This window comes from Rattus rattus, chromosome 13 (assembly GCF_011064425.1).
Source record: "Rattus rattus isolate New Zealand chromosome 13, Rrattus_CSIRO_v1, whole genome shotgun sequence".
Classification (NCBI taxonomy): Eukaryota; Metazoa; Chordata; class Mammalia; order Rodentia; family Muridae; genus Rattus; species Rattus rattus.
The window spans coordinates 13630931-13772178 of record NC_046166.1 but is presented as its reverse complement, the minus strand read 5'-3'; the positions used below and the strand labels follow the sequence as shown (position 1 = coordinate 13772178).

At 50.1% G+C, this 141248-nt stretch overlaps 4 protein-coding genes across 10 annotated transcripts; 2 read left to right on the top strand and 2 right to left on the bottom strand.

The window, feature by feature from the left end:
* Positions 1 to 9095: 9095 nt before the first annotated feature.
* Positions 9096 to 18979, bottom strand: LOC116914654 (zinc finger protein 14-like). 6 transcript variants are annotated; one of them, XM_032919052.1, is made up of 5 exons: positions 18531 to 18979; positions 13800 to 14295; positions 13107 to 13233; positions 12841 to 12901; positions 9096 to 11971 (listed from the first exon to the last, which is right to left on the bottom strand). In XM_032919052.1, the coding sequence occupies exons 3-5, from the start codon at positions 13138 to 13140 to the stop codon at positions 9973 to 9975; spliced, it is 2094 nt and encodes a 697-aa protein (XP_032774943.1). In that variant the 5' UTR covers positions 13141 to 13233; positions 13800 to 14295; positions 18531 to 18979; the 3' UTR covers positions 9096 to 9972. The 6 variants fall into 6 exon arrangements, with proteins under 6 accessions (XP_032774943.1, XP_032774942.1, XP_032774946.1 ...); XM_032919051.1 differs by lacking the exon at positions 13800 to 14295; XM_032919055.1 differs by lacking the exons at positions 13800 to 14295; positions 18531 to 18979 and adding an exon at positions 18423 to 18519.
* A 12479-nt stretch (positions 18980 to 31458) lies between these two features.
* On the bottom strand, positions 31459 to 45735 carry Haus8 (HAUS augmin like complex subunit 8). Its single transcript, XM_032919170.1, has 11 exons — positions 45500 to 45735; positions 43560 to 43618; positions 39839 to 39891; positions 37529 to 37598; positions 36643 to 36738; positions 36198 to 36304; positions 35838 to 35903; positions 35598 to 35756; positions 34759 to 34900; positions 33359 to 33542; positions 31459 to 31738 (listed from the first exon to the last, which is right to left on the bottom strand). The coding sequence occupies exons 1-11, from the start codon at positions 45526 to 45528 to the stop codon at positions 31555 to 31557; spliced, it is 1149 nt and encodes a 382-aa protein (XP_032775061.1). The 5' UTR covers positions 45529 to 45735; the 3' UTR covers positions 31459 to 31554.
* Positions 45736 to 45912: 177 nt separating this feature from the next.
* Positions 45913 to 129385, top strand: Myo9b (myosin IXB). The gene is given in 44 exon segments (XM_032919534.1): positions 45913 to 46039; positions 62682 to 62921; positions 62923 to 62977; positions 62979 to 62993; positions 62995 to 63207; positions 63209 to 63574; positions 83694 to 83788; positions 90247 to 90309; positions 91351 to 91450; positions 91747 to 91847; positions 92447 to 92576; positions 94810 to 94899; positions 96771 to 96887; positions 97464 to 97598; positions 99780 to 99901; positions 102033 to 102174; positions 102396 to 102600; positions 103100 to 103178; positions 106078 to 106191; positions 107923 to 107962; positions 109625 to 109747; positions 110402 to 110482; positions 110878 to 110988; positions 112062 to 112184; positions 113623 to 113939; positions 114334 to 115167; positions 115938 to 115992; positions 116714 to 116823; positions 120157 to 120284; positions 120445 to 120620; positions 122158 to 122256; positions 122376 to 122549; positions 122978 to 123016; positions 123225 to 123336; positions 123727 to 123800; positions 124204 to 124396; positions 124475 to 124603; positions 124785 to 124890; positions 125022 to 125153; positions 126698 to 126821; positions 127301 to 127348; positions 127613 to 127746; positions 127965 to 128092; positions 128198 to 129385. Coding segments are annotated over 43 exon segments (6336 nt in total). The 5' UTR covers positions 45913 to 46039; positions 62682 to 62736; the 3' UTR covers positions 128617 to 129385.
* An 8339-nt stretch (positions 129386 to 137724) lies between these two features.
* On the top strand, positions 137725 to 140371 carry Use1 (unconventional SNARE in the ER 1). 2 transcript variants are annotated; one of them, XM_032919529.1, is made up of 8 exons: positions 137725 to 137888; positions 138182 to 138231; positions 138307 to 138385; positions 138506 to 138658; positions 139139 to 139151; positions 139480 to 139507; positions 139778 to 139949; positions 140170 to 140371. In XM_032919529.1, the coding sequence occupies exons 1-8, from the start codon at positions 137754 to 137756 to the stop codon at positions 140350 to 140352; spliced, it is 813 nt and encodes a 270-aa protein (XP_032775420.1). In that variant the 5' UTR covers positions 137725 to 137753; the 3' UTR covers positions 140353 to 140371. The 2 variants fall into 2 exon arrangements, with proteins under 2 accessions (XP_032775420.1, XP_032775419.1); XM_032919528.1 differs by having other exon boundaries at positions 139775 to 139949.
* The last annotated feature ends 877 nt before the right edge of the window (positions 140372 to 141248 follow it).

The following is a 141248-nucleotide window of genomic DNA, read 5'->3' as shown; positions in this document are numbered from 1 at the left end:
ATTGGTGTGACAATCCTGTTCATACTAGTTTTTTTTGTTTTTTTTTTTTGTTTTTTTTTGTTTTTTTTTTTGTGGAATGGGGGGGACTTTGGGCTAAAAAGGTGTTTGATGCCGCAAGGAGAGAACAATGGGCCGTCCTAGTAGGAAAATAAAAAAAAAGGGTGACTAGAGAAAGAAGGACGATGGGGACAGAGCGAAAGAGGGGTCAGAAGGGAATAATAGTAGCAACTGGGGGGTTGGGGATTTAGCTCAGTGGTAGAGCGCTTGCCTAGGAAGCGCAAGGCCCTGGGTTCGGTCCCCAGCTCCGAAAAAAAGAACCAAAAAAAAAAAAAATAGTAGCAACTGGGCTAAAGGCACTTCTTGTGATATTTAGGCAAAGGATGTGGCTGCGTTCTGCTCTGTGTTTGGGAATGCATGTACAAAGCCAGAAGAGGACACCATATCACCCAGAGCCAGAGTTATTAGCATTTGTGAGACAGCTGTCTAAATGTTCTTTAATTTGTCCTATTGCTGTGATAAACACCATGACTAAAGCAAGTTATAAAAGAAGGCAATTAACTGGGCTTGTGGTTCCAGAGGGCTACAGTTCATGGTGGTGAAGACAGGGTTTCTCTGTGTAGCCCCGGGTGTTCTGGAACTCACTCTGTAGACTAAGCTGGCCTCAAACTCACAGATATCCACCCACAGGCCTCTGCCTCCTAAATGCTGGGATTAAAGGTGTGCACCGCCACTGCTGGCAGAAAGCCCACAACACTATCTGCAAGTAGGAGGTGGATCAAGCCACATCCTCCCAATCCTTCCCAGACTGTCCCGTGAACTGGAGACCGATTATTCAACGATATGGGCATGTGGGGGCTATTCTCGTTCAAACCACCACATCCCACTTCCTGGCCTCACCAGGCTTGTGGTCATCTCATAATGTAAAATACAAATTCGAAAGTTTCCATAGTCTTCTACATTCTCAAAAATGTTTTCCGAGACTCAAGGCTGTTACTAAGCTGTAGACCCTGTATAATAAAAGGCGAATGACATGCGTCTGACATACAATGGTGCAGGATATACATTACCAAAGGAAAGAACGAGGGTGTTGTGAGGAAATACTGGATTAAAGCAAGACGGAAACCCAGCAGGGGACTCTCCAAATCCTGTAGCCCCATGGCCTATGTCAGAGACTTAGATGACCAGCTCCTTCAGCTTCGCTCTCTGTATCACACTTCTCTCTCTTGGGCTGGTTCCGCTCTTCTTGGCAGATATCTCCGAGCTGTGGCACCTCTAACTCTATCTGTGTCTCAGCTCCACACCATTGCCTCCATGCAGGGACTCCCCTGCCACATACCTTGCCTTTGTGGTTCTCCTTAACCTCATAGGAAGGCCCAAAGCCCTTTACTCATTGCAAAAGCAGAACCGTATGAACCACACTGTCACACAAAGCAATAGAGAGCAAGAGTCCTCTCTATAAGAGTGCTCTCTATAAGGTAGGCAGTGAGGACCAACACCAGAGGTTGTCCTCTGATTGATATGAGCACGCCTACACTCAGACATACACAGAGATTTAAAAAAAAAGTTTAAAAAAATGGTCAAGGGCTGGAGAGATGGCTCAGTGGTTAAGAGCACCAACTGCTCTTCCAGAGGTCCTGAGTTCAAATCCCAGCAACCACATGGTGGCTCACAACCATCTGTAATGGAATCCGATGCCCTCTTCTGGAGTGTCTGAAGACAGCTACAGTGTACTTATATAAAATAAATAAATAAATCTTTAAAAAAAAATGGTCAAGTACAGGAAATACCAAGAGTGACCACAGCCTAAGTATGCACTGTGAGGAGGATTCCATGTAAACACACATGTTGTCATTTAAAGTATTATTGTATTAAAAATTAAGATGTTTTTTCAGCACCGGGGATTCAAACCCAGCTTCCTTTATGCTAAGCGAGTCTTTTTCTTTCATCAATATCTCAGGAATACTGCACCCCCCAGCTCCCCTCGAAACTCCTCCCCCATGTCACCAAGACAGCCTCCTTCTGTCCGCTCAGGATCCAACCCAGAACACCGCTGTTTTGCATGCAAATGATAACCTAAATTCTGAGATGGCTTTTATCAAACTGGTACACCATAGTCAACATTTCAAAAGGGAAACAAGAGCTACGCATGAGAGAAGCAGCTCGATTTACCCATAGTTCACAGGAATCCACATTTACCTTAGGTTAACTCTGCTCCTAAGCTTAAGAAAACATCTCACTGGGCGCCGGAAAGATGGCTCAGTGGTTAGGAACACTGGCTGCTCTTCCAGAAGAAGAGGTTCAATCTCCAGCACCCACGTGGCAACTCATAACTGTCTGTAACTCCTGTTCCAGGGGATTCGACACCCTCACACAGTCGTACGTGCAGTCAAAATACCAATGTTCATAATATAAAAATAAACAAATTATAAAAAAAAAATTCTCACTCTTCTGATTTGGCCCATGGTGGTCACTGGCAGGGAAGAAAAGGTAAGCAGATAGGAAATTGAATTATGAAACCTGCAAAACCCTTTACTGCTCCCCCAGCCCCAGTGGGAACAGGCTCAATCCTAACCATTCCCTGAAAGTAGGTTCTAACCTGTACTCTCTTCCTTACATCATTTCTTGGTAAAAAGTTACATGTCGGGGGCTGGAGAGATGGCTCAGTGGTTAAGAGCACTGACTGTTCTTTCCAGGGTCCTGAGTTCAAATCCCAGCAACCACATGGTGGCTCACAACCATCTGTAATGAGATCTGATCCCCTCTTCCAGTGTGTCTGAAGACAGCTACAGTGTACTTATATAACAAGTAAATAAATCTTTTTTTTTAAAAAAAAAAGTTACGTGTCTGTTTTTGTACTTATGAGAATACACGCCACACATATACTTGTGCCCATGGAGGGAGGGAGGTACCCTCTAGTGCTGGGATCACAAGTGGTTGTGAGTTGCCTGACAGGAGTGCTGGTAGCCAAACTCAGAGCCTCTGAAGAGTGGCGAGTACTTTTAACTCTCGAGCCATTTCTCTCCCATAGTTTCCAACACCAAATGCATGGTGTGTGTAGCCTCTCTCAGAGTCACTCCCTTCCTTGTTTTTAGCTTATTTGCATGGGTATGATGGCGTGTGAATCCGCATTCGTGTGATTGTGTGTCCACACACGGAGGTCAGAGGACGGCCTCAGATCCGTCCAATTTGTTTGAGACAGAGTTTCTTCCTTCCGTTGCTCACTGCTCTAGTACGCGCTGGCTGGCCTGTGAGGGTCGGGGCTGGATCTGTCTCTGACGCCCGCCTTGGGGCAGTACTGCAAAGGTTACAGAAGTGCGATTGATGCTGCGTGAAAAGCCCTCTGCTTCCATGGGTTGTGGCAACTCTTATTTCAGGGTTTCTACCTCACCTTAGATCATTTACTTCTCAAGTAAAGGACACAAAACTCGTATTTATAATAAGCCTTAAAGCACTAGAGCTTAGCAGGTAAGAGCCCTCTAAGCTATTTTGTTAACTTGCCTGTCAATAGCCTAAAGATACCACTTGCCTTTTTCTGCCTGGGCTTCTACTCCAACTGGCTGACCCTGGCGGCCATGTGCTCACAACCCACCTATCCCATGGTGCCCTATTCCTTTTCTCTCTCTCTCCCTTGTGGTCTCTTCTCAGACCCCCAAGCCCAGAAACTGAAGCCCTTTCTTCTGCCCAGCTTCAGACTTTAGACACCTTTATTAACCAATCATAGATTACTTGGGGGGGGTGTTATACAACAGAAGCTGGTAAATGTGAGGATCTGCTTGCCTTAGAGTAAACAGATCTTGGGGGCCAGTGTTTAGCATTTGAATACAACCAACAGCAGACCAATCTCCTACATTCATGTAGGTACTGGGGATTCAAACTCAGGTCCTCACACTTGCATGACAACTGCTTTACTCACCGAGGCATCTACTATGGCTGCTTTTTGGTTTCGTTTGTTTTGTTTGCTTATATTTTGAAATGGCATGTGGCTATGCAGCTCAGGCTGTCTCCAGAACTCAATGGTGGGTGACCTTAGCTGAAATGCTATGTGCAGTTGCTAATGCAACAGTGGGGAGATAGACCATGAAGAGACTACCTCCAGTAGATAGATAGGGCCCCCGGTGGACAGATGGGACACCAACCCACCTTCAGATTTTCCGCCAAAATTGTTCCTATCTAAAAGAAATCCAGAGACAAAAATGGAGCAGAGACTGAATGAATGGTCAAACAGTGAATGGTCAGCCCAGCTTGGGATTCATCACATGGGTGGGCACCAAACTCTGACATTATTACTGATGCCATGTTGTTCTTGCAGACAGGAGCCTAGCATGGCTGTCCACTGAGAGGCCTTACTGAGCGGCTGACTGAGACAGATGCAGATACTCACAGCCAGGCATTGGACTGAGGTCCAGAGTCCTATGGAAGAGTTAGGGGAAGGATTGAAGGAGCTTAAGGGAATGGCAACTCCAGGGGAAGACCAAGAATGTCAACTAAGCTAGACCCCTTCGAGCTCCTAGAGACTAAACTGCCAACCAAAGAGCATACACAGGCTGGTCCAAGACCTCTGGCAAATATGTAGCTGAGGATTGCCTTGTCTGGCCTCATGGGGAGAGGATGTGCCTAATCCTGTAGAGACATGCTGCCCTAGGGATGGGGGATGCCCAAGGTGGGCACCTTCTGACAAGCAAAGGGGAGGGAGATGGAGGGGGAAGAACTCTGTGAGGGGGGACTGGAAGGGGACAACTTTGAGATGTAAATAAATAAAATAATTAACAATGAAATTATTTTTATATGAATGGTTGTTCTGTGTGGTGCCAGCAGAATCCAGGAGAGAATGCTGGATCCCCTGGAACTGCAGATAACTGTGAGCCACCACATGGTGATGGGACTTAGACCCAGGTGCTCTGGAATAATGGCCCATGTTCTTAACCAATAAGCCAACAATCTGCCCGTTGACACTTAAAAATTATGAAACCCTGCTGTCTTCCTTTGAGCCCTTGGTTTGTGAGAAACTATTCAGACGCCTACTTGTCACCTTAAAAATGGTTGCCTCTGGGGTTGGGGATTTAGCTCAGTGGTAGAGCGCTTGCCTAGCAAGCACAAGGCCCTGGGTTCGCTCCTAATAAAAAGAAAAAAGAAAAAAAAATGGTTGCCTCAACTCATCAGGAAAGACAAAATATTAGGTCCAATTTCTTTCTCCTAGGCCTGCAGTTCTAATCAACCCTCAGTACAGAACTCCATCTCTGAGGTGAGGCTTACCGCAGGGCAAACTTTTACGATCTGTGCTGCTTAGTTTTTATGTCAACCTGACACAAGCCATGGTTACTTGTGACGAGGGATTCTCAACTGAGAAAAATGCGTCTATTGAGATTGGCCTGAGGCAAGTCTGGGGGCAGGGTGGATTTTCTTGATTTGTGATTCATGTATCTGCACCCACCTAGTCCACTGTGGGCAGTGCCACCCCTGGGCAGGTGGTCCTGAGGTATATAAGGAAGCAGGCTGAGCAAGCCATAAGGAACAAGCCCGTGAACAGTGTCCTGTCATGGTTTCTGTTTCAGTTCCTGTCTCCGGGTTCCTTCCCTGCTTGAGTTTCTCTGTGATAGACTGACTGTGATGTGGAAGTGTAAGCAGTAAACCCTTCCCTCCCCACGTTGGTTTTTGGTCATGGTGTTTTACCACAGTAATAGAAACCCTGACTAAGACAGGGTCTAAGAGTTCAACTTACTAAATCCCACTAACTCTTCCTCCATAAATATCTCTTTAAAACATTAGAAAATAAAAATTATGTGCATGCTGTCTTAGTTAGGGTTTTATTGCTGTGAACAGACAACATGGCCAAGGCAAGTGCTATAAAGGACAAAGTTTAATTGGAGCTGGCTTACAGGTTCAGAGGTTCAGTCCATTATCATCAAGGTGGGAGCATGGCAGCATCCAGGTGGGCATGGTGCAGGAGGAGCTGAGAGTTCTACATCTTCATCTGAAGGAAGCCAGGAACAGACTGAGCATCCTCAGGCAGCTAGGAGGAAGGTCTCCAAGCCCACCCCACAGTGACACACTTCCTCCAACCTTCTAATAGTGCCACTCCCTGGGCCAAGCAAATGCAAACCATCACACACGCACACTACAGCATGTGTGTGTGAAGGTCAGAGGACATTTGTATGGAGTTGGTTCTCTCCTCCCACTATGTTGGGTCCTAGGGATCAAACGCAGGTCATTCCACTCAGTTATCAAAGTCTTTATAGTGCTGGTTCTTCCCTACCAAGAAAACCCTTGTGTGTTTATGGCCTTCCCCTCTCTGGTGAACAAGAATGCCCCATAGGCTCATAGAGTTGAGGAAAAGACAGGGAAGCATAAGGAGGTGTGGTTAGTTTTTTTTTTTCAAAGGAGGTGTGTCACCGGGGGCTGGATTCGTGGTTTCAAAAGGTCCTTGCCATTCACAGTGTGCCTTCTCTCTCCACCTTCTACTTGGAATCAAAACATGAGTTCTCAACTGTCCTGCCACCATCGCTGTAGACTCCTATTCTCAGAAACAACCAAGTAAACTTCTTTCTCCTATAAGTTGCCTTTGCCATGGTGTTTTGTTACAGCAGTAGAACAGTAACTTAGACATATATGGTATATGCATCTTCATGTGCTTATATGCCCATGGATATACATCTGGAGGCCAGAGGAGGGAACTAGGGATCCTCCTCTATTCTTCACTTGATTCCTCCAAAGTGAGTTATCTCTGTGAACCTAGAGCTTGCATTTTTCTGCTAAGTGGGTAGCCAGCAGGCCCCTGCTAGCTTCCTGTCCACTTGCCTCAGAGTCGAGGTTATAGGAAAGCATGAGACTGCGTTCAACTTGCTATGTGGGCCTGGGATCCAAGGCCATGCGTTGCACGTGCCCTCGTGCTTATGCACAGGTGCTCTTTCCCACTAAGGCATCTTAACAGTTCCCGAGACAAACCCTCCTCTACAAACAGTGCCAGATGCTTACACTCACAACTGGGCCTCTCCCCTGGTACAACACTTTCAAATAAGGCCACATGATATCTTCAGCTGTAATTTAAAACTTTATTTTTGAGACTTTCAGATATACATTGAGTGAAATCTGAACATACCTATTCCCATTTCTTACCTTCAATTCCCATGTCCCTCCCACTCCTTCACCACAACTTGTCTTTTTCTTTCTTGATAACCCAGCATGTGCTATCCGTATGTGTGTGGGTGTAGGGCATCTACAGGAGCATGGGAAATCCACCCACCATTATCCCTACCCCAGCCCTCTCTCAGTCCCACCCTCAGCTCACCCCATCCCTACCCCTACCCACAGCCCATCCAACCCATGCCACCTCGAAGTCCAGGCACCCCGGGTGTAGCTGCACAAAGGCTCCAGTGGGATAGGACTCCTGGGTACCTCCGACTTGGGAGCAGAAAGACTGAGAGCCCCGTCCACATCCCCGCCCACCCACATCAGCACGCCCACCTCTCACTTGTCTGTGTCTGGGGCTCCTAGGGCCTCCTAAGAAACTCCTTCGCTCAGGGGTCACGGGGCCAACCAGGCTCAGTCACCTTGGACTCCCTCAGCTGACAGGACGAGATGTCAGGAAGAAAGGCCAATAACGCCCCGCCCGCTTCACCCCCTCGGCATCCTGATTGAACCATTCTGACTGTCCCCATGGTCCTGATCCGCTAGTTCTCAGAAACCCATGAGGAGCCTGGAGCGACCCAAATGACTCTTCACAGATTTTCTCAGCAAAGGCTATTGACTTTTTCCATGTTAAGATGCTGGGATAAAATGCACAACAGAAGATGAGCTCAGTTTGAAGCTGAGATATACAAGAACATTTTCTCACGATGTGGGTTGGGTAGCAAGTAGCATAGCAAGCCACCACCCATTCAGAAGCACATAAACTGATGCCATTGTTTTACACTTTTGTTCAAGTATAGATTAATAGAAATGATCTGAACAGATTGAAGCTGGACTGAACTTAGCTTTGAGGTTCCAACTTAAGTGTATCAACTGCATTTTCAACCTCCAATATCCTTCTTGGTGAAACCATCCTTTGGAACATGTAAAGAACTACCACTGCCCTTACTAATTGTACTGAGTTCGTCTCATGACTTGTGTTTCCCTTTATTGCATTAGTGCGGCCTTCCTGGGAAGAAGGACTAAGTCCTAAAGATCGAACTGTGTTCACACTTAAAGTGTAGCCAGGCGTGTGCCTCCTTCTGTTTAATAGTGTAGTGTGGGGGCATTTCATGTCTAGTGCCAAACGATCCCTCTGAAACAAACCCTTCGGAAATTTAAGCAAGAACGACTTCCAAGCATGATGTACTGGCTTGGGCCTGTTATCCTTGAAATAAGAGTGGATTAAAGGCTAACCTGGGTTCAGAGTAAGAGCTTGTCTCAAAAAAACCAACATAGGTAAAAAGGGGAAAAGTGATTTTAATAACAAAACACATGGTTACTTATGGTTACAGACAGATTTAGAGGCATAATTCGTTTGACATTAATCCACAAAAAGTAAGGCCCCTGCGGTCTCTGGTAAGAAGGCATTAAACTATGTGTATGAGTAAAGCACAAGTGACAAAAAAGTTACAAGTCTGAGGCGAAATTAACACATGAATAAAGGTATAGGCATTATTTGAAAGCACACGACAATGACTTGACAGTAAAGGTCCTAGGCTATCTACCTTGTGATTATGGGAGGATATTTGCACGTTATCTTTTCATTTGATAATCTGTAAATTGGCCAAAATAGTTCAGAACTTTTAGAACTCTAATGTGCAAAGTCTTCAAGAAAACATATCAAAGTATAAAACATCAAATATAAAATGGCATCTGATCAATCAACTGGACTTCACTGTGAGATGCTAGGGTCCAAGTAGCACAACGATGCCTTGTCGTTTCCAGAAATGATTAGCCCCACCAAAGGACTAACCGCTGCTTATGTTCATGAGGTACAGCTGGGAGAGGTGAAACGCAGGCGATAGAGCATAACTGGAGGAAGCAGGTCATTGGGAAAAACTGTTCTTGTGAAACGGTCTACTGGTTCCTCCTTATAACGCATACTCACTTCGTTTGAGTCCACAAAGTGACATGAACTCCTACACTTGATGACTTTCTTGCCACGATGAACTGAGAGTCAAAGGGAAGACATTCTCCCCCTATTAAGTTGTTTCAAGTGTTTGGCAACAATGAAAAGAATAGAAAAGATACAGTATAAACATCAAGGATAAAGCCCAGCATGGTGGCACACACCTTTATTCCAGCACTTGGGAAGCAGAGGCAGGTAGATCTCAAGGTTTGATGCCAGCCTGGTCTATGGAACCAGGATAGCCATGGCTACACAGAGAAACCCCGTCTCAAAAGAAAATCCAACAAGACAAAAATAAGGCAAAAACAAAAATATCAAAAAGAAGCTCCCACATGATATCAATAGAGAAGGCCTAAAAATAAAACTTCATTTTTCAACAGCTCATTAACATTACTCTAAAAACATATCAGGGATACATCTATGTATCCAACACAAGAAGAGAAGGAATAGACATGATGTGTAAAGACACAGCCCATTAAATCCACGCCTTACTGCTTAAAGACGCTCAGAGATTAGGAGCCAAAATTAGAAGTAAACATTCTAGAGATTTATCTTCTGAATTACTGACCACTTAATGTTTATTCACTGGGATCTTAAAAAGGACTAATGAATTCTGTTACTTCAGGGATTTTCATAAAGCTTTGTGAACTGTTTTGATAACTTTGTTAAACAACTTTTGATACTGGGTACCTTCTCAGAGGTTGGCCAACTGAAGACTTCTATATACATCCGTTTAAGGTATGTGTCTCTCTTGACATCATGTGGGAACTTGCCGCTATGGTATGAGCTATTATGTTTGTGACTACCACCAAGATGACTAGAGGCATTCCTGCAGACAACATGGCCCTGGTTCTCTGCCCTACGCACTGTCATGCTAAGAATGACGTGTTCTACACTTAGGAATTTCTTCTACTGTGAGTCTTCTCGTGTATTTTAAGGGAGCTGGACCGGGTAAAAGCTTTCCCACACTGCTTGCAAATGAAAGGTTTCTCACCAGTGTGAATTTGTTCATGTCTCTGACAATCACTTAAAGTATAAAAGGATTTCCCACACTGTTTACATACAAAAGGTTTCTCTCCGCTGTGAATCCTTTCATGACGTCGAAGGGAACTGTGACCAGTGAAGGCTTTTCCACATTGCTTACATTTGTACGGTTTTTCTCCAGTGTGAATCCGTTCATGTATTCTAAACTTACTAAAAGAAATGAAACCCTTCCCGCACTGCTCACATACACAGGGCTTTTCACCACTGTGAATCCTTTCGTGGTTTCGGAGGGCACTGGGATTAGTAAAGGCTTTCCCACAACTCTTACATACATGGGGTTTCTCACCAGTGTGAATTTGTTCATGTCTCTGACAGCCACTCAAAGAAGAGAAACCTTTCCCACAGTGCTTACACACATAGGGCTTTTCTCCACTGTGAATTCTTTCGTGGCGTCGAAGGGAACCATGACCCGTGAAGGCTTTACCACACAATTTACATACACAGTGTTTCTCTCCAGAATGAGTCCACTCATGTTTTCGAAAGTTACTGGAAGAAATGAAACCTTTTCCACACTGCTTACATTTATAGGGTTTCTCCCCACAGTGGATCCTTTCGTGGCACCGAAGGGAGGTATGACGAGTGAAGGCTTTTCCGCACTGCTTACATACATAGGGCTTCTCCCCACTGTGAATCCTTTCGTGGCATCGGAGGGAACTGTCAACACTGAAGACTTTCCCACACTGCTTACATTTATAGGGTTTCTCCCCAGTGTGAGTTCTCTCATGAATTCGGAGGGTGCTAGAAGAATTGAAACCTTTCCCGCATTGCAAACACACATGGGGCTTCTCGCCACTGTGAATCCTCTCATGATATCGAAGAGAACTGAGGGTAGTGAAGGCTTTCTCACACAGCTTACATACGTAGGGCTTCTCTCCGGTGTGACAGCGCTTATGTGTTTGAATGGAATTGTAATAACTGAAGGCTTTCCCACATTGCTTGCATACGTAAGGCTTTTCGCCGGTGTGACATCGTTTATGTGTCTGAAAGGAATAGTAGTAAGTGAAAGCTTTCCCACACTGCGTACACACGTAAGGCTTTTCTCCAGTGTGAGTTCTCTCGTGGTCTTGAAAGTTTGTCAAATAACTGAAAGCCTTACCACAGATATTACACCTGTACGGCTTCTCTCCAGTGTGGGTTCGTTCGTGTCTCCGGATGTTACTCAGAAAAGAAAAGGCTTTACCACATTGTGTACATAAATAGGGTTTCTCTCCAGTGTGAGTTCTTTCATGTTCTTGAAAGTTAGTCAAACAAGTGAAAGCCTTATCACATGTATTGCATCTGTACGGCTTCTCTCCAGTGTGAGTTCGTTCATGTCTTCTAATGTTGCTCAAAAAAGAAAAGGTTTTCCCACATTGTTTACACGCATAGGGTTTTTTCCCAGTGTAGATCTTTTCAACATACTGAAGAAAATCAGGATAAGGAAAGGCATCGCCATGCTGCTTACTTATGCACATTTCCTCCCTAGTTTCATCACTAGCACGCATTTGAATGTGATCACTACTTTTGAAGATTTTCCCACACTGGTTAAACTCACAGGATCTCTGTCTGCTGTCACTGTCTTCATGCTTCAGAAGGCATTCTGGATAAATGAAGGCTTTCTCACATTCTCCAAATGTGTACAGGTTCTCTCCACAGAGCTCATAGGCGGGAGGTTTGTGTGCAGTCTGAAGAGGTACAGATACATTAAGAGACGCGTGACTGATGAGCATGTTGTCCTTGTACACATGGTTTTCACAAAGCACTGTCCTGTGAGAAGTTTTCCTGTTTCCTGTGGTGTCTGGAATCTGTCCGAAGATTGCTTTACACTCACAGCCTTTGTGGCATTCCAACAGTCTTTCCACAACTCCATTTCTGTTTTAAAAAAAAAGGAAAGTATACCAATAAAGTTATAAATTCCCTACCAGCAGAATTCCCGAGAATTTTCGAATATGATTAAAGGTTCTCTAGGATGCAGAGATAGGTAATATTAAAATACTGTATTCGTATAGGATTTCTTTTTGTGTTAACATCTGTTATGTGCTATGTGTGTGTGGACGTGCTATGGTGGGCATGTGGAAGTAGGAGTCCAGCTTGTCGGAGCTGGTTCTCTTCTTCTGCAGTATGGGTCCCAAGGACTGAACTCAGGTCAAACTTGGCAGTGAACGCCTTTAGCTGATGAGTCATTTTGCTAGCCTAATCGTATGGGACTTCCTAATACTTCTGACAGGTTAACTATTTTGGAAACAATGACTATCTAAGTCTTATATATGTTTGAGGTCTTGCTACCTTCAAATTCAACTCCTAATAGCTGGACTCATATTTGCCTCTATATCCAGGCACTTGAGTATTCCTTATGCAAATACTGAAGCAAAAACTATTTTCTATTTAAAATTTTTTGTATACATCAGATTTCTTAAAGATTGTCCTCAGAGTAAACATAAAGTTCCTTTATATTTTCTTTATATTCCATACTCAAAGCTTGAAGGAAGGCACACACGTTATTTTTCATTAACTTTGTGCTTGGATACAAGTTTGTGTTGATGAAACCATTAGAAAGTATCACTTGCACCGCCAAGTCAATACTGTAAATATTTCCAATTCTGTATGCACCTTTTGGAAAGAGAAATGCTTTAAATTATACCACCTTGAAGTTGGGCTTACTTGGATAGTTGTCTTGACTTTAAAAACTACTGGCCATTTCCAGATTCTTGAGCTACGTTATCATGAGTTGGTAAAGTTACCTTTGATTTCTTCTAGAATATCTATGGTCATCATCTATGTTCTGGTCTTCTTGTGTTTTTCCTAGGATATAGACCCAGAGAAATCTGATTTAGTCATAATTGAAAAAAAAAAAAACCAAACAGATTCTACATAGACTCCTGGCATAACATGACCATGCCTGATAAAGCCACCAAAATTACCTTCCCGTATTACAAATCATGAAGCAACACTTTTGAGTAAGACAGATTTACAAGCTGACCGGGTTAAAGTATGATCTGGATCATACCTATGGCAGCCAGGTTCCTGAAGGTCTCCTCCATCACATCTCTGTGCAGCTTCTTTTGGGAGGGATCCAGTAAAGCCCATTCCTCCACAGTGAAGTTTACAGCCACATCTTCAAAGGTCACAGAGCCCTAAAACAGCCAAGGTATTTCCAGAAGATGAGACACACAAGACTGAAAATCTGTGCGTGTTCTTTTTTTTTTTTTTTTTTTTTTTGGTTCTTTTTTTCGGAGCTGGGGACCGAACCCAGGGCCTTGAGCTTCCTAGGTAAGCGCTCTACCACTGAGCTAAATCCCCAACCCCCTGTGCGTGTTCTTTAAATGTTCAATATATATCCCAGTCACCACACTCCTATTTTACATTCATAACTGTACTCTCTGACACAAAAATCCCCACGTTACCTTTGAAGCAACAAACACAACAACAACAAACACATACCAACTATGCTACTGGAATTTACGGTTTCCACTAGTGCACAAGTCTTCACCATTTTCCCCACAAACTACTACTACCAGAGCAGACAAGCGTTAACACCAGCTGCCTTAAGACTGCGTATACTTTAGAACAGATTCTGAGGGTGAGTGTCCTCATCCGATACTAGTTCACAAGGCCATAATGCTCTGCCTCGCTACAGCCCCGAAGCAATGGAGCCAAGGGACGGCAGAATGAATTATCTGAACCATGCCACAAAACAAACCTTTCAACTTTGTATAAATGACTTTCCTCAACACTGAGTAAAGAGCAAGTCTCGAGAAGTAAGGTTTACTTTGGATCAAGTCTTGAAAGGGTAGAGCCTATCACTGGGGTAAGGTCATGGCAGAAGTCATGGGGGTAGGATCGTGCAGTAGGGACTCCAAATCGGCAAAGATCAGAAAACAGAGCAGGGAATGCTGGTTTCCACTTGAACTCTTCCTTTTTCCTTTTTCATTCAGCCTGGGATCCCAGATCATGTTTATATGTAATGGTCGGTGTTGGGTGGATGGGCATCTTGGCACACCTGGAGGGATTTATTCTGATTATGTTCACTGATGTGAGATGATTCATTTTCATTGTCGGTGACCATCCTCTGGGCAGGGGACTCTGGGCTGTACTCTGGGCTGTATGAAATGGAGAAAATGGCAGAACATCGCCCGCATTCACTACATTCTTCTTCTGACTTCAGATGTGATTTGTTCAGCTGCCTCAAGTGACTTCTCCATGAGGAAGAATTCTATCTGAATTGTGAGTTAAGCCCTTCTGTTCTTCAGCAAGGAACTTCCTGATAATAACCTGAAAAGAAACTAAGAATGGTCCCACACAGATTCAGAGTGGGTATTTGTTCCTTAGTTACCTTTCTACAAACACTCTCAGAGACACTCCTCTGCGGTATGTTTCCGAGATGATTCCAAATTATGTCAACCTAACTAGGAGACTAACCATCACAAAAACCTTCAGTTGCTTTTCTCAGGTATATTGTAATAGGAACGCAAAGCTAATTAACATACTCCACTATCTAAAATAACGTTAGCAGATTGGTTAAGAACAGATCATGGTTGGTGCCTGGTTAAGTATAATCAAAGAGACTTCCTCTGGCAGCTGATGGGAACAGATACAGAGAATTGAAGCCAAACATCAGGCAGAGAGCCCAAACTGGAGATCTTCATTTTCTAGTTAAGGGGACCCCGTGGAAGAGGGGGAGGAAGAATTGCGGGAGCCAGAGGGGTTGAGGATACCAGGAGAACACAGCCCACAGACTCAACTAAGCAGGGCTCATAGGGGCTCACAGAGACTGAAGCAGTAATTTCAGAGCCTGCGTGGGCTTGCACTCGCTCCTCTGCACATATGTTACGCTTGGTGGTTTGTGAGACCCCAGACAGTGGGAGCGGGTGTGTCTCTGACGCTTTTGCCATCTCTTGGAACCCATGTCCTCCTACTGGGTGGCCTCACTGAGCCTTGACATGATGAGGAGTTGTGCCTAGTCTTACTGTATCTTGTTATGCTGTGTTTGGTCGATGTCCCTGGGAAGCCAGCTATTTTCTGGAGGAGGAATGGATGTGGGGGAGAGGGAAGGTGGGGAGGGAACAGGAAAGCGTGGAGGGATGTATATGGAGAGAAAAGTTCATGGATGGGTCTAGGAGATGGCTCAGTAAAGCATCCACTGTGCGAGCCTGAGTCTGAACTGCCAGAATCCAAGCAGAGCCAGAGATGGGAAGGCGTATTTATAATTTTTCCTGTGGAAACTTACAAAATCAAAATAAAGTTTAAATGCTTTCTTACTTTACAGGTAGAATCAAGGCATAATTACAGTAAAATCAAAGCAAGAAAACCAAAATCCAGCAATGGAAAACAAATCTTGTGGTTCAGTGTCCAAGGTCTAGGAACTCCTACAACAGGAGGGCGTGTAGAGCCAGGAGAATCCCTGGAAGCTGATTGGCCAGTTAGCCTGGACTATGCAGGAGTGAACAACAAAGATTGTCCTTTGACTTCTGTCTTAGTCAGGGTTTGTATTCCTGTACAAAACACCATGACCATGAAGCATGGGGAGGAAAGGGTTTATTCAGGTTAAACGTCCACATTGCTGTTCATCATCAAAGGAAGTCAGAACAGGAACTCATACAGGGCAGGAACCTGGAGACAGGAGCTGATGCAGAGGCCATGGAACGGTGCTGCTTACTGGCTTGCTTTCCCTGGCTTGCTTAACTTGCTTTCTTATAGAACCCAGGACAGGGTTGGGGATTTGGCTCAGTGGAAGAGCGCTTGCCTAGTAAGCGCAAGGCCCTGGGTTCGTTCTCCAGCTCCTAAAAAAAAAAAAGAACCAAAAAAAAAAAAAAAAAAAAAAAAAAAAACCCAGGACAGCACCACCCACAATGGGCTGGGTCCTCCACCCTTTATAACTAATTGAGAATATTCCACACAGCTGGATCTCATGGAGGCATTTCCTCAAGGGAGGCTCCTTTCTCTGTGATAACTGCACCTTGTGCCAAGTTGACACACAAACCAGCCAGTACAACTTCCAAATATAATTGTATGTGTAAGCATGCAGTGCGACATGCACACACACACACACACACAGAGAGAGAGAGAGAGAGAGAGAGAGAGAGAGAGAGAGAGAGAGAGAGAGAGAGAGAGAGATCCCAGGAAAGGTTAACTGTATTTAACCGACTCAAATGTAAAGAGTTGATTTATCACATAGATGGCATTCTACAATGGTGCCATAAACCATAATCTCTTTAATATAAAATTAAAAAACCCTGACATTTGGAAACATGCCTTGTATTTCCCCTTTCCACTAGCAAATATCAAGCTATCCATTAAAATAGAAAACAACAACAACTTTACTACTTTGAGACCATAGTTAAGTTTTGAATTTAAGACCATAAGAAATGGGTGTGGCCATTTAAATTATGGATATGACCCTATGCTTCACAGGAGGGCAGGGAGAGTCAGCCCTAGTTTGATTCTGTACAGGATGAAAACGAGGCAACTGACGAAAGGGAGTGGCTGTGGTTGGTAGCTCAGAAAAATCAAAGTTGACGGCCTTAAGAAACTAGGGAGAAAAACAACGCAGAGTTCCCCAATCTGCACCATGACTTGCGGAAGGAGAGTCTCCTCTCTGTATCAGTTAGATGAACGAGAAAACTACAACCCAGTGAGGAAAGGTGCAGGCTGCAGGTGAACAACGCAATAGGTGAGTCCCAGGGAACAATTAAGGAAAATGATATTACAACCCTAAAGATGTGCAACAGACTGGGGCTCCCAATTTTATAAAAAGCGCACCAGAGGCTGGTTCCCAGAACTTACATGGTGGCTCGCAACCACCCACAACTCCAGTTCCACAGTACCTACAGTGCCAGGGAATGCCCTCTTCTGACCTTCACAGGTATCAGCCATGCATACATATGCAGGCTATAAACTCGTGTGTGTGTGTGTGTGTGTGTGTGTTTATCTTTAAAAAGCATACTAGTGGAATTAAAGACACAGATTAACACTAATCCAGTTATTAGGTAATTTTAATAGCTGACTGTCTCGCATAGACAGGTTATCCGGATAAGAAATTAATTAATATTCCACCCAAGTATCACAGACTATACATTCTACTCAGCAGTCCATGGAAGCTTCTCAAAAACAGATCATATCTTGGGACATAAAACAAAGCTTTCCAAATTCTGAAAGGCTGAAATAACTCCATGGATTTTTACCTGTCCACTGTGCAATGAAACTTAAAGTCAACTGCAAAGAAATCTCTAGTAAGTACGCAAACTCACAGACATTAAACAACGCAGTATTGAATGACGAATGGGCTAAGGAGGAAATCAAAAAAGAAATCCAAAGACAACAAAACCTTTGAGACACAAAAACACAGTCCTATGAGGGGAGTCTATAGCTTTAAGTACATACATCAGAAAACCGGGAAGCCTGTTACTTCACAGTTCACAAAGGAACCCAAAGATAGTTAAACTGTCCCTAAGCTTAGAGACCATCTTACCTCATAAAATATATCACTCCAGAAACCGAGTAGAAGAACTCTTAGCAGACAAGAAATTTCATTTGGAAATTTTGTGTGGATCTCCACATTCCTCCTTTTCCTTCCTTCCACTTACCTGTTGATAAATAGCACTGACTATAGGACATCTCACAATGCTTTCTCTTCTTGAAGAACTTCTCCTTGTTCTTAAAATATCTATCCATGGGGTTGGGGATTTAGCTCAGTGGTAGAGCGCTTGCCTAGGAAGCTTAAGGGCCCTGGGTTCATCCCCAGCTCCGGAAAAAAAAAAAAAAAAAAGAAAAAAAAAAAAATATCTATCCATTTTTTAACTGATTACTCAGCAGGGTACAAACTAACAAAAGGCCCACTTTTGCCTCAAAACAATGACCTCATCAGTAAAAACAAAATCTGTACTAAGCAATGTTTCCGTAAGTTTCTCTACTTTTTCCAGCACCCCCGAGATGCTAGCACATCTTATACTGGGGCTTCCCCTCTATTACAATTCTCCTTTGAAATAAAAGTCATGTCCTATCTCACCCTTCATTCTACTTTAAATCAATGCCCACATCATTTCTAGGATAAAAACATTTGCTACTTCTCCTACCCCAACTACATGTGTATGGGGATACTCTCTTTTAATGAAGTTGTCAAACCATAAATATCTAAACATATAGGGATATTTAAGCCTAAGAAGTACTGGGATGGGAGTGGGGAAAGCAAATTAACGGATTTTTGATGTTGTTTCTAAAGACCATCAGAGGCTCTCAGGAATCTGAGTACTGGTGGATCCCTGGCCTCAGAGCCTGGGGCCTCTCCGCTCTCTGCACCGCGCACTCAGGAGTCCCGGGTGCAGACCTGCAGAGGCGATGGTGAGACGATGCCCGGGTCCCGCCACTCTGGGAGCAGAAGGGCCGAGGGCTCCTCCGCAGCCCTGCCCGCCCGCCTCGCTCACCCAGGGCTCACCATGTCTGCTCCCAGGGCCTCCATGAGCCCCGCGGCGGCTCACGGCCACGGAGGGTCAGTCGCCCCGGGCTTCCTCAGCTGATTTGACAGCAGCGTGCCGGAAGAGAGCGGGTGGCAGAGGCACTTCCGTTTTGCTCGCAGGAGCTCCTGATGGGACAGCGCACGCACGCGGCGCAGCGGACACTACGTCTGCGCCCGCGCTTCCTCAAAACTGTCCCTGCTAAAGTGTCACAAGGCTAGGGAGGTCCTCTTGTGCCAGTACAGATCTGCGGGTGTGTGGGTACCAGAAAGATGGCAGGGGAGGGACTTCCGCTCCGCCCGCCGGTACCCTGGTTCCAATAGCTCTCTGTCCACCCAAGGCCGTCAGCAATGCTCCTGGGGTTGGCGAGCCCACAGCTACAGAGGCTGAGCGACCTTTACTACCTGCCAAGACAATGTAATCCTGCGACAATCCTGGCTCAAGGAAAAAGGATGATGGATGAGGAACTTCCGCTCTGCTCTCCGACTGTCCTGATTGGACAGCTCATATCGCTTTCTGCCTTTCTGCCTCATCTAGTAACAGAATAAGCGATTGTCTCCCTATGCGACTGAGGAGAACCAAAATGACATATTCCAATCACAACCCTTTCTAGCTAGGTTTCTTTTCTTGTTGAAGACCAGTCCAGTTTGGCAGATAAGCACCGTAAAGCAGAAATCTCCAGGCTTTTCCAAGACAGAATCCGGTTCTGGACCTTTCTGGTTGCCGAATTCTAGAAATGACTTAGTGTCTTACAGAGAGAGACAGCCCTTTACCTCTGAGAACAGATGTATTTTCCGGAGAAGCAGTGTTCACCACCTGCTGGAGAGATTCTTTCAGAGACCTCCATTCAGGCAAAGCCAGGACACACACACACACACACACACACACACACACTGCTGCAGAAAAATTTTAGGCTGAATCAGTATGAAGCAAGACCAAAGTCTGAAAAGATAGTTTTAATTAGATCAAACAGTAGTATTACAAAAGGCATCATGAGTCTAGAGAGCAACTAAGAGCACTGGCTGATCTTACAGAAAAAGATTCCCAGTTCATTTCCCACATTTCACACAGAATGCATCAAGTCCAGTTCCAGGGGCTCTTAACATCTACCCTCTGGCCTCTGGGAGAGCATGTATGTGGTACATAGACATATACGCAGGCAAAACACTCAGAAGTGTAATATAAAGAATGTGGCTTCCTATCCATTCTTTGGGTGGGGAAAAGGAGTCATGGAGCTCATGGAAATTCCAGGCAGTAACTAGTAAGTGCCAGATATTAGAGTAGGGTTTCAAGTCAAGCTGAGATCAATCTGGGAACTTTTCTAGGATTCAGACAGGCTGCTTTGAGCAGTGATGAAGGTCAGGATAGAAAACCTGCCTTAAGTAGGGGGAGCCATGGACTATATCCGTAGCAGAGTAAACGAACATTTGAGTAGACCTAAATAAGTAAGGACATTGCAGTCACTTTCTTCCAACAGACAGAAATTACCTTCATACTATGTAGTACTTAAGGTGATGATAGTCTTACTGGGAATTCAGAGATGTCCCTAAATGTAATTTCAATGTGCAGGATATCACTGCATTACGCAAGTGCCCACAACCATCCAGATGTGGTAACACTTTTACTGGAACATAACTCCAACATTAACATCCAGGATGATGAAGGCTGCACACCGTTGATTAAGGTAGCTATTGGCCATCTGTTTTGGTATAAAATGGATTAGAGGTGTCCTTGTTTGGTTTCTGTTGCTGTGAGAAAACACTGAACAAAACCAACTGAGGAGAGGGAAAAGTTATTTAGCTTACATTTATTCATCCCAGTTGATCCTTGTGGGAAACCTGGTCAGGAGCTCAAATCAGGAACTCGAGGGAAGAACTAAACTAGAGACCAGGGGAGAATGCAGCCTTCCATGGCTTTTCCCAGGTTTGCTCATCATTTCTTCTACAACTGAGAACTTTCAACTCAGGCATGCCCCTGCCACAAGACCTTAGGCTTTCCTACTTCTATCTAAATAAAAAATAGTTCCACACAGTGCCCCAGAGGCCAGTCTGATAGAGACAATCCCTCAAGTGAGGATCTTTCCAGGTGTGTTAAGCCTGTGTCACATTGGCAAAAAGAACAAAATCTAACCAAACAAGCAATCTCTGCACTGTGACAGCCAACCAGCACAGACCTGAGTGCTTAGAACATCTGGGTGGGTTGGTAGAACCCCTTAACTCTACCACTTGGAAAAAGATGTGGTGGGGAGATCATTAAATGAGTCAAGCCTGAGTACTTAAGAAGACCTTGTGTCAAAATGGAGGGAAAATATGAATAACTAAAACTCTGTCTGATTTCAGGGTAACTATTCAGTGTAATGGTAGAAATGTCTCTCTTGGCTTCCTTGAAGTGAAGATGTATTTCTTTGTACAATTTCCACAGGCTGCGCAGCGGGACAACACACAGTGTGTTTGTGTATTGCTCAGGCACAATGCTAATCCAAATCTGATGGATTACAGTGGGAATACAGTCTTTCACCATGCCGTTTCCAGGGGCGGCATAGCAATTGTAAAGATGCTCCTGGAGTACAACGTAGATATTGAAGCCAAAACAAAGGTAAAGGTCATTCAACTTCATTCCCAATGCACTTCTAGCTATCACACTCAGACCTGTTTTCTACATGCAGAACCTCAAGCATTCTCTCCGAATGTGTTCAGAGGAGTGCTTTTTTTCTTTAAATATGTTTTTCATATTTTTTGGTAGTTAGTTCAAAAGAACACAGCATAGCACAGTTTGTCTCAGTATTGGCCTTGATTTTAAAATCAAAAATAAAAGATTTAGGACTACACACATATCACATATGTACAGACAATAAAAATAAATACATTTCAAGTTAAATGATTATAGAATAAATAGAAATGGACTGCTGAAAAGAAGGTACTAGTGTGGGTTTGGCTCAGGGATGAGGGTAGACAGGAAAAGGAGAGAGGTGACAGGCAAATTAGGAAATTTGATCATTGGAGAAAATATGCAAAAAAATATTTAAATTTTTAAAATGTTTTGGTATTCATAGAAGATGCTATAGCCCTTGGGAGATAATTCTTAGTTTAGAAAAGAAATGTATTTGAAGTGCAGATTGAGAAACTCTGCTCCAGATACCTCTTGAGCACACTCCTTCAACAGGGGCACACCAAACTTTATGTATCAGGGTTGTAGCCATGGAGGTCCTACTCTAAAGAGCCAAGACGATTGGAACCATTGAGTGTTTGGGGCGAGTTCTGTAGGGGAGTGGTGTTCATAGGCAGTATTGGACAGGGAAAAGATGTGTCAAACGGAAGAAGACAGCTGTGTGTGGGAAAGTGCAGCAGGTGTTGTTGTGGTAAAAAAAAAAAAAAATCAAAAAAGGCTCAACCAGTTCCTGTGCTTACTGCTCCACACTTTCTCTCCCAGGCTCCCTCTGACCCGGGCAGTCCTCCACCCAACCCTGCCCTCGTTCACAACTCCACCCCATCTCATACTGCCAAGGGCTACTCTCTGAGCCCTGCAGCAATCTCTCTACCCATCTAGTTCCCTAGGCGGGTCACTGCCTCACCAGTTTCATACAGAGACTGCCTATCTTACAGCTCTCTTACTTTGGACTCTGCTCACATTTCCAGCATCCACCCCTGGTCCCAGAGGCTACCCCCTTTTTTTTTTTTTTTTTTTTTTTTTTTTTTTTTTGTTCTTTTTTCGAGCTGGGGACCGAACCCAGGGCCTTGCCTTCCTAGGTAAGCGCCACCGCTGAGCTAAATCCCCAGCCCCGGCTACCCTCTCATAACTCCTGCCGCTGTTCTGTTTACATTCCCAACATCTGCCCTCTAATAGTTAAGTATAAACTCCCGACAACCCATTAAAGTCAAGACTCAACAAACTGCAACCCAACGATGTTAAATTCTCAATCCACAATTCATCCACACAATAAACTCACAACCAATTGATAAGGATACAAACTGCCCACCTAGATAAGATAAATTTGCCTATAGAACTCCATCCCAACTACCTTGGCACTTCAAGACCACCCAAATCTGGGTCATCCTCCATCTCCATCTTTGGTTCTTTTTTTTTTTTTTTTGGAGCTGGGGACCGAACTCAGGGCCTTGCGCTTCCTAGGCAAGCGCCTACCACTGAGCTAAATCCCCAACCGACTCCATCTCCATCTTGATTCTCCTTCCTTCTCCTTCTCTCCTGCCTTACAAAAGCTTTGTCCCCACCTTATTTTTTTTACTGTCCAATCATTGCCTTGACCTAACTTGTGCCAGCCCTCATGTTCATATAGACATCAAGCTACACTTCACCCTTTCTGTCTAATTAAAAAAACAATCTTGAAATCCTGTGGGGGAGAGAACTGGACACTCAGAAGTGTGGACAATCCTGAGAACTCTGAGAACTACTTCTGCCCACATTCCTGGCCCAAGAGGAACCCTTATAGTGCCCTCTGTACCTCTGGGCACAGGGACCTAGGAGCAGTCAGGGGCAGGACCCTTCAGGTTTCTGCCTGCGTTGAGAACTGAAAGCCAGTCACCAGGAGCACCAACACACCTGAGAGCAGAGGTAAGACCAACTCTTCTGCGCCAAGTGACCCTCCTGGAGGCTTCGGGTCACACAACCCTGGATCTGTTCCAAGATCCAGCTGAAAGAAAACAGGAGTCTACAGGAGTGCTGACACACAGGCCTACAGGAGGGTGAAGCCCTCAGAGACAGCAAAAGAAGCTAACACCAGAGACAAATTGATGAGGAAAGGCAAGCACAGGAAGCTAAGCAACAGAAACCAAGACTACTTGGCATCATCACAGCCCAGTTTTCCCACCAAAGCAAATACTGGGTATCCAAACACACCAGAAAAGCAAGATTTGGATTTAAAAATTACATCTCATGATGATGATAGAGGACTTTAAGAAGGACATAAATAACTCCCTTAAAAAAATACAGGACAACACAGGTAAACAAGTAAAAGCCCTTAAAGAGGAAACACAAAAATCCCTTAAAGAATTACAGGAAAGCAGCACAACCAAACAGGTGAAGGAATTGAATAAAACCATTCAGAATTTAAAAATGGAAATAGAAACAAAAGAGGAAGTATAAAGAGAGACAACCCTGGAGATAGAAAACATAGAAAAGAGATCAGGAGTCATAGACACAAGCATCACCAACAGAATACAAGAGATAGAAGAAGAATCTCAGGAACAGAAGATACCATAGAAAACATCAACACAACCATCAAAGATAATGTAAAATGCAAAAACTTCCTAGTCCAAAACATCCAGGAAATGCAGGTCACAATGAGAAGATCAAACCTAAGGATAATAGATATAGAAGAGAGCAAAGAATCCCAACTTAAAGGGCCAGAAAATATCTTCAACAAAATTATAGAAGAAAACTTCCCTAACCTAAAAAAGAGATGCTCATAAACATACAAGAAGCTTACAGAACTCCAAATAGATTGGACCAGAAGAGAAATTCCTCCCATCACATAATAGTCAAAACACCAAACGCACAAAACAAAGAAGGAATATTAAAAGTAGTAAAGGGAAAAGATCAAGTAACATATAAAGGTAGACCTATCAGAATTATACCAAACTTCTCAACAGAGACTATGAAAGTCAGAAGATCCTAGGCAGATGTCATACAGACCCTAAGAGAACACAAATGCCAGCCCAGGTTACTGTATCCAGAAAAACACTCAATTAACATAGATGGAGAAACCAAGATATTCCATAACAACCAAATTTACACAATATCGTTCTACAAATCCAACCCTACAAAGGATAATAGATGGAAAACTCCAACACAAGGAGAGAAACTACACCTTAGAAAAAGCAAGAAAGTAGTCTCCTAGCAATGAAACAAAAAGAAGAGAGTCATACAAACATAATTCCACCTGTAACAACAAAAATAACAGGAAACAACAATCACTATTCCTTAATATCTCTTAACATCAATGGACGCTATTCCCCAATAAAAGGCATAGACTAACAGACTGGATATGTAAATAGGACCCAGCATTTTGCTGCATACAGGAAACACATCTCAGAGACAAAGACAGACAATACCTCAGAGTAAAAGGCTGGAAAACAACTTTCCAAAAAGACGGTTTGAAGAAACAAGCAGGAGTAGCCATCTTAATATCAAATAAAATTGACTTTCAACCAAAAGTTATCAAAAAATAAGGAAGGACACTTCATATTCATCAAAGGACCAATCACCAAATCACCAAAATGACCTCTCAATCCTAAATATCTTTGCTCCAAATGCAAGGGCACTTACATACATAAAAGAAACTTTACTGAAGCTCAAAGCACACATTGCGCCTCACAAAATAATAGTAGGAGATTTCAACACCCCACTCTCATCAATGGACAGATCATGGAAAGAGAAACTAAGCAGAGACATAGAGAAACTAAGAGAAGAAATGAGCCAAATGGATTTAACTATAGAACATTTCATTCTAAAACAAAAGAATATACCTTCTTCTCAGCACCTCGTGGTACCTTCTCCAAAATTGACCATATAATCGGTAACAAAACAGTCCTCAACAGATACAAGAGGATTGAAATAATCTCATGCATCTTATCAGATCACCACGACTAACGCTGGTCTTCAATAACAGCAATAACGACAGAAAGTCGACATACAAGTGAAAGTTGAACAACATTATACTCAATGACAACTTGGTCAAGGAAGAAGTAAAGAAAGAAACTAAAGACTTCTTAGAATTTAATGAAAATGAAGACATAACATATCCAAACTTATGGGACACAATGAAAGCTGTGCAAAGAGGAAAACTCATAGCTCTGAGTGCCTCCAAAAAGAAACTGGAGAAGCATATATCAGCAGCTTGACAGCACACCTAAAAGCTCTAGAACATAAAGAAGCAAATACACCCAAGAGGAGTAGATGGCAGGAAATAATCAAACTCAGGGCTGAAATCAACCAAGTAGAAACAAGGACTATACAAAGAATCAGCACAACCAGGAGCTGGTTCTTTGAGAATATCAACAAGATAGATAAACCCTTAGCCAGACTAACCAGAGGGCACAGAGATTATATCCAAATTAACAAAATAAGAAATGAATAGGGAGACATAACAACAGAATCTGAGGAAATTAAAAAAATATTCAGATCCTACTTCAAAAGCCTATATTCAACAAAACTGGAAAATCTGGAGGAAATGGACAATTTTCTAGACAGATACCAAAGATAAATCAAGATCAGATAAACCATCTAAACAATCCCATAACCATAAAGAAATAGAAGCAGTCATTAAAAGTCTCTGAACCAAAAAGAGCCCAGGTCCAGACGGGTTCAGTGCAGAATTCTATCAGACCTTCAAAGAAGACCTAATACCAGTACTCTCCAAACTATTCCACAAAAGAGAAACAGAAGGAACACTACCCAATTCCTTCTATGAAGCCACAATTACTCTTATACCTAAACCACACAAAGACCCAACAAAGAAAGAAAACATCAGACCAATTTCCCTTATGAATATCGTCGAAAAAATACTCAATAAAATTCTGGCAAACCAACTCCAAGAACACATCAAAACAATGATCCATCATGATCAAGTAGGCTTCATCCCAGGGATGCTGGGATGGTTTAATATACGGAAATCGACATAATCTACTATGTAAACAAATTCAAAAGAAAAAACCCACATGATCATTATATGCTGAGAAAGCATTTGACAAAATTCAACACCCCTTCATGTTAAAAGTCCTGGAAAGATCAGGAATTCAAGGCCCATACCTAAATACAGTAAAAGCCATATACAGCAAACCAGTAGCCAACATTAAACTAAATGGAGAGAAACTTGAAGCAATCCCACTAAAATCAGGGCCTAGACAAGGCTGCCCACTGTCTTCCTACCTATTCAATATAGTACTCAAAGTCCTAGCCAGAGCAATCAGAAAACAAAAGGAAGTCAAGGGATACAAATTGGAAAGGAAGAGGTCAAAATTTGCAGATGATATGATAGTGTACTTAAGTGACCCAAAAAATTACACCAGAGACCTCCTAAACCTGATAAACAACTTCAGCAAAGTGGCTGGGTATGAAATTAACTCAAACAAGTCAGTAGCCTTCCTCTACACAAAAGATAAACAGGCTGAGAAAGAAATTAGGGAAATGACACCCTTCACAATAGTCACAAATTATATAAAATACCTCGGTGTGACTCTAACCAAGCAAGTGAAAGATCTGTATGACAAGAACTTCAAGTCTCTGAAGAAAGAAATTGAAGAAGATCTCAGAAGATGGAAAGATCTCCCATGCTCATGGATTGGCAGGATTAATATAGTAAAAATGACCATCTTGTCAAAAGCAATCTACAGGGTTGGGGATTTAGCTCAGTGGTAGAGTGCTTGCCTAGCAAGCACAAGGCCCTGGGTTCGGTCCCCAGCTCCGGAAAAAAAAAAAAAAAAGCAATCTACAGATTCAATGCAATCCCCATCAAAATTCTAATTCAATTCTTCATAGAGTTGGAAGAGCAATTTGCAAATTCATTTGGAAAAACAAAAAACCCAGGGTAGCAAAAACTATCCTCAAAAATAAAACAACTTCTGGGGGAAATCATCATCCCTAACCTCAAGCTGTATCACAGAGCAGTAGTGATAAAAACTGCATGGTATTGGTACAGAGAAAGGCAGGTAGATTAGTGGAATAGAATTGAAGACCCAGAAATGAAACAACACATCTATAGTCACTTGATCTTTGACAAAGGAGCTAAAACCATCCAGTGGAAAAAAGACAGCATTTTCAACAAATGGTGCTGGTTCAATAGGAGGTCAGCATAGAAGAATGCAAAAAAATAAAAAAACAAAACATGTGGTTTAAGCACTAGACACTGGAAGTTGCAAGAGCTTTTAAACACCCAAAACACCAAATACGAATTTATTTTATCTTTTTCAACTAATGGTGCTGGCTCAACTGGAAGTCAGCATATAGAAGAATGCAAATTGACCCATTCTTATCATCCTCTACAAAGCTTAAGTCTAAGTGGATCAAGGACTCCACATAAAACCAGATACACTCAAACTAATAGAACAAAAAGTGGGGAAGAGCATCGAACACATGGGCATTGGGGAAATTTTCCTGAACAAAACACCAATGGCTCATGCTCTAAGATCAAGAATCGACAAATGGGACCTCATAATACCACAAAGCTTCAGTAATGCAAAGGACACTGTCATTAGGACAAAACGGCAACCAACAGATTGGGGAAAGATTTTTACCAATCCTACAACTGACAGAGGGCCAATATCCAAAATATACAAAGAATTCAAGAAGTTAGACTCCAGAGAGCCAATAACACCATTAAAAATGGGGTACAGAACTGAACTAAGAATTCTCAGCTGAGGAATAGAGAATGGCTGAGAAGCACCTAAAGAAATGTTCAACTTCCTTAGTCATCAGGGAAATGCAAATCAAAACAACTCTGAGATTCTACCTCACCACAGTCAAAATGGCTAAGATCAAAACCTCAGGTGACAACAGATGCTAGTGAGGATGTGGAGAAAGAGGAACACTCCTCCATTGTTGGTTGAATTGCAGACTGGTACAACCATTCTGGAAATCAGTCTGGAGGTTCCTCAGAAAATTGGACATTGCACTACCTGAGGACCCAGCTATACCTCTCCTGGGCAAAGACCCAAAAGATGCCCCAACATATAAAAAAGACACATGCTCCACTATGTTCATAGCAGCCTTATTTATAATAGCCAGAAGCTGGAAAGAACCCAGGTGCCCTTCAACAGAGGAATGGATACAGAACATGTGGTTCACCTACACACTGGCATACTACTCAGCTATCAAAAACAATGACATCATGAAATTCATAGGCAAATGGAATGAACTAGAAAATATTAACCTGAGTGAGGTAACCTAATGACAAAAAACACCTGGTATGTGGTATGCACTCATTGATAAGTGGATATTAGTCCAAAAGCTTGAATTCTCCAAGATACAATCCACAAACCACATAAAGCTCAAGAAGAAGGACAACCAAAGTGCAGATGCATCAGTTCTTCTTAAAAGGAGGAACAAAAATATTCATAGGAGGGGATATGGAGACAAAGGTTGGAGCAGATGGATGCGGGTGAGGGGTCTGCAAGTGCCCAAGCCGGTAGCATTAGGTGTGGAGCAGTGTGAGCAGCTTCTGCTGGGCAGACCACAGGCCAGCTTATTCTTGGCCCAGCACACAGAGTGCAAGCCCTGGGACAGACAGGGGAGGCAGTGGGGACAGTCTCTGAGGAGGGCAACCAAATGGACACGGCAGCTCACAAACGCTGAGATTGCGACCACTCTGTAGTTCAAGAGTCAGGACTTGCTCTGAAGTTTGGACGTCTTGCATATGTGCCTTAAGGGACTTTGGGGACCACTGTGTCCCAACCACAGATGGAAACTTGGAAACTGGAAAGACCTGCACAGATCTGCCCAGAGACTGAGCAACACCCTGACACCAGGAAGGCCACCCTGCTCTACTCTACGAGCTGCCCCAACCCTGCACAGGCCTCACACCTCCCCATATCCCTCCCCCGACTCCTCCTTGCCTTGCTTCCCGCCTACTATCTTCTGACTTTGCCTCTTCTGCCCTTTGATCTCAAGGGCAAACCCTTTCTGGAATCAGAAGGGATATGTCCTGCTTGTGGAAGGCTGGGCAGCAGCAATGGTTTCTTCAAATGAAGGAAGAACTCCAGCTCCCTGCCCATGGGCCCTGAGCCCAGACCTGGGATGGGGGTGGTGCATGCATGACTTGGGCCTTCAGGGACCCAGGGTAACAGCTGATAGAGTGGACTAGGATATTCATTGCTACCTATGAGGTCAGAGTCCAGGGTCAGTCCATGTATAGTCTTTAGGTAGTGGCTTAGTCCCTGGAAGCTCTGGTTGCTTGGCATTGTTGTACATATGGGGTCTCGAGCCCCTTCAATCTCTTCCAGTTCTTTCTCTGATTCCTTCAACGGGGGTCCTATTCTCAGTTCAGTGGTTTGCTGCTGACATTCGCCTCTGTATTTGCTGTATTCTGGCTGTGTCTCTCAGGAGCTATCTACACTTCTGCACTTCTTTGCTTCATCCATCTTGTCTAATTGGGTGGCTGTATATATATGGGCCACATGTGGGGCAGGCTCTGAATGGGTGTCCCTTCAGTCTCTGTTTTAATCTTTGCCTCTCTCTTCCCTGCCAAAGGTATTCTTGTTCCCCTTTTAAAGAAGGAGTGAAGCATTCACATTTTGATCATCCGTCTTGAGTTTCATTTGTTCTAGGCATCTAGGGTAATTCTAGAGTGGACAGTGAGGAGACAGGTACACAGCCTGGAGTTGGTATCTAGGTCCAGGACAGAGATGGGGATACTCACGCGTGCGTGTACACACACACACACACACACACACACACACAAACACAGGTCTGTTGTGTTTATTGGAAAGCACTTAATTCATACCAGAAACTGTCTTGTGGGACAGCAGAAGGCCTTGTTTGGTACACACCTCCAGGGCCACCTTGTAATTCTGGTGATGCTGTTCAACTGTTGGGTAATGGTGAACTGGGCACTGGTTCTCACTTTGGGAACCATTACTATTACTATGATAAGCACAAAGACCAAAAGCAACATAGGGAGGGAACATTTATTTTGGGTCATGGTCTATGGGCTATATGGGCTATGTGGGTGTTGGGAACCAAAGCCAGGTGCTCCGTTAGAGCATCAAGCCCTCTTAACTGTGGAGACATCTCTGCGGCCTTTTAATGAGACAGTTTCACTGGGTAGCCCTGGATGGCCTTGAACCCCCTGTGCCAGGAAGAACAGCTGACCCACACTGTCTAGGCCTGGATGCCACCTCCAGGACAAGCCTCCATCCACTGCCACCCCTCAGCTGCATTCTGAGGATGGTACTTCAAGACACTGTGCAGAGATTGTGTGGCCTAGGCCGGATGTGGCAGGTCTCTGAGCCAGTCCTGGAGAGCCCAGGCCCAGAAGTGAGCAACCTCCCCTGTAGTAACAGCTTGGCTACTTGTGTTGCTGAGCGACCTTACAACCTTTACAGCTATCAGCCCCAGAAGGCTCCCTTCCCTCCTTCTAAAACCCTCCTGCTGCCTCCCAAATGCTGGGATGGAAGGCCTGTGCCATCAAGCCTTGCCCAGTCTGTGTCCTGGATGTTTGAGGAAATTATAACAAGAGAGACTGCCTGCATGTTTGATTCAAATAGAATTTGTTTCCTCAGTCCTTTGGATTAAACATAAGCCTTGTACATGCTAGGCAAGCCTACCTGAGTCCCACCCCCATTCCTTTTGATATTTATTTACCCACGTATTTATGTACTCAGTGTGTGTGTGTGTGTGACAGCCCAAGTGTGTAGAGCTGAGGAAAACTTGCAGGCAGGAGTCTGTCCTCTCCTCCCAGCATGTGTTGTTTCAGGGACAAAACTCAGGTCATCAGGTATGGCAGCCAGCACCTTTACCTGCTGAGCCACCACGGACATCAGAATGTGTTCCCTCTTTCTCTGCCTACATCTTGACACCTTACTCTGCTTGGGAATCCAATGGCCTCTGCACACACTGAGGGAGAGAGGAGAGAGGTAAGTATGTGTGGTGCATGTATGGTAGTTGTACCAGGATGGTTTTACAGAGACAGATTAGACACAGGTGAAGACAGAACAAGCCAGAGGATGAGAAGGAGCCAGAGGCTTAGGACATACTCCAAGGTTAGTGTGAGACCAAGCAGAGCAAATCCATCAGCAGGAAGAAGGGGATTCAGTCAGTCACCCTGGAAGATTACAGTGTAGGGAGGCTTGCAGCTGTCTGATAGAACAGAGAAAACAAGGCTGTGGGTTCAGTTCAAGGGGTGTGGCTCGCAGGCTCTCATCTCAACCCTTCATCTGAGGAAATAAAGTGACATTGACATTTATTACATGTTTTTATTTACATTTATTTACATACAGCAAGGACAGAGTGGGGACTTGGGATTCACTGGTGGCAGGGCAGGCAGCCCTGAAGCAATCAAGGGTCAAGACTGCTGGAATTTGTCCTGTCCTGGGTGGGACTGTGGTCCCTGCGGACATCTGGACTGAAGTATCCCTGGCTGCTGGTGAGGGTACCCTGTGCCTCTTCCCAGACTTCCTGGTTCGTCAAAGCTGCCTCTTTACTGGCCTGGGAGGAAAGTTCCACCACCTGGCTGACAAGTCTGTGGACAGAGAAAGAGAAGAGACAATTTTGCCTGCAGCCAAAACTCTAATGGAGACCTTAGAAAAACAATTAAAAAACCTGTGTATGTGTGTGTGCGTGCACGTACGCGTACGTGTGCGTGTGTATGCACGTGTGTGCATGTATGTTGCATAAAACACACAGCTTCCTGTGGATGTCAAAGGACAACTGACAGGAGACTGTTCTCTCCTTCCATGTCAGTCCTGGAGACTGAACTCAGAATTTATTCTCAACCCGATTTCAGGATTTATTTTCAACCCTAAGTGTCTTTGGAAGTGAGCAAGAGTTGTAAGGCAGGGTAGATTTTTTTGAATTGACTGCAAACTTGGTGGGCATGTGTGTGTCCGTGTTGCTGGGACAGATCCAGGATATTGTACACGCTGCGTAAGTAACATGCCGAGTTTCTCCATTTCCATCCCTCCCTCTTTTTACTTCTTGAGGAATCTCAATTTCCTCAAGCTGAGCTTGAACTGATGATCCTCCTGCCTCAGCCCTTCATGTAGCTGAGGTGGCAGGCCTTTGCTGTCAGGCCTAGCAAGCAAGAGTTCTGTATAAAGTCTCTCCATAATGCAGGGGGCAGCCAGCCTTGAATGCATGCCTTCATTCTGCCCCGGACTCCTGGGTATCTGGGACCTCAGTGGCAAGCCTTCCACACCCTCAACAGTGGGCAAAGTTTACATGAGGAGACCTTGTTGGAGCGGACCCAAGAGGTGAGCCTCAGCCCATCACTACATGGCCATGCCTTCTGTCTACTGCTTTATCCAATGGCCAGGTATCTACAGAGACTTCAACAGGCTCTAGGTGACTGAGGGCATGAGCCACAATGTGGATTTTGGGTGCATCTGCTCTACCACTCAGGACACAGACGGGTAACCTGTGTGCTTGCTAGACAGTGGGAGCAAGACAAAGACCCTGCCTCCCCTGTCCATGTGAGTGGTGGCTGATCTACCCTGTAGGACAGCGTAGGACAGTGGTGGGTGTGGCATACTTCACAGTCCCTGCAGAGTCCTTTAGGATCCATCTACTTGAATGCATTTAGCATTGTGAGAGCAGACAGAGCAAGATTCTCTTGGGTTGGACAAAATGGCTCAGTGGGTGAAGTTGTTTACTGCCAATCCTGCCTCTGACCTCATCTGGACCCCTGGGATACAAATAGTGGAAAGAGGAAAGACTCTTAAAGCTGTCCTCTGCCCTCTACACTCATGCCCTGGCATCATGTATGTGCCCAAATGCCCAAACAGAAAACTGACACACACTCTCACACACTCTCTCTCTCTCTCCCTCTCCCTCTACGCCCCCCACACACACACACACACACACACACACACACACACACACACACACACACACACGAAGGCACACAGACAAAATTCCAACCCACAATAGCTGGCTGTGATGGTATACGCCTGGTGTTACAGAACTCAGCAAACTGAAGCAGAAGGATTGCTAAAAGTTCAAAGCCAGACAGAACCAGCCTTCATCTGAGCTACCAACTGGGTAGGGTTCCATCCCTAGTGCCCAGCAGAAAAGAAAGGAGAGGATGGAGGAGCACAACAGAGGGAGGAGTAGGCGGGGTTAGAGAGGGAGGTCAGCCGCACACCTGCAGAGCTCCAGGTCTTTCTCAGCGACCAAGCCCTTCAGTTCCTTCAGCAAATGATTCAGCTGTGCACTGGCTCCAGGCTCCTGTGTGCTGTCGCCCTGCACCTGTGCACTGTCGTCCGGGGAGCAGATGCTCAGATCACCCAAGAGCTGCAGGGTGGTCCTCAGGGCTGGCTCCAGATCATCTGTGGAGACACAGGTCACTTTAGTAGGTCTCTGCTCACCAAAGCGACATTGATTTCTGCTGGGCAGAGGCTGGCGTTGAGGTTGGTGTTGGTGGTAGAGTTGGCTCTTCTCAGAGCTCTCACTGTCTCCAGCAAGTGTCAGTGAAGGACACGAGTTGGAAAGTGAATGCCCAGGCATGGGGTGCACAGGTAACGCCTTACACACAGCTGCCCAGCAGGGCTCCCTGTGGGCCAAGGGAGCTGAGGCTCCAGGTTGCTAGCTGCTCTCCTGCTCTCTCTCATACTCTGTTCTTCTACTGGACCCTGTCCTTCCTGGCCCCCATTACAAAGTGCCAAACTCCTGGCACCTGCACCTGCTGTGGGAAAAGTTGATGGCTCTGACAAGTGCCCCAAGCCCAGGCCAGCCCCACACATGCAACCAAGCACAGGCCAAGGGGGTGAAAATCCCCATGCCCTGCAGGTGTGCAGTACACACAGCCTGCCCTTCTGTCCTCACCTTGGCAGGCAGTGCAGAGGCCCGTGACAAGTGCAGCAAGACAGCTAGGGGGGGTTTAGTTTATGGAGGATGTCTGAGGTTCCAGGTAAACTCTGTGCCCTTTTTTGGACCCAAGCTCTCAGTTTGTAGCTCAGGATAACCTGGATCTCACAGGCTGCAAGTGTTGAAAGGATAGCTGCAGGCCATTGTAGCTTTTATGGTTTGTTGCGTAGCCCAGGCTGGACTCTAACTACCGAGCTCTAGTGATCCCCTCCTGCCTTAGTCCCCAAGAGCTGCGGTGTCAGTCATACAACTGTGCCCAGTCCCACTCTGCTGCTTTTAGAAGAAACTTGAGCGTCCACAGCGTTAGTTATGCTTTGGGGTCCTGAAAGCAACCACTGGGCATGAGGGAAGAGAGCAGTAGGCAAACCCTGTACAGCTCAGCCATCCCCGTGAATGGGCTGCTCCAGAGACTCACCGAAGTGCATCAGCACTGGTCTACAGTGACTTCCTCACCAACACCCCTACCCCACTGGTAGGGCCCAGGATCAGGTCAGGAACCCCTTTCCCCAGTACCATCCAGCTGTCCTCACAGCAGCCTGGGGACGGAATCTCTTACTCAGTTACCCATTTTCCTACCCGCACTGGTGAGGACACAGGTTCTGGAACCAAGCCAGAGCTGAGGCACCTAGGATGTCACATGTGGGTCTTGGGACTCCTTCCTGCCATGGAGATGCCTACCTAGGAGCTCCTGCCCACTTCCTTCCATGTGGACAGCCTGCATGGACAGCTCGTGCCTCGTGGTGTCCAGGGCTCTGCCCAGTGTCTTGTACTCCTCTTTGAAGCGCTCTAACACAGGCGGAAGAGGGCTCAGCACCTCAATCTGCAGGTGGGAGGGGACACGGTAAAACATGCTGTGCTCACCCACACAGACAGGAACATCTGTGAGATGGACTAGTCCTGCACATGCTAAGCCCTGCTCGGGCACTGCCTGCCTCCAGCCTCACGGACCAGCCTGTCCAGGCATCCGGATCCACTCTGACCTGCCCTGGGTGGGACACAGTCACTGCGTTAAGCACCAGGGTGGGATGGCAGCCGATTGGTAGAAAACGTGGCGGACAGGTGTCCACACACGGTGTGTCCTAGCTGGTTTTGTGTGTCCGGTTGACATCAGAGAGGAAGGAGCCTCAGCTGAGGAAACGCCGCCACAGGATCCAATTACTGATGGGGGAGGGCCCAGCCCACTGTGGGTGGAGCCATCCCTGGGCTGGTGGTCCTGGCTTCTGTAAGAAAGCAGGCCGAGCAAACCATGGGGCACAAGCCAGTAAGCAGGACTCCTTCATGGCCTCTCCATCAGAGCTCCTGCCTCCAGGTTCCTGCCCTGTGTGAGTTCACGACCACCTTCCGTGATGAACAGTGATATGGAAGTGTAAGCCAGACAGACCCTTTCCTCTCAAACGTCCTAATACAGCACCATGCCGGCACCAGGAGCCTGAGCAGAGCTGTGAGAGTGCAAATGGTGACCCTGACTGTCCCTCCCTTGTGTGCCCCGGGTGCTCCAGGAGCACGCTCAGACCCACCTGGGCATCCAGGGCAGCGGCCAGCTCCTGATGTTTCTGTCTGAGAAGCAGCTGACGCCTCAGCTCCAGTGCCTGCCTCTGCAGCCTCTCCTTCTCATGGCACATGGCTGCCAAGTCCTTCTCCGCCTTCTCCTCCAGCAGAGCCAGGTTGTTCTCCATCTGTGGGCACCAGACTGACTCAGGTGGGGTGGGACGATGACAGAAGACACACAGGGACACATGAGGCTGAACTATGCTCACCTTCACAGACAGCAGGGTCATCAGCAGCGTCTGCGACTCCATCATGTCCATGGTCTCCTGCAGATCCTGCAGGGGTCCAGCTCTTCAGTTCCCAGAGGACTGGCTGTACCCATGGCAGAACCCCCTCTTCTGTGTACTTTGTAGGTTCAGACAGAACAAGTCTGCTCGGCTGAGATGGAGCCACGCTCTCATCTTGCCTGGGATAGAATTACGGGTGTCCCTGCTCACTGTGTGGACACACTGACCCGAGCAAGGACTCATGGGTATTATAACCCTGGTCTCCAGCCAGAGGGCCAATTCACTCTGCCCCTGGAGCCCTGTCTGCAGGGAGTGAGACCTGTTTTCTGTCCCCATGCTCACCCGTTTTTTCTTTCGAAGTGTCCTTTTTTGGTCAGGTCTCAAAAGGGACTTATCAGTTCCTGCCACTGTCCTTTCTAGCTGGGGAGCCTTCCTGGACATGCTTTTGTCTGAAAGAAAGTCCATGTCATTTTATTTTAAAAAGAGTGTTTTCCACTTGGTTTCTGAAGAGGTAGCCCAGGCTGGCCTAAGACTCAATCCTCCTGCCCCAGCACTGCCTGGGACCTGTACTGCAGCTGCCACCCCACCTGACAGGAGACCAGTCCTGCAGAACAAGCTGAGCTGGGACCACACGGGGACTGGGACCATACGGGGACTCACGATCCCAGGCTTGGTGCGCATGAAAGGTACATGCTGCCCTCACAGAGTGAGTCAACTTAGCAATAGGGCTATCCAAGGTTGGGGACCATCCTAGCAAGCTTCGCCCGAAAATAAAGAAACCACTTACCATCAATAGCAGAAAGGTCTAGGTCTGGTGGATTCAAGCCATGCCCTTCCAGCATGGTAGACTGCAGGTTGCCTGTCCCCATCACTTTGCTCTCTTCTGTCCGAAAGAAGGCCAGAGTCAGTGCCACTGGGGAGAGGCAGAGGCCCACACCCCTCAGTGCTGCTTGAGGCCCCAGGACCGTCTCTGTCGGGTGTGTGTATGCTGGATGCTCATGGATCCTGAGAGCTGTGCAGCTGAGTTGGAACAGTACCTGAGCCATGGCAATGTATGCACACATTTGGTTTTGGAGCTGGGCCACTTGCTTGTGACTTTTGGTGGGTGAAGCCACAGCTGTTGGGTGAGACTTTGGTGAACAGGATGCACCTGGCCAGGTCAGCAGTCAGCAGTATCAAAGCTGAGCAGCCAATTTTTATATTTCATTTTCTCACTGCTGGTCGTTGTTCCTGGTGCCACAGCACATGGCTGGCCTCAATCTCCTCATGTGGCCAAAGGCCCTGAACTGACATTGCCTCCACTTCCTAATTGACACTGGGCTGTAATTTCTGCAGAAACCATAAGGCAGCAGCAGGTAGGAGCTCCTGGTCATTCCCTCCCTGCTCTCTGGATCTACAAGTAGTTCTGTGGACATATGGCTGTGCCCTCACACACTCTGCCCCATGATCCCTTAATAAACACTTGAACCTTTCTTACGGAGAGCCCATGGTGCTCCCCTGACACAATCTATAATCATTGGGAAGTGAGCGACTGTCTGGATCACGCCGGCCTATGAGCCTGATTGTGTGTGGTTGTACTCATTGCTGTGGGGGATGGGATGACAGGCAGCCTCTTTCCTGATCCTAGAGTCCCTAGGCCCAGCCACTTGTCCCCCTCCACAGCCAGGCCCCACCTCTGCTCCTAGGCACTGTGCTGGCCTTCCTTCCCTCGGGGGGCTTCTCTCCTTTGGCTGCTGCAGAAACCTGTTATGAGGACAGAAACAGAGAGTGAAGAGGTCAAGCCATCTTCCCGTGGTTCTTTGTCAGAGGTCAGCGGGACACTTAAGTGTCTTGTGCATACATTTTGTTAAGCAGGGGACAGTCACATGCCTCAGACACAGGAAACGAACAGCACATCTGCTGGACCTCCTTCAAAACCTGGGTCTCTTCAGGGCCATCTTTGTGGGCCTGAAGACCAACTTCCTGTGGTGTTCCCAGGATGACTACACTTTCCTACACTGGCTTAGTCCTCAAAGCTCACAAACAGCAACAGGACCACCACAGGAACGGTTCTATGTCGACAGATACCACAGATCAGCAAGCAGGAGCACGGTAGGGTGGTGCTGTGGTTCTCACCCTTCTCCTTCATCACTGGGGCAGGTGACCCTCTGAGGAAGACAAGGAGGCAGCAGGATGGAACAGGAAAACTAAAACCCAGTCCTTGCATTAAACACCCAAGCATAGTCAGACTGGAGTAGAGAAGTTTGCCAAGAATGAGGGTCACTCTGGGCATCCATCAGCCATGGCCCTGGCTGTCTAGGCCAGCATCAGAGCCAGCAGTCTCCAGGCAGGTGCCAGCCAGGCCTTCAAAGGCAGGAAGAGCATCAACCATGAGCGCTAACCATTAACCAAGAGCATTAACATGAGGTCTGCTTCTTGCCTGCCTGACAGCCAAGCATGTGTCTGCCCTGGCAATGCTCACGCTGGGACTCCTGCTGCATATTGAGATTCTCTCTCTCTCTCTCTCTCTCTCTCTCTCTCTCTCTCTCTCTCTCTCACACACACACACACACACACACACACTGTCACCCACCACACACACACACACACACACACACACACACACACACACACACTGTCACCCGTTCAAAGGTTGGCAGCAGAAGGCTCTGTGGGACTCTAAGCCTGTCCAGCCTCATCTGTGAGCCACAGCTTCTGTGTGAGAGTTTGTTTGCAGACAAGGTGGACAGTGACTGAGGAAGGTCCTGGTGTCCATTCCTGGCCTGCATGTGCATGCACACAGACACATGTACACATGCACACAGACACATGTACACATGCACACACCGAGTACTTCTCATCCCAAGCCTGGAATCTGAAAACACTGAATTTCACATCCAGGAGTTCTCCTACCCTACACCTTCACTCAGGAATTGGAGATGAGGCCCTCCAAGAATCCTCAACCAGTGAGAGAATGCCACACTGGCTCAGACCTTCTGAGATCCATTCTGCCCCAGGAGAAAACAGCAGGTGTTACCATGACAACACAGATACTCAAAACTCCAGCCTGATGCAGGGGCCACCTGCTAGGGATAGGAGAAGGCTGGCATCAGGGCTCTTGAATGGAAACATCACATGTGAACACATGGGGGCGCTGTGGCCATGCCTTCAAGGCATCTTCAGCAGCAGCTTAAATGAACCAGGGATAACTATCTTTGGGAATATGCCTGTAGGTGATGTAAAAACCCCTTCACTTAGGCTTGGTCTCCAGATGCTGCCCCAGGAACCCTTGAACCCCCACCACTCTTCTCGGAGTACAGTCCAGGCAGAGGCTGAACATAAAACATTCTGATTACAAACTGAGCTTAACAGATAATCTGGAACCTGAAAGTCATAGGCCCACTGCACTGAAGGGGTGAGGCGTCACTGCAGAGACGACCAGGAAGCTGATTTGAGCTCCTCAGGGCACTCCCTGACCTGAATGTGCTTCCTTCTAGGTGAGCACTGCAGCTTTCAGGGTGCTGGAGGACCGTGTGGACAGCAGGAAGAACTGCTAGCCTTCTTATCCACAGTTCAAAGTACCACACAGGACATTCCAGAAGAGAACACCACCTAAGTGGGACCTGTCACAGCATTCTGGGTAGGATGGCAAAATGTCCCATGGCAATTTTGCCTGTGATCCATACCAAATGCCTGCTGTCAGTGTCTGTCCCTTAGGAGCCACCTGGGCGATCCAGGCGATGGTCCTGAAGAAAAGGCTTGGCAAAATAGAGGTCTCAAAAGCAAGAGGACCAGTGAGGAGGTGCAGGGCCGTAGACCATGGAGACTGACATATGCCAATGCTGCACTAACCAGACTCATCGTCCTCACTGTGTCCAGGCCTGGATGTCGCAGAGGCACCTGGCAAAGGGCCCAAAGGCGTCCTCCAGGATTGGACTGTGGCTGCCCATGTGCCCTCCGTCTCACCCACTCACAGTGGCTGTGGGATCAAAGGACTTCATTACCTTCTTTGTTTTCTTGTCATATTGCAGGTACCGGGACTCGACCACTCTTCCTCCTGCAGGAGACACAGTGTTTGTCATAGAACATGACTACTGCACCAGGAAGACCCAGAGTGGGACCAGGACCCTACAGTGAAAAGCAGGACAGGCCCTTCATGCTCGATGACAGAAAAAGCACCCAGCCTTCTGCTCCCTGCAGACTGGGTCCTTCAGCCATCCAGGTATGCACAGGGCAGCTAGTACACATAGTAACCTTGAGAGGATACTTAGTGTTTATAAGACATTTATAGAACGCCTCTGGTATGTGAGTTCCTGGACTACAAGTAAGCATCAAGGCATCAAGTAGGATGAAATACAGAAACACTCTAGAAAGTAAAAGTCAGGGGCCAGTAGGATGGCTCACTGGGTAGAGAGGGCTTGTCACCAAGCCTGATGATCTCAGTTCCATGTGTAGGACCAAGATGGAAAGAGAAATTACTCCCAAGCCCTATCTTCTGACCTCAGTCTTGTGCATCATGGCATCACCACCCCCTTCAAGCAAATAAGCGTAATTCTTTAAAAGGTGCAGGAGAAATGGCTGATTGGTTGAGCGCTTGTTGCTCCTGCAGAGAACCAGAGTTTAGTTCCCAGCGCCAACATGGAGGCTCACAAACATCTGCAGCGTCAGATCTAGGAATCCAAAGGCCTCTCTAAGGCTCACCACCATCAGTGACATCAGCTCTGGGGATCCGATGACCTCTCTAGTCCCAGAGCAGCTACATGTGTGTGCATAGGCACCTCTCACTCACCGTGGAACAAACCGAATCTTGGATGGGCCCCTCCCTGGGGAGTCTTGTGTGTTCTGAGCTTCAACTCTAGGAAGGCTTGGCCTTGTTTTGCCCACTTTCTTATTCTTTATGCCAGCAGAGGAAAAAAAAAAAAGATCCATTCCTGGAACCCTAGACGACACTGCCATGATGTCACTGCTGTGTTGGCATGGATTTGGGGATCTCTCCAAATCCATCCGAGTCATCTAGAGCTCAGGGAAGGGTGTAGAGGGCCAAGTGAGTTTGCCCAGAGCTTGCAACCAGGAAAAAGCTTGGAAAATGTAGGCCACATGTGGGATTCTGACCCTGATTCAGTTTAACCCTCTTGAGCCTGCAGCTAAGACAAACAGGCACACTGGCCTAAGTGCTCAGGCCAGATCTCAGAGCCTGTCTGCCAACCGCAGGGCACTCTGATCCCTCTTCTCAGCTGGACTTTGTTCCTCTGCACCTCAGCCACCCAAGCTTCTCAGGAAATAAAGCTACCAGGTTAATACAGCAACAAACTGAAGGCAGGAAGAGCCTTCAGCAGCCCAGTGACAGGGAGGCCAGTGCACAGGGCTCGTGTTCCTGCATGGTTAGTCCTGTGGGAGCCATGAGCCTCATCCCTTCAGAGGTGAGGACAGTTATACCCACAGTCTTTCTCTTTCACCAATTCCTGCCTTACCATGGGTGGGACCCTCATGAGACTTAATCAGATGCAGGCCTCCTCAGACACTTTGGCTTCTTTTGGTGGCTGCTAAGCTTGGGCCCTCCGGCCTGGCCCAGTGTAGGACCAGCAAGACCCAACTCTGCCCGGCCTCAGCCATCCCACAACGTGGGCCCTGCTTCACTCCTAGGTGCATTCTTTTCCCACAACTCTCCAGTCCCGCATCCCTAATTCCCTGTGCTTCCTAGGCCCCGCCCTTCAGTCTCTGATGGAGACTCTCAGAAGGACAGGAACCCCTCCCTGACATACTCTCCTACCCCATGCTGCTGGGCTCTGGCAACTCTGTCCTTGGGTTGACTCAGCTCTACAGACACGGCCTGCTGCTCCCCTGCCCCTGCGACCCACTTCCTAGCTCCGCCTCACACAAACACTCTAAGATCTGTACACTGGTTTCCCGCTCTCCTTGGCTCCCTGTGTCCTCCAGAAGCTCTGCTGCTCTCACACAGCAGGACCCACCAAGACACTGCTCCTGACCCCAGCAGCCACCAGCAGCCCAGGCCATGGGACTCCCAGCAGCTTTGTGCCCAGGACTTGGGGCTCCTTCCTCCTTCATTAGTGAGTCCAGGCTGAGACAGGCTGGCCTGCTGCTGGGTCCTTGAAACCCGAGGTCTCAGAGCCTCTGGGCACACTAAGCCCTATCCCTTATTGCTAACGAGCAGCTGCCCCATCAGAGCAACCTGGGCCTCACTGGCTTTCTGGTGCGCCATGTTGCTTTCCCTGCAGGGCTGGGGAAGTCTGCATGCTAGGACTGTGGCTGGAGCTAGACCTCAGGTAACGCCTGATGGGTTGCCCAGGCTGGCCTCACACTCCTGGTCTCAGGAGACTCTCCTGACTGAGCCTCCCAAGTGCTGGGATGACAGGTGTGTGCCACCATGCCAGCTAGGAAACGTCAGGTTTGATGAAAGACAGGGATCTGTGGTCCTGGTTACTTCCAGCAGTGGGGACACCAATGTTCTCAGCATTCTGTCATCTTGGACTAACAATCCAAGAGTTCACACAAACACTGTGACATCTCTGCACTGGTTTCCTATTCACCTTTGGTCCCTGTCTGCAGTCATCTAACAGTGGGAGTCTCCATGAAGACTGTGTCACCCTGAGGACATGGCTATATTAATAAAACCAGGCAGCATGCAAACGTAGCAGAGGTTACAAACAAGACTACCGGGGCTGGGCCACTGTGTGATAGGAAGCTACGTTGCACGGTGAGGGCCCATGGTCCATCATTGCCATCTTCATAAACAAGCAAACCAACATCTGCTGGGGATGTGGCTCAGTGATTAGGCACCTGCCTAGCACGTGTGAGGGCCTGGGCTCCATCCCTAGGACTAACCCCTCATCCCATATGGTAAACCCACCAGGTCCAGGCATCACTGTCAACCCTGAGAGTTTAAGTTTGATCCTAAGGCCCTCTATGATACAAGAAGAGAAAAAACTGCCCCAAGTTGTGCTTAACACCCATATGTATGCCATGCGTGCACCCCACCTTGCCCAGAGTATAATTAAGGACAACATGAGTAAGGGTTTGAAAACCACTCCATGTTCTTTCAGGAAACCTGAATTTGCTTCCTAGCACCCACACCGGGTGGCTCAGCAGATTTCAGGGTAGAAATGGATATGTAGCCCTGTGCCACCAGCACTGTCCAGAGTTGGGAATGCAGCTTCTGAAGAAGAATGCAGGCCTGGCCTCCAGACCTCCACCTGCAAGACCTGTCCTGAGAGCCTGATACCATGGCAAAAAAGAGTAACTCTCTAGAGAACCACTGCAGTCAAATGACACCTCAGTGATGAAAACTACAGTCCCCAAAGGCATGCCACTGAGCAGATAGCCTCAGTCATGCATCTCTGCCCATCACAGTTCCCCTGTTAATAACTCAACCCTTTCATGAACTAGATGGCAATATTTTGGGGCAGGAGGATAGGAGTTTACTGGCCAACCTGGGCTCTATGAGACTCTCTCCCCGAAATCAGAGCCAGCAAGAAATTCAGCATGTAGGCTCTTTGTAGCCAAGCTCAATGACCCAGTTCAGAGCCTGGGACCCCGCATGGTAGGATAAAGTGATTCCCATGGCTTTTCCTCTACCTTCAACACTCATGCTTTGGCATGCACACCCCTACAATGAGATCAATGCACATGGAATAACAAGTTAAACAGAAATATTAACAAAAGACAAAGCAGACAGACACTTTTTTAAAGGACCCTGGCAGCCCTCACCTTGTACTTTCCTTCCCTTTGTCTTGGGAACAGCACCTGCACCAGAGGCTGCAGGCTTCCTGCAAGAGAGAGCAGAGAGATATACTGTTCATACAGCTGGAGAGCTGTGCAAAGACCAGAGCCGCCTGCCTCCTCCTGACAGTGGGAGCTCGACCCAAGTGAGGGCTGCTCCCACTAGAGGCTCCACAGGAAGAGTACCACCTTTCTCACACCTTCCTGGAAGTCAGAAGGCAGACTATGGGCTTCCCTCAATCCTCAGATGTCTCTATGTGACTCAGAGCTTCTTAAGACAGAGAGACCAGAGCTTCCCCTCAAGGCAAGATCCCTGTCTTATCTGACAGGTATGCTAACGGCCAGACAGGTGTGAGGGCTTAGGGATGGGGCAGAGGATTTGACAAGGCCATAAGTAGTACAGGGGCTAGGTAGATGATGGAAGGAAAGCAAGAGGAAAGAGACCTGGAACATTCTGGATCTGCTCTTTTAGCTCCAGTCATAGGGATGAGCTGGCAGGGTGGGGTGGGGGACTATGACACAGCCTTCTCTCTGCAAAGGATCAGCTTTCTAGACTGCCTGGTCACTATGACCCGCAACTATTCAACTTGCCATTCTACTACCAAGGCTGACACAACTGGTAGACCATGAAACCTGCTTTAGCCTCCCAAATCCCTGTGGGAAGTGCTGGATTACAGACACTACTGCATCCAGTTTTATGTGGCTTCCGGGGACCTAAACTGTTGTTGGGCTTGTTCAGCAAGCAAATAAATCTCATTTCACAGCCCTGGCTGGGCCAGGCAGCTCACAGGTTAAGGGTGTTCGCTGCTCTTGCAGAAGAGCTGAACTCTAGCTCCAGGGAATTCTAACCTCTTCTCGCACCTACAGGGCAAGAGCAGGGCTGGGAGCTGGAGGCTTCTGGTGTTAGGAGGGAGTGTGGGGGGATCATGGGCATATAGGAGAACATGGGCCCCTGTAATTCTACAAAATTCAGGTGCACCTGTTGTCCCTCAGGTTACCTCAGAGCCTGCCCACCACTCACTACCAGGCTTCAGTAACACGGCCCTGTCCTGTCCTGTGAGTCCCCACTCTCCACCCTGCCTTTCAGGGCTGGAAGTCTCGGGTGTAGGCGGCTCCTACCTTAGGCCCCTTCTCTTAGCATTTCAGCATTTTACATCTTATGTAGTTTGCGGTGCTCGTGTGCCATGACATGCACATGGAAGGTAGAGGACAAAACATGTAGTCAGCTCTCTTCTTTCACCGTATGAAACCCATGGATCAAACTGAGGTTATGAGGCTTGGTGGCAAGGGCCTTTACCTGCGGAGCTGTTAAACCCACTTGACCTTCGCTGAGTGTCCTTTGCTGGACACAGTTCCATCAGCCTGTGACCCTCATCCTCCAGACTTATGAAACAAAGACACATGGGTGTGAAGCGCTCACAGTGAGCCAGGGCTAAAGGAGAGGGCAGCAAGTAACTCTAGAAACAACCCTTTAGTCTACGGAAATGTCTGTGCTGGGACTAAAGTCGTGCTGCCTTGTAGGGCCACGTTTTCCCTTAAAAAGAAAAAAAAGAACGCTGGGTGTTGGTGGCACATGCCTTTGATCCCACCCAGCCCTTGGGAGGCAGAGGCAGGCAGATCTCTGTGCATTCAAGGACAGCCTGGCCTCCATAGCTCCCGGCTAGCTACAAAAGAGAAACACTGTCTCCAAAGGAAAATAAGAGAGAGAAAGTCCACCAAAGTCCACGCGCAACTCCACTTCTGAGCCACATCTGGAACCCTGCTTGCTAGCACACACTTAAGGGGCCAGGGCTTCCGGTCTGGAAGGGATTCTGGCAGTCGCTCATAAGATCCCAGTTCTCCAGCTCGGCTGCCTGTGAGCCCAGAATCTGGTTTTTGTCTAACCCTCAGGAGCCCCTAAATTCCGCCCTTCTGCGATCCCAACTCACCCTGCGTCCCGCTCTGAGGCACCCGCCATCTTCCCGCCTTCCACTCAAAGGCAAACGTCTCAGAGTCCCGCCCGCCAAGGGGCAGGGAGTAGTGATGGAAAACGTTGGGTGCTCTCCGAAAGCAGGCCGCGGGGCGGGCTCCAAGCTAGCTACAGTTGGTTTAGCAGAGCCAAGAGTACTGAAAGGAGTGGCTTCATGATGTCCCTCAGATGCGTGGGCTTCCGGCGCCAGTGTGAGCCGACTAAATAGTGCAGGGGAGGGGCGTGGCTATCATAGTGCCCGCCCCTCTCAGCTGTAGAACTCTGGGCAAGGGGAAAGCTCCAACCATAGTGGGCGTTCGCTGCGCGCCTTCCGGCGGGGCATGACCTCGAGGCGCCCCGCCTCTCCGACGCGCTGGCGCCCGCCCACTCAGAGCCTCCGGAACCCGGAAGTGAGGGCGCACAGGGGAGCGGAGGGCGAGGCTGGTCGCTCCGGGCGGGGGGGCCGCGAGCAGCGGGCGGGCCGGCCGGAGACCGGCGGCGCGCAGCGGTCCAAGTCCAGGTGAGTTCTCGCGGTGGCTCTTCGTGGAGACCCGATCCGGGATTGTGCACCGAGTTGCTGCTGGGGTCCTGGGGCGTGAGGGCAGGATGCGGCCTGGGGGACGCGTGGACGCTGAGGGGGTTGAGATTGGCGGGCTTACCGCGGCTTTGAGCGACGGCTACGGAGAGGACATGGCTAAGGTGGCATCTGGGGGCTCTCAGGAAACGGGGGAGGCCAGGAAGGCGGAGTCGAGGGGCCGTGTTAGGGAAAAGGACTTCTGCACTCGCGGTCCGAGCCCTTCAGTGTAGGAGAGGTGCCTGGCGCTCAGAGAGTGGAAAACGGTCTGTGGCAGCCCACTGTTGGGGCTGGAACGTGTAAAACAGTGGGCCTGGAAAGACACGCAAAAACAGTTCCTCAGAGGGCCGGAGGAGGGGAGAAGAGGAGGAAAGGGAGATGACAGGGTGCAGCCTCTAGAGGCTCGCCCCCGCCTTCCCCTCTTGATTCATCTTCTTCCTGACTTCACACCAAGACAGCTGGGTGATCCGCCAGGGCGAGTCCCAGGGCCCTCTGGGTTCCTCTCTCCCTGTCTTGATAGGCACATAACTTTCTGCTCAGAAAAGGAGTAGCTGGACTCTAGGGGAGGTGGAACTGGGGGGGAGGGTGGGTTATGACACCTCGAACTGTGTGTTTCAGAAGAAAGGGAGCCGTGTATGGTGGAAGGCACTCTCTAAAGAGAGTCGCATCCTTGTATCCCCCAGTGATGGCTGAGAGCTCAGCCTCCTCATGGAGGCACAGCTGCCAGCGAACCCTCCCTTCTTTTTCTTGGGACCCTTAGCACCAAGGCTTTCTAGGGAGGCCTATTGTGCCTCTTTGACTCACTTTCCAGCACTTTGCAGCCCCTCGGGTTATCCTTTGTTGGATATTGTCTAGTCTTTGCGACTTCAGTGTCTTAAGGTGTCCAGGAATGGCTGGAGGTGGCATGAGCAACTATAAGGCTGTTGTCACTGGCCTGTCAGCTCCTGCAGCCTGGAACTGCCTGGTTTTGATTGGCATCACTTTCTCCCCTGCCCCCCCTTGTCCTCATTGCCAGTATTCCCTGTCTGCTGTGTACTTGCTGAAAGGAGGCCAGGTTTAGAGCTCCATTTGGTACAGGGATCTGGATATAAAGGAAGCCTCGGAGACATGACTGCCCCATTCACTTCCAGAATGTTCTGGAAGAAAGCTTTCAGCTTAGCTTGCTCAAGGGCCCATGGTGCAAGTCATGCTTGGAATATCAGAGACTTCTTGGTCCTGAGACCCCAGGAAGGACATGAACTTTCCTATGCATGACCACACTCTTTCTCCTGTTTACTTGGAGTTATGATTCACTGGGGGTCTCCTGGAAGAAGCAAGCACCTTGTTTGGGGTCTGGGCTGGGGCAAGACTGTGCCTATTTCTCTTTTGGATTGGCCTGTGTCAGCCTTTTTCCAGAGCTAACCCCGCTTATTAACTTTCATGTCTCTGGTACACACCCTTTGGTTTTATGCAGCTCTGACTTTCTGCCTTTTCTTGGCCTGCAAATGTTGGGGATGAAACTTAGAGTCTTGTGCATGCTTACTGGGTAAGGGTTCCATCATGGAGTCACACCTCCATTTGGGTGTCCAGGATGCTATCCGCATGAAGCGCGGCGCTCTGGCTTTGACCTCCTACTTGGATAAAGCCCTCTCCCAAGTCTAACTGGTACCTTGTGGGTCAGGTGGGACTTAGGACTCCTGGACTTGACTCCCGTCCTGACAAGAGACCATGAACTTGTGGCTTCCCTTTCCTTATCTCTCTGGAGTAGCATGTGGTGAATGGGTCCAGAATCTAACCAAGCAAGAGCTGGCTGTGCCAAGGGGGTTGGCTGCCTCCCGAGAGCAGAGCTGAGATCTCCTTACGCCTCACCATTGTCCCTTTACTTGGAAAGAATGGCATTCCCTCTAGGGAGAGCTTCACAGTGACAGGCGGCATGATTTATCGCAGGGGCTGAATTTGGGACACTGAGAGCAAGACTTGGGGTGTGAAGAGGTGTCCGGTCTGCAGCCAAACCTGAGAAGCCATGTAGGGATGAACACAGGGTGACCAGTCAGTCACTCTGCTCTTTGGGACACTTGCCTCTGCTTTAGTTTGTCTCAGTGTTCATTTCCAGTCAACCCCCAGGAGAGGGTCCTTCTTCGATTTTCCCAAAATGGACTCAGGCAGGTACTGGCTTTGGAGATGGATCCCTAGGCTTTTCTGGAACCAGAAAGCGGGACTGGGAGGCTAGGTTTGTGCTCTAGCTCTTAGCACACAAATGGCGCAGGCATCTCTAGCATCTTGGGAGAGCAAAAAGCCAACAAGTCCGTGTCTGTATTCCCCAGCCCTCTAAAATAGCCTTCACTCAAGTTTGACTCTCAAACTGCCCTGATGTCTGGTACAGGGCCACCTATGCACCATGTGATACCATAGTGTCCCCAGGCTGCATCGGCAGGTGTGTGCTGACCAAAGATGATGACAGGTTGTGTGGAGTGAAGTTAACCACGTGGAATGGATCCAAGGTGGGAATAGATGCCGCGCTGCTGTCCCCGCTGGCCTCAGTGCATCTCAGGGTCATCTGCAGGGGTCGGGAGAGGCAGGGACACGTTGGTTGCTAGATTCTGTCGGCCGCTGCATGGGAGGAGACCAGGGGGAGAGCAGGGCAGGTGAACTGGCTGAGGCAGCCTGGCAGGCACAGCAGAGCCATTGTTTCCTTTCTCCTTGTATCACTACTGACCTGAGTCTCTGGAGACTCTGTCCTCATCTGGAAACAAACTGTCACTTTTCTTGCAAGATTAGCAGACCCTATTCTCAGAGGTTGCCCCATTGACATGCCTCTGATAAGTGCATTATCTCCTTCATGGGCCCAGGCCCTCAAGGGAGCCATCCTTTCCCACATGGTGCACACTTTGAGGTTCTTTTGGTCTGTGTGTGTGTGTGTGTGTGTGTGTGTGTGTGTGTGTGTGTGTGCATGTGTTTGTGTGTGTGCGCATGGGTGTGCGTGTCCCTTGCTGTCCCCTCGTCTGCCTCTTCCTTATCCCCCGTCTCACCAATGACCATGACATAGCTACTGCACCTCAGTGGGGAAGGTCATCCTCTCTGGGGCTCATCTGACTGATGATCCGCTCTCAGGTGTGGGCCCCAGCATCCCACCTGCTAGGCCTTTGTGTCTTTGAGGTCCACAATCCAACTGTGCCAGGCAGCCCCTGCCCAGCCCACCATTCAGCGAGGCCCAGGCGTGGCCTCCTCACAGAGCAAGACAGGCCCTTCTCTTCTGCCCTTGAGGTCCCGGAGAGGCAGAACAAAGGGCCTTGTCTCAGCACTTCTGTCCCCTTCATGGGAAAAGCCTCATGATTCGCCACATGGGGGAAACGCTGTTGACGAACTGGGCATCTACTCATTTCCTACTCAAGGCTCTCTGAGAAGTGATTCAGGGGTTCAGCCTGGAGGATTGTCGGATGATGGATAAGCTGGCAGAGTTGACTCATTAAGCAGGTCCTGGCTCTGCTGTGTGTCATGCGCACATATGTATGTGTGTGTGTGAGATGGAGTCACGCTAGAGCTGATTCTGGCGGCTTGTGTCTGCCACAGACTGGATGGACGGCCGACAAGACTTTACAGTCATGAGGTTCTGAAGGCTAGAAGTCCCAGTAGCAAGTGCCTGCATGCGGGTTGCATAATAATCTACCCCAGGCTCGTGGGTAGCCAGCCATCTTACTCCTTTGTCTCCTGTCTTCTTCTTCTGAGCTTGTCTCTATGTCCTACTTCCTCTTAGGACACCAGCCACACAAATGAAGGTCCATGTTGGGGACTCTTGTTTCACTTTAATCATCACTGTAAAGAACCTCAACTCCTGAGGTAGTCATTTTTTGAAGTGCTAGGATGCGGGGCTCAGAATGGCCTCATGTGAAATCCCGGCAGAAGTGCAGAGGCAGGAAGATCCTGAGGTTGTCACCAGCCTAGGATGTATAGTAAGACTTGTCTCAAAAAGGAGCAAAAAATAAAAGTTTTTAAGTACCCAGACTTTAGGAATTAGGCACATGGTCAAAGGGTGGAGACATCTCAGCCCTTTACCCTAGGCCAGGGACAAGCTTGGTTGTCACCCAGTAGAGGGCTTTGTGGAGACTGATCATTCCCCCAAGCTATGCTCATCCAGTCTCTTCTCTGTTGAGTAAACACTTTAAGGAGTGCGTAAGCTGGTTGGCCACGTCAACCCTGGGAAGCTCCCTGGGAGGGAATTTTCTGGATTTTCCCCTCCTATGCTCAGGGTAAATCCAGAGAGGTAAGGATTCTGCCTAGAAAGAGCTGGTGATCTTTGGGGACTTTCTTTTGGTTGCCTAGGCTGGCCTTAAACTCCCAGTCTTCTTGCCTCAGGCTCACAAGTGTATGATAGGTAGGAACCTGGCCTGGCCTTTCTTGGTGACATGAGTGCTGAGCCCTCATGTAGATGGGTTTCCAGGGTGTTGGGTGGTGACTATCACCAAAGGTACCCACAAGGGCATGTCATACTGTACTAATTCCCATGTTAGATCCCTTCTCACAGGTCAGAGTCTATGCTGGGTCCTAAGTATAGAACCTGACTTGCCCATGGTTTGCAAGGGGGCTGTTTTAGCATTCAGTGTGCAGCTGTGAGTGCTGGGTAAAGGGCCAGCTGACACTTAGAAATAGCACAGAACGGGGTACCCCTTCTAGTCATTTCTGAGTCACAGAACAACATCCCAAAGCAACTCCATCACAGACCAGCTCCTGTCTGAGACAATTGGTCCACAGAAGCTTCTGGAAGGTTTTAAATTTTTTTGAGTGAGGAAGGAAGGTTGACTGGAAGGCAGACTTGAAGCTGTCCCCCGGAGACAGTGAGGGGAACAGGAACTGTTTCATCTGTACAGCCATGAGCTCACACCCTGGCAGGAGCTGTGAGAGTGTCCAAGGGTTAAGGGTGCTCGCTGTTCTTCCAGAGGACCAGAGTTCAGTTCCCAGCACAGACCTAGGACAGCTCACAGTAAACTGTAACTCCAGCTCCAGGTAAATCTGATGCCCTCTTCTGCCCTCTGCATATACTGGCACGCATCGCATACAATCAACACTGACATACACATAAATAAAAATTTAAAAAAACGTTAGGACTGTCAGAGCCAGAGGTGGGAGTGCTGCACATCAGCAGTGCCGGGCAGCCATGGTCTATTACTCCTCCCACAGGCAGAGCCATCTCCTCTCTTGGGTGAGTGAAGTCAGGAAGGGCTGAGAGGTGATATTGGGGACTCACATCTTTATCTGCAGGTGACTGCAGACAAAGGCATTTCCAGTTGAGGATGCTGGAGTCCCTAGGCTTGGCTTGGGACAAAGACAAGATCTCAGTGTCATATGGAGATGGAGTTTATCGGGGAAGGCTTGACTACGGATAGAAATGTGAAGACTATGGGACCATTGGGGACCCAGTCCTTTTCCCTGGGTGATGATTCTGAGTTACCTCATGGGTTTAGCAGAGAAAGATGAGGAAGTTAGGGGATGGCTTGTCACTACAGGTGTCTGGACTCAACCACTTAGGGTCATCCTTCCAAGTCACTATGCTCACAGCCCTTTGTGAGACCTGGCATGTGACTTATAAGCACGGGGAGAGGCCAAACTACCATCTCTTGTGCCCCTGAGGCTTCAGGGCAACCCCACCCCCACCCCAGCTGTGAGAATGTCCTGAGGCTCCAGGGGGCCCTGAGTTGTGTGACAGTCGCTTCTGTGGAAGCAGCATGCTTTTCTGCCTCTAAGAGGTGATGTCTGGGGACATGCCATGCTCTATAGTGGGTGGTACTGTGCATTGTGGAATTTGACCAGTATCCTAACCTTGGCCTGTGAGAGCCACTGACACCCATACTTTCTGGCGTGACATTGTCCCCTGAGGACATGATGTTCACATCCTGATGTTCATGAGAGACAAGCTTTCTACACCACCTGCTGGCCCTAGGGCCCGGGCTTTTCTTGGTGACATGAATGCTGAGCCCCCATGTAGATGGGTTTCCAGAGGGTTGGATGGTGACTGTCACCAAGGTATCCACAAGGGCGGGTCATACTATACTAATTCCCATGTTAGATCCCTTCTCACAGGTCACAGAGGCCATGCTGGGTCTGAAGTGTGGAGCCAGGTCCCTGTGGACTTCTGAGGAGACTGGTCAGGAGCGTCGGCTTCATGACATTTTGTTGGCCTCATTTGGGATTTTATTTTACTGTTGGGCCAAACCTGGGGCTGCCATGGCAGGACAAGGGCTCTGCCACAGCAGTGAACCTGGAACTTTCTAGGTGCCTCACATGATGCAGTGTTTGGGAGGTTGTTCACATAGAACCTTGGGATGGATTGCCATCCAGAGAGAGACAGTGGAAAAGGTTGCAGAGTGTCTCCCTGGGGCTGTGAGCATGGCAGAGCCCATGTGGAAGCCTTTTGGTTTCTACTTGATTGGAATCTTCACCATGACTTTTTTTTTTTTTTTTTTTTTTTTTGCATTTTTAAAAGCCCAAAGGATTCAAAATCTAAAATGCTGCGATTCCAGGCATCTCCCACAGGGATTTCTTGACCCGTTGGAGTCCAGGCCAGTGTTTTTTGTATGGCTACTTCATTCCCATAGCAGCCTATGTGAGATAGAGAGTATCATGGGTGATGTCACTGAGTTGGGGGGATCCCACACAGTAGCCCTGACTCAGGCTGTACTGTTAGGCTAGAAAAGCCCACTAGGTCCCTGGTAATCCTACCACCCCTGGGGCCTTAGATGGTTCCAACCACAGGACCTTAATCTGATCTTTCCCCCTAGGCTATAAATCAACTGCTCTTGAAGGCAGATTGGGACACATACCCCACCCCACCCCAGTCACCATGAGGCAGGAGGATAGGACTTTAAAGCCACTGTGGGCACCACAGGGAGACCCTGTTTCAATAGTAAAAGGGTTCATGTGTGAGTGCTTTCCTGTTTTTCCTGAGGCCTTGCTATTAGAGTTAGACTAGCTGTCTCACCAAGTTTAAGTAGAAGGCAGGATGTTTGTGCCTTCTATAGTGAGGTCTAGTGACAGATGGTCTATGGAAATTCTAGAAAGGCTGCAGGTATGTATGTCCTGTACATGGGACTTGCCTGCTTCCCCATGTCCTTTGCCTTTAATTTTACAGCCCATGGGGCACCTGGAAATGTCCCAGAACCTGGCTGCACACAGGGCCTGTCCCATGACTCCCACTTGCTGCAGCCAGTTCCTGCTTGATTATCATAGGTATAACAGAGCCACTGTAAGCTCCCCTGACACCTGCAGAGACCACTATGGGACCTGCAACCCCTAGACCCCTCATCCATGTCCACAATGTCCCTATATGGCACTGAGACAGTCTAAGCTCCTTACCATATTTGAGGGACCTCAGAATCTGACCATTCCTACTTTGGCTCCTCTCGTATCCACACTAGAACCCCTGTACCCACACTAGCTCCAACAGGCCTATGGCCCTACCCTCACATTGCCCTGTCCCCATGTTCCCTGTGTGCCTGGGTCCCTCCAGCTGTGTCCAGCTCTGCCTGCTTCCCTGCTTCCCCACCTCCATGTCCCAAATGTCCACAGTGACACGTGGGTTTCTCCTCAGATGCTTGGGACAGGTTCATTCTTTGCTGTATGGATGGTTGTCCTGACACAGGAGGACCTTGCTTCAAGTAGTGGCAGTCACAAGTTGTGCTGATCATGCCAGTCCTGTCCAGGCTGTCTGTGTGACAGTGGCAATGCGCCTTTGTTTGGGCTGAGTGTCATTTACCTTTCTCATGGCCATTTGATAACCCAGTACCAGACCCTGAGCACGTTCATTGTTTGGAAAGAAAGGTGTGGAGGACACATGCCTGTCACCCTAGCACTGAGGAGAAGGACACAGGCAGAGGATGTGTTCTAGACCATCCTGGGCTGTAGAAACTCTGCCTCAAAGAACACAGGTGAACCAAGACTGGGGTTCAGTTGATGCAAGGCTTTCCTAGGGTACACAGGACCCTGAGCTCTATCTCCGCTCCACATAAACACCTTTAACATCCAGGCAGGAAGGAAATCTGGGACCTGAACGTTAGCCTTAGCTGCATGGTGAGCTGCATGGTCTCAAACAGCCTGAGACCTGTTTGAGAGAGAAAGAGAGACAGATGGATACTGGCTTTTGGGGGCACAGGCAGGTAGACCCCATGTAGAGAGAGCTGCCTTGAAAGATGGGTGACAGAATGGGTATCAGACGGTAGTTAGGGTGGCCTAGCTCATGCTTGGAGGGGTGCTGCCCCAGGGAACCTGATCTCCCAGACAGCAAATGTGGCTCAGGCAGGAGGAATGGCGTGGTCTGAGCACTGTTGTGGAGCCAAGAGAGTCTCCAGGGCGCCTTCTCGCCATGTTCAAACTGGGGAGGCAGAAGGCACAGCATGCAGGACTTGCTGGCAACGCCCAGAACCACTGCATGGAGACAGCCCATGTCCCCTCTCTGGCACCTAGAGGCAGTGCTGGCCTGTTTTAAGTGGCCACAGTCAGCTGACTTAAAACAGCAGGAATGGGATTCTCTGGCTCTGGAGGCTTTAAGTCCCAAATCCTGGAGACTTCAGTCTTGAGAGGCTCCAGGGGGCTCCTTCCTTCCCCCTCCAGATCTGGGACTTGAGTGGCCTGTTGTTCACATCTCATCTCAGCATTTCTGTGTATTCTTTTTTTTTTTTTTGGAGCTGGGGACCGAACCCAGGGCCTTGCGTTTGCTAGGCAAGCGCTCTACCACTGAGCTAAATCCCCAACCCCTTATTTCTGTGTATTCTTAATTATGGCCTTATTTGGCCATCAGGGTCTTAATGAGTATCTCTGCTGGCCTGAACTGTTAGACCCTCCTGCCTGAGCATCTCCAGAGTGTGGTCAGTCTTGGGAAAGTGTTTGCCCTGTGTGTTTGAGGTCCTGGGTCAAGTGCTGTAAACATAGGAGTGTGCCACCATTAAAGCCAGCTCTTTGTCTTCTAAGAGTGCCAGACATTGCACTTAGAGCTCACGATATCTTCTGAGCCCCTGGCTTCTATCACAGCCTTAGTCCCATGTAGCTTCACACTTTGAGGCTCCCAGTGGGAGTGGATGCCAGGGATCAGCCCAACCAACTCTCAGCCTGGCGGATGGCACCATGCTGCTGGCTCATGCTGAGAGTTCTGACTGGAAGCTATTATACACCCCTGCCCCGCCCCCCAACCTTGTGGCCTTGGGCATCCTGGGATTTGCCTCTCAGTAGTGTCTGGGCCAACCATTTACCTACACTTCTCCTGGTATTCCCTGTTAGACTTGGCTGGAGTCCAGTCAACCCATGATGCATCCCTAGGGCCACCTACACTTGAAACCAGGACCTTCTGAATGGGAGGCAAGTGCTGTAGCACTAGGCCACACCCCCACAGTTCCTCACTGGGGTGCTAGGCAGGGCTCCACCCCTGAGCCCCGCCCCCCAGACCATCTCTACTTGGGGGAAGGAATTCCTCTTGTGAGCTCCTCCTATGGACACTGGACCATCCACCTAGAAGCTGAGCTGTGAGATGCTCTGTTAACTCCCCTGGCCTGTGCATTGGACCATCTTATATCTGTGGATCTGGGTCAGGGTCAGGGCGGTCCATGGAGGCTCCTACAGCTGGGAGATCTGCACCTGTCAGATCAGCTGCGTTCATCATTCATAGCACACTAGGATTCTGCTTCCAAGTAGTAATTAGGTGATGGGTGTGGGGGACAAGCCTGCCTGTGATCTTAGCCCCTCTGGAGGTAGAGGCAGGTGTATGGGCTTCCAGGCCACCCTGGTCTACATAATCAGACCCTGTCTGTGGGGTGGGAAGAGGGTACAAACTCAGACAAATAGAAAGATAAACCTAGGGCCACAGGGAACAGAGAGGAACCGCTGGCTGTGGAGGATCCCCTACCTCTCAGCCCCCCCTGCACTAACACCAGCTTTCTCCTTTTAGCTAGGGAATGATTTCACCTAGTACACACAAGACTTCAAATTATAGCCTTAGATAGCACAGACGTCGGCTGCCCTGCTCTTTGTGGCTCCCCCACTCTGCCTCCTCTGGTGAATTCCAGAGTGGCTGCCAGAATGTGGCTCCAAGCCCAGTTCTTCATGCAGAGGCTTGGCATGCTGAGAGCCTGAAGAGTGGCCGCCCGTGTTCAGTCCCCATCCCCACCCTGGGGCTGCATGTTGTTCTTACACAGATCAAGAGTTGGATCAAGATGTCAGGTTTGCTGCTAAAAATTTGGTTGTGTGTATGTGTATGTGTGAATGTGTGTCTGTCTGTCTGTCTGTCTGTCTGTCTATGTGTCTGCACTTGATGTCCATGTTGGAGAGGGAGGGGCATGGAATGATGGTACTGGGTATAGGGCAAGCACATTAGCTTTGCAGTATTTATTGAGAGCAGAGAAGTTGTCATGGTGGCACCTGTTTATGACTAGCTCTCCAGAGGCTGAGGCAGACAGAGTGATTCCAGGACAGCCTGGGTTACACAGTAAAACAAGAGAGAACACCAGGTCACACTTGGAGTCCTTACACATCCTTCGAAGTCATGGCCCTCATATACCACACAGCATGACTCTTGAGAGAAATAGTAAAGCAAGAGAGAATATAGTTTCTCGTGTCCTCTTGGGCCTAGTACTGCCCAAGCCTGCCATGAGACGTCTGCTGGCTCCACGGTCCCATGTGGACACCCTTTCCTGACACACCAGGGGATTCTCAGAGTATGGGTTTCACATCCTCTTAAGACAGGATGTTGGGCCACAGCCTGATGAGCTCCAGGTCCCAGACTGAACATTGCATGAGGAAGGTGTGCCGGAAGCCAAAGACAGGCAGCAAGTCTTCCTGAGAGCTGTCGTGAGGCTCTAATTCTCAAAACTGACTCAGCAGTAAAGTCCCTGCCTAGGATCCCCAGCAGAGGCCTGGACCTCTCTCCTACTGTCTCTGGCTGTGTGTATTTTATGTATGTATAGGTTTTTATCTTTGCGCCAGGTTTTCATTGGGTTTAAAGCCCTAGGCTCAAGCAGAACCCTAGCCCCACCCCAAGTGCTTGTGGGCAGCTGGGCAAAGGTTTGAAGGTGGGTACCATGCTGCTGTCGGGAAGGCTTCATCCTTGTGTCAGGACGCTCCTGTGGTGATGGCTAGTGGACAAGGGCTCCCTAGGCGGTCCCCATGAGAGGGATTTTCCAAGAAGCAGGCACACTAACCTGGGAAGAAGGGACTGCCCAAGGAACATTCTCCTAATGTGACACTAACTGACTTCCTTGCCCTCTGCCCACAGCCTAGCAGGGCTACAAGCGTTTTGAGCAAGAAGCCTTATCGGTTTCCTTCCGGTGTGGGATGAGGCTTGCTGAGCTAGCTCTGTTAGCTTTACCCATGAGCCTTGTCCTTGCCTCCGAGAGAGCAGTTCCTGAAGCAAGGGCCAGAGCTGGTCACAGAGTGCCACAACCTGTGTCTGTAACATAGCCAGAGAGGCTCGGTCAGGGGTCTTTTGGCAGGAGAGTGGCAGTGCCCCAGGGACTAGACAGAACCTATCGACAGGCCTTGCTGGGTTTTCCCATGGGAGACAGTCTCTATTAGGTACTGGGTGGGCAGCAGTATAACCCCTGGCCACCCGTTTCCAGGCAGCGTGATGGCAAACAATCCAGAACTCCTGTCCATACAGTTGACATCCACACTGGGGTCACCTCCCAGAACATGACATGCTCTAGGAGGGGCAGTTTTCACTGAGCCTGGCTGTGGGCATGTTTCTGCAGTGCTTGGCATAGGTAAAGGGTGGATGTGTGAAGGCTCACGTGTACAAATGTGTGGAGTGGCTTGCATGTGGGTGTGCGTGCATGTGTGTGTGTGTGTATGTGTGTACGTGTGTATACGTGTGTATACGTGTGTGTGCATGTGCATTTGTGGTGCACAAGCAGTGTGCTGTCAGGTCTCATTTGGCAGACTTTTTCAATGCACTTCATTAGTCTTTGTTGTTATTTTGCAAATGTCATGGAGCAGACTAACCAGCTACACCATCACTAGTTGATGTCATGTGCAGGACCCCGTGTTGCATCTACAGGTCACCTTTGGTTGAAGGCCAGCACACAGTGAATAACTTGGCATGTAGGTGTGTGTGGCTGATTAAGACAGAATCTCAGTTTGAGTCCCTGTGTTCCTCACACAAACTGTTCTTGAGCTCTGGTGGCACATTCTATGACTGACTTTCAGAGTGGCCTGAACTGCCAGGCAAGCATGGCTGTGAACCCCACCCCAAACCCCTGCTGTGCCCACAGACTCTCAACCCTGTCCTTGATGAAGGAAACAGGGTCTGTCTAGCTGTTGCCCAGGCTGGCCTAGAACTAGGAATCCTCTTGCCTGAGCCTCCAAAGTACCAGTATGCATTACCAAGCCTAGTTTTTGCTTGTGTGTGTTAGCGTCCTGTGGAGGTCCCAGGACACATTGTGGGAGTAGGAGTTCTGTTTTAAGCAGAGGCGGAACTGAAGATTCAATTCATGTCAGCCTAGGTGGGCACTGTCACCTGCAGAGTTGTCCTCCCTCTGTGATCCAGGCCATCCTCAAGATCACATCACCTGGTTCTCAGTCTGTAAAGGTGTGAACCCGTCACAGGAAGTTTGTGTGGCATTGTAGGTTGTGGTATGAGCCTGCTGCTATGACCCAGGTCAGAAGCACATGGGTCTCCTGACCCTCTGTACCGTGTCAACCCGCAGCAGCCAGCAGCCAGTTGGCTTCCTGTGTGGTTAGCTGGGTTTTAGAGAATCCACTGTACATTGGACATACACCCTGAGTGCTTCCATTTCATTGAAATTGTGTAGAATTTATGATTGAAAGCAGAGAGGTCCTCAGTGGGCTCAGTGTTGTGCAACCCTCACAGCTCTCCATTCCGGAACCTGTTACAGCCCCAGAAGAGTCGTCACTCAGCCCCTGGCAGCCTCTGTTCTGCTTCCCTCCTCCGTGGACTCACTTGTTCTGGACATGCTTGTCATTGGTCACACACACACACACACACACACACACACACACACACACACACACACACACACACACACTCTGTGCTCAGCTATTTCTTTGTTTTGTCATGCAGACCAGGCTGGCCCAAACTTCCTATGTAACCAAGGATGTCCTTGTATACCTGATCCCCCTGCCTCCGCTGCCCCAGTGTTGGGGTGACAGGTGCTACCACCTTCAGACTACATTTTGGGGGTGGAGCCCAGGACTCCACATGCTAGGTAGTCACCCTGCCAGATGAGCAGTAGCCACATCATGGTTCCTAACTTCACCCACGTGCTGTGGGCTACTGCCGCCTTCCTACCGTAGCTGAGCGCTGTTCCCCCTGTGGTTGGACTATATTTTATTAATCCATTCATCCATCAGTGTGTCTCTGCCTTTTAATGCAAGCCACACTGTATGCAGCCACGTCCTGGGATCTGAGTTCCTGAGCTTTGGATCTAGAAGAGCAGAATTGCCAGGTCTGTGTGTACTGATTGGGGGCCAGTGGTTTTGCAGTTTAGTGGTTCCATCTAAGTATCAGAGGGTGGCCTTTTGGTACCTGTGCTGTGTTGAAGTTGTCCATCCTCTGGCTATGGCTGCTGTGGTGGTTTCTAGTTCAGGAATCCTGAAAACACAGTGCTGGGAATGTCCACCTGCCTCCACTTTGTTTCTCTAGAGAGATTCATGGAGGGTGGGAATGACTGGGATCTGCTGGATCAAAACATTTAAACCAAATTCCAGGGGCCAGTGAGATGGCCCAGCAGGTAGAAGTGCTTCCTGCTAAACCCAGTGATTGGAGTTCAATCCCCAGAACCCACATGGCAGAATTCTGCAAATTGTCCTCATGTGCATCATGACACAGGTGCAAACACAAAATGTGGAAAGAAACCAATGTCCCAAGGCTGTGGTGCACAACTGTGGCCGTAGCACTCAGCAGGTCAAGGAAGGACCTAGGCCACATGACCTCAGCCAGCCAGGCCACAGGTGAGTCTGTCTGAAACTAAAACATCAAAACCAAAACCAGAACAGGACACTCAAGAAGCAGAAGCAGGCCTGAGAATTGTTTGAGCCAGTTTGGTCTCACGAATGGGGGTCCAGGGTACCGGGTCCTCATAGTGAGACCCTATCTGAAGACAGGCCTAAAACTGGCAGACAGCAAAAGTATGTGCTAGAGTCAACCAGTAACACGATATAAATTATTGTGTGTGTGTAAGGCAGGTGTGTGTGTGTGTGTGTGTGTGTGTGTGTGTGTGTGTGTGTGCAAAAGGCAGGTGAGTGTTTTCTTACACTCACTTGCACTCTTGCCATGGTGCACAATTGGAGGTCACAGGAGTTTTGAGAAATGAGTTTCCTCTCCTCCCTTTCTTATTTTTGTTATTTGATCTTTTTTTTTTTTTTTGAGACATAGTCTGTTGTACCCTATGTGTGCCTCCAACTCTTTATATATGCGAGACAGGGTTTGAACTCAATGATCCTTCAGCCTCAACTTCCAAACGCCAAGGTGACAATAGTGTCACCCTACCCAACCTCTGCCTTGTTTCTGAGTCCCAGTCTCCCATTTCTGCAGCAGTGGTTGGCAAGCTGGGCCTCAAACTTCTGTGTCCTCCTATGTCCTCCTGTCTCACTGTGGAAATACAGACTTCTGTGTCCTCCTATGTCCTCCTGTCTCACTGTGGAAATACAGACTTCTGTGTCCTCCTATGTCCTCCTGTCTCACTGTGGAAATACAGACTTCTGTGTCCTCCTATGTCCTCCTGTCTCACTGTGGAAATGCAGACTTGTGTTGACACATCTGGCTCTCTGTGTGGGCCCCAGGGTCTAGTCCAGTTGTCAGGCACTTCTGCCCTCAGGGTCATCAGCTTTTAGTCATGAAGACAGTAAGCCATGTCTAGATGTCTTATTTTTTACTTTTTGTTTTATTTAATGTGTATATGTGCTTTGCATGTATACATGTCTGTACCACCGCATTCCCTTTGGTAGTTCGCACATTTAGAAATAGAGGCTGCAGAACTGACTCACGTAAAGCACTGGTTGCTCTTCCTGAGGGCCCAGGTTTAGTTCCCAGCACCCACATGGCTGCTCACAACCATCTGCACCTGCAGTTGCAGGGAATCCAGCGCCCCCTTCTGGCCACTAAGCGCACTAGGCATGTAGTGCTACTGACATACAGAGGGGAGGTTTTCTGCAGATTGTGGATCTGCCTATGGGGCTGGGTGTGTTTGGGCTTTGCTGACTTGAGTGTTAGTTTCCTGCTGTTTTGAAGCACTGTGTGTTGAAGCCCCTCAGGCTTGTGCTGCCGAGTCAGACTTGTGACTTCGGCAAAGTCAAAGGCCAGCAAATGTCTTCAAGTGGCTTGGAGACAAATATCGCAGCCTCGTCAGATCTCGGTCTCTCTGGTTGCACACTTTTTTTTTTTATTGTGACACAGATTCAAGCTGAGTTATGCTTTAATTCATATCCTCCTGCCTCACCCTCCCCAGTAGCTGAGATGATAGATTTGTCCTACCGAGGGTGCCTGTATGCATTGAACACATACTTTATTTTGCAAGCTTGGGGATTGAACTCAGGACCCTGTGAATGCCAGGCAAGTTCCCCACCACTGAGCTGGACCTAAGCCTCAGATGACCCAGATTCTACCAAAACATGTGCTCTTCCAGCTGCTGGCTGGAAGGGAAGAGACAGTTCCTCGATGATCTGGAAAAGACCGGAAAGTGACGCTTATATCTTGTCTGCCTTGAGCATTCCCATGGTGCCTGTGGGAACCAATGCTGTCGCTCTGTCACAGGGAGCTTCTTTAGGCTTGTGCTGCCGAGTCACATTTGTGACTTCGGCAAAGTCAGAAGCAAGCAAATGTCTCCCAAGTGGCTTGGAGACAAATATCACAGCCTCGTCAGCTCTCAGTCTCCCTTGTGACCATTCTGTTTTTGTTTGTAGCAAAAGCAGCTACATTTAGTATTTCTGCCTTGGAATAAAACTTCATTCATAAAATCAGGTTGTGAGGCACCACACTCTTAGTGGCCAGGCTCATGAATGAACTCCTCTTCATCCTTCAGAACCATTCTTTCATGTCTGCGCTCTTTGAAGCTTCTCAGCTCCCGATGACGATCATTCCCACTGCTTCTCATTCACCGTCGGGTTGCAGAGCAGCTTCTCCTGCTGGTCCTCGAGGAAAGGCCTCGTTTGTCTTCAGTTGGTACACAGGGGGCTGACGCATGTAACCCATACCACTGTGCTTCTTGCTTCAAGATTCCACCCAGGCTATTACCAGCATCAACTCATATTCCTTGTTCTTCAGGCTTCAGAAGTAAATGCATTTGAAATAATTTTTTTCATGGCTGGGCCATGGCTCCTCGGTAGGGCCCCTTAGAATGGCCCGGCGAGGGGTGGGGGGCATGGCTTGGGTAGAACTTCTGCCTAGAATTTACACCCTATCCACAGCTGTGCTGTCTTGGCTCAGGGGTCTTACCCTGCCTCACGTGTAGGAAGCTCTGGGTTCCATGATGTTTGCCACAAAGCAGGCAAATGGGAGTCCCTTGGGTCCTCACAAGAGAGTTGGTAGCTTCTGGTCTGAACTGCCTTGGTTGGTTCTGCTGTGGGTCTGGAGCTGCGGGCCAATGTGATCACCAGGCTAACCCCACCCTCCTTCCAGTTGCAGGAGGTGCGCGCCCGCCAATGAGGCATGCTGAGGCCAGGAGGTGGGCAGGATGAGTGCGCACGAGGCTGGCAGCTCAGGCCGAAGGCGGCAGGCCACCTTCCACCTGCACATCTACCCTCAGCTGCCCAGTGCTGGGAGCCAGACCTCATGCCGTGTGACCGCCACCAAGGACAGCACAACAAGCGATGTCATCCGAGACGTGGTGGCCAGTCTACACCTGACGGCTCGGCACTACGCTGGTGGAGGTGGAAGGAGTCGGGTGGGAGGAGTAGGTGCTGGATGCCAGCGACTTCGCCTGTGCACCGTGGTGCTGCTGTGGCCTCGGCGTCGCAAAAAGGAGCACCCTCGGGAGGATGGCTACTACTTCCTGCTGCAGGAGCGAACGCTGACGGCAGCATTCAGGTACCTGCATGTGCAGCTGCTGGCTCAGCCCACAGCCGCATGTCGCCTGGTGGAGCAGGGAGGGCTGCTGCCAAGGCCTCAAAGCGGACTTTGACGCCTGTGCAGCCTGCCGGAGCTGAACAGAGGCCAACCTGTTGCAGAGCCTGAAGCTGCGCCAGGCAGCAGAAGATCTACACGACGCTGGCAGCATCCTGGTGGCCATCAACCCCTTCAAGTTCCTGCCCATTTACAACCCCAAGTATGTGAAGATGTACGAGAACCAGCAGCTGGGAAAGCTGGAGCCGCACGTGTTCGCTCTGGCCGATGTAGCCTACTACACCATGCTGCGCAAGCACGTGAACCAGTGCATCGTCATCTCTGGTGAGAGCGGGTCCGGCAAGACGCAAAGCACCAACTTCCTCATCCACTGCCTCACAGCGCTCAGCCAGAAGGGCTACGCCAGCGGCGTCGAGAGGACCATCCTGGGTGCAGGGCCTGTGCTGGAGGTGAGCACCAGGGCCTGGAGGTGAAGGGCAGGAGGTGGGGAGTGCTGGCCTGCTGCCCCAGCTGTGTTCTGTGTGAGGCCCAGGGCCTCCCCAGTACTCACTGAGCATGTGCAAGCCCCTGTCCGTCCCAGAGTGCACTGGGCTTGTATGCCACCCAGGTTCCACACCTAGCACCACGCAGAGAAAGTGCACAAAGGAGTTGGTTGGATGAGGCAGGGTAACAGGCTTAGTGTCAGCTCCTTAGAACCATTCCAACCCTGTATTTGGGGTGTCAAGGCTACCCCCAGCAGTTCAGGCTCTGGGATGGCTGGGATGTGTGAGGACCCTTGAGCTGAGCATTTTACCCAGAGGCATTTGCAGAACTCAGGAGGCTGTGTCTCCAGGCTCTGCCAGGCCAGACCTCAGGTACGAGAGCTTCCAAAATGGGAGATGAGTGCAGCGGGGCTCACGTGTCTTTGGTGTTTATTTGCCCTCCAGGTCCTGGGCCAGCAGACTGGTGTGCTTGTGCTGAACATCACAGGGCATCCCAGCAGTGAGGGGGAAATGGTGCCACAGCATACTGGGGAGAGACCACCTCAGATTCCGCACCTTATGCCTGCTGCCCAGGGTCCTTAGTAACTAAATTCCATGGGAGACATTAATGTTTCACTGTGGGCAAGCCTTCTGGGTATAGGTGACAGAAGAGATGAGTGAGTGAGCCCAGCTCTGGGCATTTTAAAGCAAAAGGTCAACATGTCTCAGGTCATAGTACACCAAGGTCAGGGGTCTCTATGTGCTGGGGTCTGCAGCTCTGGAGTTGAGGTCCCAGGAAGGGATCCACTTGGCTCTTCTCCTTCTTCTCCTCTCTCCCCCTCTCCATCTTCCTCTTCTTCTCCCTCTCCCTCTCCCTCTCCATTTCCCTCCCTCCCTCCTTCTCTCCTTCCCTCCACCCCCTCTCTCGCTCAGTCACTGTTAGTGGTAAGCTTTTTTTCAGTTGTGTGTGTGAAAGGTGTGTATATGTGCATGTATGCAAGTGTGTCCTGGTGCTTGTGTGTACAAATGCATATGTGTGTGTGTGTGTATGTGCATGCATGGGTGTTTTACTTGCATGTCTGTGCCTGGTACCTGCAGAAACCAGCAGAGGCATCAGATCCCCTCGAACAATGTCATGAACAGTTGTAAGCTTTCATGTGGGGCTGGCAATCGTACCTGGGCCTCTAGAAGAGCAGGAGATGGTCTTAACACTTGAGTCATCTTCTTTCTCAATAGGCTTTTAAAAAAATCAATCAATTTTATAAGTGGATATGTGCCACAGTGTGCCCAGAGAGGTCAGAGGACAACTTTCTGAGGTGTGTTTTCCCTCCATGTGGATCCCAGGCATTGAACTCAGATCACCACTGCCTCTCCCACTAAACTACATTGCTGGTACCAGTGGGCTTTGGTTTCTTTCTTTTGTTTTCTTTTTAAGAAAGGGTTTCACTTTGTAGTCCTGGCTGTCCTGGAACTCACTTTGTAGAACAGGCTGGTCTCAGAACTCACAGGGGTCCACCTGCCTCTGCCTCTGCCTCTGCCTCTGCCTCTGCCCCTCTGCCCCTCTGCCCCTCTGCCTCTGCCTCTGCCTCTGGGATTTAAAGTGTGCTCCACTACCACCAGGCTCAGTAGGATTTTTTTCAAGGAAGTATTAGGTCAGAGAGCACTGAGCAGGTAACAGACCTCTCAGGTGCCCCTTCTAAACCTTGTGTCTTCTGTTTCATGCCCAGTGGTGGGCTATCCCAACTGAAGACAGTGCACTGTGCTGATTTTACCTAAGCCTGCAGTGCACCTCAGAACTGGGTCTCCGGGTACATGGGCACTAGTGTGACACCCTGGGCTGCCACCTAGTGCGGTGCAGTGTCTCTACCATCCATCCCCATCCACAGTCTTCATCCCCCACAGGCCCACTAGTCACAGGGATGGGCTCACTGTGACCCCCTGCACTTTAGTTCTACTGATCCAGTTGTTTCTGAGGGCCCTCTACCTTTTGCCATTGGGGAACTCTTTTTCTTTCCCATGCTAAGTAGCATCCCTTGACAGTTGATCCCCATGTGTGTAGGCTTTGTGTCCAGCTGATTGAAAGCTGGTCCATGTGGGGGTTGGGGCAGCAGAGTGCTTTCCTCAACAGCACAAGGACTTGGGTTTGACCCAGAGTCCTGGGAAATGCTGGGCATGGCTGTGTACGAATCCCAGTATGAGGGGCAGAAACAGGAACCTGGGGCTTGTGGGCCAGCCAGACTAGAGTAAGGGCTGAGCTCCAGGCTACGGAGAGGCCCTGCCCCAGAGGAGGCCAGCAGTGTTCCAGGGTATGACACCCAAGCTCTCCCCAGTCTCCACATGCTGCCCACTTGTGTGCATATGCACCAATGCATGCACAAACTTTGAAAGATCAAATTGGGCTGGAGAGATGGCTCAGCGGTTAAGGGCACATAGTGCTCCTGCAGAGGACCGAAGTTCAATTCCCACATGGTGGGTCACAGCCATCTGTAACTCCAGTTCCAGAAGATCTGGTCACTAGGAGCTCCTACACATGCCATGCACATAAACTCATGCAAACAACCACATGGAACAAATAAAATACATATAAAATGTTTTTAAGAAGGCAAAAACAGAAATATGGGGGACACATTTGATGCCATCTTCCCTGTCATTGTCCCCCAGCAGATTCTCAGTCATGTAGAGATTGGCATGGGAAAGGCTTCAGGAGTGTGGTACCCCCACCCCTGCCCCATGAGTGCCAAACCCTGGTGATGGGGCATGACCCTGATGTGGGAGACTTCTTTATCCCTTAGGATCCCTGGAGTAAGGCGCTGGCTGGACTGAATGGCATCTATTAACCTATGACCTCTTGTACCTCCCCTCCCACCTCCTATTGACAGCTGCTGTCTGTTGTGCAGATTCATTGCAGTTGCTTCTGGCTTGCTGTGTTCAGCTAGGTTCCTCTTCCACTGAGGTCATTACAGGCCATCATGTGAGGTCACAGAGCTCAGATGTGCACCAGTTTGCGTGGTGTGTTTCTGCTATTTGCTCCTCAACCCAGCGGAAGGCTCAGCATCCCATGGTGCAGAAACTTAAAATACTAACAAACAAACCCCACCGAGTAACAGAATAGGTCTCCTATGCCAAGCTCAGTACTTGTACTTCTTGTCCCAGCACTTGGGAGGTTGAGCCAGGAGGATCTAGAATTTAGGGTCATCCTTAACTACTTAGGAGTTCACGGCCAGTCTGGAATACATGTGACCCTGACTTGAAAAGAGAAGAATAGTTTAAGTTTCCTTTTGGGTCTGGCTTCTTCAGCTTGTATCAGTTCATCTGTGCAGATCAACCACCTATTGCACAAAACGGAAGACTCCCTCTACTTTAGCCTCAGCTACCAACAGTTAACCACGTGATCTGAAAATAAAAAATGGAAAAGTCCACTGACTCTGTAGACCCGGCTGGCCTCAAATTCAGAGATCCCCTGCCTCTGACTCCCGAGTGTTAGGGATAAAGGTATGTGCCACCACCACCTGGCAGTTTGTTCTGTGTGCCGCGGCAGGCTTCCTCACACTCTACCTCACCCATGGGCATGGGCCCCGCATGTGGTGCTGTGCTGTGGGTCCTGCCCACAGGATGGGCACCAGTTGCCTTGGTCATGAGGGTTTGTGTTCTCGGTCAGTACTTGTGTTCAGGTGGCTCTTGTTTTCCCTGCTGAGGCAGGAGTGGTGCTATTGAAAGTGTCGTGCAGAGCCTGCAGAGACTCTAACTGCAAAGGTGAAAGCCCAAGGGGAGGGAAAGGGAGGCATGAGCTAGAGGGGACCCTCATTGGTGTGAGGTACCCATGCCGGGTGTTTCGTTACAGCCATAGAACACACAGTCCTGCAACCCTGTTTCCAAGTGGGCTCACACCTCCACCTCCCAGGCCAAGGATTTAGGTGTGAATTATGGGGGACACACCTGTACACAGTGGACCCCAAAGACTAACTGCTGTTCACACTCAGTGGCTTGGTTCCCAGAGGCAGTCACCAGCTCCATAATTGTCTCAGGATCTGTCATTCTCTTGTGCTTGTGAAGCCACAACTACCCTCACCCATTGCTGCGGTGTCCCTCTGGGATGCTGGCACAGCACTGACTCTGTCACTCTCAGTCACTTAGTGACTTGTAAGACCCAGGTACCAGTCCCACTGGCTTCCTTCCCACTCTCAGCCACAGAACACTCTGACTTGCAGTCTCTGGCAGTCTTGGACTGGGGAGGACTGTGGCCTTGGTGGCTTTGCTGGGTTCTAGATGAACCCTCCATGGAGGCAGTCAGCATGCCTCTTGGGGTGCCCATCAGCTCAGGGGCTCAGTGCTCAGAGCTGTCCTTCTGAGCACTCCCCTTGATGGTGCTGTGTTCTTTTCTACAGAGTGACGAACTGTACTCTGAGGGGATCGGCTGGGCTGCCAGCCTTCATCTACCAGGGGCCAGGAGCACTCCTGGAGACATAACACAAGGACACCCGAGAATGCCCAGTTTCTCCTGCATGACCTGCCTGAACACAGAATTATCCTGCGAGGCAGAGAATTGTGCCAGAAGGTTGTCTTTTTTCTGTTTTTAATTTTAATTTAGCTTATTTATTTACTTACTATTTTGAGACAGGGTCTCTTTGTGGCTCTGCCTGTCCTGGAAATCTCTGTATGAACCAGGCTGGCCTTGAACTCAGAGAAATCCACCTGCCTCTCCCATGTGCTGGGATTAAATCACACCCAGCCTGATTTTTATTTCTTTTATTTAGTTTCCTAATTTTATTTTTAATTATGTGTGTTGGGTGAGGTTTGTACATGTAAACACAATTTCTTTGTTTTATTTTGTTTTATGTTTACTTTGAGACAGGTACCCATGTAGCTTAGGCTAGCCTCAGAGTTAACTATGTAGCTAAGGATGACCATGATTCCTGATCCTCCTGCCTCTACTTCCCAAGTGCTAGGATGACAGGCATGGACCACACTATATATGGCTCCCTTCCTTCTTTTCTATGTTGCCAAAGCTGGTCCCAACTTGTCTATCCCCCTGCTTCCTCTTTTGAGTACTGCATGAAAGGCTTGGCCAACAAATCCAGCTGAAACTGTGAAGCCCCTTTCCCCTGGTTTCAGCTGCCAGAGTTCAGGTCTTGGTGCACCTTGGGTCATAGGTTAACCCAGCTCATGTGACTTTCTAGTCTCTCATTCCTGTCCTTTTAGGGTCCCAGGCTTTGACTGGTGCACAGGCCAAAGATACATGCAGCTTGCAGTGTCAGGGACTTTTTCTCAGCTCCCCAAAAGGAGAAGTTGGGTTGCTTTGAGGTCAGGGTGTCACTGGGCCCTCCTGCCTTCTCAGGCCTGAATGCAGCCTCACAGTGCAGTACTGGCCAGAAAACAGGAAGACTCCTATGGAAAGGCAGGGGTCTGTCAGTCACTGTCATAGTCACCATTTCAGAGAATGTGGGAACAACATGATCCAGGGCATTCTCCAGTCCGAAAGGAGTAAGCCCTCCATACTTCCTACCTCAGAAAGGAGGCACTTGTGTGGGCTGTTGACTGCCTGAACTTACAAGGGCAGTCAGGCATCTGGGGCCTTTGTGAGCCCAGTGGTTGTTACTCTCGATGGGCACAGCACCCTTTGACAGCCCCGAGCTCAACAGAGTAGCCTAGGACAGTGGTAATGGGGTTCACCCTAAAGCATGCCTGGGACATGGCTTCACTCCAGAGAAGTAGGACACAGACTGTCTGGCCCCGGCCTACCCCAGCTGCAGCTAGCATGTGCAGGACAGTATGGCTCTCATTCTGAAAGCAGAAACGAAACGTGGACCCACATCTCTTCCCTGGGTCTGGCTTCACACCAGGTGAGGAGTCTAAGGGAGGGAGACAACCACAGCCTCAGCCATGTTGGCCCCTGTGCTCCAGAACAGGGATGAGTCTGAAGCTGCTTCTGCCCCCGCTCAGACCCAGGGGTTTGTTCACCACTTGGTTCCCCCAGATTCCGTAAGCCAGACTCCACCCCCCAACCCTGTAGGTCTCTGGGACTGCAGGACTTTTGCCCACTGATCATGGCTTTCCTGGGGTATGATAGGTTGCCTCTGCCCAGCCACAGGGACATGGCCTCACTGATAGGAGAAATCAGGGATCTAGATGAAGATGTTTGACCAGACTGACTCAAGTGAAAAGGTCTAGAATTGGGAGTACCTCAGTCTATGTGGTAGGGGTGATTAGCAGCCTTGATACTGACAGGTTAACTGTGTGCTCAGCTAGGTGTGGCAGCAGGTGACGTTGATGTAGCCCTTGGAAGCCAGGGCAGGAGGAATTTGAGGCCAGGCTGGGTTACATTGTGAGACCCTGTCTCTGTCTGTCAACCAAGAGCCGCAGCTCAACAGCTGCTGTTCATCTGAGGGGAACTTCTAAAATGTCTTGTTGTAGAGATTTTTCCCCAGGTGACTGTTGGCAGCTGGTGGGAGCTGGTGACATCATTGATCTGTGATTGAGACGGGGCTGAGGGGCTGTGGTCTGTTCTCCAGTTCAGGCTTGGCCACGTGACCACCTGCTGTTCCATGTGCTTGTGCGGTAGAGTGACATGGGCAGGAATGCCCTGGCCAGTACTGAACCAGAGCTTACACTGTGGCTCAGCGCTCCAGCCTCGAGCTACACGTGCACTTTACAAAGTCGATCCTCCACCACAGCACACAACCTTGTCCTGGGTTGTTCTCTCTTGCTGCGATGAGCACTGTGACCAGAAGCAGTATTGGGGGAAAGGGCTTGTTCTGTCCTATAGATTGTAGTCTGCCATTGACATACACCGAGGCAGGTGTTTGAAGCAGAAAGAGGGATGCTGCTTACCAGCTGTCCCCAGGCCTGTCTACCTGCCTTCCTCTGTTCTTCCTTCCTTTTTTTTTTTTGTTTGTTTGTTTGTTTGTTTGTTTGTTTTTATACATACATAGCATTAGCTATCTTGGAACTCACTGTATAGACCAGGCCAGCCTTGACCTCTGTAGAGTGCTGGGATTTAAAGCGCCACACTCAGTACTCACCTGCCTTCCTTATATAGCTCAGCCCCACTTGCCCAGGACTTCTATCACCCACAGTGGACTGGGCCTCCTCCATCAGTTAACACAATGCTCCACAGACCTTTCAGCAGGCCAGTCTGATGGAGGCAATTCCTCAATTGAGGTTTCTTCTTTCTGAGTTTGTCATATGGACAAAATCAGCTGTCACAGTGCCATCTGGTACATTCAGTGTTGTACAACCATCACCTCTGTCTTACCCAGAACATTCCATCTCCACAAAAGATTCCCTGTCCATATCAGTTGTCATTGCCCACTGCTCTTAGATCTACCTCCTGCCTCTGGCTTTGCCTGCTGTGGCTGGTTCATATGAATTTCACCATTTATCAGGTGACTATTGGTCTGGCTTCTGTCACTCAAAAGCGTGTCTCCAGCATACATCTCTGTTGCAGTGTGTGTTCGTGTGTTAGAGTTTTGCTAATTTTTTGTGGCTGAGTAATACTCCACCCTGTGGTCAGGCACCACTTGGTTCCTCTGCTTGCTAGCTATGTCAGCATTTCATTCCTTAGCACAGATGGCTACAATTAGGCTCCCCAGCCAGAGAAATCTCTACCCTTGATGGTCCCCCACTAGAGCAATGCTGTAGGATCAGGGAGTGTGGTCGCTGCTTGCCCACAGGGAGCAGCATACCCTGAAGCAGCCTGCTGAGGGTGACTTGAGGGCTGGAGTACTTAAGGATCCTGGGGTAGGAACAGGACATGTGTCCACATGTGTCAGCCCATCCTGCTAAGAGGCTGCAGTCAAGGCCAACTTGCCTCAGGGAGTTTAGGGGTTGGGAGGATGGGTAGAAGCAGGCAGGACCAGTGGCTAAGAAGGGCTAATCTTGGTGCAGTGAAGTAGGGATCTTAGATGGCTGCAGGAACCATTTTGGGGTACTTTGGTCAACTGATATCTCATCCAAGGCAGAACAGAAGAGACTCAAGGACCCTCTTGACTTACCTTAGAAGGTGCCTGGTCCTGGGTTGGCAAGATGGTTTAGTGGGTAAAGTAGCTTGCTGCCAAACTTCAGGACCTGAGTTCAGGCCCTGGGTCTTGCATGGTAGAAGGGAAGAGCAGACTCCTGAAAGTTGTCTTCTGACCTCCATATATATGTGCCCAAGGGGAAATATACACAACCACAAAGTAAAGAAAAACTAATGTTTCCAAGTTTAAACATGCAGGGGTGTTGTGGACAACTGGGGAGAATGGAGATCATGGTGTTAGTTAGGGAGGCTGATGTTTGTGGGGCTGAGTGGGAGGGGGTGAGGGACATTGCCTGGGAAGTCATGGGGTCATTGAACAAGTCAGGGTCACCTGATACCCACTATGGGGGCAGGAATGAGTTCTCAGGAGACCCTCACCACCCCATCTTGTGCCTGGTCCTACCTCGTGTCTAGGCCCCACAAGGTCTCAATGTGAACATCAGAGTCAGTAGCCCATGGGGGGGAACAAGAAGGAACAATGTGACTTAAGCCCTGGGATCTGAGGCCCTTGAGGGATGGATGGATGGATGGATGAATGGATGGATGGATGAATGAGTGGAGAGATGGACAGATAATCAGATACAGAGAGATCTAGAGCAGAACGCAGAACTGGTGTGTGTGTGGACCACATGGAGAGAAAGCAGTCCAGGGGACCCCTAGGTTATAGGGTGTCTCAGAATAAACAGGTCCCATATGCATGAGGGTATGCCAGAGAGTCACACAAAGGCCATGTTCAAACCCATGTTAACCCCTACTATCCATATTTGGGGGTCTAGGCAGTTTCCAGTCATAATGCAGGCAATAGGGTCCTGCTGGGGGCCACTGGACTTTGAGCGACTGGGAGGTGCCGAGGTATCACAGGGCCTCCTGCCTGGGTGTTCCCAGGAAGCTGTATTTTGTAGGCTATCATGTCTTCCTGCGCCCATGAAATTAGTAACAGGAATTCCCCCGAAAAGGACTGTCCCCAGGATCCCTAGGTTTCCTTTGGGCGCTCCCCGCCTTCCTTCCCTGTCCTTCAGCAGGGTCTCATATAACCGAGGCTGGCCTCACACTTGTACTACAGTTTGGATGACCTCATACTCCTGGTCCACTAGCTTCCACCTCCTAAGTATCAGATTGACAGGCATGGCAGGCCTGGTTTATGTGGTTTTGAGAATGGAAGCTCGTGTGAATATTAGTCAAGTCCTCTGTCTACTGAGCTGTAAGTACCCTACCAACTAAGCTTTAAGCACTCTACCAACCAAGCCACATCCCCAAACAAAGGCAGGTTTTCTTTCAGACAGTGGACAGTCATCCTGTTCTAAACGGTTTTGATTTCTAGGCTTCAGTTTTTCATGGTTAACTGTAGTTTGGAAATACTAAGTGGAAAATCCAGAAATAGGCAGTTTTGGGTTTCACCTTTTCTTTTGTGTAAGAAGCCTGAAGGCTTAGTGAGTGTTCAGAAAGATCTGTGAATGTTGGGTTTGTCTCTGCCTGTGCTTATGGGCATCCAGTAGGAGTCTGGGATGCTTGGCTTTACTTACCAACTTGCAAAGTCTAGAACTGTCTGTGAAAGTAGTGTCTGGGTCACATTGACCAGTGGTAGCGGTCTCGTCTTGATGGTGCCATTGAGGTGGGAAGACACAGTCTTGGTGGCACCATCCCTTGGGTTTGGGTCCTAGACTCAGTGAAGAAAGCAACTGAGTACAGGGCGATGCATTTGTTCTGTCTGCTGCTAACTGTGTGTGTGACTACTTAAGCTGCATCCATGTCTCCCACAATGACGGGTGCTATTCCTGGGACTGGGAACCAAGTTAGTCCTTGTCCCCCAGGATTCTTTTGTTAGGGTAGGCTGTCATCACAGCAGGAATGGACACTAGGGCAGAGTGATGGAAAAGATCTGTAGTGAGCTAGGGGCATGGCTCAGGGTGGTGCCCTGCCTACAGTCTCCCAGGGAGGGGCTAGGGTTGTGTGGCTCAGGTCCAGTACTTGTCTAACATTCACAAGACTCCAGGTTCCATCCTGCAGTGGATGTACACATAGAAATATACAAGGATAGACATAATGTTTTGTCATTATTTTTCATTGTATGACAAAACATCTGACTGAGGTGGACAAGTTAAAGGTTTGTCACTCAGGTTGCTGGCTGCATTGGGACCAAGCCACAGGACTGCTATTCCCTAGACATTCTCACACAGCAGTCACTCCCAGCACTCACATGTCCAGTGTGCTGAGCACCAGGAAGGCTTGGGGGGTACCCCTGAGTTACTGAGGGATGACTATACTTCCATGTACATACAGAAAATTCTAGAGCCTTGTAGAGAAGAATGTGTCATATGCCATGTGTATTTGCTTGGTTCCTGGCACCAGTGTCACAGATGCAGACAGCTGGGTGCACAGTGGGCACCCTCTCCTGGGTGTTCTAGCAGTGTGGGGGAATTGGGAAACGAAATCTTAGAAGTAGGCATCCCATGGTGTTTAGAGGCTGGATTTACCCATGCAGGAGTCTCAGTGGTAGCAGGTAACTTTACAGTGCTGTGGCTAGCCAGGGCAGTGTTTTCTCCGTGTGTGTGTGTGTGTGTGTGTGTGTGTGTGTGTGTGTGTGTGTGTGTGTGTGTGTGTGTTTCTTTGTCTGTGTCTTGTCTGTTTCTGTGTAAGGGGTATAATGTCCAGAGAATAGTCTTAGGTATCTGACCTCAAGTGCCCTCCACCTTCATTTTAGAGACAGGGTCTCTCAGAAGCCTGGACCCTGCCCACTGAATTAGCCTGTCTCTGGCCATTAAACTCAGGAACCCTTCTGTCTCGATTTACTGGGATTACAAGCCCTGCCTCCATGTCGACTTTCTCTTATGTCGGTTTTGGATGCTAGACTCAGGCCCTCATGCATGCACAGCCATCACTTTACCAGTGTCTACCAAGTCTACCAAGCCCACGTCCTTATGAACCATCTACCATCACCACATCCCTGCCTTGGAAAGTCTCCTGGAAACCTCATTCTTGCCTTCGCCCTGCCTGCCAGGGACATGGAGGCCACCAGGCCCAGAGACTGACCATGACTCTGGAGTCCCTCCCCTTCCCTCTCCCATACCCCCTGCTCTTGCCTCCTGACCTACCTTAACACGAACATAAGGATCATGACAGGAGCCTGTGGACACCTGGAGTCATGGCCAGCATCTGTGGTGTCTGGTATGCTTCTAGGAGCTCTGAGATGTGCAGTGGACACGATGAAAGTCATAGCCAGGGTTAGTAAGGTAGGGACTCCTGCCTTGCCACAGGCTAGGGAGGAGTGGTGACTGGGCTATCCAGTTCCTGACTCTTGTACCCTTACCCAGCACTTGAGGCAAACCAGCAGGCTGCCTGCACACACCCTACCTTAAGGACATTAGGAACCAGAGAGCAGTAGGGACCTACAAGAGTCAGTGTATCTGCAGAAGTAAGGGAGAGAGTGAGGGACCATTTCTAGAGAGGTGTAAAGGTCCACAAACTGCTAAAGGAAGACCCCAGACTCAGAGAATATGCAAAACAGAGTGTCTATTCTGCAGAAACTTCCCGCATGCTAGGGTCACCATCATTCAGAATAGCAGCATAAAGACATTCAAACCCCTTTTATAACAGTAGTGCTTAGTTGTTTCTGAGATAACAACAGACTTCTAAAACCTAGGGCTCATTCCAAAGGGTTACAAGACCATTAACCGAAGGTCATAAAGAAGATAAATGCCACAAGACCACAGGTGCAAAAGCTATTGACTGAGTTTATCTATACAAAACTTCAAGGACAGCTTAGGTACGGTCTTTAACTTTCCACGAACCTGTAAGCTAGTACCAAATGATGAATGTTTAGCCAGGTAATTGTTCCTATTGGATAGGCATGTAGACAGCCTTTGTTATAAGCCTCTTATTCAATTTATGACCTGAATTTATGTACAAACTTACAATGATCTTTTTACCATGTGAACACACACTGAAAGTCCTACAAGTGCTGAGAACAAAGGGCAGAGACAGGCCTCCTTCAATCCTCTTCCCTGAGTATTAGAGTAGTGCAACTCCTTGCCTTGCCAATAGAACGAAGGCCACTTTACCTAGCCTCCTGCTGTTTTATTATGAGGTGCCAAACCTGAGCCTGCAGCTTCTCTCTCAGAGCAACCCAGACAGGCTGAACAGCTGGGGTAGCAAAGTACCTTAGGATGGATAGCAAATGGTTTACAGCCTAGTTTCTGAGTGGAGACAAAATGGAATAAAAAGGACTCTTCAGAGGTATGCAGGAGCCACAGACAGTTTCAGAGCGGCGCTGAGTAGCCCTTAACAGGACAGTCCTGCACTCCGGGTCTGCCCTGTGCCCTGCAGCCTCCCAGCTTCTCCCTGGTGCAACCCTCTAGGGAAGGGCCTTGGCTTGCCTCAAGGCTATTTCAGACCTGGGGAAGTTACATTTTTTTGAAACACTGCATCTAAGAGTAGAATGAAATTATGGGGTATAGTTTAAGCACCCAAAAAAGGTCTCCTTGAGCTGGGTACAGTAGGACACGCCTGTCATTCCAGCGTCTGAGAGTTTGAAGCAAGTATCAAATGTCTCAGAAGAAATGCACAGGGCGTGTGTGAATGCTGTGCTCTGTGCTGCTTTGCCAAGGGACCAGGGTGTGCTATCACAGAAAGACCTACACTGATCCTCCCCAACTGACTCCCATCTACCACCACCACCCCCACCAGAACTCCTGAGCCACAAGACCTGTGTGCTGACTCCCCCCTCAGACAGCACCTCCCCCACATCTCCTGGAGTCTACATGACCAGCTGTAAAGCAGGGTACAGCTACACAGAGTGCAGTCCAGCAACTACTTGAAGCTGATGCAGGACAATCATGAGATCGTCAGCTTCAGGCATAAGCCAGATTTGAGGCCAGCCTGGGCTATGTGAGATCATTTAAAAAAACACAAGGAGTTTATCTACTCAGACTTGTGGGGTGAGAGTGTAGAACAAGCTGTTTGTCAGAGGCAGCATGTTTCAGTATGGGGCACAGTGTTATTTACAGGTTCCAAGGCCCAGTATAATGAGAGCGAAGCACTAGGCTTGTCTCAGCATTCACAGGGAAGGAAGCTCCTAAGCATTCTTCCCAGCCAGGAAGAAAGAAGAGAACGGGAACTGGGAAGGTGATGTGTGTTCCTGGGTGGTAGTAACCACTCCACATCTAAACCCAGCTCCTCCTGCCTTACAGACGGACGTTGTGGTTGTGTGTGTTGTGTCTGTGACTCTTGGCAGAGACTCCACTTGAGCCCCTCCCTGGGCGATTCTAGGCTGGACTCTGTCTTCTGAGCCAGGCGCCCAGCCCCTCACCCATGGCACATTTTTTAAAAAATGTTCATGTGCATTGGAGTTTTGCCTGCATGTATGTTGGGGGCATTAGATCCTCTGGAACTGCTCTTACAGACAGTTCTGAATGGCCATGTGGGTGCTCCTAGGTCCTCTGGAAGTACTACTGAGCCATCTCTCCAGCCCCCGGCACTCGTAATCTTGTCTTTGAAAGGCAGGTAAAACTTTGGATTTGTTGCTAGTCTGATCCATATAGCAGGTTCCAGGCTAGCAGGGGTGGAGGGTGGGGGGTGGCATGGTGGTGGTGGTTCTGTAGTGAGATCCTGTCTCTGGGAAAGAAACAAGGAGGCTCTCAGCTATCTCTGTTCACAGAGAATCCTAAGGTCCTTCACACACAGCACCTCTTCCCATCTCCCCATTTTGGTAGTGGAACCCTGTTCAGGGACCTTTGGCCCTGTCCCCCATCTCTGAATGCTAGCTGTCACTATGCCTTCTGAAGCCTCTAAAAGCTGCCCAGTTTCGATCCGTGTGAACCACCAGTATGCAGGCAATATCGCCTCCAGGTGTTTCCCAGCCAGGTTCCCGGAAACACTGCACCCACATTCCTGGAAGGTGTTTTGTTGCATGGCCTCTTGCCCTCAGTTTCCCTGGTGTGAGTGGTGCAGCCGGGGCTTGTTTTTTTTTGTCAGTGTAGGCTGAATGCAAGGGTGCTTTGCCCCATAGTTCTCCTCTGACATTCCTGTACCAGGGGAGCAAGGACAGGGTGGCTGGTAACAGCTGGAGTTCTGTGTTGTGGTTAGAAATTTTGCCCCATCACTGGGGTATGGGAACCCTGCTAGGCAGACAAAAATAATGTGGAGATGCTAGACTACATTTACCACAGGAGCCTGTCAGTGCTGGGCTCGAGGGAAGTGCTGCTACACCGGTGGCTCAGCTGGTGAGAAAATGCAGCTTAAGACATGGGAGACTGAAGCTGAGGTTCCCTGCCTCTCAAGTGTTCATTCACCCCTGGAAACTGCGTGGAGGAGTTGGGAGGGCTGGAGGTCCACGGCCTGCATTGAGGAGCCCAGGGCCAGGGGCTCCCAAACTCCTGGACATCCAAGTGCTGCTGAGTCTTGGAGAGTTGGGAATTGGGGGCAGGGGTTGAGGGGGAGGCCCACGAGGCTGAGGAGCCTGGGACTGGGGGAGGGGGACTCCAGTTTAGCTCTCTAGGGGTTGTCCTTAGCTTGGCAGCAGTTGCCCAGCAGCACAGAGAGGCCTTCTGCAGGAGACCTAGGCAGGGGCTCTGTAGACAAAGGCCTTCTCCGTGCTCCCCATAGAGGTTCTTGATGAGAGAGACAGTCCTTGGTTCCAAACTGTTTGATTGTTCATCATGGAAAATTGATACATACCATACCCTCAGGGAGGACCAGAGATTAAATACCTCTTGTAGGAAGGAATGTAAGCTTTTGGCTAAACCCTCAGGGCCTCTAGAGACCTCATTAGCATGGAGAATTCAGTTCTGATCTCTGTGACCATAGGTGATGTTCCTATGTAGGGAGTGTGGTTATGGAACAGGGGCCTGGTTGGAAGCAGGTGAAATTCTACCGTCCTCTCGGAGGTTCAGGGGCTTCCAACAATTCCAGTTCCCCACACTGGGTTAGTGGCCAGTGTCAACAGGTGTCAATCAGGAGAGTGACATGTGCCTGTCATCCCTGCCTCAACAAACAAAAATATCACGGAACGCTCAGTGCCAAAAAGGCCTGTTGCTTACCCTCAAGACTGCAAAATAATTTGGGTCCAGCAAGATGGCTTGGGTGGTTAAAGTGATTACTGCCAAGCTTGAGAGCCTGAGTTCAATCCCTGGGACCCACATAATGGAAAAAACCTGACTCTTGTAAGTTGACCTCTGACCTATATGTGCAAGCCCCCCCCCCAAATAAATTAAATTATCATCATACACTTCATAGAGATACTTAGACAGGTCATAATATAACAATTTTTTAAAAGAAAGGAAAAGAGAAAACACTTGTAATATATTTGTTGTTACTTTTGAGACAGGGTTTCATTATGTAGCCCTAGTTGACTTAGAACTTCCTATGTAGTCCAGACTGGCTTAAAACTCAGAGAGAGCCACCTGCTTCTGCCTCCCAGGTGCTGGGTCTAAAGGTGTGGGCCACCATTGGTATTGCTGCGATGAGGCCCACGACCAAAAGTTACTGAGAGGAGAGGCTGGCTTCACTTCCACATCACAGTCATTATTGAAAGAAGTCAGGACAGGATCTGAGGCAGGAGCTGATGCAGAGGCCATGAAGGGTGCTGCTTACTGCCTTGCTTCTCCTGGCTTGCTCAGCCTGCTTTCTTGTAGAACCCAGGATCACCAGCCCAGGGATGGCTCCACCCACAGTGAGCTGGGATCTCCCGTTTTAATCATCAATCAAGAACATGTCCCACAGGCTTGCCCACAGGCCAATCTGATGCTGTGTCCACCATCCTTGTGGCTTCTGTGGCTTTGGACTCAGGTCGTCATATTTGCATGTCAAATGCTTTCCCCACTTTCCCCACTGAGGCAGCTCTCTCTTTTTAAGACTGAATAGTATCCACTGTGTGGTGACCACACTATCCTTCCCAGCCACTCGGCTGTTGTAATCCTCCAGACCTGAACCCAAAGTGGAGTCGGTAGGTCTAATCAGGATCTATTTTTAGCAGTGCACAAACTAATATTAGCAGTGTGCCTTTCATATTAGGAGGAAAGCTACATTTCTTTGGAAGCCGAGCCCTTGCTTTCTCTGGCACCTTGCCTGGGCCTGTGGTTCAATAACTTTAACAGGGCTTGTCCACCCTTTTGTTGGTTCCTCCCTCCGGGCCACCTCCAGTCAGCCTGATGCCACCCCCTTTTGCACTCTGAGCTCCTCTGTGTATCATAGCTGCAACCGGATATTTTTAGCCTGACTTTGAAAAGTCGCTGTGTACTCAGACACATACCCGACGCATGAGGTCACAGGCAGAGACAAAGCCCTGGCCGTCAGGGTCATCTGTAATTGCAGAATCAGAGAGCCTTGTACTCTGCAGGCCTTCTGGCTGGCTCTCCTCAGACCTGGGCCTGACATATTAAGAGGTCTGCAGGGAAAATTGTCCCCAGCCCTTTAAAAGGGCCTCATAAGGATGTGGAAGGGATTTCTGGGGCTCATCTATAGCAAGCAGCCCTAAGCTGAGGCATCATGGGAACTTCTCTGAAAAATGGAGTATACCCCAGCCCTACTAGGAGACAAGATGGGCCATTCTCATCAGTTCCTTATTCAGGAACTTATTTCAGTTCCTTAAAAAAAAAAAAAAAAATACAGGATCCCTTTGTAGCTCAGGCTGATTCATGGTAATCCCCCTGCCTCTGTTTCCTAAGACTAGGATCAGAGGCAGGTGCCATGAACCACTGTTTTAGGCCCAGACCTTTAAGGTGATAACTTGGGGTGGACTTACATAACTGTCACAGAGCAGGGAAGAGGACCAGCCTGTGTGCAAGGGCCAGTCCCCAGGATAAAGCTCATGTCTCTCATGTAAGGAAATTACTTAGTTCAACATAATCTTTTTTTGGGGGGAGGTGGTGGTGGTGCCCACCTTCAATCCCAGGGCCTGGGAGGCAGAGGCAGGTGGATCTCTCAGTTGGAAGCTAGACTGGTCTAATGAATTCTAGGACACACAGAGAATCCCTGTCTCAGAAAAACAAAACAACCCCACCCCCCCAAAAAAAAACTCAAACAGACCAAAAAAAAAAAAAAAAAAAAAGGAACAAACAAATATCAGTCAGCCATAGATGCTAAGTGCTTTCCCAGGATCCTGTGGTCTAAGCACCGGGGACACAGACCCAGGATCCTGTCATCCAGGCACAGGGGATGCAGCTCCTAGGTTCCAGGCCAGAATAGCAGTGTGTCCTGGCATCTTTCTGTTTTGTTAGGGATGGTGCAACCTGTAGGGACCATAACCTATCTGAACATGTGCACTCTGTAATGGGACACGTTGATGACTCCTAATCGAATTTTGTGGGTCCCCGGTGCTATTGGCATCTTAGCGGGTGTGTGTAAGTAACAGAGTTCTTGGGGCAGCGTGAACATCCACCGACCACAAATAGGACACCAATAACAAACCAAAGAAATGAGTTCACTCAGGTCCAGCCGTAAAAGCCAGGGGTTATTGGGGTTCTTTACAGGAGGGCATGTGGCTCGGCCAGCTTTGTCACTGAGAAGCCCACTGTGGGCAGCAGCTAGAGACTGCATCTCCCTGCACAGTTGTTTGCAGGCTGGCCCAGTGAAGAGTCTCCCCAGCAGTTGTTCCTGCTTGCTTCGGGGCAGAAATGGCAACATGACAAGCAGCCCTATACACCACACCACACCACATGCAACAGCAGTACAAGAGGACAGTAAGGCCTTGCCCTCTATGCATGAGGTGGGACCCTGGGTTCCTTCCCCAGCAATGCAGTCTTACTTGTGACTAGGTAGGTGGGTAGGACTCAGTCCACAGCGTTCACAGGGAAAGTCTGAGGAGTTCTGTGGGAGCTCAGTGGCACCACAAGCCCTACACCTGCAGCAGGAGCAACAGGCTAGTTCCATATAGCCCCACCATTAAGTATATACCCTCTTAGCTAGCCGTTCAGAATGTTGTGGGTCACAGGGTCATGAGGTGCTGAGGCTATGTCTGCTGTAGGCATGCAGAGGCTCCAGACTACAGGGTGCTGCCTGTACGCCTTGGGGAGGACTCAAAGTCCCCAGCTGCCACTTAGCCCTCTAGGGGCCCTTCCCATCATGGGACCTCACTTCTTTCCTGCTTGGCCCTGACACTCATTTTGAGCCGTCTCACTGTGTAGACCTAGCTGATCTGACACTGTTATGTAGACCAGGCTGGTCTTAAACTTGTGAAAATCTCCGTGTCTTGCTCCTGAGTGCTGGGATTAAAAACATTGGGGTTGGGGATTTAGCTCAGTGGTAGAGCGCTTGCCTAGGAAGCGCAAGGCCCTGGGTTCGGTCCCCAGCTCCGAAAAAAAGAAAAAAACAAAACAAAACAAAAAAAACAAAAAAAAAACATGGCCCACCAGGCCTGGCCTGATTCAGGTTTTACAGCATGCTCTGTAATTCCTGGTTGTTTATCCATCCTGTGAACCTGCGGAGTTTGAACCTATGTGGGCCTATGTATAGCTGCCAGCCTCAGCTTAGCTGCTCTGTCCAAGTGTCACAGCTCCAGAAAAAGACCTGGCACTCCACCATCACAGAAGAGTACCCAGTCCTCCACTGTCACAGAGGAACACCTGACCCTCCACCATCACAAAAGAGGTCCTGACCCTCCACCATCACAGCAGAGCACCTGGCCTTCCACTGTCACAGAGGAACACCTGACCCTCCACCATTACGGAAGAGCACCTGGTCCTCAACTCTCACAGGCGTTTTTGTAGAATTTCTCTTTGGGCTACAATATAGAAGCAACCTGTCATCTTAGATTTCTGTCACTGTAATCAAATGGTATAAACTGCTTGCTTGCTTGCTTGCTTACTTACTGACTGACTTTGGTTGGTGGTTTGGTTTGGTTTGGTTTGGTTTGGGGTTTTTTTTTTTTTTTTTTTGGTTTTTTTTCGGAGCTGGGGACCAAACCCAGGGCCTTAATGCTTCCTAGGTGGTTTGGTTTTAAGATAGGGTTTCTCTGTGTAGCCCTAACTGTCCTGGATCTCTTTGTCTGTGTAGACCAGGCTGGTCTCAAACTCAAGGATCTGCATACCTTCCCCTCCCCCTCCCTAGTGCTGGAATTAAGGGCATACACTGCCTGACTAAGACTGCATACCTTCTAAAGAATAAGGGCTCTAAGTTGGGCTCACAGATGTATCATCCTAACACTTGGAAGACTGAGGTAGGAGGATTGTTGCTAACTCCAGGCCACAGAGTGAGAACCTGGCTCAAAACAACAGGCTCTAGAGAAATAGCTTAGAGGGTAAAAGTGCTTGCCATGCAAGTGTGAGAAGCTGAATCCCCAACTCCCTGTGAAAAGTTGCATATGGCTTCATATTCCTCTAACCCCAGCATGAGAGTCATGCTGTCAGAACTCAGGCAGGCTGAACACATGGGGACATGCTTCCTCCACACACCTGAGACTTGCTTTATAAGGTTTCTTTCTCTCTTGAGGACTGGTGGTGATGGCTCCTGCCTTAGGCAGATAGATCTCTATGAGTTCAAGGCCAGCCTGGTCTACAAGTAAGTTCTAAGATAGCTGGGCTACACAGAGAAATCCCGTCTTGGGAATTGTTGGGCTGCAGAGATGGACCAGCAGTTAAAAGCACAGGCAGCTTTTGCAGAGGACCTGGGTTTTAATTCATAGCACCAAGGCGAGTTATAACCATCTTTAACTGTAGTTTCAGTGACTCTGATGCCCTCTTCTGCTTTTCATAGACACACAAGGTGCACAGTACAAGCAAAATACTCCCACCCATTTAAAAAAACAAAAACTAGTAACAAGACAGCCCCTAAAAAACTTTATTTACATTTATATATGTGTGTATCCACACACACGTGTTCCTGTTTGGAGATCAAAGGACAACTTGCAGGAGATGGTTCTCTCCTATGATGTAGGTCCCAGGGATTGAACTCAGTTGTCAGGCTTGGTAACAAGTGCTAAGCTCTGAGCTACTGAGCTATCTGCCCTACCCTGTGCTCTGTCCCTTATCCAAGCCTCTTAGTTAAGTAAGTAGCTCAGGGCTCTGGAGACAAGAATGCTGTTTCCACAAGTAGTTCTGGGCCCAAGGTGGAGGATGTGCAGATTCCAGACTAGAGTCTGAAACACTGCTTTTGTCTCCTCAGGCTTTTGGGAATGCCAAGACAGCCCACAACAACAACTCCAGCCGCTTCGGGAAGTTCATCCAAGTCAACTACCTGGAGAGTGGCATCGTGAGGGGGTAAGTCACTCTATCTGTGTGCCTCTTGCCTCTCAACCCAGGACCCCCGTGAGCTTAGCCCCAGAGTACATCCTCATCTGAGTGTGGAGTTGAGGGTTTCAGGTCTGTGCAGTGAGGATCTTGTGTGGCAGCCTTGACTCAGAACTGGCCACACTGTAGCAGTCTGCTTGCTGACCTTTGTAAGGTTTCTCTGAGGTGCCAGGTGTCACCGGCAGAGTGGGGTGTGGATCCCTGCATCAGCTGCATGTAAGTCCATTACTTAGAGACGGTTCTGGACAGCACTGTGATGTGATTGGTCCAGGGAAGAACTAGGGGTGAGCAGTGGCTGAGCCAAGGTGCAGCAGTAGAGTCATGTCTCCAAGGATAGATAGGGAAGCTGGATGTGTGGTAGGTTTTGTATATAGACAAATGGCAGCTTGGACGCTTAAATGCATTCCAGGATGGATGGCTCAGTTGAAGGGTTTGTGGGCAAGTTCCTAGGTGGTAAGCGGATGGATGGGTAGAGGGGTAGAGGGGTAGAGGGGTAGAGGGGTAGATGGCTGGCTGGCTGGCTGGATGACTGGATGGGCTGATAGATTCGTGGACTGTAGGTTGAGGATTTTGTGGGAGAGATAGTGGATGAATGGGTAGGTAGGTAGATAGGATGGAAAATTTATGAACAGGTTTATAGATTTTATGAAGGAGGTGGGGCTTGACTAATGGGTGGGTGCACTTGGTCTAGAGAGATCATTGGTGAATGGACAGTGAGTGGATGAAGAAACAAGTATTAGTGAGTGGATGGATGTGTGCACAGTCGGAGTCATGGGTGGGTGAACAGATTTGTGGGTAGATGGGTTGGCTCATGGGTGGGTGGGTGGCTTGGGGGATGGGGAGTGACTGGATAGTGACAGGTTGGGTTGGTAAGTAAGTGGGTGCATGGGTGGATAAGAGGCTTGGCTCAGGGGATCTATTGGTACACAGAAGGTTCATGGGTCAGCAGATGAGTGAAACCGGTAGACCTATTGGGCAGTGGTCTCAAGTTTAGGCTGAGCAGCAGCAGATCTTGACAGGTGGATATGAGGATGTGAGGCAGGGGTGGAGGTGACATTCTGCTGGGCCTACATCCTAGTCACAGACATGTGTCATGTGGTAGCAGATGTGCTGTGAGGCTGTGCAGCACAATGAGCTTGCCACAGTTCCAAGATGCAGAAACTGTGTTGCCAAGGCTGTGGATAGTTGTCTCTTACAACAGTTTTGTTTTTTGTTTTTTGTTTTTTTAAAGATTTATTTATTTATTTATTATATAAGTACACTGTAGCTGTCTTCAGACACATGAGAAGAGGGCATCAGATCGAGTTACAGATGGTCATGAGCCACCATGTGGTTGCTGGGATTTGAACTCAGGACCTCTGGAAGAGCAGTCAGTGCTCTTAACCGCTGAGCCATCTCTCCAGCCCCAACAGTTTTTATAAGTGATTATTTTTCCTTTATTCCACCTAGTTTCTAAATAAATGAGACAGAGACTGACTATAAGATTTATGTCATCAAGCTTTAAGGCACAATATCTGAGCAGTTATTAATATATTCTCATCCTCTGAGCTAATCTGCCCACCTTCTAGACAGAAATCCCCGAGACCCTTCTATGTCAGTCAGGCTCTTTGCTCCAGATGTGTTCTCCTGAGCAGCCACAGGAGGGAGTACAGGAGAGTCAGGATCTGACAGGGCAGTGAGGAGAGCATGGCTCTCATCCTATTATTAGAGTGCCTTACTACTTCAGACTTACAAATCATTTACTTCAGAGTTTTCTGCTTCTAATTTTCCAAGTTTGACCAAACAGGAAACCAGATAAAAAGAAGACTTGGCTAGGTCACATGCAGTCTGTCAGGTACTGTTGGCCCTTACCTGTGAGTGCAGCCACCCTGCTGCAGGCTCTCAGCCCTGGTGACTGGATCTCTAGATCAGCTTTTCTCTCCAGGGATCCATAGGCTGTCCTGCTATTGGCCCACCCACAACCCTGCCCTGCTCCAGTGTTGCTCCTGGGTTCAAGAAAGGAATTTACATATTGATCGGCATCCATGTTCTGGCCCAGCTTCCTGGCCTCTGGGGCTGCTACTGCCTTGTGCCACAAGACCTGCAATCCAGGGCCGCCTTTGCCCACTGTGTCTGGTCATATTTCTGTCACAGCTTCTTCACAAAGCCAAGGGTCAGGGCACATCTGAGTATGGCCCAAGTTCCCCATTCCTGAAGCTTTAGCTTTCTGTGTGTGCAGATCACCTCAGAGGGTCCTCTATACTCAAAGGACCCCTTGCTGGCCTCAAAACTTTAAAACCAAAAATTAGGGGCAGGCTGCTCTTGCAGAGGATCTGGGTTAAATTCCCAGTACCCACATGCAGCTCACAACTGACTGTAACTCCAGTCCCAGGGGATCTAACCATTGTTGTGGACACTGCACTCATGTGGTACATAGACACACAGAGGCAAAACACTACACACACAGGCAACACATCAATACACATAAAATTAAATTAAATTCAAAATCTAAAAAGCTGGGGGGGGGGTGCTGTCTGGAGTAGAGCCCCTGCCTAGAATCTCAAAAAGAAAACATCAAAGACTGGGGAATGAGTGCTGGGCTGCTGTGTTCCAGCAAGTGGTAGCCTGGGTCCACATAGCTGGCCTGTCCTCTGCTGAGACAGGGTGACTGCCTACCCATGGATACAAGGAGAGAGGCAGACATTGATACAAGAGTCTGACCCTAGGAATCTGATTTTAGGAGAGGGGCCAAACCTGAATGACTGAGGCTAGAGAAGGAAGTGTTTGTATGACCTTGCATCCAAGAGGCAGAGGCAAGGGGACTATGAGTTCCAGGCTAGCCTCGACCACCAAGGTCAATCTTGGAAGAAAGCCATGCTTGACAAATAAGGTGGATCCGACTGGCCTTGGGCTTTCTCTGGCTTGTCTTGATTTCCACTCTCAGTCACTATTGGTCATATGGGGTGTACCACAGAAACTAGAAAGCAATCTTTATCTCATTTAACTAATTTGTTTAAAATTGTGTTTGGAATTATTTATTTTATGTGCATGGGCGTTTTGCCTGCATGCATGTCCTTGAACCATGTACATGTGGTACCACAGAGGCCAGAAGAGGGTGTTAGATGTCAAGCAGCTGGACTTACAAATGGTTGTGAGCTGTCTTGTCTGTGCTGGGACTGGAACCCGGGTCCTGTGGAAGAGAAGCTGCTCTTAACGCTGTTCTCTTCAGCTTCTTCGAAGGGAAACAAGAGTCCAGGCAGTGCCTTCAGAACCTGCCCTGTACTCTGAGTTTCCCCACAGGCCGGCAGGCTTAATGGCATGTCCTACAGAGGCAGGCAGATCTCCCAAGAATTCAGGACCAACCTGGTCTACATAGTGAGTTCTAGGACAGCTAGGAACACACACAGTGAGACCATGTCTCACAACGACAGAAGAAAAATAAAATTAAAATCAGGCTTAGGTGGAGAGGTCCATAGACCAGTGGGTATAGAGAGAGCTGGTTAGGACCCTTTTTTCTCATAGTGTTCTGTAGTGGTCTCAGCTCCTCATCTGCCATAGGGAACTACTGCACCCTATGTGTGTGGGAGGATTCCCAGAAAATGCCTTAGATGGTGCCTGGAATACCACAGGTCCCCACAGAACACTCACTGTTACTCCCGCAACCCAAGCATCAAAGATGTTCTGGGTTCCCAAAGTCAATGAGCAGCGTGGCTGGAAGATGCATGCATGCCTGTGCTTTGACAGCCATGCCCCACTCAGAACTACAGATACCCTGTGGAGGACCTGGGAGGTCCAGGGTGATGGCTAAGATGCTAAAAGGCTGCATGGCGTGAGACCAGGGTTTGAATCCCCAGAACATGCATGAAGGCTGAGCACTGGGATCCTCCATGAGGCTGAGAGCAGGGGTCCCCAGAGCAAGCCAGCCACCTAGACAGGCCAATGGCTGAGCTCACTGAGACCCTGCCTACATATGTGAGGTGGAAGCGGATCCAGAAAGATTGGAGGCCTCCACATGCACACACTCATATACACACAAGTCCCTGACCCCCCATGATGGCTCCAAAAGACTGCGTGCTGTATGTGGAGGGTGTGTGTGACACCCGTGTACTCTGGATTCCGTCGCCACTTCTTCCACAGACTGTCAGTGCCGTGGAGTATCTTGCAGTTCAGCCACTTGAAAGAAGGGCAAGATGGCCCAGCAGAGAAGCACCAGCTGCTCCTTCAAAGGGCCTCTGAGAATTGGTTCTCAGTACCCAGAGGACAGCTCACAGCCATCTGTAACTGTAGCACCAAGGGACATGCCACCCTCTGCTGGCCTCCTCGGTCACCTACATGCACAAGCATACATATAAATACACAAACACAAGAGATTCCAAATAAAAACAAAATATTAAAGGAAATACTTGGAAAACTTCAAAATACTTGTAGTCTGAAGTGTTTGCAGAAGAAGGGGACCCAAGCTGCATCAGTGTCAAGCCTGGGCTTCAAGGACACTGCAGTCCCTGTTGCTCCCAGACCTCATGGGTGCCCTGAACTGAACAGGGAGGAAAAGTAGCTCTAGAAAGGCAAATGGTATGGGATGCAGCCAGGGACCCATGTGTGTCAGATGCCCCTACTCTTCAGTAGAGGGGAAAGCAGGGGCGGCCAGGGCCATGGTTCAGTTGGTAAAGCACTGGCCTTGCCAACCTTTCAATCAGTTCCATAGTCACAACCCATGTGAAAAACCAGTTGTGTTCCTCTGTCGTCCCCACACTCCTACAGAGAGAGATGGGACTCAGAGACGACAGAACCAGTCAGAAGCTGCAAGCTAGACAGCCCTACTGTGCAGAGCCACAGACAGAGCCAATTCCAGTTGGCTACTGTCCTTGGCACCTGACTGCCAAGAGTCAGTCTTCAATCTGTGAGGATGATGTGATTGACAGATAGCCTGGATCAGACTGGCCCTGGGCTGTCTGGGGCTTGTCTTCATTTCCTCTCTAAGTTGCCATTGGCCAGAGTGTTTTTATCCCAGCAGTGTAGGACAAATGTTCTGCCTCAAGAGACAGAAGAAGCGAGGCATTCCCAGCCACCCCCACAAATGCTCTGACACACGCGTCACTCTCACACTGTAGAAGGGCACAATTCATCAAGTGAGGGAATGGGTGCAGCTCAGCCACAGTGTCTGCCTGTGCTTTCAAGTACAACAGCACAGAGCTCAGTAATCAGACCACCAACCCAGGAAGAAAACAGGAAGGACCGAAACACTAGAAACGGGGCCATGTCTGGTCTGCAGAGTGAGCTCCAGGACAACCAAGGATATATGGAGAAACCTTGACTTTTAAAAAACAAACAAATAAACCAAAAAATAGGGTCAGGAGTGCAGCACAGAGTCCTTAATATGTGAAGCCAAATCCTTCACCAGAGAAAAGAAACAAATCAAACTTATATTCAACTTTTTAAAGTTCTTTGAGTGTAAATACACACACCTACTTGCAGCCCCCGCCTTGACATGCTGAGTTAGCTCATGAGCCAAGGGGAACCTTAAATATGAGCTGTTGTCATCCTGTCAGGGAACAGCCGGGGCGCGAAAATCACCACTGAGCTTACACTGAAGTAGCAGATGTCTGAGACACCTTGACCTGCTGCCTGAGGACCTTGCTGGTGTCCTCCCTTAACATTTGGGTCCCTTCACCTGCCCAGGCTGCTCTGCCTGTCAGGGTTCTGTGTACCATGCTCGACACTGTGTGCCGGGTCACAGTGGTTCTCATTGAAGCCAGAGCAAGGGTGATCTTCAGGGCATTTGTAGATGGCTATTTATTTGCATGATATGAAAGGGTGTTAACATGGGACAGCAGCACGTTGGTCCCATTTTCTAGGCTGAGCAGAGATATGGATGAGGAACGTGGCTCCATTCACAGAGGCCATCTTGTTAAAGCACGGGGCCTTGGCAGTACAGAAACACTGCATGTTGCATGCCTGTTAGCCCAGCACACAGAGCAAATGGTTGATGAGAAGCAGGAGCTGGAGACCAACCTAGGCTACACAGTGAATCTCACACGAGAGTGTGGGTAGCTGCATGTACAGCTGGGTTCCGTGCCTCATCCCAACATGCAGAAGATTCAGGGAAGGGATCAGGCATCTCCTACACAGCAAGTGAGAGGCCAGCCTGGGCTGTACGAGAACCTGGGGGAAATGAAGGAAGAAGAGCAGCCATGCAATACCCAAGTCAAGGGCTTGGCTTAGACATAAATAATGGCCATAGAATCCTGCAGTAAGGAGCTGGGGGTGTGGCTCAGGAGTGGAGCCCCGCCTAGAATTGCCCAGTGACGGCTAGAAGAGCGGCTCAGTGCTTCCTTTAAATCTGTGGTTCTTGATTTCATCATCAATTCTGGTTGAAACAAAAAACTCAAAGAAGAAATATCAACACTAAAATGTAATATCTTATTTTCCCTTTTTTTCTTTTATGACAGAGCTGTTGTGGAAAAATACCTTCTTGAAAAGTCTCGCCTGGTTTCCCAGGAGAAGGATGAGCGGTAGGGCATGATTTGTTCGTTCCTTTTTTATGTGTATGTGTGTTTTGCCTGAGTGTCTGTAATACACTGTGTGTGTGCCTGGTACCCTGGGAGGTCAGAAGAAGGCACTAGGACCCCTAGAACTGCAGGTACAGGGGAATGCTACCCCGCGTGTGGGTCCTGGAACTAATGAGGGTTCTCTGTAAGGGCAGCCACTCTCTAGCACTTGGAATGTGGGATTTGGCTCAGTATAGTCCTACTCAGGCTTTGGCCCTCACAGGGTGAAGTAAGAGTTGTGAGCCCCTTAGGGGAAGCCATGCTTGAAATCTAAGCTTCCCCTCCCCATCTCTTCCACACACTTGCTGCCGTGGGTTCCAACCTTGCGCCCAGTACAGCCCACCCTGAGAGCTGATGCCCCAGGCTATTCAGTATCATCTGGAGATGTATCCTGGTACCACCTCAGAGCTGGCACAACTGCACAGTCTGAGGCAGCACTTAGATGCTGAGGCAGGAGGATCTCAGGTTCCAAGCCAGGCTGCGCTACAGGGTGAGGCTCTGTCTCCCAGTAACAAACCAGAGTCAACTAGTCAGTGAGACTCCTGCCCCAGCTCCTACCCCACTCACCCAAGAAGTTCCTACTTTCTAACAATACTTAAAACTTATATTTTTTATTAAGGTAGGGTTTTTCTGTGTAGCCATGATCTCCTCAAGTTCACTTTGTAGACCAGGTTAGCCAAACTCAGAGATTCTCCTTCTTCTGCCTCCAGAGTGCTTGGTGTTTTAGGTGTGCACCATCACATTGGCCAATACTATTTTACTTTTTTTGTAACTATATTTTTATATCTTTATTCCTGTGTGTGTGTGTGTGTGTGTGTGTGTGTGTGTGTGTGTGTATGTATGTATGTATGTATGTATGTATGTATGTATGTATGTATGTATGTATGTGTGTGTGTTGTGCCCTCATCAGCTGAACCATACTCCCCATCTTGTGACCTTTTGATGCACCCTTTCCTCTGCTGTGGGCCTGGCTGGGCACTGACTCCCTCTCCTGGTCACCCACAGGAACTACCATGTGTTTTATTATCTGCTGCTGGGCGTCAGTGAGGAAGAGCGCCAGGAATTTCAGCTGAAGCAGCCTCAAGACTATTTCTACCTCAACCAGGTAAACAGCTACGGCCATGGCGCCACCACTGTACCCAAGGCTGTCTGCCACAGGGAGGTCAGAGGCTGCCAGCCTGGCTGTGCTGGGCCCCAGCCCAGGCCTGAGCGTACACACACACACACACACACACACACACACACACACACACACACACACACACACACACACACACACACACACAAAGGCCGCCATTCATTCCCAGCCCTGGCCCTCCCTCCTCCTGGCCCTCCCGAGTTGCCCTGCTCTCTGCCCTCCCAGCCAGAAACACCCAAGCGCCCACGCCTTTGTTTTTTCAGCATAACTTGAATATTGAAGATGGAGAAGACCTCAAACATGACTTTGAAAGGCTTCAGCAGGCCATGGAGATGGTGGGCTTCCTACCTGCCACCAAGAAGCAGTAAGTGGGCTGCTGAGCCACCCGGTGACAACCAGTTCTGGAGATCTGACTGACAGCCCCCTAGAGAGCAGGCCGTATCCCTCAGGAGAGGCCTGGAGCCCTGAGCTGGAGGGCAGCTGTTCAGACCAGTTGATAATATGCACAGCTGCCCTCCTTACAGCAGAGAGACCAACCTTTGCCGCATAGTGAAGCCTAATCTCAAAGAAATAAAGACAAAAGAGAGTTGGCTGAAAGTTCAACACCAGCCTGATCTCCATAGGCAGTTCAAGACCAGCCAGAGCTAAACAACCCTGTCTATTAGCAAACAAGCAAAAAGTAGAAGTTTGTGTGGTGTGGTATATCTGCACTCTCAGTGTTTGGGAAGATGTCAGGTAAGGCTAGCCTGGGCTACATAGCTTGATCCCTCTAAAACCAGCAGGCCTGGAGTGCCATAGGTAGCAGGTGTGAACCCTGGGTTCTGTCTGGCAGTGGGACTCAGGGTAGGTACGGGAGTGTGAAGTGGAGAGCACCCTCAGCCAGGCTTCGTGAAGCTCTGTGCAGAAACAAGAGCTTCTCTGTGTACAGGCAACGCCAACTGCAGTAACCTCTTCCTGTCCCAGGATCTTCTCTGTCCTCTCAGCCATCCTGTATCTTGGCAATGTCACCTATAAGAAGAGAGCCACAGGCCGGGATGAAGGCCTGGAGGTCGGGCCTCCGGAGGTATTGGACACGCTATCCCAGCTCCTGAAGGTACCTCCTGTCTCCACCGTCCTTTCTTTCCCTTGTTTCCTGGCTGCACAGTGGGGCAGCCTGCCGAAGCCAAGACAGTGGCAGCCTCTCAGTACAGAGGACAAGGGGGGACTTGTCTGCTGTCTGTGTGTGTCTGTGTGTGCCTGGCTACATACACTGTATAGTAGAAGTGCTGGGTTCTACATACACTGTACAGTAGGGAGGTGCTGGGTTCTACATACACTGTACAGTAGAAGTGCTGGGTTCTACATACACTGTACAGTAGAGAGGTGCTGGGTTCTACATACACTGTACAGTAGAAGTGCTGGGTTCTACATACACTGTACAGTAGGGAGGTGCTGGGTTCTACATACACTGTACAATAGGGAGGTGCAGGGTTCTACATACACTGTACAGTAGGGAGGTGCTGGGTTCTACATACACTGTACAGTAGGGAGGTGCTGGGTTCTACATACACTGTACAGTAGGGAGGTGCTGGGTTCTACATACACTGTACAGTAGGGAGGTGCTGGGTTCTACTCTTCCAGAGGGTGGAGCTCAGTTCTTACCACCCTCACACCTGCTGTGACAGCAGCTTCATACCTCAGAAGCCGCTGCTCCAGGGTCTGCTTCATTCACATGAGCATAGCCCCACACACAAAATTCAATGTAAGGAAATGAAACCACAGTTTGCTGGGCTGAGGCTGTAACTGTGGTGGCAGGGGGCTTGTCTAGTGTGCACAAACCCTCTGCTGCTTCCTAGCACCACATAAACCTGATGTGATGACACAGTTGTCATCCCAGCACTCGCAGGGAAATAAGTTCAGGGCCAGCCTGGGCTCTGTGAGAACCTGTCTCAAAAAAACACAAATGGGGGGCTGGAGATGCTCCAAAGGCAAGAACACTGGCTTCTCTTCCAAAACACATGGGTCTGAATCCCAGCACCCATATGGCACCTCACAACCAATCTCAGGACCCTGCCGCCCTCTTCCGGCGGGCAGTCTCCGGCATCAGGCATACACGTGGTGCATGTTCTGACAGAATACCCATGTGCATAATTTTTTTAACAATTAAATTGAAAATCCCTAGTTTGGGGTTAGGTGTGATGTTACTGGCCTGTCATCCTGGCCATCCAGAAGCTGAGGCAGGAGGCTCTAAGTTCAAAACCAACCTAGGCACCTCAGTGAAGACCCCTGACTCAAAATGAGTATAACGGGCCAGGGATGTGGCAGTGACAGATCCTGTGCCTCTCTCACTGTACCAAACTCATAAGTCTGCACGTGCAAATGCAGCTAGGTCCTGGTGTGAAGTGTGAAGTCATGTTCCCATTCCATGTGTCTCCTAACTCAGAAAACTGTTCATCCAACTGGGCGCACTCCTGACACCTAGTGGCCGGAGGGTGAAGTGCTGCCCCGAGCCTTCAGTGCAGAGCATGCCTGGTCCAAGGGTTTCCTTTTTTAAAAAAAAAAACAAAAAACAAAAAACAAAAAAAAAAAAACAAAAACACTGCTGGTGATTGGACAGCAGGGCCTGGAGCTGGCTAGAGGAATCGTAATCTTGTGCTGCTGAACAGTGAGGGCATTGCTCACCTTTCTGGGGGCTTTATTTATTTATTTTTATTTGTTTTTACATAGTCTCACTCTAGCTGGCCCAGAGCTTAGACATCTGTCTGCCTCACCTCCTGAGTTCAGAGATTAAAGGCATACACTACCACAAGTGGTCTGTGGGGTTTTTCCTTTAGGTCCTATGTTACTGTTTTAGGGTTTTTTTTGTTTGTTTTTGTTTTGTTTTGTTTTGTTTTGTTTTTTTCGGAGCTGGGTACCGAACCCAGGGCCTTGTGCTTGCTAGGCAAGCGCTCTACCACTGAGCTAAATCCCCAACCCCACTGTTTTAGTTTTAATGTTATTTACCTGCTTGCTCTTGAGACAGGTTCTCACTGTGTAGCTTTGACTTGCCTGGCTCTCACTGTGTAGACCAGGGTGGCCTTGAACTCACAGAGATCTATCTGCCTCTACATCCCTCTACATCTGGAATTTAGAGTAAGCCACCACCACACTTTGGGAACTGGTTGTTTGTTTTGTTTCTTAAGATGGTTTCCACTCTATGTGTATACGTGTAGGTGTGTTCATGCACATAGTGGGCAGGAGGATGTCAGGGAGACCTTCCCAGCCTAGCCTCTGCCGGTCATCTGCCTCCCCTAGTGCTCTAGACAAGTGCCTCACCTTCCCACCTTCTCTCCCAACTCTGGACACAGGTAAAGCGGGAGACCCTGGTGGAGGTCCTAACCAAGAGAAAAACGATCACGGTCAATGACAAACTCATCCTGCCTTACAGCCTCAGTGAGGTAAGTGTGAGCCCAGGCCAGGGCTGCAGCCGCGGGGAGCCAGAGCCACGTGTGCATCTCCTGCCAGGCCACAAAGCAGGGACATTCAAACAGTCCTCCATCTGCACACACACCAGAGACCTTGATGTACGAGTCGGGTACAGTGTGAGATTGGCAGCGATGCCTCTCAGAAAGGACTGGAAATAACCACAGCAGAGTTATAACAACCAGTCCCGGAGACATGGCCTCACGGCTCAGGATAGAGATGTCCACTGTGGTTCACCTCTTCACTGTGAAGGGAAGCTGTCAGCTTATGTTAACTGCCAGCAGCTACTCTCTCCTTTTTAAAAATTGATTAGAGACCATTTTACTCCATACATAGCACAGGTAGATCTTAACCTCCGGGATGACCAGAGCATGCCACTGTGCCCCACCGCCCAGGCCATCACTAGGTAGCGTCACTCTTCCTTGAACTCAGGCACTGCGGTCCAGGGCAGTGGTTGAAGACTGAGTAACTCGTAGGCAGGTAGCAGTTAACCCCGGGTCCATTGCATAACCAGATGAGGCCTGGCCCAGATGAGGTGCAGCATCTCAAGACGCATCAGAGCTGTGTCACAAGTGCTCAGAGGTTTTAAAGCACAGTTGTTAATTTCTAGAATTTTCTGATTAGGGAGCTCCAAATATCAGAAAGTAGGTAAGTGAGGAGCCAGGAATGGAGCCTGAGGCAGTCCTCTCTGTGTTTCCGGTGCTCATGGCATGCCAGCATGCTTTGAAACAATCCACCCCCAATATACACAATTTGGTTTTCTAGATAAAGTTTTATTGACATCGCCATACTCATCATTTACATCCTGTTCAGTGCTGCGTCTGGCTGCAGGGCTTAGTAGCCACAGAGCCCTTCAGGCTCCAAAAGCTGAGAGCATCGACCATTTGCCTTGTTTGCGAAAGAGGTGACTGGCCCCTGTGTTTGAGGTGGCCTTTCTGTGACTCTCAACCCATAGGTCACTGTGCCATCCTCTCCACTTGATGTGATGTTCTCTTCCTGGTACATTTCCGTTAGCTCTTGACATGTCCAGAGCATTGGACTTGCAAATTGTATTTGGATGGCACCGGGAAAGGACCTGATAGCAGGGTGTGTGTGGACGCTCCCTATGGGGACCCTGCCCAGGGGAATAAGCTTTATATTTCCAGCAGGCTCCATGGACAGTGAGCCTTTGTGGGCCAAGGTACTTCTTGACATGACTTGACCTCTCTGCAGTGCACCCAATCCCTGTGTGGCTCAGGTGTCCCACAGAGAGGCTGTGTAAGCAAGTGTCCCTAGTAGAGGCAGAATTCTGTGTGGTAACATTGCCATGACATCCAGGAAAGTCAAAACTAGAGGGACATGTCTGGCAGTTGGAGGCAGATGTCTGTGTCCATGAGGAAAAGGATGGACTAGACACTCCTACAGGGGGTGTGCTGAGAAGCACTTCCTTGGCTGTTTCACAGCCATGTAGGCTGCATGCCATGCTGTGTACCCATACTGTGCTGAAGCCCCAGGCTTTGAGTTTCCCACTATGTCCTGGGGCCAGTATAGGATTAAGCAGGCTTCAGCAGGAGGAAGGTGAAAACCCTGGTTGAGGGGTGGGGATGGCACAGTCATAACACACCTGCACATGAGGCCCCAGATTCAGAGTCATAGAGCACCTGTGACAAGCCAGCTGTGGTGACACCCATCTGCAACCTCAGCCCATCGGGGTAGAGGCAGTAGGATCAAATGTTTAATTATCCTTGGCTACATGGCAAATGTGAGGCCAGCCTGGGCTACTTTGTCTATGAAAACAAGACAAAACTAGGTCCTGACTCTGAGCACCACAGCCGGCATCTGGCTGTAAGAAACCCTCTGTCCACAGGCTATCACTGCACGAGACTCCATGGCTAAGTCTCTGTACAGCGCCCTGTTTGACTGGATTGTGCTGAGGATCAACCACGCCCTCCTCAACAAGAAGGACATGGAAGAGGCTGTTTCCGTGAGTTCCCAGGCCCTGAGACGGCCAAGAGTAAACCCTGTCTTTTCTTAGAGACTAGGAACGCATGGGATCTCTGCAAACCCAGGGCTGGCAGAGGACTTGTATCCTCTACAGCAGCAGCCCTCAGCCTGTGCTTCTGTGCCAGAGCTCCTGCACACCAGATATTTACATCACAGTTCCTAACAGCAGCAGAATTACACTTAGGAGGTAGCAGTGCAGTAAGTTTATGGTTGGGGTCACCACACCATGAGGAACTGACATAAAGGGTCACAGCATTAGGAAGGGTGAGAACCGCTCTTCTACAGGAACCCAGGCACCTTCACTCGGTGTCTGGAAGTGTGATAGGCTGGGCTTCACCCTCAGCGATGCCAGCATGCGGGCACCAGGCCCTAGGTTCCACCCCAATGCTTACTGGTTATGTGCAGGCCTGGTTCTATCAAGAAGTAAAAAAGGAACCATTTGCAAAAACCAGTGGGTCCAAGCTGGTCAGGACAACACATCCCCTCTCGTGCAGCCCCTCTCAGGAGGGCTAGTCTTCCTAGGAGGCCCTGGCTATAACCACACCTTGTCTCCCAGTGCTTGTCCATTGGCGTCCTGGACATATTCGGATTTGAGGACTTTGAACGGAACAGCTTCGAGCAGTTTTGCATCAACTACGCCAACGAGCAGTTGCAGTACTACTTCACCCAGCACATCTTCAAGCTGGAGCAGGTGAGAGGACACCATTCCCCAGCCCAGCCCAGCCCAGCCCAGCCCAGCCCAGCCCTGCCCAGCCCAGCCCAGCCGTCACCCTCAAAGTCAGCGCTGTTCCTCAGCATCAGCAGGGCAGGGCCTGGGCACCACAGATTCCAAAGCTATGTCCTTGAACTCAGTGCCACGCTCAGCCCTTCCAGCATCCTTCGACTCCTCTGGATGCTCAGCTGCTCCTGCAGCAAGGCAGCAGTGTGCACATTTGTCACGTCATTTGTGTGTGTCTACAGCTGGTCAGAGTATGTCCCCTGTGTTCGTTCCTTTTGCCATGTTAACCTTTCAGAGGAGGCAGGACCCACGGGTATGAGAGGCAGCCACATGCACATTCTGTAGCCATATCTGGTTCCTCTGAGGCTCCTCTGAGGCTCTGTCCCACTCACACACCTACACTCCAACCTCCCCACCCCACCTCACCCCTCGGGCTCTGTAGACCTTCCTGCTTTCTGTCTTTATATAATTAGTGACACTCCAGCCCTCCGTCAGTGGAGTCAGACAGTCTTAGTTTGCCTTTGCACTGCTGGGCAGTCTGACTTAGGAGAATGGCTACCATCTCATCCCTGTTCAAGCATCAGAATCCCATTCCTATGTAAGGCTGAATAATATTCCAGCACATGGTTGGGCCATGTTGAATTCATGCAGTCCCCCATGGATTTTATATTTTGGCTTATAAACACACACGTATAAGTCTCAAGTCACACCCAAGGGGAGAGTTGCTGGAGCCCTCCACAGCTTTCTGAACTGTGAGAGACCATCCTGTTCACACTTTATAGGGCACCATCTCCTCATTGCTCACACAGCCTGAGGGGATCAGTGGGGCTAGCCCTGTCTTCTCTGGATCATACATGCTGCTACCCTAACCCAGGCGGACACTAGCTTACTTGCTCAAATGGAGAAAGTTTCTCCTTGCCTGCTTTGAGACTGAGTCTCATGCAGCCCAGGCTGGCATTGATCTCACCATTAATGAAGGTGGCCGTGAACTCTTGGTTCTCCTGCCTCAGACTTCTCTGAGTGCTGGGTGACAGGTATGCACACTCTTAAGTCCTGCCACTGGGCAAGAGTGAGCAGAGCCAGCTCTATAGCGTGCACTTTGCTGGTGTCGGTGATGGCTGACTTAGGTGTCCTGCCTCCCTTGCCCATGGCTCTGCTCCTTGTTGCATGCCATCCTTCCTCCCTGTGACTCATGGGGAAGCCAAGCCTGAGGATGTTAGGAAGAAGTTTACTTACCTCACAGGTTGGAGGCTGTTAGGTCCCTGCCTCAGTAGGTGAGGTTCAGACTAGAAAGCACATGCCATGAAAACTAGAACAGAGCGGGCATGGCAGGAACACTTGTCGCCAGGCTCTGAGAAGGCCAGGTGGGCAGGAGTTCATCCTTGGGCATGTAGTGAGCTCGAGACCAGTCTGGGCATTGCTCAGCACATGTGAACAGGTGTGCTTATATGAATGTGTGTTCCCTCCCACATGGTCACCACTTATCCAGGTATCATGAACAGTCCAAGAAGTTTTTTATGTTTTAACTTTGTGTGTGTGTTTGTGTGTGTATCCATACATACATACATATATACATACATGCATACACACATATACACACATGCATATACACACATACATGCATATATATGCATACACACAAATACATATATACATATGCATACACATACATGCATATACACATCCATGCATATACACATACATGGAAGCCCATGAGTGGAAGCCAGAGGACAGCTTGGCCCTTGGTTCTCTCCTTTTTACCACGTGGGTCCTGGGTATTGAGTCAAGCTCATCAGGCTTGACAGCAGCCGCTTTAACTGCAGAGTCCTCTTGCTGGCTGCCAATCACCTCTTTCCACAAATTACATCCATGGTGGGATGTTTAGAGTTGTTATTCTCATGACTCCTTCAGCAACAGAGCAGCCGTCATTTACACTGCATTAGGAGTTGTAATTCATGTAGATGTCAGGAGAGTTGGAGGCGTGGGTCAAGAAGAGAGCCCCTGCCTAGAATCCCCAAAGAGGGAGTGGGGGTGTCTCAGTGGTGGTGCCCTGCTGAGCTTGTGCAAGGCCCTCAGTTCAACCACACTGTGTGCAGGGACCCCTTTCTGGATCCAGGTCAGTGAGTGCCCTCCTTAACCGTCCTCACCTTGCAGGAGGAGTACCAGGGTGAGGGTATCTCGTGGCACAACATTGACTACACCGACAACGTGGGCTGTATCCACCTCATCAGCAAGAAGCCCACTGGCCTCTTCTACCTGCTGGACGAGGAGAGCAAGTGAGCATCCCTGCCCCGTCTGTCTGCCACATGCCAGCGTGGGGACAAGTCAGGTTCCCTGAGCTGCTCAGCCTCTCACACTTATCTTCCGAGTCCCTGGGCATCACTTCGCCCAGGGCTTGTCCAGCAGGCTCTGTAAACAGCAGGCACAGGGCTCACCCGTGCTAGCTTCGCACATCTTCATGGGAGGCTCAGCACAAGCAGCTCACGGTGTCCAGAGCAAGGCTAGGGCTATGCAGAGCCAGCGGTGTGTGCCCTGGGGGGAGGGAGGGAGGCCTCTCAGTCACCCAGCTGCCCTTGACTTCGTTGCTGTGGCTATAATGACAAGTCTGTTCCCTCTCCTGGTCCTGGAGACTCTCAGAGAATTAGTGTCCCACTCCATGACAGGCTCCTCTGCAAACAACAGGAAAGACCTATGAAGCTTCCCAGTCTGTAGTGCTGTCCCTGTGCTGAGGCAGGAGGCTGCTCACCATGCAGAGGCCAAGAAGTAGAGAGGCAGGTGAAGCTCCTGCCAGCTGTGGCCAAAGCCGTAGGTTCCATCCCTAGCACTGCATAACGTGCCTGTCCTTCTAGCACCTGGAAGATGGAGACAGGAGGATGGAGTTCAAGGTCGTTCTTGGGTACATCAAGGCCAGCTACATAAGACCCTGTCTCAAAAACAGAAGCCAAGAGCAGGTGTAGAGTCCGAGAATCCCCTGTAGCTTTTTATCCTCAGAATCCTGACTCCCCACAAGGCCCAGCTCCTGCTGCTGACCCTGTTTGTACCTCAGGCCAAATCTCCACCCAGCGAGGCAGAGCTCAGACAGGAGAAAGGAGTGAGCTCTTAACCAGCAGTTGCACAAGCCCGGCTCTGTCTGAGAAAAACAGCTGGGAGCAGGTGCTGTGGCTGCCACTACAGGCAGTGTGACAGGGCAGTCACGTGTCAGGCTGGGTGCACTTGTTAGGTGTGGTGTGTTGTTGGGTGACAAGTGTGCACTGTGCATGCAGAAGCTGAGAAACCCCCTTTGTTGACTTGTTTTCTTCAGTCGTCCTGGGACCAGGTCATCAAGCTTGGCCACAAGCACCTCACCTGCTGAGCTGTCTCCCTGCCTCTGACCTGAGTTTCTGAAAGAGCCATGTTAACATTACTGCGACATTTTCTTTTTTCTACTCCTGTGTGTGGGTGTGTGGGTGTGTGTAGGTGTGTGTGGGTGTGGGGGGGGGGGTGTGGATGTGCGTGCGCGCGCCCAAGACAGTGAGTGCCCCAACTCCCAGAACTTCTTCCCATTCTGAATGGTTATATCTCTGCTACCAGACAGACCTCCTCCCCCATGCAGCTGTGGATTCCCCAGGGCTGGGCATCTGCCACACATCTGGCTCTGCCTGTATTTACAGTGAGTCCGGGACCAACAAGGTGTACCAAAACCCAGGGTGGCATTGCCCTCCATGGAGACAAAATAGCCAGGTACAAGGAACCTCTTGCTCCATCTGCCTCCCTCTAGGGGCAGAACAGAGCCTGGCTTCACCTATTAGGCCGCATTCATACTTCCTGTGGGGAGCAGGAGCCTGACACCCTGGCTCCAGGTACACACGGATCCAAAGCCAGAGGCTCCACTGTGGGATCTGAGACGCTGCATGGGAGATCGATAGAAGCCAGCAAATCTGCTCAACAGTGGAGGGGAAAACAGACAGTCTGTTGGGGTGTATGAGGGGCCAGGAGGCCCAATGCTTTGTTAACCCTGTAGTCCCACATTTGCCACATGGATGTGTCCAGTACATGGTGAGAAGCTGCCAGTGGGCCAGCTAGGTAGCTCAGTCAGATTACAATGACTGCCACAGAGCCTGAACATCTGAGTTCAATCCCTAGGGTCCACAAGGTGGATGGAGAAAAACAACTCTTGCAGGCTGTCTGACCTCCATACATGCCAGGAGGGAGGAGGAGGGAGGGAGGAGGGAGGGGGAGAGGAGAGAGAGAGAGAGAGAGAGAGAGAGAGAGAGAGAGAGAGAGAGAGTGTGTGTGTGTGTGTGTGTCCTGTCTGCGTTCAAGCCCATGCCCAGCACCAGCCTCCCATTGGCAGCCCAGATGCCTTTTCAGTTGCACTCAGTGTGGACTCTTAGCTGAGTGTGTCCATGTGTCCACTTCTCTCTGCAGCTTTCCCCATGCCACAAGCCACACTCTGCTGGCCAAGTTTAAGCAGCAGCATGAGGACAACAAGTACTTCCTGGGCACACCAGTCCTGGAGCCCGCCTTCATCATCCAGCACTTCGCAGGCAGAGTGAAGTACCAGATCAAGGTAGGCACAGCCCAGGGCCCATACTGTTCTCTGACACTTTGCTGTTACTCAGATGGGACAGCACATCTGGGGTCCTTGGAATCATCCCAGACCTCCACATCAGCCAGTTGAGCCAGAACTCCAGAGTGTTACTGAGACCCATCTGGGTACAACCCTGTTAGCCTCTTACTCCTGGGCATCCATGGGCTCTGAGGGATGACCAGCCACTCCCACCTCACCAGGACTTCCGGGAGAAGAACATGGACTACATGCGGCCTGACATCGTGGCACTACTAAGGGGCAGTGACAGCTCCTATGTGCGCCAACTCATTGGCATGGACCCGGTAGCTGTGTTCCGCTGGGCTGTACTACGGGCAGCCATCAGGGCCATGGCTGTGCTGCGGGAGGCTGGGCGCCTGCGTGCAGAGAGAGCAGAGAAAGCAGAAGGTAGGGACTGAAGAGCTGCCCTCCTTGGTGCCATCCCTGGGAACAAGCAACATGGTTGACAGGCAGTGCCAGCTAATTCTAAAGCTGAGCATGGCTGCTTGGAAGGCAGAGTCCGCAAAAATCATGACTGGGGCCAGATTGAAGTTAGGGAGAATCTGTCTCCAGAACTAAAGAGGGCCGGGTGCATCAGCAAGCAGTGCCCCTGCCGTAACCCCCAGTGAACAGCTGGGGGCATGATTCAGGGGTGGACGCTGCCTAGGGTGTCCCCTGTGGATGTTGGGGGAAAGGCATTGGAGTAGAGCCCCTGCCTAGAGTCCCCCAGTGAGGGGCTGGGACTTGATTAGGGCAGAGTGCATGCATAGCATGTGAACGATCTTGAGTTCAGTTCCCAATTTCTCAAAAGAAGAAAAGAATTGACTGCTTATTCCATAGAAGTAACAGCCTCGCTGCTGTGGGAGACCTTGTCACACAGTGTGTGCTCACTCTGTGTCCCCAGCAGGTGTAAGTAGCCCTGTCACTCGAAGTCACGTGGAAGAGCTGCCAAGAGGAGCCAACACCCCTTCAGAGAAACTGTACCGGTGAGCGAGACTTCAGTCTGTTCCACCCCCAACCCTGTGAGGTGCCATCGCTCACACTGTTGTAGAGCCCTACACTGTCAGCCAGGGTCCTGTGACCCTGAGTGGCTGAGTGGACTCAAAAGACCCAGAACAGAAAAGCCCTTGCTTGGGCCTTTCTGCATCCCAGTAGACACTGGGGAGGAGTGGTCAGCACAGAGGATGTTTTCAGTCCCCTGGCTTGAGGGGCATAAGGGACCTTTGCAGCTGCAGAGTAACACGCCGAGGAGGAGACAGGCTCCCAGCCACTGAGGGAGGCATCACTGTAAGCACGCTGGACTCTGGAGCCCTGCGTTCTGTCTCCAGGGCTGAGAAGAGCAGGGGTGCTTCTTCCCTATCATTCTCCGCACAGCTCCCTCACACTCACTGCAGAGGCACTTAGTGAGCCTGCGCAGTGACCCAGGGTCTACTCTTGGCTCCAGGAGGGATAGAAGTGAATGAGCTGAGATGGAAGTGCTGGCCTGTGCTTGCTGCTTATTGGGGGCCTGAGGCAAAAGAATTGAAAGACCAAGGCTGGCCTGGCTGCAGAGGGAGACCCCGTGGACAGACAGTAAAAGGTTGGGGGTGGACATCTGTGTTGTGGCACTTGCCTCTCACAAATGAGTTTCTGGCCTCACTGTCCTGCACATCACTTGGCAGGGGCCAGCTTAGCTCAACAGCTCAGCAGCTGCCAGAGGAAGTCACAGGTCAGGAAGGCCATGGCCCAGCAGCCTTGGAACCAGGCAGGCCCCTTGTATGGAAACTGTCGAGGCAGTGATGGCTGTACACACCTGTCTTCCTAGCTATGCTCCTCCTGAAGCAGGAGGATTGTGACTGAGTTCATCTGGGCTGCTGAGCAGAGCCCTGAACCAAATCAGGAGTTAGGAGCCCGCAGGGGCCATGTAAAGGAGAGGCAGGCCTCAAACCACACAGTGTCTCCATGTGAGTAGCCCATGCTTGGCCGAGCTGTGTCAGTGCTGTGTCTGCTGGCTTCACCAAGCTTCTCCCTTGCAGCTGCGCAGGGCTAGACTTCTCCTTTGAGCGCTCTGAGGAGCTGGATGTTAACGCTTTTGAGGACATCATGGCTTTCTATGAGAGCAGGAAGTAAGTAGCAGCCTTTGCACCAAGACCAGGGAGGCACAGGCCAGGGCCACCTTCTGGGAGCTCAGAGCAGCACCCTTCTGGGGACACACTGCCAGATTTGGCCAGGTCAGCGTATATGTGGGGCTGGTAGGAGGCCCTGCTCTGAGCTTTCTAGACAGGAAAGCTGCACAGGAAGTAAAGGAAACCATTAACCCTGTGTCACCCATGTTTTTGCTCTTGTGCCTCCCTGGAGGGTGAGGGAGCGGAGGTAAGTATGGCATCCATCCGGGCACGAGGCATAGTGCATGTATCACAGTATGGGGCTGCACACAGGGCTTCCTTCAGGCCAACTGTCCGAGCCTAAACATGCTTTGAGAAGAACGGGAGTGAGGCTGGCAAGATGGCCCAGTGGTGCTTGCCACCAGGCCTGCCCACCTCATTTGAACCCAAAAATCCACATGGAGAGAACCTATCCCTGCAAGTTGTCCTCTAACCTCCACACACACCCTCAGACACACATACATGCATCCACACATGTGCATGTGCGTGCACACAGTCAGACGCAGATGCACACACACACTCTTAGACACACATGCACAAACATAAAATTAAATGCTGCATAGCAAGTGAAAATCAGGGCAAAGCTCAGTAGCAGAGCAGCTGCCTAGGCTGCCTGGGGCCTTGAGCACTGTTGTTGGCCAACGTGTGTGCTGCAAAAGTGACTCCCTGTTGTTGCAGAGGACCCAGCTGCCAGTGCTCTCAGGCCAGCTCACAATTACCTGTAGCTCCAGTGCCAAGTATTCTGACCCTGTCTTTCAGCCTTCATGGTCACCATACTTCTGTTCGCAACTCCATATGTGTCTACACACTTATGCACAGAGTTCCAATAAATTTTTTGTGCCAAAGTTACCAAAACCTAGAAAGAACAGTCAGTTGTTTCCATGTCTGGACACAGATTGGTTGCTTGGGGCTGGATAGAGGCGGTGTGGCCACCAGCTGAGAAGTGCCGGACAATGAGGGGTCTCTGTATGCACCAGGAAGTCTGGGCCATGCTCTACAGACCCAGTGGCTTCCATAGACATCACAAAAGCGCATACGTACAAGACCCAGCTGCCGAACAGCTCAGGGGTAAGGTGCCTGCAGCCACACCTGACGCTCTCGCATTTGCTAAGTCCCCACATGACAAGAAAAGCTGCTTGCTTGGAGCTGTCCTCTGATCTCCACAGGCTGTGGCATGTCCCCTGAGATACAAATAAAAGCCACTTAAATATAGAAGACTGTGCCACTTGAAAGATGGCCGCTCAGTTCGGAGCATTTGCTGTTGGACTAGAGTCTGGATCCCAGAACCCTCAGGGGCTACTCAGAAATGCTTGTCACTCCAGGGCTGAGGCACACAGCACCCACTCTGGCCTCTAGCATATCTCAACCCATGTGCACGCGCACACCCATGTATGTGATCGGTGCACACATGCATATACACACATGCAGACACATAAAATTCTTAAAATAAAAAAATCTGGGAAGGCAAGGTGTTAATTCTATGAATTCAAGGTCAGCCTATTCATATCAAGATGCAGGCCAGCCAGGTTCCTGTCTTAAGCCCATGGTCCCTTGAGCTCTGTTCCTGGCCCAGTCCTCTCTCAGGAAGGACATAGTGGTCACCCACCCTCATGCCCCTTCCTCAAATGCATGTTTTGTCTCCTGTGGCTTGGGGACACCCTGATGGGCACTGGAGCCCCAGGTGGCGGGATGCATTCTAACTGTTCTTCTCTCTGTCACTGGGTCCCCTTTTGGCCCCCAGCGATTTGCATAACCAAATCATCAAGAGCCTCAAAGGACTGCCATGGCAGGGCGAGGACCCGCGGAGGCTTCTCCAGTCCCTCAGTCGGCTCCAGAAGCCCCGCACCTTCTTCCTGTGAGTCCCCCAGCTCCTCCAAGTGCAGCAGCCACCACTGTCTGCTCCTCCTCCACATGATTGGCCACTAACACTCCCTCATCCCATCCCCAGCGCTGCCTCACAATCCAGCCCTCAGCCAGCCGTTGCTGACCAGCCCTAATGTCCCTGGCAGCTCCCTGAGCTGAGCAGTACTCCCTGTGAGGAGATTTGCTGACCAAGCCCTCTCCACACTGGGCAGCTTGCAGAGCACAAGCTTCCGCTGCCCAGCCTTTGCCTGCTATGACCTTGTTATGAAGCCCATGGAAGTGAGGAGCACATAAAGCTGGGGACCAGTTGTTAGCATGGGTCCTGTCATCGTTCACTGAATCCCTTGGGGTTCAGCATTTCTCTGAAAAAGGGGGTGATAAGACTCAAGACCCTTAGTGCTGACCTAGCACCACTGAGGTGACCTGTCAGGGCACCCACAGTCTGATTGAGAATAGCACTTGTGCCCAGAGGAGCCTGACTTTTTGGTCCTTCCCCCTGGAGCCCACCCATGCCAGGGTCTCATCATGTTGTCCAAGCTGGCCTCCGACCCTCTGGGCTCAAAGATCTGCCCCAGGTGGAGAGATCTCTCAGCACTTGAGAGCTTGCTTCTCTGCTCCTAGCTCCAGTGTTGAGTGACTTTCCTGGAGCTCCAGCCTGAGGATCCCCTCCTCCAGCCTCCATGTGTGCTCACATTTATACATACTTAGAAAGAAGTCTTCAGAGAATCCTCCTGCCTCAGCTCTGGGAGCAGCTGGGGCTGCAGGCACTTGCCACCGTGTCCAGACATGGTTTTTGCATGTTTCTCTGTTGCTTTCTTTTAACCCACATTGAGATGTAGTTGAGGGCTGGGGTGTGGCTTGGAGACAGCCAGAGGTTTAGCATTCACAGCCCTAAGGCCTGAACGCACACAACAGCTCCTGACCAATGCATGGTGAGTAGGGTTCTTGTGTGCTCTACCTGTCCACGTCATACCCAAATACTGTGGCACTTGCCCAAGGACACCCAGCCTGAACGAGGCGAAGGCAGGAGGATTGGGGTGGGGTGGAAACATATTCCATGCCTGTCATTCTGGCATTGGGATGCTGGAAGCAGGAGGACCAGGAGTTCAGTTATTCTCAGCTACATAGCACATACAGGCCAGCCTGGGCTACATGAGACCCTGTGTCTTAAAAGAATTCCACTGTGAGACTACCAGAGCCCTGGGCCATGGATCTGGCTTCAGTTTTTTTCTTCCAGCATCAGGAACCCCGGAGCTGGGTGTGGCTTTGAGGCAGGCCATCTCTCAGTATGTGGAAGGCCTTGGGTTCCATCCCAAGTATGGCATACTCATAACAAATGCCCTGAAGACAATTAAGTGAGGAGCCACCAGGCTGTGTTCTCTGTAGGTGTCTGCCCCACCAGTGGAGAGCTGACAGAGCAGAGTGGTCAGTCGCTCAGTGCATCAGAGCACCTTGGGGCCTCGGTGCTGTGCGCTCGACTGCTGGCTCACGTTATCACTGCTGCATGTACCTGAAGCCTCCCGCACCTTCTGCACCCTCAGTTAGACCAGAGCCCTCAGAGTGGAAGGCAGGAGCCCCTGGGCATCTAGGAAGTCAGCGGTGGCCTTGCTGCATTTGTCCTCTCTCTGTCTCTCTGGATCTAACCCGCAAGGCGTGGCTGCTGAACTAACAAGACCCCAGCCCTGTTACCCTCACATTCACACCATTTTTAATATTTTGACAGGAAGAGTAAAGGTATCAAACAAAAGCAGATCATTCCCAAGGTAAACTCGCACCCGCAGATGACGCCCTCACACATGGCTTGAGAGCACCTTTCTCAAGTCTCTCTAAGACAGGGAGGAGGGAAACACGGTGCTTCTGGGACCTCTTTCCTTCTCTAGCTAACTCCCTCTAATACAAAGCTGCTTGGCTCAGCTGGGAGAGCCTCTGCCTAGGATCCATCAGTGAGGGGCTGGGGGTGTGGCTCAGGGGTGGAGCCTCTGCCTAGGATCCATCAGTGAGGGTCTGGGGGGTGTGGCTCAGGGGTGAAGTCCCTGCCTAGAATCCATCAGTGAGGGGTTGAGGGTGTGGTTCAGGGATAGTTCATCTGTCTAGGAGTCCCCCAGAGAGGGGGTGGGATGCAACCCCTGCTTATCTCCTTGGTTCCCAGTACTGAAATCAGATTCCTTTCCTTACTGTGACCTTGTAGTCGTTTGCGGGTTTCATCACACTTGGACCTCAATGGGGTCCTTTGTGCAGGAGCAGCTGAGGAACTCTCAGGAAGCTATAAAGCAAGTGGGGATAGGAACCAGGCTCCACTCATGTCAAGTCTGTCCTTCTAGTGTTTCAGCTGGTCCTTCCCACCCGGAGCTGGTGCTTCCCACAGGCCACCCAGCATGAGTCAGGCGCTACCTATGAGTTGCCTGCAGGACCAGGCAGGCCGGAGTGCCCTACAGACTCTGTTTAGTTTTAGACACTCTCTCCTCAGTGCTCACAGTGGGGAGTTCTCAGGGCCTCTGGGTAATGTGGGTTTTTTAAAATGTGGTCAGTAGCTCTTGTCCAAAATTCTATAGACCGGAGGCAGCTGAGATTCTTGACTGTTTTTAAGCATTCCGAGACATTTACATATATACAGTGAGGTGCTGGGATGCAATTTATGTGTGAAATGTGTTCCCTTTTCACCTTGACTCATAGCTTAAAGTAATCTGACACAGTATCACTAATACTTATGTGTGCATATGTGCATGCCCAGAAGACCCATCATATAGGGGCCGAGGAGATTCTCAGAGGGGAAAGGTGCTGCTGCCAAGCCTGACCACCTGAGTTTAATCCCCAGGGCCCACATGATGGAAGGAAGGCACCAACTCCAGCAACTGGTTCTCTGACCTCTGCATGTGCAGTTTCAGTTTTAAAGTATAAGGTCGTGTATGCATAGTGATGCATGCCTGTCATTTCTCTAGGAAGGTTTGAGGCAGGGGACTTGTTAGTTACAGGCAAGGCTACAGAGTGAAACTGTCCCATAAATGAAAAGTCAAATGCAAGCATGGCAGCCACTGTGTGCCTGTCCTCCCAGCATTTGGGAGATGGGGATGAGGAGCCGAGATCTCCTGGGCTGTGTGAGACTCTTAGGGGAAAAGATACCATTGGCTTGAAAGCATGTGGTTTCAGTTTGGGGTGCAAAGGCATGGAATCCATATGCCTTGGGAGCTTATGACATAACAGGCAGTTCGTCCAGATAAGGCCCTGTCCTGACCCACTGCCATGGGAGATGTAGTGGGTCCTGTCTGCACCAGCTCAAGCTGGCACGTGAGGTCTGGTGGACTTGAACCCTGGACTCTGTCCTGAGGGTGAGGGTGTGGAGGGACAGGAATGGCAGGTAGTGGTCCAGGAGCCAGCGGCCCCTATAGGTTGTGGGAAGCAGGCCCGACCCTGTGTGTCTGTCCTAGAACCTGCTGGACTCTAAGTCCCTGAGGCTCATCATCAGCATGACGCTGCATGACCGAACTACCAAGTCGCTGCTGCACCTGCACAAGAAGAAGAAGCCACCCAGCATCAGTGCGCAGTTCCAGGTGGGTAGTGCAGCTCAGCGGGGCCCTCCCAGCCGCTGCTATTCCAGGCCCCGAAATAGGCTTACAGGTATGTGACATTATGTGCCCTAGGTGCAACATCCTCCCTGTTTGAAAACCACCAAGATGAAAAGGAAATCATTAGTTAGCAAGCCAGTCACAGGGCTGCTGAGCCATGCTCTGAGCTCATAGCTCTCTTTTTCCTGGCTTCCAGGAAACTCAGAGAGTTTTTTTGTTGTTATTGTTGTTTGTTGAAACTGCCCTCCAAGTTGGCCTCAGTAATGCTCTTACCTGTGTCTCCAAGTGTGAGCTCAGGGCTCTCCCACTGACCTGTGGAGGGTGTAACTTCAGGTAAAGAACTTGCTTGGCACACATTCAGCCCCAGCCCTGCAGAAACTGAAAGAGAAAGGAAAGGGAGATAGCAGCTACCTCCACACTCCCCTCCAAGGCACTGAGGTCTTGACTCTACTGCTTCGCCCCTACAAAATGGCAGCTGTGTAGCCCTCCACCCCAGAAGAGTCTTTGGTCAGCCATGGGGGCCCCCTACGGCTAGAGTTGCAAGCCTTTGGTTGACTCCATGCAGCCGTGGTGTCCTGGTCCTCTCCACTGAGCCACATACCTGATCAGGAATTCCAAATGCATTCCCTCTTCCTCCAGACATCTCTTAACAAGCTGTTGGAGGCGCTGGGCAAGGCTGAGCCCTTCTTCATCCGCTGCATTCGCTCCAATGCCGAGAAGGTAAGTGTGGGCCAGTGTGCGCAGGACCCTGTGGGTCCCACCGCAGTATGAAGAGGTCAGGCCTTGGCCCCAGCCACAGGCAGGAACTGGGACTAGCACTCAATGAAGAGAACCTCTATCCCACAAGAAGCCCCAGGGTCCATCCACAGCCCCGTGTAAGCTAGGTACATACCTGCCATCCCAGCACTGAGGATCTGAAATTGAAGATCATCCTCGGCTACAGAAGGAATGGAGGGTAGGTAGCCTAGGCTACATGAGATCCTGCCTCAAAAAAAAAAAAAAAACTGGGACAGAAGCAGCTTTAACCCCCAGGAGTGACCAGGTGCTGAGTGGGGATTGGGGGAGACGTCCACGTGCTGTCCCACGGAGCCTCTGAGCATTTTGCTCCTTTGCAGAAGGAGCTCTGCTTTGATGATGAGCTGGTGCTTCAGCAACTGCGCTACACAGGCATGCTGGAGACCGTGCGCATCCGGCGCTCTGGCTACAGCGCCAAGTACACCTTCCAGGTAGGCCACCCACACCCACTCCCTCTGCTCTGCAGGCCAGGTCTCCTCAGCAGACCTGGCTTCCACAACCACACCTGAAGATTCATAAGCTGACACCAATCCAGGAAGTCACAGGTGCCCTTGTCTGAGCATCTTCTAGCCTGAGGTTTTGACATGTTCTGGGTTTGTTTGTTCAGATCTATTTTGTATGTATGTATGCACACATACACAGGTCAGAGCACATTTGGGGCGATCAGAGGACAACTTGCAGGAGGCGACTTTGTCCTCCCACCCCATGGGTCGTGGCTCTTGAAATCAGGTTGTGAGTCTTGGCCACCAGCACCTTACCTACTGAGCCTTTCCATCTCCCCAGCCCCAGTGAGAGCAACTCTCACGGTTACCATGGTCAGTGGTGCCCAGGAACAGGCAGCACCTTGTCTCTGCCTCCATTTACTTAAAAGACATATCCTTTGGCCTTGGCAAGTACAGGCACCTTACTCTGTAGTGGTAGAGAGAGGTGTGTCATCAGGAAGGCAGAGAGCTCACCGAGGGGCTCCTGACCCCACCCCCCATGACACACCTCCTAAGCCTTGAACCAGCTGGGTCTCTGTTCTCATTCAGACCACACACACCCTTCACAGTGCTCATCTTTCAGACCTCGTGCCCTCACGGTTACATGCAAGTCTGCTACGGTCACTTGTGCAAACTTCCACTGAATAATAGAATAGCAACCACGAAAAAAAGAGCTGGGGAGATGCTCTGCAGTGATGAGCACAGTTTGGGCTTGCAGGGGAGCTGAGCCGGGGTCTGCACGTCTACATATGGTGGTTCACAACTGCCTGTAACATCAGCTCCAGATCTGACGCCCTCCCCCGACCTCCATGAGCACTGCATTCATGTATGCATGGGGGGGAGGGGGGCATTCATATATGCATGGGTGGGGAGCATACCTGAGACCTGGGTTCCACCCCAGCTGTGCCCACCTCATATGGTTCCTTAGCACCACACACAAGAGAGGGGATCTGGTCGGCCCTGCTCATGGAGTGACCGCAGCTACCAAGGTGCTTATACTGTCCCTCCCTGCCACATGCCAGGACTTCACGGAGCAGTTCCAGGTGCTGCTGCCCAAGGATGTCCAGCCCTGTAGGGAGGCCATTGCTGCCCTGTTGGAGAAGCTGCAGGTGGACAGGCAGAACTACCAGATCGGGAAGACGAAGGTAAGCACCACCACACTCAAGGCTGCCATTGCAGACTCACTTGCACCCAGGCAGGACCTCACGTCCCTCAGTACCCTACACTGTGCTCTGAAGGGTCCTGGCCTCTGCAGTGAAGCTCTGTCTATGACACCAGGATGGGGGACTCAAGGCTGGGCATGTAGCACCCTGGGCTCTGTCACACTATTTTGGGAGTTGGAGGCAGGGCATCATTTCCTCCCTGGCTCCAGTTGACATCAGAAGATGGGGACACGTGGGAAGAAGCACGTGACAAGACAGGCTAGCTCTTCAAGACCCACCCAGTCTATAGGAACCGGCAGGTCCCTTGAGAACCATATTTAATATCTTCCTCGAGAGGCACCAGAGAAGACATCTTCCACTGGGCCCCACCTCTTGAAGGACCCTCAGCTCAGGTCACATACTGACCCAAACTTCCAGAGCAGGAATGTTGAGGGATGACACATCCTGACCTCAGGTCAGCATGAGACCAGTCCTTCCTTGTGTCTCTCAGAGAGCGTCAGTGAGTGCCATTAAGTGTCACTCGGCTGCACAGTTCAGCTAGGTCCCTGACAGTTCCAGTCCCAAAGCGAGTCTAGAAGTTCCCAAAGAGAACTGAGACCAGATGTTCCCAAAAACACTTGCACACAACTGTCCGAAAGTGGACACAGCCAGCATGCCCATTAGGTAAGCAGAATGTGGTCTGTCCATAAAAAGGAATAAAACTGACGTACTACAGCATGAGTGAGGAGACGTGATGAGTGATAGCGGCCATCTGTGGAAGGCCATTGGCTCTGAGGGCCCTCTGAGTTGAAGTGCCAGGACTGGGACATGCCCATCAACTAGCATTTAGACAGTTAAGACAGAATCGTGAGTTCCCGGCTAACTAGAGTTATACAACAAGACCTTGTCTCAAACAACAGCAAGAAAGGGCTGGGGACATGGCTCAGTAAGTGCTTGTGAACTCCATCCATGCAAGGATAAGGACCTGAGTTTGGATTCCCCAGACCCCACTTAAAAAACTGGGAGGGTGGTGCCTGCTGCAGCCCCAGTAATGGAGCCAAGACAAGAGCCACCCAGTGTGCCTCAGGACCTCAAAACAAGGTGTGGGAGCCACCTGGTGTTAGCCTCTGGCCTGTGCACGCAGAGTGAATGCTATTTTATATGGATTCTACTTCCATATGTTAAACAACCCCTACTCTTGCTGGGGAGCATACCTGAGCAGTCAGAAAGAAGAGAGGTACAAGGCCAGCCTTGGCTACCTGGTGAGCTTGTGACCAGCCTGGGCTACACAAGAACCTATTTGGCAAAAGCAACATAATATCAGGTCACTGAAGCCACAGCTGTAGCTCCTGACTACAGGAGGGGGTGGTTGCTTGGCCTGTCCTGCACAGGCTCTGTGAGGCCCTGCAGCCACACTACCTCTCCCCTGTCCCTGCCACAGGTCTTCCTGAAGGAGACAGAGCGGCAGGCCCTGCAGGAAAGGCTGCATGGTGAGGTCTTACGCAGGATCCTGCTGCTGCAGAGTTGGTTCCGGATGGTGCTGGAACGCAGGCACTTTGTGCAGATGAAGCATGCTGCCCTGACCATCCAGGCCTGCTGGCGGTCTTACCGCGTGCGCCGTGCACTGGAGAGGACGCGGGCAGCTGTGTACCTTCAGGCTGCCTGGAGAGGCTACCTGCAGAGACAGGCCTACCACCACCAGAGGCATAGCATCATCCGCCTGCAGAGCCTCTGCCGTGGCCACCTACAGCGCAGGAGGTGAGGGAGCAGGGCTTCCCACCCTGGAGCATTCTAGGAGCCCAGAGGGTCACTCACTAAAAAGCTGCCCAAGGTTGCTAGTGCCCAGCCAGTGGACCTTAGTTAGGGCGTGGGGAGGTGGGGAGGTCTGTAGGCACAAGAAGGGGAAGGTGGTTTCCTCCACCTGCCACCCAGAACAGGTGATTGAGACCTGGTGGAGGGACGGCTATAACCAACTCAGAATACCTCTCCTCTCCTGCGACCCATCCTGAGCATCCAGCCTTGCAAGTTGGGAGGCCACCACTACCCAGGTGGATATTGGCTAGGTCTCTGAAGGTCTTGGACAGCTTTTTGCACTCCAGAAGTCACCCAGATGTTCACATCTGACACAGGGTCATGTCTTTCTTCCCACCAGCTTCAGCCAGATGGTGTTAGAGAAGCAGAAGGCAGAGCAAGCCAGGGAGGCTGCAGGAGCAGAGATGTCAGAGGGAGAGCCCAGCCCTGTGGCCACTGGGGAGCAGCTGTCTGAGCACCCTGTGGAGGACCCTGAGAGCCTGGGTGTGGAGGCTGAAACCTGGATGAACAGCAAGTCCCCAAATGGCTTGTCACCTAAGAAGGAGATCCCCAGCCCGGAGATGGAGACCCCAGCCCAAAAAACAGTGCCAGCTGAAAGTCATGAGAAAGTCCCCAGTAGCCGGGAGAAGCGAGAGTCACGGCGGCAGCGAGGGTTGGAGCATGTTGAACGACAGAACAAACACATCCAATCCTGCAGGGAGGAGAATAGCACCCTCCAAGAACCTTCCAGAAAGGCAAGCCTGGAAACAGGGGAGAGCTTCCCTGAGGACACAAAGGAGCCCAGAGAAGATGGACTTGAGACATGGACTGAGACCGCAGCCCCCTCTTGTCCAAAGCAGGTGCCGATTGCGGGAGATCCACCTAGGAGTCCCAGTCCCTTGCAGAGGCCCGCCAGCCTGGACCTAGACAGCAGGGTTAGCCCAGTGCTCCCCAGCAGCTCCCTGGAATCCCCCCAGGATAAGGACAAGGATGAGAACAGCACCAAGGTTCAGGACAAGCTCGAGAGTCCCAGTGGCTCCACCCAGATCCAACGGTACCAACACCCGGACACAGAGCGGCTAGCCACTGCTGTGGAGATATGGCGAGGCAAGAAGCTCGCCAATGCCATGCTGAGCCAATCCCTGGACCTGAGTGAGAAGCCCCGGACTGCAGGGGCAGCCCTGACTCCCACAGAGTAAGCCTATCTGTTATACAGGGTCGAGGGTACTGGGGTGGGCAACACCAGCTCAGGGCCCCAGGACCATAAACAGGTGTGACCAAGATTGCCAGATAGGGACATGCCCTGCAGAGGGGAACACAAGGGGCAGAAGCAGCTTAGGTCCAGGCTGGAGTAAGGTTTGACAGAGAGCTCGCTGAGCATGCTTTACGCCCTGACCATCATGGCCCTTCAAACAAGATTTACCTATATGAGCCGATATCTCAGGGGCCATATCTCAGCCCCGGAGGCCTGTCCTGGACTGAAGGAAGGAAGTATGGAGTCAGAGGCAGGCCACCTACACAGGACCTCTTGGCTGTGGTACTGACAGATTGAGGCCAGGAGGATACCCTGTTCCAGGATGTTGAACATTCTCATTGGCCCTTCCCATCACATGCTAGTAAGCCTGACAGGTCAGTGGTTTGCAGGGTGGAGGGTTGATGGGTGATGGATTGGTGAGTAGGTTTAGAGATGATGGAACAGAGAGATAGAAAGATGATGGACTAGCGGGTTGGTAAGTGATGGATGGAAAGACAGGTTGATTGGAGATGGACAGGTCCCTGGATGATGGGTGGGAGTATGGATGGAACAAGGGATAGATGGACAGAACAGTGCAGAGCTCTCTAACCTCTCTGTGAGTGTTTGCTGGGATGAATAAGGCTAACCCCACCCAGGTAGGTGTCACTGCCCTGAGGCTGGAACCCTCTGCATGGCACATGTTAGTAACACTGTGGTCTGCGGTCTCACAGGGAGAGGCGCATCTCCTTCTCCACCAGTGATGTCTCCAAGCTGTCCCCGGTCAAGGTACAGGTAAAGCTGTAGTGCCCCATACGTATACAGACAGACACAGAGAGAGAGAGAGAGAGAGAGAGAGAGAGAGAGAGAGAGAGAGAGAGACACACATATACATGCACACACATGCCCTCACATAGACACACGTGTGAATGCACACACGCTGAGCAATAGTGACACTTGGAAAGCAGAGCCAGGAGCCCACATGGCAGACTTCATAGCAGCCTGACAGCTTTTCTCTAAAGGTAAAATCAGGGGCTGGGGGGATGGCTGAGTGTATAAGAGCACTGACTGCTCTTCCAGAGGTCCTGTGTTCAAATCCCAGCAACCACATGGTGGCTCATAACCATCTGTAATGGGATCTGATGCCCTTTGCTGGTGTGTCTGAAGGCAGCTACAGTGTGCTTATATAATATAAATAAATCTTTAAAAAAAAATAAAATCTTTGCTAGGCAGTGTTGGCACACACCTTTAATTCAACACTCAGGAGGCAGAGGCAGGTAGATTTCTGAGTCTGAGGCCAGCCTGGTCTACATAGTGAGTTCTAGAACAGCCAGGGCTACACAGAGAAACCCTGTCTCAGAAAATCAAGATATAAAATGGAATCATTAAAGATAGAAAACTCACAATGGAGTTGGTGGGTAAAGATGGGGAGGTCTGAGCTGTGTCTGGGCCCCAGCTGTGACTCTCTGACCCTGCCCTCTCTATACCTGTCCCTTCCTGTCCCTTGCAGACTTCAACTGAAGTCGATGGGGATCTGAGCACCAAGAAGCCAGCCGGCCATAAGAAGAAGTCAGAGGATCCATCTGCTGGTCCCGATGCAGGCTCCCAGGGTGACTCTAAGTAAGTGAGCAGGGCCCCCGACTCGAGACGCCTCAGCTCCGCTAAGCTGGTTTCAGCAATGAGGCACATTGGACTCTGGTTGTTTGAGGCACAGTTCCAAACAGCCTTACTGAACACCTACCCACTAACCCTTTCCACTTAGCCCAGCTCAGGACCACCTCGAGCACCGGGCAGGCCACATGGTTGTGGCCTCAGGAAGCCACAGCCAGACCAGGTCTTCTGCTCTGATTTCACAGATTGACAGAAGCCTTCCAGCTAGTGTTCCCTATGAGGAAGCACTGTGACCATGGCAACTCTGATAAAAAAGAAAGTGTTCGAGGGCTTGCTGACAGTTTCTGAGGGTTAGTTCAGGATCATCATGGTGGCAGAGAGACAGTCTGGCCTGGTTTTTGTTTTTGTTTTTGTTTTTCCAGATATGGTTTCTCTGGTTTCTCTGTAAGTGGCCATGCCCACTACCTGACACACTTCCTCCAACAAGGTCATACCTCCTCATCTTTCTCAAACAGTTCCACACCCTGGTGACATATAAACCTGTGGGGCCATTCCCATTCAAACCAGCACACTCCTGATTCAACTAAGCTAACTGGCCAGCCAGTCACCCATGCACCCCAGGGCCCAGCAGCAGGGTTACACGTGTGTGCCCCTGAGCCCAGCTTTTACATGACTGCTGTTGATTCAAACTCCAGTCCATTCTTACAGAGCAGGTGTGTCTTTCTACATGGATGGATGGAGGGATGGATGGATGGATGGATGGATGGATGGATGGATGGATGGAAATTTGAAACAAGGTTTATGTAGCCCTGGCTGTCCTGGAACTTACTGTATAGACCAGGCTGGCCTTGAACTCAGAGAGATCCTCCTGCCTTTGCCTCCTGCGCACTGGGGTTAAAGGTGTGTGCCACCACCACTGTCCAGCCCTCCATTTTTTTTCCAGTGAAGTCATTTCTTGCTAGGTCTAGACTTGATTAGACACACGTGATGTGGTCCTGACCCTGAGGAGGTCTGAGCAGTATAAACCATCTCAAAAAACAAAACACGAAACCTTAAAGCACCTCCCGCCCCTGCCCGCACCTCTGGGAACCTGTCCTGGTCCTCAGATCTGCGCTCAGGCCGCCTGGCTTGACTGCTCCTTCTGGGCTTCTGGCCAGGCTCTGGGGACACCAAGCATCCTTGCCTTGTAGACAAGTAACTGACCCGCCTCCATCTTCATGGTTCTGACTCAAACCCAACGGCTTCCTGAGATTGCTTTAGGTTGCTTACAGCTCTCAAGAAGGAGCCCTGGGCTGCACGCATGCTCGGCAGGTCCTCTACCCCTGAGCCACCCCAGATCCTTCTGTTGTCCTGGAAGGACACTTCTCATCAGATTTGCATGACTTGGTTACTTTTTATCTCATCCTCTATTCAGATAAATGCAAAGGCCTTTCCTACACAAGCTCCCAGTCAGAGTCTGAGCTAAGAGCCCAAAATGGCAGCCATGAGCAACAGCAACCACTGTTGATAATCTGTCTCATTTTTCTGACTTTGTTCTGACTCAGTGCCCATGAGAGCCTTCAGGAAGCAGGAACTCATTTCATTTTTTAAAATGTTTTACACTGTTTTCACTGTGTGTGTGTGTGTGTGTGTGTGTGTGTGTGTGTGCACGCACAAGCGCACATTGGTGCTTGGCATGTATATAGAGGTCACAGGACAATTGCTGGAGTCAGGTGGTCAGACTTGGTGGCAAGTGCCAGTGCCCTCACATTCTATGTATGACACTAGGACAGGCTGAGTCTTGCTCTAGGTCTTCCTCAGCTCAGGCAGGCAGACACTGTCTCTCTGGTGTATGATCCAGGACTCCACAGTGAACCCTTTAAAGTGGCCCTCTTCAGTTTTCAATATGTTTTGATTTTTCTGCTTCTGAATTTTTGTGTTTTTGGTTATTATTGTTATTGTTATCTATAAGTACAGTGTAGCTGTCTTCAGACACACCAGAAGAAGGCATCAGATCCCACTACAGATGGTTGTTGAACTCAGGACGTCTGGAAGAGCAGTCAGTGCTCTTAACCACTGAGCCATGTCAATAGCCCTGTTTTTGGTTTTTCAAGACAGGGTTTCTCTGTGTAGCCCTCACTGTCCTGAAACTCACTCTGTAGATCAGGCTGACCTTGAACTCAGAGATCCACCTGCCCCTGCCTCCTGAGTGCTGGGATCAAAGATATGTGACACTGCCTCCTGGCTAAATGTTTTTAAGAAAGAGAGCAGCTAGTACATAGTAACAGAAAAACCTACCAGGATTTTTTGTTATTGGTGGTGGTGGTTTTTTGTTTTTTTTTTTTTGTTTTTGGGTTTTTTGTTTTGTTTTGTTGGTGTTTTGAAACCAAGTCTTACTCCATAATCCAGGTATTTCTCAAATGTGTGGCCAGCCTCCTGCCTCAGCCTCCCAAGGGCTGGATTGTGGGTATAAGCCGTCACGTCTCAGTGTGCCCACCCCTCCCTTTCCCTACTCCTGTAACACAAGGTGTCATGCAGCCCAGGCTGGCTTTGAGCCTAGGAGCTGAGAATGACTTTTTTTTTTTTTTAAAGACTTATTTATTTACTTAATGTATATAAGCACACTGTAGCTGTCTTCAGACACACCCAACCCCATTACAGATGGTTGTGAGCCACCATGTGGTTGCTGGGAATTGAACTCAGGACCTCGGGAAGAGCAGTCGGTGCTCTTAACCGCTGAGCCATCTCTCCAGCCCGAGAGAATGACTTTTAGTTGTGGTCCTTCTGCCAGGTTCTATGGTGCCCCATGCCTGGCCTCCATTTTTGTTCTAAATCAGCACTGAGAACGTGGTTTCCCTAAGCAGAGGCTCTGTCTCCACTCCCCTCTGCTTTTCATGCTTTAAACCTGGTGCAGACCCAAGGTGTGAGCTGCTTTACTCACACACGCAGCGCAGCTGCCAAGGATGTCCAGACCACCCTGTCTCCAAAGCAAAACAGCTCCATGCGTGTGGAGCGCACGCCTTCAGTCCTAACACTTGGAGGGCCTCAGCATGGCAGCCTGACCTACGTAGTAAAACCCTGTCTTGAGAAGGAAGGAAGGAAGGAAGGAAGGAAGGAAGGAAGGAAGGAAGGAAGGAAGGAGAGACGACTAGAGAGATGACTTCACAGTTAAAACACTTGCTCTGTTTCCAGAGGGTAGCACCCACATTTGGTGACTCAGTCCTTTGTCACTGTAACTCCAAAGGGATCCTACACCCTCCTTGGGCCTCTGAAGGTGCTATACTCACATAGCAGACCCCATAGACACATGCATACCCACCAATAAAAACTAAAGTTTAAAATAAACACTTGTTTTTCCTGCAGATCTGCATTTAAGCGGCTCTTCCTGCACAAAGCCAAGGATAAGAAGCCCAGCCTGGAGGGTGTGGAGGAGACAGAGGGCAGTGGAGGGCAGGCTGCACAGGAAGCCCCGGCCAGGAAGACTCTAGATGGTTGGTTCCCCTTAACCTCATACCCATAGCTGTCAGGTCCAAGTAGCAGGATCTGAGCCCTGGACAAGGACCTAGCCTTAGGATCAATCACGCCTGTGGACCTGGGTGCATGTGAGTGCCTGTTTCTGACCGTGTCTCCAACTGTCCCGTGTTCCTTCAGTACCTTCTAGTCAGCAGCACCGCCACACCACAGGCGAGAAGCCTCTAAAAGGGAAGAAGAACCGAAATCGTAAGGTCGGACAGATCACAGTGTCCGAGAAGTGGCGAGAGTCGGTGTTCCGTAAGATCACTAATGCCAACGAGCTCAAGTTTCTGGACGAGTTCCTGCTCAACAAGGTACACCGCAAGGATGTCAGTCATTAGCCATGGCCAGGCTAGAGACAGTGCAGCTCAGTGGCTGCTCATCCCTAAGGCCTGGGTTCTGCTCCCAGCATCAGGGTATTAAACAATACAGGGGACTGCGGGGAGGCTGAGCACAGGAGACTCCACAGCATTCCAGCCAGAGCTGAGCGCAAGACAGCTGGGTACATGATGAGGTCTACAGAAAAAGAGCAGAGGTGGCTTGGAGCTAAAGGCACTTGGCTGCCAAGCCTGATGACCTGAGTTTGATGTCCCAGACCCAAACACTGGAAAACAGTCAATTCCCACTGCTTTTCCTCTGACCTCCATTTATGCTATAACATGCATGTGTGCACACACACACAAGCAAACTCCTTTAGATTAAAAAAACCAGCATGTTGTAGCATTTTGCCTATGTGTGTATGCATCAGATCTCCCTGAAGCTGAAGTTCACAGGAGGCTTTTAGCTGCCATGTGGGTGCTGAGAATCAAACCCAGGTCCTCTGGAAAAGCAGCCAGTGCTCTTGAGTCCCTCAAGTGTGTTATGGTGGTTTGGGTTTATTTCTTTTTAAGATTAATTTATTATCTATAAGTACACTGTAGCTGTTCAGACACACCAGAAGAGGGCACCAGATCCCATTACAGATGGTTGTGAGCTACCATGTGGTTGCTGGGAATTGAACTCAGGACCTCTGGAAGAGCAGTCAGTGCTCTTAACCACGGAGCCATCTCTCCAGCCCTGGTTTTGGTGGGGTTTTATTTGTTTGTTTGTTTGTTTGTTTGTTTGTTTGTTGTTTTTTGAGATAGGTTTCTCTGTTTAATAACCCTGGCTGTCTTGAATTCACTCTGTAGAACAGGCTGGCCTCAAACTCAAAGAAATCCTCTTACCTCTGCCTCCCAAGTGCTGGGACTAAAGATGTGAGCTACCAACACCCACTCCCTAAAGTCGTTTTTAAAGGAAGGTCTAAATCCTGAGTCTGAAGTCCGCATTTTAGTGTGAGCCTTACTCCTGGATATGTAGGGAAGCCATGTTGCAATCTGAGACTATCCTGTCCCACGAGCTTTAGACAAAGAGCTATAGCGTGTTGATAAGAGCTCATGTGCACAGTGTGTTCTGGTCTCGCTGCACAGTGCACCTCATTGCTGTTGCCACAAGTCTTGGGAGGCTGAGGCAAGAGAATTGTAAGTTCTAGGCCAAACTATTTCAAAAGAATACTCTCTGAAGAACTTGACTGAGTGTTACAGAGATGCTTGCCTCACCTGCCTAAGGCCCTACGTGCTATCTAAGTAGTGCAGAGTCCCTCAGGATCCTGTCCTGTCAGCGTCTTCAAATGCATACACATTACGCCCTTTAATCTAGAACCAGCCATGCAGGGCAGGAGACCTGTGCAGGATTTTTCCTGTGACCATAACCTGTGGACCAGCCTCTCTCCAGCCACATGGCTGGTCCATGCTCTGTTTAGAGGTTTCTAGATGCCCTAGATCTCGTGGCTGGCATTAAGAGTGAGCAGCCGTGACCACCCTCTCTCTGTAGGTGAATGACCTTCGCTCACAGAAGACACCCATCGAGAGCTTGTTCATTGAGGCCACTGAGCGTTTCAGGAGCAATATCAAGACCATGTATTCTGTGCCTGTGCGTGGTGGCCCCACCCCAGCTGCCCATGCCTTCCCCAGCCCCACTCCACAACCCAGCCATGCTCTTCCACCAGCCAGCCTCGTTAGGTCATGGAACACCTTGTCATGTTCCCACAGAACGGGAAGATCCATGTAGGCTACAAGGACCTGATGGAGAACTACCAGATCGTTGTCAGTAACCTGGCTGCCGAGCGTGGGGAGAAGGACACCAACCTGGTCCTCAATGTCTTCCAGTCACTGCTGGATGAGTTCACTCGCAGCTACAACAAGACTGACTTTGAGCCGGTCAAGGTAGGCAGGTCCACCCCCATACCCCTGCCTCCAGACTCTCCCTGTGCAACAGCTGCCTGTGCCTCCCTGGTTTCCTGGTCCAGCCCTTCCTATGTAGTCACACAGCCCTCCCTGGTCTGGCCTTGCACGCCCTAACACATCTGCATCCTCCAGCCCCACTGGCTATGGCACCACCACTTTCCGGGTCAGACACATACACAGACACACAGACACACACAGACACACAGACAGGCAGACACACACACACACACACACCTCAGCTGCTCTCTTGAGCCATCTGTGGGTGTTATGGTGCCTTATGCCACTCCAGGTGTGAAGGTCACAATGCTCCCAAGCTTCCCACCTCCTTTGTGAGGACAAGGATGTTTCTAGGGACAGTCAGGCCAACCAGTTGTCCCCACACTGACCTGATCTCTGTCTCTCAGCAGGGCAAAGCCCAGAAGAAGAAGAGGAAGCAGGAGCGTGCTGTGAGTAGTCATGTGTGCATGTGCGCAAGTGTGTGTGTGCAAGTGTGTGTGAGTGTGCATGTGTGTGCATGTGTACATGCATGCATCCATACATTATGTGCAGCCCTAATCCAGCATCTTGGAGCCATGAGAAGGAGCTGCTGTTGAGACAGCAAAGTGGGGAAGTGGCCCCCTCAGCCTAGCCCTCCCACCTCCTCTCCCGCCCCAGGTCCAGGAACACAATGGACATGTGTTTGCCAGCTACCAAGTGAACATCCCGCAGTCGTGTGAGCAGTGTCTGTCCTACATCTGGCTCATGGACAAGGCCCTGCTATGCAGTGGTGAGCGAAGCTTCCCTTGTCCTGGCCACATGGGGGCCCTACCCTTGCCACTGCCCGTGTCTTCTGCTCACCCTTCAGAAGGCTTCTCCCAACACATACACTTGCACACACAAACACGAAGGCAGGTGATGTCAGGCATGGGGGCCCTGCCTCTGTACCATGCATGCTGCTCACATAGCTTAGAGCATCAGGCTTTGAGTTCCCAAGGGCATGTCCTGTGTAACCAAGGCCCAGGTTTCTTCCCATCTCACAGGAATCAGGGCAGAAGGGTAGCAAACCCCATGCAGTTTAAAATGCAGTCAGGGTCTCCAGAGAGTGGGTGAGTGGGCGTTCCCAGGAACCTGGGGTCCTCTGCATGCACTCTTTGTGACCTCCACTCTGACCTGTTAGTGTGCAAGATGACCTGCCACAAGAAATGCGTGCACAAGATTCAGAGCTATTGCTCCTACACTGGACGGAGGAAGGTGAGTATACCTAACCCTGGAACATTCTAGAACATTAGAGCCTGGGCTCTCTGGGAAGTGGCAGGAAGGGCTGTGTCCTCTAGTTCCAGTATGGGACACATGTCCATTCCTAGTATTGAGGCTCCCAGCCAGGCTCCCAGCCAGGCTCCTAACCCCTGTGGAAGAGTCCTGGGCCTGGCAGAGGGAGGCCCTCTACTGTCCATGAGGGTGTAAGGGTCCCAGCAAGAATTAGAGTACAGGGGCGGTGGGGCCTTCCCCCAGGTAGGGACACCCAGCCTGTGGGGCTTCATGGAGTATACTGCCCCTTCCAAGCATCCCTTCAGGGACAGAGTAGGCAGGGACAGGTGGAGGGCACTGGGGAAGTGGCACCCAGACCTGACTCTCCACCCATCCCACACTGTAGAGTGAGCTGGGTGCCGAACCAGGCCACTTCGGCGTGTGTGTAGACAGCCTGACCAGTGACAAGGCCTCCGTGCCCATTGTGCTGGAGAAGCTTCTGGAACATGTAGAGATGCATGGCCTGTATACCGAGGGTCTTTACCGCAAGTCAGGCGCTGCCAACCGGACACGGGAATTACGCCAGGCTCTGCAGACAGGTGGGCACTGGGAGCAGGTGCCCGGCGCAGCCCCACTGGTCAGTGCGCATGCACTACTCACCTGTGCCTGCCCTGCAGACCCTGCTGCAGTTAAGCTGGAGGACTTCCCCATCCACGCTATCACCGGGGTCCTGAAGCAGTGGCTGCGGGAGCTGCCTGAGCCACTCATGACGTTTGCCCAGTATGGAGACTTCCTCAGGGCTGTTGGTGAGCCATGGAGGAAGGGATGGAGCTACCCTGCTCCAGCTGGGGCCTGCAGTTTGGGCTGGGTTTGTTCCCATCTGTGCCTAGACCCCGCATGGAGGGCTTCTGTGCAGCCCAAACGCCTAGGGAAGAAGGGCTGGGCATAGCTAGTGCCGCCCAGGACTGATAGCCCTGGCTTCCCCAGAGCTTCCAGAGAAGCAGGAGCAGCTGGCTGCCATCTATGCAGTCCTGGACCACCTGCCTGAAGCCAACCACACCTCCCTGGAGAGGCTCATCTTCCACCTTGTCAAGCAAGTACCCCTCCCCCAGGAGCTAGAGGGCTGTGCCCCATGACCTGGCTGCATGTCCTGGCCACTGGTACCAAGACATGAACCTGGCACTGGGGTCAGAGAGGGGTGCCACCTAACTGTTGACTCTGCAGAGTGGCCCTGCTTGAAGATGTGAACCGCATGTCTCCGGGAGCTCTAGCTATCATCTTCGCGCCCTGCCTGCTTCGCTGCCCTGACAACTCCGACCCCCTGACCAGCATGAAGGACGTACTAAAGATTACCACGTGAGTCACCTGGCCCAGACCCGTAGCCACCCAGCTGGGATGGCTGTCATCCTCACAGTCCTCACAGTGGGGGGCTGAGGTGCAAGACTCTGAAGTTCCAGGCCAACTACAGAGTAAGACTCTGTCTATGAAATCAAACAAGACAGCTCACTCAAAAGCCCACATGGCTTCCCTGGCTGTTTAGAGAGAAAGCCCAGATGAGATTCCTGGTGACCATGGCTGGCTTAGAAATTCTGTCAGACCTATAGGGGTTCAGCATCATTAAGTTTCCTTTTGATTATTACTTTATGGGGGAGGGCACATATACCATATGTGGGGGTCAGAGGACAGCTTTTCTTCCATGTAGGTCTGAGGGATTAAATTCAGGTCATCAGGCTTGGCGCCTTTACCCTCTGAGCCATCTTTCTGGTGGCCCCTTCTTAGGTTTCTTCAGCAGCCTTCCCTTTCCTCCCCGACAGACAGACAGACAGACAGACAGACAGACAGACAGACACACACACACACACACACACACACACACACTTCTCTGTGATGCTGCCAGGGCCTACTCGGCAGGTTTAACAAGAGGTAGATCTGGAGTTGGGGTTCCAGAAGCTACCCCAGTGCAGGCAGCATGCGGACAGTAGGCCACATGGGGAGAGCTCAGTCTCCTGCTCCCCGTTCAGGGAAGATCTTGTTCTGGGTCCCTTGAGAAGAGGCATATAAGAGAAACACCCTACCACCCCTACCCAAGACGGAGAGAGGGAGCGGTGAGGCCAAGCACTTCTGCCCCTGAGTGGACAAGCAGTTTCCATCATTGTCTTCCCACTCCACATGAGTGGTCCTCGGAACTCAGAAGGGCGGGGTGTGGCTCTGTGGTAGAACGTTTACTTGGCATGTAGAACTCAGGTTCCATACACCCACCCCTGCACCCACACAAAAGAATACTGCAAGGAGACAGAGGACCTTCTTATGGCCTGTTGCCCTCGGCACCTTCCTTAGCTCAAGGCTGAGAAGCATTCCGTGGTCCCCAGCCACACTCCTGGCCACCAAAGGATGAGAAAGGAGCCCGAAGCCACTGTAGGGAGGGCCAGACAAACTTATTTCCTCTGTCTCGGCGCTCGGATCTTAATAGGAAGTCTGACTTGTGACCTCATAGCCTGGAGGCTCACCGCTCTCCTCACTGGGAGGGACGGGGTTTGAGCTGTCCCTCTGGTACTAACTACTGAGTAAGCTCTGTGGGAGCCAAGCTTGTATTCTAGAGCTGCTAGGCAGGGCACTGACTAGGGCAGGCTGCCCAGCCTTTCTATACCTGTCCTTTCTAGGAGTTCAAGTAGTCCCACCCTGCTGCTGACTGGGTTCTCTTCTCCACCTGCCCTCCTCTTCCCTCCTGTCTCAGTGCTGTCAAAGTCAAGAGACAGGGTCCCTGGGTTCAGAAAAGCAAAGTGAGCCTCCTGGGGTACCAGGGGGTCCCAGGGTATCGAGTGGTGCTGGCCCAGGCCCTACTGGCTCTCTGGGCCTGCCTTCCCACCCACCGGCCATGAACCGACTGTGTCTGTGCACAGGTGTGTGGAGATGCTCATCAAGGAACAGATGAGGAAATACAAGATGAAGATGGAGGAGATCAACCACCTGGAGGCAGCTGAGAGCATTGCGTTCCGCAGGCTCTCCCTGTTGAGGCAGAATGCTGTGAGTGCCGGCCATGGGGTGTGGGATAGCACTGCCTCCACAAGCCATGGGGTGTGGGATAGCACTGCCTCCACAAACTTGGAAGTGGACTTGTGGTGGCACAGGCAGGACCCAGCCCTACCTTCACCAAAGGCTGCCTCCACTCAGCCAGACACAGGTTGCCCCTCTGAGGGCCAGGGTCAGTTCTACCACAGAGCCACACCCCAGCCCTTAGTGTTCCAAGGACCACTCATGTGGCGAGGGAAAGACAACGACGGAAACTGCTTGTCTGCTCAAAGGCGGAAGCGCCTGGCCTCACGGCTCCCTCTCTCCATGAGCCTGGCCTGGTTTCCTTCACAGTGCACAGGGGGTTCCCACTGCAGAAGGGCCCACGCTGGTGCTGCAGGAGGGGCAGGTCCTGGGCTCCCGTGGCAGCCTGGGTCTCCAGCTGCTGCCGGCTGCTGGTCTGGCCCTGCTCACCTGTGTTATCTCTTCCCCAGCCGTGGCCTCTCAAACTGGGGTTTTCGTCTCCCTATGAGGGGGTCCGGGTATGTACGCATTGCGTGGGCCAAGCTGCATGTTTCCAGGTGCACGCTGGGTAGATACGTCCTAACATCTGGAAGTGCATGTTCATTCTTGGTCCTCACTAGATTCCTGTGGTGCCCCAGGCACAGAGCACGGTGTGTGGGAGGTGGGGGGGGCACTGCCTCACAACTAACCTAGAGTTGCTGGCCCCTCCCTCCACCTAAGCACTAGACTGCCCACACCTTGAGCTCCGTCCTCCAGACAGACCTGCATTTTTTGTGTTTCAGACCAAAAGTCCCAGGACCCCAGTGGTCCAAGACTTGGAGGAGCTGGGGGCTCTCCCTGAGGAGGCGGCAGGTGGTGACGAGGACCGGGAAAAGGAGATTCTCATGGAGAGGATCCAGTCCATCAAGGAAGAGAAGCAAGTGTCATGTGCCCCATTCCCTCCCCTGTCCAGGCAGAAACAGCCCTTGGAACAGCACTGCAGCCAAGCCGCTTGCTGGGTTGAGGGCCCAGATGCCAGGGACATCACTGACTGCTTGTGCTTGGCATGAGGGAGGGGCCAGAGGAGCAGGACTACTTCCTTGGGGGGTTGTCTCCTGGAGGGAACAGCCTCAGATATGGTGCCCCCACCCTCAGGGAGGACATCACATATCGACTGCCGGAGCTGGACCCACGGGGTTCTGACGAGGAGAACCTTGACTCAGAGACGTCAGCCAGCACTGAGAGCCTGCTGGAGGAGAGGGCCATGCGGGGGGCCGCAGAAGGTCAGTGTGAAGGTGCCGTCCAATGACCCTCCCCACTGTGGCAGGCCCAGGGCAGGAGTCCACCCAGTGCCCCCACTGCAGTAACCCCGAGTCTGTCTCTCCAAGGGCCCCCCGCACCTGCTCTCCCCTGCCCCATTTCGCCCACCCCGAACCCCCTCCCCGCGGCCACCGCCCCTCCACGAGGAAGGCCGACATCCTTCGTCACGGTCAGAGTGAAGACACCCCGGAGGACCCCCATCATGCCCATGGCCAACATCAAGCTCCCTCCGGGCCTGCCCTTGCACCTGACGAGCTGGGCACCTGCTCTCCAGGAGGCCGCTGTTCCAGTGAAGCGCCGAGAGCCACCTGCCCGCCGACAGGACCAGGTACATTCCGTATACATCGCCCCTGGAGCTGACCTGCCATCGCAGGGTACACTAGGACCCCTGGACCACCATGATGCCATACTTCCTGGGGCCAAACGCAGGTATTCGGACCCCCCTACCTACTGCCTGCCCCCCAGCTCCAGCCAAGCCAATGGCTGAGGACCATGACTGGCAGTCTGCGTGTTCTAAAATCCCCGAACTGGCATCCCAGCTGTGGAGCCGGCCTTCACTCTCTGAGAAGGATCTAGAATGAAAAGTTCCCAGAGGGATGCCGTAGCCAGCTCTGTGTGTTGTGGAGGCTGGGGACTGCTGGCCAGGACCATCAGAGCCCCAACCTGCACAGCAGTCCTCCCCCCCCCCCTTTGTACTTTTCAGTAACTGTTTCTCTTTTTGTGGTTTACATAACTTTTAAGTTCATAACAGCCTTAATGGAGGACCAAACTTTTTGTACGTGTGTCTGAGCTTTGATATTAACTGTCCACCTCTGTAACCTGGACATGGGCAGGACTAGCCTGCAAAGTGGACATGTGGGCCACACCTGGTGACTGCACTCCACAGCCGTGGAGAGCGAGCGAGCAAGCAAACGAGCGGACTCACAAGACACCTCTTACCCTTGAATACCTCCCAGCAGCGGTCATCTGGCCAGAGAACCTTCCAGAGATTGTGGGAGCTGTCCACAGGGTCACAGCTGAAGGCAGGACAGAATGGGAAGTTCCTGCATCGCAGGGATGCTCTACCCACTGCCTGTGGGCTGCAAGGAGCCAGGGATCGGAGCTTTAGGGACAAGCAGTGCATGTCCTGAATTTCCTCTGCAGCCCCCGTGTCAGCCTGGGTTCTTAAGAGGCTGGCTCTCTTCTCAGGCCCTACCCAGTCCTGGACACAAGGAAGCCCCACAGGAGGTGTGAAATAAAAGTGCTTGACAAGTGTTGGTATGGTCTTGCTGCCTGGGCTGCAGTGGGGAGGGGGGCTCCTGTCTGAGAAGGGCCTGCATGAGGCCCCAGTCAGCACTGCCTGAGTTGTCCCCCATGGAATCGGGAGACAAGAACTGCCATTGGCCCAGGAGCTGGGAGCTGAAGCAGAAGTTTGTGGTTCTGGATGAAGAGAAAAGGGGCCCAGCCAGACCTCAGCCTGGGTGTCAGCAGCCTGTGCCTACAGAGCTCAGTCCATGCTCGGCGTCCGTCCCCTGAAACTGCCAGCTGCTGAGCAGCAAGGAGTCCCAGACCTTTCCTCAGGAGACGGGTCTCAGGTACAACAGCGCCAGAGAATAGCGGGGTGGGCTGACGACTAAAAGCTCTTGCAGAAGCTGTGGGTTTGGTTTCCAGCACCAACATGGAGCCTCACAACCATGTGTAACTCCGGTTCCAAGAGATTGAACACCTCTGACCTCCACAGGCACCAGGCATGAAGGTGGCACACAAATGTAAGTGTGGGCAAAGCACCTGTACACATAAATATGAAAAACCTTTGAAAAAAGAAGCCGGTGTGCCAAAAAAGTTCTGTATGAAATTCCCACTAGGGCCTGGGGACACGGCTCAGAACAGTTTCCACACATGTAGGAGCACCTGACCTCAAATTCCAGCGCCCTGTAAAAGTCGGTGCTGCGCTAGCTCAGGGGGTACCTATCTCAAGGGATGGAGACAAGAGTGGTGGAGTGGGGCACCTGAAGCCTTCCTGCAGACCATGCGCATGGGCACACCACACACTTTCCTTCAGACACCAGCACTCAAAAGGCAGAGGCAGGAGAATTAGATGTTGAGAGCTAGCTAACCTTGTGTATGTCACACCATGTTGCAAAACATCACCTTGTTTTCTGTAAGGGTCCTGAGTACCTGAGGCCACCAGTACTGCCAGTCCAGAAGCTCACTGCTCGTCTCCAAAAGCTGGGACCTGCTGCTCAGGGTTCGAAAGCTGTTAGCTCTAGAGCAGTGACTCTCAACCTTCCCAGTGCTGTGACCCTCTAATACGGCTTCTCCTGTGACACCAACCATACAGTTATGTCATTGCTACTTCAAAAGTGTAATGTTGCCACTCTTAACAAATCTTAATGTAAATAACTTATTCTGATGGTTTTAGTGACCCCTGTGAAAGGGTCAGTCAACAACCCCCACTCCAATAATAATAAAAGAATAGTTGCTGGGTGAAGGGTGACTCTGATATACCACAACAGAGTTGGGGCTGGAGAGATGGCTCAGCGGTGGTTAAGAGCACTGACTGCCCTTCAGGAGATCCTGAGTTCAATTCCCAGCAACCACATGGTGACTACAACCATCTGTAATGGAATCCAATGCCATCTTCTGATGTATCTGAACACAGCTACAGTGTGCTCATATCCATAAATAAATCTTTTTAAAAAAGCACAATCGATTTGATGATGCTACTACAGAACAATGCTGCTCGGTGACTTTAAGAGCTTGGGACAAAGTTGAGTCTGAGAAAAGGTCCTCCTCATTTACAAAGATTATACAAGGCTCTGGAGAAACCTTCACTGATTTTTAACAAAGGTTAATGTCAGCCGTGAGCAAAGCTTCATCAGACCTGAAGCAAGACAGGTGTTGATAGATCCCTTGGCATTTAAAAATGCAATACAAAATGTAAAAGTAGAGACCATTAAAGGCATGGGCAACGACTGTGGACAGACAGATAAGGGTCATGACCGATTATTGCTTCTAATGTGTACAATGCTAATAGGTCAATCTATAGCTAGAGATTTCTGATATCAAAATGCCTGGTTCTTTGAGTGTGAGAAATGCAGTCATTTGCAAAGACACTGACCAAACCGTTACAGGTCTCAAAATGTCCAGTACATTAACTGAAAAACACAGTACTTTGTGCCAGAGAAGTGAGTGAATGAGCCGTTTCTAGGGGTAAGGGTTTTCCTAAATCTCAAACAGAAAAAAACGCCTAGACTTTCCTGGGTGTGTATGCGATGTGGCAAAGGCCACTTTTGGGTTCAGAAGTACAGTTCCAAAAGAGATACGCAAGTATTTTCTTACCATTGGAAACTATCTAAGGTTTTTACTGCTGTGAACAGACACCATGACCAATGCAAGTTTTATAAAGGACATTTAATTGGGGCTGGCTTACAGGTTCAGAGGTTCAGTCTATTATCAAGGCAGCAGCATGGCAGCATCCAGGCAGGCATGGTGCAGGAGGAGCTGAGAGCTCTACATCTTCATCCAAAGGTTGCTAAGAGATGACTGGCTTCCAAGTAGCTAGGACGAGGGCCCTTGCCCACAATGACACCCTTCTAACAAGACCACGCATCCATGCCAGTCCCTGGGCCAAGTATATTCAAACCACTACAGGGACCTAACTTGAGGCTCCTTAGCAAATTCTAGGAGCCAGTTCAGCCAAGGAGTAATATTGTTGTGTTTTATAAAAAGACAAGAGACCAGAGGTATGTTTGGTGGAGGCCCGTGGTATGATGTGGTGGAGGGCAGTGCCTCTGCGGGCTCATGCTGAGGCATCCCTTACCCCTGAAGGACCAGACACAGGACAATATAATATAGAGTTTATTCAGGGCATGGGGAGTAGAGTTGAGGGGAGAGGAGAGGAGTAGAGGCTGACCATGAACACGGTAGGGAGGGGGGGCACTGAGGGGGGAGGGATGGGAAGGGAAGGGAAGAAAGCAAGAGGGTGAGGATGGGCAAGCAGCCCCTTATATAGTGAGTGAGTCATGGATTTTCCTAATTCCTCTCACCCTTATCCCTGGTTCCTTCCTATCTAGGGGTGGGGGTGGGGTGAAATGGCGGGGGTGGGATGGGGCAGGAGGTGCAGAGGATAACCCTCTGGGAAAAGAAGAACCCTCAAAGTAGCAAGGACCAACTACAAGTCTCAAGAAAGAAATAGGGTAATCCCAAAACTTTAGGCAAATCAGCCTGGTCTTTGCAGTAAGTTCCAGGACCATAGTGACACTCTATTATACACAAAGATTTCGGCTTTTTTTTTTTTTTTTTTTTTTTTTTGGAGCTGGGGACCGAACCCAGGGCCTTGTGCTTCCTAGGCAAGCACTCTACCACTGAGCTAAATCCCCAACCCCTAGATTTCGGCCTTTTAAGGAGACCAAATGCTACCATGTCATTGGGAGCGGAGGAAGTAGCTAAGATAGCTGGGAGGGGATCGTTTCCATGCCAGTCAGCCCTTCGTGCAAATGTAGGGTTGTTTGCCCTGGTTGGGCCAGCTGGGCCCACTGCGGGGGTGGGAGGGGAAAGAGGGAGGGTTGGCTGCTGGAGTTGTTTTGATTCCCAGTCCTGCATGATTTGTGAGTAGGGAATTAGGATGTCTGCCCTGGGGATGCAGCAGCTTACAAGGGGCGTGGCTTCTGGTTTTGTGTTATCAGGATAACATTAGCCTGCTCTTGATAATTTTGATTTATCTTGAGTGTTTTGATTTATCCCTGTATGCACATGTGGAAGCCAGAGGTTGATGTTAATGATGTCCCCACCCCCACCCCTGTGGCTCTTCACCTCATCTTTTGAGACTGCTCTGAACCTGAGCTCCACGATTGACTGGACTGGCTGGCTCCATTCTACGTTGAGATGATAGGACAGGACCTCTCACTACATCTGGCCTTTCTTTTTTCCCCAAAAATAGTCTTTATTAAAATCAAAGGGCTACACATGGTGGTGCACACTTGTAATCCCAGCATGCAAGGGGTAAAGACAGATGGATTTCGATTGCCCCGCCATCGGGGACCCAGTTATTTGTGGGGGTCGAGGGGGACCCATACCTGCGGGAGAACGGGCAAGAAAGAGGAGCAAGATCAAGCAGTGTCCTTGTCAAGGTCTATTTATTGAGAGGAATGTACAGCATTTAAAGCTCTGAAGCAGGAATTGAAGCTTAGGACAGGGGGAGTACTGGGAAGTGCCCAAGGATATAAGGTGAATCATTAAACTGCAAGATAGCCTCCTTAGACAAAGAGGCAAGTCTTCTGGGGACAGGTTCTTTCTTTGAAAAGGTCAAGCCCGGGGTTGGGGATTTAGCTCAGTGGTAGAGCGCTTGCCTAGCAAGTGCAAGGCCCTGGGTTCGGTCCCCAGCTCCGAAAAAAAGAAAAAGAAAAAAAAGAAAAGGTCAAGCCCTTCTCAGGAATCTGCTCAGAGCAGGGCACTAGCTTTGCTTAGTCCGGCAGTCCGGTCCCCGACATCTCGGTGAGTTTAAGGCCAATCTGATCTGCGTGAGTTCCCAGCCAGTCAAGGTTACATAGCAAAATCTTGTCCTTCCCCACCACACTCTCCTAAAAAGGGGCCCTCTTAGGTGACCACATAGGCTTCTGAAGTCAGGTGATTTAAGCACTTGTCAAGGAGGCTCTGGAAGTCCTGGGTCACCCTGGCTGGCTTCTGGGACAGAGCCTCAGCCCGCAGCAATTCTGGAGCAGGTTTGTTCTGGTCAGCTTTTGGGATTCATCACAACTGCCTGGGGCATGCCCCCAGGTCATGGCCCAGTTAAGGGGGTTGAATTTTCTCTGCTATATCTTCTTGGGGTCCTGCTTGTACCACTGGGTAGCTGGGTTGTAAGTTCCTCAGCGTCCTTTCACAGGTAACCACTGTGAGGGAGTTTGTTCTGTTCATCTGTCTCACTGAAATCTAACTGGGGTGAAGGGTCAGCACCATGTCCCTCTAGGACCTATGCCTCGTCTGACCTCACCAACCACCAGAACCCTCTGGGAGCTGTCTGCCTCACCTCCTTCTGGGGGTTCACCCACAAGAAAATTCCTGGGGAAGTGTCACCCAAAGATCTCCCCTCTCCAGACCTCCTGAAGGTTGTTGGCTTTTTAAATTTGTTTTTTAAGATTATTTTCATTTCATGTTAGTGGGTGTTTTAACTGAATGTCTGTGTACCATGTGTGTTCCTGGAAAAAAGAAAGCCAGAAAAAAGGGCTTTGGCCCCTGAAAGTGTGATCATGGACGGCTGTGAGCTGACTTGTAGCGCTGGAAATTGAACTCAACCTTCAAGTCATTCTCCAGAACCCTGAGAATGACTCGCTGATCCCGCTGGCTTGAATACAGCCATCCCCTTGGTACAACCCTTTAGTCCCAAACAATGAAGGTAAAGTTAGTTTGTAGAAAGAAGTACCCATTTTGAAAGTGATGTTTAATTGAGTGACAAAGTGATGAATGAGAGAAAGATTTGACTCTCATGAGAAAAGAGGAAAGAGAAGCTATTTGGGCAATGTAGAGAGAAGGAGGCAGCTTTACTTGAACAGACTGAAGAGAGAACAAGTTAGACACAGGTGAAGACAGAGCGAACGAACCAGAGAATGAGAAGGAAGCAGCAAGGTAGAACAGATTACTAGAGTTCATTTGAGGCAAAGCAATTCAGGAGCGGTTGAAACAGAGGCCAGTTTGAATCAGGACTTAGAGCCTGAAAAGGTGAGTTGAACCAGCCAGCTAGAGCTCAGAAAACACTAGAAAGGGTGAGCTTATTCAGTAGCAAGTCTCAGAGTCTTTAAACCTTCTAGGCCTAGATTAGATTGTACAGAGGCTAGAAGCTTCGCAGGTTAGCAGACAGAGGCAATAAGCCTCCAAGACAATTCCATCAAGTGAATAAAAGTTGCATTAACACTCCAATGCCACCATCAGTCACCTTTTGATGTTTTGGCCTGAACTGGACAGAACCTCCAGCAGGGCAACCTAAAGTCTGGCTTATGTTGACCCCAGCCTACATTTGGTTTTTTATTAGCATGCTAGAGATTTGAGCACAGGCCCTCGTACTTTTCAGAGAACTCTCTGAACAGTTCGCCAGTCCCTTGGCCAGATGTGGCCATCAAGGCATGTACAGGATTTTTGTGTTTAAGGTCCAAGGAAAGTTCAACATGACTTAACAATACTGACTACAGCTGCGGAGAGAAGGCGGTCATTGGTAGCATATCGTCTAAGCTCCGCCCCACAGTTACCAGGCAACAGCCAGGTGTGCCCACTCACTATAAAAGGGGCTGCTGGCCCCCTCCTCTCTCCCTTGCTCTTGCCTTCTTGCTCCCTCTCTGTCCTCTTGCCCCTTCCCCCGTTTCTCCCCATTACCTCCCCACCTCTCTCTCTACATGCTCATGGCCAGCTTCTACTCCTCTACTTCTCTTCTCTTCTCCTCTCTCTTTCCTCTCCTCTTCTCCCCTCCCCCCCCTCTGCCTCTACTACCCTTTAATTCCTCTCCCCATGCCCTGAATAAACTCTATTCTTTACTATGCCATCGTGTGGCTGGTTCCTCAGGAGGAAGGGATGCCTCAGCATGGGCCCACGGAGGTACATTTTCACCCACACCTGACTACATCCATCAAAATATATCCCCTCTCTATCTTTTTATAAACACATCAGTCACTCCACAGAGGTGCTCCTTTGTGGACCCTAAACTCAGTATTCCGAAGCACATTTTCTGAAGTGAATGGGACCCCAGGCAACCTGAGGGATGGCCTTTGTACTATGCTCTGGTCCTTAGGAAGGCCAGTCGTGAGCAGTGGCAGATAGGCTCAGTCTCCATCTGTGCACTGTGATGTACGGCACAGGAGCACATGCACACACAAGTAATCATTAAAATGTAAAACATCCCACCCGGTGCCAGCTCCTTTGTGTGTCTGTTGTTTCTTCATCCCATGTCACTCCATCTGGGTCAACCCCAAAGTCATGCAGGTTGCAGCAACAGGTGAGTGGAAGAGCAAAAAGTGGTACACACACAGGACACAGCATCATCCCTCTTCAGAAAGGAGAACATTCTGTGGATGTGGTAGTCAGGAAGGCGAGCAGGTGCTAGTGTGGCCCCGCCTTTAATCCCGGCAGAGGCCAGTCAGGGTAGTAGAGTGAGAGCTGGCTCAGAAGAGTTCTTACTGTTCTCTCAGAGGACACAAGGTTTCTACTGCTGTGAAAAGACATCATGACCATGGTGACCTTTATGAAGGAAAACATTGTCTTGGGGTTGGTACACCGTTCACAGGAGTTTAGTCCATCATCGTCCATGACGGGAAGGATGGTGGCACTCAGGCAGAAGTAGCTGAGGATTCCACATCTGAATCAGCAGGCAGCAGAAAAAGGACTGTATGCCAGTAAGCCTAGTTTAAGCTTTTGAGATCTCAAAGCACACCCCGCCCCATGGTGCACTTCCTCTGTAAACCACTGCCTATGAGGCTCATTCTGATTCAAACCACTAGCAACAAGGTTCAACGACCAGCACCACAAACCTTAGAGTCACCATAACTCCAGTACTTGGGGTCCAGTATCACTTTTGTTTTTTAAGGTTTAAATAGTTCTTTAGAGACATGATTTCTCTGTGTAGCCCTGGCTGTCTTAGAACTCTGTAGACCAAACTGGCCTTGAACTCAAAGATACACCTGCACCCGCCCTAGTGCTAGGACTAAAGCCCCACCCCGACCCTGCCCAGTTAAAATGTATATGTTTGTGTGTCTGTGTGTTGGTGTGTGCATACGAAAGCATGGGAAGAAGTCAGAGGTGTCAAATCCCTGGAGTCACGGGAGGTTAGCATTTTTTGTAAAACTGCTCAGGACTGAGACAAGCTTGTTTTACATTTCTAATGCTCAGAAGTCACATGAGAGTGAAGAAAGAGGTGCTCAGTGGCTGAAAGCACATACTGCTCTTGCAGAGAACCTAGTTATTAGCTCACAACCACAGTAAATTCAGCTCCAGGGAATCCTAGCTTGTTTACTAATTCACATGGCATTCCCTGAATTTCTCAAGGGCTACATTCTTCAGGAAGTACAATATTCTCCATCTTCCGGGGCCTCAACCCTGTAACAGAGTACATTTAACCTAAAATGAAGCAGAGTTGCTGGTAGCTAAGGAAGACGGGGGCCATGGACCATAATTTATTACAGAAGAGTGGAAACAGCCAGGTCAGAGTTCGGGATGCTGGCAGCCAGGACTGGAAACTAGCAAGTTGGCCAGATGAAAACGTCCGACTGGCACGTCATCAAACAGGGTCCGGGGAGGCCCCATGTCAGGGCTCCCGCCTCAGAGGTAGAAAACATGCGCACTGAGCGCGGAGACGAGGTGAACAAGCGGAATGTAATGGTCGGCGAGCAAAGATGAGGAATGACTTTTCCGGTCCTGCCATCCAGTTCTTGCGGGACATGATTGGTTGTTCAGGGTCTGGCTAGGCTACAGAAACTCTGCTTCAAAAAACGAAAGAAGGCCAGATATCAAACCACAATTTTAAAAAGAGGCTCTCTAGGGACGAAAACGATTTATCTTTGAATAAACTGCGGCTTGAAATAAAACTCCGCCCTATGCGTAGCTGGGCGGACCTCGGAGGGGAAAAAAAAAAAACCTACGCAGGCACTTCCGCCCCTTTCTAAGATGGCGCAGGCGGAAGGGGCCTGTCACCGTCCGCTGGCGACGTCGCGGCTGGAGTTGAACCTGGTGCGGCTGCTTTGTCGCTGTGAGTCGATGGCGGCCGAAAAACGAGAACCGGACGAGTGGCGTCTGGAGAAGGTGAGGGAATCCCACGCCGCCGCAGAATCCTGGAGCCCTAAGGGCGGGTGATCTAATCCACAGGCTACTGTCTCCGCCCCTTCTGGTCGGCGGCGACACGCCCCTCGTGCGTAGACCCCTGACGTCCGGGTTTCTCTCCCTACGGCCTCACGCACAGGCCACGCCCTCTCGATTCTACGTCTTCGCCTATGCCCCCTCCCCTCTCTGGCTCCTCCTCTCCCGGTCCCACCCCTCTCCCTAGTTTGCTCCTGCCTGGGGTACTGGCCTGGCTGACGTTGTACCTTCCTTCCCAGTATGTGGGTGCCCTGGAAGACATGCTGCAGGCCCTGAAAGTCCAAGCAAGGTGAGTGTGGGGGACCGAGACGCCTCCTCCCACGCTGCCACAGCAGCAGGTTGACTTTGTCCTGCTGCCTTTCAGTAAACCGGCCTCGGAAGTGATCAGTGAGTACTCCCGCAAAGTGGACTTTCTGAAGGGCATGCTGCAGGCTGAGAAGTTGGTGAGCCTGCCCTCCCATCCCTCAGGCGGGCCTCACTCAGTTTCCCACATCTCCTAGGACCAGGACACACACACCCATACTCCCACAGTAACTTATTTTCCCCATCCCGTGTCTCCTCAGACCTCCTCCTCTGAAAAGGCTCTAGCTAACCAGTTCCTGGCTCCTGGCCGCGTGCCCACCACAGCCAGGGAGCGGGTGCCTGCCACCAAGACTGTACATTTGCAGTCTAGAGCACGTTACACCAGTGAGATGCGGAGTGAGCTGTTGGGCACGGTACGATTCCCTCCCTCGTCCCTGGGACCATCCTCTGGATAGCTAAGAGAGTAGTTTTCAGAGGGTTCGACTGGAATAGTACCACAAACCCTAGAGGGCCACAGACGATGAGGCTGCCCTAGGAAACCACTGTGCTCAAGAAGAGTGGTTGGCTGGGTGGTGGTAGTGCATGCTTTGAACCCAGCACTCAAGAGGCAGAGGCAGGCAGTGAGTTTGTGGGTTTGAAGCCAGTCTGCTCTACAGAATGAGTTCCAGTAATCAGGGCTACATAGAGAGACCTTATCTTAAAAAAAAAAAAAAAAGAATGGACCATGTCTGGTTAAACCCCAGAGTAGCAGAGTAGGCCCCACAGCTTACAAGAGTCTGCCCAAAGCACAGAGAGAAAGAAAGAGAGAGAAAGAGAGGGAGAGAGAGAGCGAGATTGATTGATTTAGAAAAGACATCAAAATATGCATGGCCTCATTCCTCTTCTTCCTTTAGGAGTCCTCTGGAGGTGAGACATGCAGGACACGACTGTCCCTGCCACCCCGCAGCCCTCATGCCTGCCTGGCTCCCTTGTTCTTTCCCAGCCCAGGAAGAGTCCCCCAGGGTCATGTCTGAGTTATGCGTAAGGGGAAGCTGAGAAACAGAGGGTGGTCCCCAGCACAGTGCTAGGCCACTGAGAGGGACCTGGGGCCAGGGTACGTGGTTCTGGAGCGTGGGCAGCTAGCAGCTTGCACGCAGAGCAGCCTTCTGCTTAGCCGGGTGGCACAGCTCAAGGCCGGGAGTTTGGAAACAAGAAAGAAGCCATCTTCTTTGTTCTTGGCCTCTTTTGCTTCCAGAGCTGGAGGCGGACATGAGGAAGCGAGTGTGAGTATTCGGCCCCTGGCGTGACAGGGAAGGGTCACTGAGTGACTGAAGTGAGTGGCTGAAGCCGGGGCCCCTGAGTTGCTCTAAGGACCAGCTGCCTGCTGGGAGTCCTTTCTGGGGCTGCGGTTCCCAGACTGTGAAAGAGCAGGGGAAACTGAGTCCCCAGTAGAACTGAGGGTGGTGCCATGGCTCTGGGATCCTTGGGAAGTGCCATGTGGATGTCTATATCTCCCTGTCACTACTGGGGACCCACAAATGTGGGGTCAGCAGTGTGAAGGGGCCTAGACCTGCAGATGAGAAGCAGTCAGCGTCCGAGCTAGACCTCGTCCTCCAGAGGCACCAGGGCCTCCAGGAAAAGCTGGCTGAGGAGATGCTAGGCCTGGCCCGCAGCCTGAAGACCAACACACTGGCTGCCCAGAGTGTCATCAAGAAGGACAACCAGGTGTGGTGACATTGCAGCCTCTGCCTCAGGGCACTAAGAAAACTGCAAAAAAGGGGCATTGTGACTGGTGTTTTGCTGGTTGAATAGGAGTTTGATAAAGCCCAGAGGGAGGGGGTTGGCTGAGTATACTTGGCCGAGGGCACAACATGGGCCAGAAGCACAGGCTACTCAGAAGTCACACTTGGTCTCAGTCCTGTTGACACAGTCCCTTTTCCCACAGACCCTGTCACATTCGCTCAAGATGGCAGACCAGAACCTGGAGAAGCTGAAGCTGGAGTCAGAGCGGCTGGAGCAGCACGCACAGAAGTCGGTGAACTGGCTGCTGTGGGCCATGCTCATCGTCGTGTGCTTCGTGTTCATCAGCATGATCCTGTTCATCCGCATCATGCCCAGACTGAAATAAAACAACACCCGCCCACCAACCCGCACGCCTTCAGTGCCAGCGGGGTGTGTGTGTGTGAGAGAGAGAGTGTGCAAGTGAGTGTGTGCGAGTGCGACTGTATATGTGTGTGTGAGTGTACGAGTGTGTGTGTGAGTGAGTGTGAGAGTGACTGTGTGTGAGTGTGACTATGTGTATGAGTATGTGAGGGTGACTGTGAGAGTGTATGTGTGTGCGAGTGTGTGTGAGAGTGACTATGAGTGTGTGTGTGTGAGCGTGACTGAGTGTGTATGAGTATGTGAGAGTGGGTGTGGGTATGTGTGTGCCTGGACTGCAGGGTGGTGCCAGCCAGGACTCTGTATCCTGAAGTCAGCCTACAGCTTCTCACCTGGCCACTCTGCTCCAAAGGCTTAGGGCAGCTTGCAAAACACAGCGAGACCAAGTCTCAAAAACAGGAAGAAAAGTTAAACCTGCCCGGGAAAGCAGTGGAAGTCCGTTGCAGTGGCCACAAAGTTCCCAGTCCTAGGAAGGCAGACTCAGGCGGGTCTCTGTTCAGGGCCAGCCTGGTCTACAGAGAAAATTATAGGCCAGACAGGGCGACATTGTGGGACCCTGACTCCATCTTCCAGAAGGCTCGTCAAGTGGCTCAGCTGGTAAAGACAACTGCCACAAAGCATGACAGCCTGAGTTCCACCCCAGAGCATGAGCAAAATAAGCAGTAAGAATAAGGGACAAAAAGCCAATCAGAAACTATATTTAATATATTTACTGTAACTCCAGGGAATCTGACACTCACAAACATGTACACACACATACATAGTTAATATAATAAACGTCCATTCTTAGGGGTTGGGGAGATGACTGTAAGAGTATGCAAAGGGCTAGAGAAATGGCTCAGCGATTAAGAGCACTGACTGCTC

What these genes read in the sequence shown, in the direction of transcription:
- LOC116914654 (XM_032919050.1), bottom strand. Translation starts at nt 14,165, where the DNA reads ATGGTCACCGACAATGAAAATGAATCATCTCACATCAGTGAACATAAT. An exon ending in ATCAGAATAAATCCCTCCAG is followed by an intron (nt 13,234 to 14,099) that starts GTGTGCCAAGAT and finishes TGGCTGTTTTAG; the next exon opens with GGCTCTGTGACCTTTGAAGA. An exon ending in CAGGAACCTGGCTGCCATAG is followed by an intron (nt 12,902 to 13,106) that starts GTATGATCCAGA and finishes TCTATATCCTAG; the next exon opens with GAAAAACACAAGAAGACCAG.
- Haus8 (XM_032919170.1), bottom strand. Translation starts at nt 45,528, where the DNA reads ATGGCGGGTGCCTCAGAGCGGGACGCAGG. An exon ending in AAAGGGAAGGAAAGTACAAG is followed by an intron (nt 39,892 to 43,559) that starts GTGAGGGCTGCC and finishes TGTCTCCTGCAG; the next exon opens with GAGGAAGAGTGGTCGAGTCC. An exon ending in CACTTCGAAAGAAAAAACGG is followed by an intron (nt 35,904 to 36,197) that starts GTGAGCATGGGG and finishes GGACCCCTGCAG; the next exon opens with GATCTGCAGGAGACCATGGA.
- Use1 (XM_032919528.1), top strand. Translation starts at nt 137,754, where the DNA reads ATGGCGCAGGCGGAAGGGGCCTGTCACCGTCCGCTGGCGACGTCGCGG. An exon ending in TGCTGCAGGCTGAGAAGTTG is followed by an intron (nt 138,386 to 138,505) that starts GTGAGCCTGCCC and finishes GTGTCTCCTCAG; the next exon opens with ACCTCCTCCTCTGAAAAGGC. An exon ending in TCATCAAGAAGGACAACCAG is followed by an intron (nt 139,950 to 140,169) that starts GTGTGGTGACAT and finishes CTTTTCCCACAG; the next exon opens with ACCCTGTCACATTCGCTCAA.